This window comes from Episyrphus balteatus, chromosome 2, assembly GCF_945859705.1.
Source record: "Episyrphus balteatus chromosome 2, idEpiBalt1.1, whole genome shotgun sequence".
Lineage (NCBI taxonomy): Eukaryota > Metazoa > Arthropoda > Insecta > Diptera > Syrphidae > Episyrphus > Episyrphus balteatus.
The window spans coordinates 133,258,957-133,367,285 of record NC_079135.1 but is presented as its reverse complement, the minus strand read 5'-3'; the positions used below and the strand labels follow the sequence as shown (position 1 = coordinate 133,367,285).

At 32.8% G+C, this 108,329-nt stretch overlaps 1 protein-coding gene across 4 annotated transcripts; it reads right to left on the bottom strand.

Annotated features, from left to right (window-relative positions):
* Positions 1-16,450: 16,450 nt before the first annotated feature.
* On the bottom strand, positions 16,451-79,739 carry LOC129908908 (transcription factor Sp9). Of its 4 annotated transcripts, XM_055985741.1 has the most exons (4): positions 55,013-56,191; positions 18,047-18,345; positions 17,177-17,979; positions 16,451-17,059 (listed from the first exon to the last, which is right to left on the bottom strand). In XM_055985741.1, exons 1-4 carry the CDS (start codon positions 55,124-55,126, stop codon positions 16,836-16,838), a joined length of 1,440 nt encoding a protein of 479 aa, XP_055841716.1. In that variant the 5' UTR covers positions 55,127-56,191; the 3' UTR covers positions 16,451-16,835. The 4 variants fall into 4 exon arrangements, with proteins under 4 accessions (XP_055841716.1, XP_055841715.1, XP_055841713.1 ...); XM_055985740.1 differs by lacking the exon at positions 55,013-56,191 and adding an exon at positions 79,510-79,739 and having other exon boundaries at positions 16,455-17,979; XM_055985738.1 differs by having other exon boundaries at positions 16,455-17,979; positions 55,013-56,186.
* Positions 79,740-108,329: the final 28,590 nt, after the last annotated feature.

The window sequence follows — 108,329 nt, the reverse complement described above, 5'->3', positions numbered from 1 at the left end:
TGTGAATTTGTGTTAATTTAGCCTACTCACATTAATTGGAAAACTCGCGATATCTAATCTCCCGAAATCCATATAAGGCCGCGACTAAAAGCTGCCAGACTTTTGAATTCGTTATAAGGCTATAAATCTGCATACTCACATTTTGGTTATCACTCTATTCCCAAAATTTGCTGTAGGCTCTTAGACTAATAGTAATTCCCATGTGGTTGATGCAAAATGTTCGAAACGTTATCCAAGAGCTTTGATATCAGAAACAGTTACTGGAAATGATGGATACCCTTTATATCATAGGCGTTCCACTCAAGAAAATGGGAAATCAATGATCGTGAAAGTGTGAAAAATGTGAATATTGTGAATGTTGTGCCATATTCACCGATATTATACAAGGCATTCAAAGCCAACATAAATTCGAGTATTGTAATTCTGTGAAGTCCATCAAATACATATGCAAATATGTGATAAAGTGCGCGATAAAGCTTGCGTTACATTAGAATCTGTTGAAAGAAATGATGAAATCAGTATGTATCAAATAGAACGCTACATAAGCATTAACGAAGCAGTTTGGCGAATTTTTTCGTTTCAAATACATTAAATTTATCCAGCGCAGCGGTTCTTCATTGAGCAGTGCATTTGGAGAATGTATATTTTACATCTGAAAATTCTGCTTCAAGACTTCAAGACAAGACAAGACCACATGTAATTTTAACCGCATTTTTTTCGTTATGCAAGAAATGTTGTATATCAAAAAGCATTAGGTTCTATAAATTGGTTTCAAATTATTTTCAAACAGGTTCAATTTTTACAAAAGTGCACTCAGCGAAGCGGGTGGGGGTTAGCTAGTATTTTTTAAATAGCATGTTGTTTTGAAAACATATACTTTAAATTGATGCCGAAAATGGGCAAATGACAAAAAAAATTGAATTTTTGAACTTTGACATCTTATAAATTCTAAGTGGTTTAACCGAGTTACATGTTTTATACATTGTTAAAAAGGTATATTTATCTTCTATCAGAAACTATAAAAAAATAAAAAATGGGTAAAAAATTGTCGAAGCTAGAATTTTTTCAATGGGTGAAGGCCCAAAAAACCGTTTTTTGCCCGTAACTCCAGATTTTGGGGGTGTTAGGGGATTTTCAAATACCGTTTCGTATTCAGTGCGACTAGCTCTACAAAACCTGATAGGTCTCCGCCCGCGTATATTTTGAGTGTTACACCGTGTAATTTATAAATTCGTAAAATATAGACTTTTTTTAGTTTCTAAACTTATTATTTTGTTGTTGTTAATAAAAACCTCGTCATAAGACAACTTTTTTGTTTTTTTTTCTATAAAAACATATTAATACGATTGAGCGACTTTTTCGAAAAAAAGCAAATTTTTTCAATTTTTCTGATTTGCGACCTTTTTGTTTTGAAATCGACTACATATTTTAGCGACATTTATTATAGCGACCTTTCAAAAATGTACAACGGTAACGCTGATTCGAATGCGTTCAATGCATTCTTTAGGTAGGCGAGACAAATTCAGTTCTATGCATATTCGAAAAAAGCTCACACTAAAGCATTGCGGGTTTTCTGTTGCTTATTTCTGAAAAAAAAATTAAGGAATACAAAAAAAGAAAAGGCTCTAAGGACAAATACTAAACAGAATTTCCCTAACAACACATATTTAGGTAAAACCAATGAATAATTACAACTATTATTCAATTATTTAATACTAAAACAATATTTTGCAGTTGCAACTTACTTAGAACTAACTATTTTTTCAAAATATAATACTTGTTTATAATGTACTACTAATTAATAAGGTTATAAAGGCTTTGATAGTTTTAATAGTTGTTGTATACTTTGAAACTACTTTTTATCTGTAAATAATAAAATAAACTAATAATTGTAGGTGTCCAGCATGAGGCATTGGCGTGGCTTTGAGAGTCGTGAATGCATATTAAACATGCGGTTTGTTTCAAATATTTATATAAAAAAAAAAAAAAACAAGGAATCAATTATAGTTTCATGCATGTATTTGTGTAGGTAAGAAGTATCTGTGGTTTGAAAAAAGAAAATAGTTAAATAAAAAGTTGCATGTGTGTTTCAGTTATGATTTACGCTGTCAATAAGTTCACGTCCATTTTTATTAAATTGCCCTGGTCTAAGGGATGGATTTCTCCATTTATTCCATTGTTAGGAAGATAAGAACTTTAAGGGTTTTATTTTTTTATTTATAAGTAGCGGTAGAGTATATTTTGCTTACATTATTAAAAACAATGTATATATAGAGTTACATATACACATACACTTTGTTTAAAGTAAAAAAAGGTGTATCGAATGGTTTCGTATTTGCAATTTTTACAATGAACTGTAGGTACAATTTACTAATATTAACTATTTTATTCGACAGCCCACAAATTGAGAAAAAAAATTCGTTTGTGTTAGACCAAACAAAATAACAGATCATTCCAAAAAATGAAAATTAGAACTTAAATTCAATTTAAGTAATTAATGAGTACCTGTTTTGTAATAATGAATTGATTCTGCCATGACATATGTTCAAAATGAATCCTTTTTACATCTAAATAATAAATCATCCATAACCCATTCACCATCAAATATTCTTTAATCTTTTGATGAAATTTGTGGGAATATTTAAATTTTAAATGATTATTTTCCACTCTGATATCAATTGGATGATTGAACTACAAATTGACTCATTTAAGTAATTTCTAGTTTTTGGTTTTGAAAACGATTGGATACGAATGAAAATTTAATGAGGAGCGGAAAGTGTCGTCAATATCAATCCTTTTATAATAGAAATATTCTTCTTTGTTAGAAATTGTATTGGAACATGGGACACTCGTATGAACTATGGCCACACTCCTAACCGCAATGAATACAAAATAAGTGTGTCAAGAATGTACCTATAATTTTAAGAACATAACCAAACGATTATTAATGTATATTAATGAATGCTCCTATTGGCTACAACTATAATGCAGCACTTGTACTTAAGTGCCGTTTATTAAGATGATTGAAATGATTTTTAATAGGTACTGTTAGATATAACAATAATCTTAATGTACAGCGTAATTTGCGTAAGATCATACAAAAAAAGGTTTGCTATATGTTTGCAGATATGTAGGTGCATATAAATGTTTTAATTTTTTGGCATTTTTGTGGAAATCGAAAATTATAAAAACTACTTTGTCTAGTATTTATTATTATTTTTATTAGGTACTACACTTTTCATCTTATACAAAATGATAGATAGGTTAAATTTCATACAAATGTAAAAAAAAAAAAAAAAAAAACAAAAATTAAAATTGCATGTGGCGTTCTGCAGCGTCATGAACATACACAAGATTAAAATAAGTAAAAAGATATTTAAATTGCACACTAATCAAGCCTAGTGCGCAGCTGAAGCGAAACAAAAAATTACCAAGTCTCCAAAGTGGACAACGAAATTGCCTACGAAAAAATATCATCGATAACATTCTTAAAGTCAAAGTAAAGAAATACAAAACGAATTAAATTTAGAAAAAAAAATCATCAGAAAATAATTTTTTAAAACAAAAAAAAATTACATAATTAAAATAATACCAAGATCAAGAAACAGTGGAAAACGACTGAAAACTCTCCAATTTTTCTTTAGAGCTACGTACTGAAAAACAAAAAGCAAAACGGAATTTTTCGTTCAAAATTTCGTTATTGTGATATTTTTTTAAGTAGGGTAACTTCGGGCATTATGGCGCACCGGGCATTATGGCGCACCTCTCAACTACCATACTTCCAATACTCACTTTTAAATAAAACCAATGCAGAAACTTTGGCCTTCGTCGAACACTAGCCTTGTGACGATCGCAGGTCAGTGCTATTATTTTTGTGCCAAACAAAAAAGAAAACAAAAAAAAAATACCGGTTCTGGGTTCCAATATAATAAATCTTTGTTTTTGTTTGTGTGTATCTCGGTAAGTATACAGTGCACGTGTTTGTTGTAAAGAGTGAAACGCAGAGTACAGTTTTGGTTTGGTTATATCACTTGTTATATTTTAACTGAAGTAAGAATTGTGTTTAGTTTTTGGAGTTTTGTGAATATGTGTATATTTTGCAATATGGCGCAGATGCAATAAGGGCATTATGGCGCTATATTATACCCGACTGCGCCATAATGCCCTTATGTAAAACTAATTTCAAAAGTAACTCTGCATTTTTTTTAATTTGAAAATAACCTCAATTTAACGTTAATTTTATGAAACTTATTAACAATTATATTTCAGAAATGCTGAATATACGTAAAAAAAGTAAAGGGTTCCGAAGTAAATGGGGTTCGCCATATTGCCCGTACATAGGGCAATATGGTTTTTTTTGGACTATTTTTTAATTAATTTATTTTTTGTTAAAAAGCTTGAATTTTTATTCTTAAATAATTTATTTATGTTACGTTTTTATGAAATTTAATTAAAAAAAATGATTGAAGTAAAAATTGTAGTCCGTAGTAAAGATATTTGAGTTTGTGCTTAGGTATGCCATAATGCCCTAATTTACCCTATTTCAAATTTCGTTTCGCTTCAGGTCGCGTACTAGTCTTCAGGTAAGAACTGCGTTTGATAAGCTGAGTACCTACTGTGAAGCTACAGTACCTTGCCATATTATTAGGCCCAAGCGAAAAAAATACAATTTTTCGGTGCAGTTTTTGCTTAGTTTTTAAAGTTTTTGTCGAAATATCTTGAATTTTTTTGTCCCATTTACTTGCACATGTCATGTAGATACGGATTGACTTGAAACATGTTTAAAAATTCATACTTTTTGATAAAACTAACGTACAAAAGGGGATAAGCTCCAAAAAACGTACCCTGTGGAATTCACGTCCGGATAATTACCAGACCGGTCCAATACTTAATTTCTTGTACCGAGGAATAACGTGACATTCTTAACTTTATATCAAGGACCCAATCTTGCATAAATATAGAAGCTTAGAGCCTCGAGCCTATTCCGAAATCGTAGAATCAAAACGTTCCCAAGCTCCTTTTTGTGTTGGTCCGGAGTTATGGCGTTTTCCACAATATAAAAAGAACTTCATCCTTTCCCTGAGATAGTACAACAGCCAATAATGACCAGAGTATATTTTTTTATTGGAATAATGTACTTTAAATAGCGGTGCTCGCTAAAAATAGCGGGCCTAATAATATGGCAAGATACTGTAGTTAAGTAGATACACTGAACCAAATCCTTACGTAAATACAACGAAAAAATTCGGTGAGCCAACGAAAATTTAATCAATTTTCAGCCGATGAAAAATTTAATTGGCTCAATGAAATGGCTTTCATACGTTAACGGAGAACTTCATCAATTAACGAAAACTGTTGTATTTTAATGAAATTTTTCATAAAAATTTTTGATCGAGACTTAATGAATTTTTACCTCACTTTACGAATTTTTTTCATCAATTAACGTAAACTTTCGTAAGCTAACGAATTTTTTAATAAATTTTATGAATATTTTAATTAAATTACGAAAAAATATTCGTTAGGTAACGAAACTTTTCGTTGCATTAATTATTCTTTTAGTAGATTATAGTTACTTTATTTTCGTAATCCTACGAATTTTTTCAGGGATTTGTTGTCATCTCTTATGCCAATCAGGAATGGTTATTGTCCTTTAATTTTAAGTTGGTTTTTAGTTAAGTTCATTTTAATTAAGTTGACCCATCCATAAGGTAGATTAGGATGACATCTTTGGAATCTGAAAGAAAAAAGAAATAGAAAAACAAAACAAAAAGTTAGAATACTTCAAAAAACAAAAATATTTTTTATAAGATATAGGAAGCAATAATCGAATGGTACTTACTTTCCAATATCTCATAGTTCATCCACTCATCCAAGACATACATTTGAAGAGTTTTTTAAAGGTGACGATCTAAATTTGAAAAGTTTGGTAAAGGTGACGATCTATTGCTCGTGGTCGGACCTTGAGCAGATGTAGAACAGAAGATGTAGAAGAATGTCTGTTTTCAATATCCTGGCCTTTTTCGAAATAAAATCCGATTGAGTCTCTCCATTTTGTTCAGCATACATTCGAAAACTAAGTTGTCTCCGGTGGGGATAGTGTTAAAATACAGGTGAATGTGTTCCTTTTCCATAGTTTTGAGAACCTTGACGCACACCTTTTGTTTTTTTTTTATTGAAAAGATGGTAGTATAATGTTGGAGTTAATTGCCCAAGTTCTAGCTAAAAAGAAGTTTATTTTAACTCCTCTTGGTTAGGATCACCTTCCTGGGTGCTTGCAATTATAATCACCACTTATTTTTCTTACTTGGTCTTTTTATTGATTTTTATTTAACACTTTAATAATTTCTTTTGTTTTTTAATGTATTTATTATTGTAACGTATTTTCAACTTTTTCAGCACACAATATTTTTTTTATTTATTACGCGTGATAAGTCTTCCCACTTTCGGGGAAACACTTCGACAGAAATGCACACAACAAACGAAAATAAAGCGTGCTCTGTATGCATTTTCTCGTTAGTCTACGTTTTTTGGGTAAGGCAACTTTTTATTTTTGTTAATGGATGTAATTTTTCGTAAGTCGATGTAAAATTTCATTAGTCTATAAAGGATTTTCATAAGCCAATTATTGATTTTCATAAAATGATGAAGATTTTCGTTAGTTAATGTTGAATTTCATAAGTTAATGAATTTTTACGTCACTAATTAAAACTTTGATAAAGTAAGGACAAAATTCTTATTTTTATTCTTTAAAATGAGTATGAAATTTTTCGTTAAGTTATGAATCTTTTCATTAAATAAGATTTTTTGGCACTAAAAAGGGAGAAAAAGTGTATGAAACGTTTTCATTAATTGATGAAGGTTTTCATATTACGAAGAATTACATATTTTCTTCGAGCCAACGAAAATGTAGTGTATGAAACGATTTTCGTAACTTTACGAAATTTATTATTTTCAGTGTATGTAAAAGACACATTACAAGACAAGCTTGTTTTATTGAAATATGAATGCGCTTCTAAAGAATTAAACATTAAAATGTGTTGCATGGAAATTTTGCACATTCTGAGAGAAAATATCGTGGGTGAATATTTCGAAAATTGTGAATTAAAGCAAAAACATTGGGTACAGTAGCAATGATTAAAACTATTTCCTACGAGTACTAGGTATATATGTAGGACCTTCTTATTTAAATTGAAAATCTAATTTCTTTAGAAGAAGAATCTGGCAAAAAATTCTGAAGTTTGACTTAATTTTGAAAAAATGAGTAATTCCCATGAGCTCAATAACCATCTAATCGTATTTCTGCATATCCACAAAATAATAAATTGTACTAAAAAAATAAAATAGGGAAGGAGAAATAATGTATCTTTATTAATTGACCAAAGAACCCAACCGAATACTCTTTTATTCTCTATCCAATGTTGTTTCATTGTTGCTGTTATTGTATCGTTAACACAATATTAATTCTAAAACATTACCTTGAACACAAGATAAAACGGAATACTTACTTGATTCACCTGGAATTTGATTCCGTTTAATATAATTAAACTTGTCGAACCATAATTACCAATATCTCAAGTGCTTTGTACTATACAATCGTCAACAGTGCGTGCTACTTACCTCCTTATAATTTAAATTGTTGGTTTTTTTTTTTCTATTGTAATTACCTTCAATGTGCTGAAAGCCTTTAATTAATTTGTTTCAATTCATTTCGAAACAATTGTTTAATTCTAATATGGACAGAAATGAATATCTAAGTTCTATGTGAGTTGAATTAAGTCGTACTTTTGAGAACCCTTTATTCATGGTACAACAATTATTATTTTTTTTTTTAGAAATAAAGGGTTGAGCAGTAATCCTTCCATGTGTTCTTAGAACCACAACAGAAAAAATTGTTTAAATTCTCTAATATCGTGTAAGTAATGCATCTCCCGTGAGACTTATTAAATGCAATTATTTACCAATCCCAACACGATATACTTTTTCTTCTTGAAATGTCATTCAGCTGATGTATCCTTAAGATTGTGTTTTTATTTGTATGGTTTAAAAAAAAATCGGGGGCGCCAAAAATTTAACAATGCAAAATGAATAGTCCAACAAAGGGTTTTTTTTTGGATTCGGGTATCATGCAATTTTACAATTGCTCTCCTAGTAGTCCACTTAAAATCAAATTATCGTAGGTTAAACCGATGGTACACATGTTGCATGATAAGCAATCCAGACAAAAATAATAATGAAACAAAGAAGTAGGTAACAATACTTTCATTCAGTTTAATGATAGACAATGGCACCAAAGGGTAACTTCCTATAAAATATGTTCGGTTCGCAGACCACCATTTTCATCATCACATCATCCCCGAGACCGAGGCGAGGCGAAGGTTCCCTGAATAATACATATTCCTTGTTATAATGCAGACCCAATTCATCTCACGTATCAAATCGGTTCAATAGACACCCAAAGGAAGCGAATGGCAGGTTGCCCTGCCAACGAACGCACCTTATATATCAGACAGCCGTGCGATGGGATAAATACGATAGCAAGTGATTATCCTTATTATCCTTTTTGAAGTGGTGTCATATTCCCAACGGACTATAGAGAGTTTCGCATGGCGCAATCGCTCCCACGATGTGAAGTGAATAGTTTCAAATGATTTCAAAACTTTGACATCGTATTCTGACATCGGAGTTGAATTGAAGCACCTTGGCAAGTGAAATTGTAAAATAAGTAAGTACATGGGTATTTGGGCAGGAAGTGGCATTTTTTTGTGAGGGTAGACAATAAAGCAAAGGTTTTCATTGATACGCTGACAAAATTAGCTCACTATTATTTGATTGTATGAATGAAAAGTAGTCTTCTAGAATTTCCAGTAAAAAAGATGTGTGTTTTGTCAAATGGTTATAGATACATATATACATTTTTTTGTGGATGTGAAAGGTCTCTTGTATTATCTTTAAAATCAATATTTCAAATTTGGTTTTTAAATGGAATTGCTCGGCTTTTTTTCAAAAAAAAAGTTATTGAATTAAACATAAAATTCACACGCCAACAGTAAATTTTATGACTGAAGGTAAAATCAAAATTTGAGTACCCATTTTTTAGATAGGTGTATGGGTTTTGATATAATTTTGAAGTGAGGGAGATATTTTTACCCATTTTTTAGATAGGTGTATGGGTTTTGATATAATTTTGAAGTGAGGGAGATATTTTTAGCGACATGCGACAGTGTATGGTTTCTTAGCTTGAATATTTCAACGAGCTAACTGTGCTGTCTTTATGAAAATTCAACATTGCTTCACTTTTCTCAGCGTAAGCAACACTGGTCAACAAGATTTTTGCCACAAAACCATTTGATCTTTTTTTTCTTGATCTTGGTTACTCACGTGCATCTCTTAAAAGTCTTTAAAGATTTTTCGTTCCGGATAAATACTCATAGATGTTGTATATTTTTTTGTTAATTTATTTTTTGAAAAACATCAGAACAAATTAGTTTATTTTTGATTGTTACCCAATATGTCTTCTGAAATATTATAAGCTTATATTTTAAATATACATATATGCAGTTGAGTAATTCACATATATACACAATAATAGTTTACACAATGTGGCGCAAGCCTGTGTTATGTTTTTTTCTATTAAAGATTAAATGATTAAATAAAAAAAATGTTACGCATACACCACAGTGACCAGTTTAGTTTAGGTTCTTACCCTTGCTAAGCATGTGGGGTTTTCTTGGTCAATTTTAACTGTAGCCTATCTTATGTAAATGGCATTAGTCACCGTTTTGTAAAATAGGGATACAAACATTTTCTTGGCTCTTATCCCATTCAAAACTAATGGCTGTTTTCACGAAGGGCTTTTAAACAATTAACATGCTTTTAAATCTTAAAATGGGATTTTTTAAAACTAAATGCCTTTTTTTTGGCTCACTAAAATTTAAAAGTGTCATTGAAAAGTGATCAGATAGTCAGAACAAGTAAAGAAGTGAATGTAATAGCTATTTTTTTTATTTTGTAACATTTTAATTTTTAATTTTTATAGATACACAGAAAAGTTATTGTAATTTTTTGTTTTGATTATATTTTATTTTGTTAAATTAAAAGTGTATTGCTGATGATGATGAGTCGAAGCAAGCTCGAAATGCATTTAAAATAAAATTAAAAAAGTTTAAACATTGTTTTGTTTTTAATTTTTTTAAATTGTTGTGATCTTTTGCGGTTTTATCTACTTGTATTTATAATTTTCTTCATCAAATTCAGGTACCGCTACATTTTGACAAAGGTGGATTGTTTTAATGAGATTTTATGGTGATTGGTGGAGGAGATACAACAACGAACTGTAGATGATATTAGCTATCCATATGAGTAAAGGTGCACCAGAATGACTGGCTAGGTCATGTGTAGCGCACATGAAGAACATTTTTCCAGCTCGGAAACTCTTTGAATCCGGAGGTGCTGTGTAGTAGAAGAAGACCACCTTTTAGAAGGTGCACTGAAATGAAAATCCAACTGAATAAACTTGGAAGCTGACTGGCTTGTTGGCTTGTAGCAATGTAGCTCCCCAATCAGGCTCATGGAAATTAATTATATGTAAGTAATCCATGTATCTTAAAATATGAAAACCACTTCTAACACGTTAGTATTTTAATCCTTATTAATACTAATTACGAAAATTTCTTCTATGACTTAGTAAGGCTTTAAAAAAAATGCTAAACAACAGTGGCAAAAAGCTTCTTAGTTTGTAAATAAAATAACCAAAATAGCAATTAAATTCCCCGCGAAAGTAAAGAGGCCTAGCCTAAATAGGTATTTTCCCTGAACAGCGTTCAATTAAAGATAAAAATGTATATTTTTTCTCATTATTGGCTGCTTGTATACCTATTCTATTTTTGGCTGTGTTTGAATAAAAAAAGATAAAAACAAATAACCACATACAAAAATGCGTTTATTTTCAATTAAAAGCAAATTAAAGAAAAATGAGATATTTCTAAATAAAGAGACAAAACATTAATATCATCACTTATTATTTTCGAATCTATTTACATAAGTTACAGCTGTAAAAAGGAACATTAATCCTATACATCGATTCCCAGATGTCTGAATTGAACGCACCTTTGACTATATCACAACTGATTCTACCCCCGATCGTTCCTCACACTCTCTTACTCGACGATGCTCCGTCAAAAACCAACTTTAAATAATTAACCAAAAAATACTTAATTGATTAATTAATTTTCCAAAAAGCCGAAAAAAAACCCATGTTTACAATATGTGAATCCATTGTGAGTCTTTAGAGAGAGAAAGAAACCCAAGTCGATGAGGCACTTTATCGTCATTATCATCTGGTGTTGATGTTTTAATTATGTGACACATTGTTTTATTTTTTGTCGATCTTCTGCCACGCATTCTAAACCCAGATGTACGTTTGTACGTATACAAATACACATTCTGTCGACTCCCTGGTGTTTGGTGAATGGTATTTAACTCTTCAAGATACCAGAAATTTCAAGGGGACATAAATAACGTGATAGCAATAAATCTGATGGGTGAAAATAACCTGAATAACGTTATCTACAGCATTCAAGGACCGCAAGCATAAAAAAGAAATGAGCATTTCCGGGACCGAAATTGTGTTGTGTGATGCCTCTATTCTCCTTATGGTGTTTTTGGTATCATTAATCAGACCCGTCCTTACCATGCGAGCAAAAAATTTATACTTACGTATTTATATTTTTCTCAACAAATGCCAAAAATGTTGTCAGGACATAGTTTTTCTCATTGAGTTTTTCATTTGAGCGAGACTCGAGTGTGCGGTTTGGGTATAAAACAGCGGGTGTTTATGTAACCATGACACCCACAAACATTTTCTTATTCCATTGTTGTGTCTTTTTAAGCAATAAATTTAATTTTCATTAAAATATTTATCAGCATCCATGCGGAGTGTTCGGAGGCAGTGCGGATAATTAAACGTGTTTGCAATAAGCTTAAAAGAAAGACAACAATAAAGTTGTTTAACTGCACCCATAGAGCTTATTAACTATACCTAGAACCCAAATTACCTTAACCAGTTATAATCACCCTAAACAGGTGTTAACCTTCAATGGTGCAGTTATTTCAATTCTTACCAACTTTTGACGTTTAATACTTCACCTTTACTTAAGGTGATTTAAAAGTCAAATAAAGACAAGCCCCCAAGTGAGGAATTCCGCATCAGTCAGAAAACCAAAAAAGAGGGTTATTTTGAACAACACCCCAGTGATTCACCCTCGTCACAATAAATTCGCAAAGCGTATAAACAAATCCCAGTAATGAAATCTAAATCCAGTCGGCGGCGTTACAATTTAGTCGCTTAAATAACTTCCACTCCACAGTTCGTATATACGTCTACATCGTAATTCGAAGCATATTTCACGAGACCACCCTCTTTCTAAGAGTTTTGATGTTCGATGTGTTCATCACATTCACCCTCAAATAATGGTTTGCCAGATGAAAGATTGTGGGTGGCTGCCTGGGCACGGGGGTATATTTTGAATTGCCGCAAAATTTCAATTCTTATGGGGCTATCAAAAAAAATCATATCCTTAAATCGTCTCGGAGGGATGAAATGCAATTTCTTGTTTATCATTAGGAAGAATAAATATTTAATTGAAGACAGATTGAACGATAAAATCCAACAGGGGGTGGTTTGTTTGACAGTTTTGCGTCGTCACAAAACACAAAAAAAAAACATCGATGGGAGCAGAACATTTTCACGACATGACATAAGCACGTACCTAAGTAAATTTGTGATTCGGGGATTGGTGATTTATCTTTCGATTATTGAGTGAATTGTGGGACTTTGACTTTCTGCCCTTTTCTCATTTGAAAATTGAAAGTTGTTATTTAGATGGAATGCGGTGAATGAAATCAAGAGGAAGTCATTTACTTAAATAAATTTTCGTTTTATCGAATTCAAATTCAATTTAATGATTTTTGGAATTTAATTTAATAATTACTAATTTTCATAACGTGATGGACAACTAGTCAAACGAGGGGTTCAATTTATTGACTATTATTTTGATTTTATGAGCTCAAATTATTGAGTTGATTAAAAAACGAAAAGCTTCAGTAATACTAAAAAAATGACGACAAAAAGACCAAATACACATCAAATTTTATTTGCAAAATGAGGTAAAAAACCTGTTTTTAAATTTGGGAACTTTTTCAATTTATACTAAGTGCATTGTGAAGAACTCCAAGTTTGTTATTGCTATAACTTTCGTTGCACATGTTAAGGCTAGTGACTGAGACGAAAATTCTGGGTAGCAGAAATATGGTCGAAGGGCCATTCCCTGTGATATCTTTCGACATCTAAAAAAAACATTCAAGCTGAAGGAATAAACAAAATGCCAGATGTTGAAATTTCATATATTATTACCAAATTGATTTATAAACCGAATGACTAAGTCGTAGAATTCCATAAATCATACAGAATTTAATAAAAGTATTTGAACACAAAGTCAAATAAGCTTTTGTTTTCGTTAAAAATACATAATGAGACGTTCAGAATGATAATGGATCAAGTCCATTTGAAATTTGTGTTTCGAACAGAACATTAAAAAGCTCTTTCTCAGGAATTAAAGGAACTTTTGAAAAAATTGTTTCTTTCATTCTATATAAGATAAAACGAAACACTTAATTTTTTAAACCTTAAAACATGCAACTTGTAGAGGAGTGGCCTTGGCCCATTATTAGTCTGAACTCTTCATATGTATCTCAAATGTACGTTTTTTCATATACATAGGTCTTTGTAGTTTTCGGTGACGATTGGTCTTGAGAGTTGTTCTCAGAAATTAGACTTTTCATAGATATATATAATCGATCTCGAGATTTTCCTAGCAAAACTACTTTTTAGCAGGCATGTTAAAGAAACTCCACAACTGTTCGGTTGCATTTTTATTTTAAAACGCAGAGGAAGGTTTTGTGTCTCAAAAACTTGGATTTTGTAAAAATATATTTAAAGTGAATATGTTCATATCATATTCTGATATTCATATTTATTAAATATATTATTAACATTTTTTGCATTTAAAAAAAAGTTTATACGTGTCAGTTCCTTTTTCCTTACATTCTCATCATATTTTTTGATACAAAGAGTTTGTGTCGAAAATAGCAGCTATGAGTTGCGATTTCAAGGTATTTTTTCAATTAAAAACTACTCAGCCGGGAATAAACTATTTTCAGACACTACCTACAGTTCAGTACTGAAAACCTAGGTGTCATTCATTGTTATCAACTACCTTTCATAAATAAGGAGCAATGAAAAAATTCAAAAATTAAAGATCCATTCGAAAAACCAAATTAATCCACTTTTTCCCGAAACATAGTTTTTGATGCAGAAATTACGAGACAAAAATACGTTTTCCTTCTTAAAATTTAAAAGCCACATATGTGACGATGCTAGGAAAATCGCAATTGTGTTGCACAACGGTTTTTGCCTAGATTTTAAAGATTTGCAAACATTTCCATTTTTATTCCCATAAAAATATAAGGTGTAATATACCAATTTGACAAACCAGTTAACCAGTTATCACTAAAAGGAGCTTAAAATTCGTACTGTGATGAAGTCTATTTCTACTTCCATGAAATAAGGTGCAAGCACCAGAAAACATACGAAATAATTTATTAGTAAAACAGCGAGTAATAAAATAAGTGATATTTTAAAAATGATTCATATTTTAGAAAATACATAATATTGGTTTCCAAAGACAGTTTTTCGTTTTTTTTTTTAATCTTAAATGGTAGTTATCAAGTTTAGCGGACTTCTCATGCACTAAAATACTTTCACGTAGATCATAGATTGTAGAAATATTTCTAAATCGAAAATTTGTTTTCACAAAGTGCTTACAAAAATTCGAGTAGAACTTTAGGAATAATAACTTAAATTCATTTATATGAATTTTGGAGTAGTAACTTGTCTCAGTTACTCTCAAATTCATCAAAAGTTCTTGTTTCTATTTGAAGTAACAGAGGAAAGTCAGATTTTTGAACAAAGTGCAGTCAGTGAAGGATTTCAATTCCAAATTTTGTAAAGTTCATTTGATAAAACATTTAGTCCCAAATTTATTCACACTCCATTAAATTTAAAGTCGCCATTTAAAAAGGCATATTTTAAAACTTGTATGCAGCCTTAGTTTGGCCTTAGTTGTTTTTATATTTGCATATTTTTTTTTTTAATTTCAATAAGTAAAGTTTGATGATTGCAAATAAATAAGAATCAAAAATAAAAATTCAAAGCCTTATCTTGTCCCGATTAAGTTTTTTTTTAACTTGAGGTAAAATGGAACAAAATCTATGTAAACACAAAATAAGTTTTAGTCCATCACTCTCTCACTATTGTGCAAGCCATCCATTTAAAAAATTTTTTTTTTAAATAATTTTGATGAAATGATTTTCAACTCCAACATATTGAAACGTTTTCCTAAGTTTTCAGCTTTCAGAAAAATTTGAATTGCAATTGTAAAATATAAATAGTTGAGACTTAAGACCGTCAAACAAATCATATAAGCCAGCATTTGAAATTCATTACCCCAGCTAAAGTAAATCATTAAATCGGTCATTTCAAAACCCTCCATAAGTCTTGAGATCAGAATTCTTAAGAAAACAATAAAAACACAAATAAGTATGACTTTTTTTAGCTGAATATTGCAATATTTCAAAATCTCATAATTTAACGAGGATTAGGATTCCAATATAAGGTATATTCAGCTCTTGTGACTCATTTAATATTACCAGATCAATGCGAGATAATTTTTTTACGAAATCACTTAGGTGCCTACAAAAAATGTTATCCTCTACAACCGCAATGTTCGTACAATACCTAGAATAAAAAATAAAATACAGCTCAGCCCAAACATGCAAATCATATTTCAAAAAAAAAATTGTATTCAATTATGGAAGAAAAATATTTATGTAAGATAATAACCTTTTTCATTTTATTTGTTTTGTTCAACATTATGCACAATAAAGAATTTTAATAATTACACTTATTCAATTTATTCTACTTATCTTGGGATAAAAATGAATTTTGTTATATTTTTATTTCTTCTTCACTTTGTCTTCTTATTCGCTCAACATTTAATCGTTTACTTATCTTTTCTATAACAATCAGCTAAAAAAAAAACATCAAATGCATTTTCATTCAAGATAAAATTTGACGTTCATTATACTCTTGTACTTAATTATGATCAAACGCTATTAAATAAATATTTATTTTTTTTTATAATAATTTTAGTGTTCTAGAAAAAAATGTTGTTTATTATTATTTTATTATCTTTGCGTTAATTATTATTTTTTTCAATTAATTATTATTTACACAAGGACTTTGTTTTATAATTAAAAATTTTAAATAATAAAATATAGCTAAATTTAAAATTATATTTGTTTAAAAATTTATAATTTGAGATAATTTAAGAACAGAGCCTTTGTATAAATAGATGATGTTTATTTTACAATATTTTTTATATTTACAATTATTAAAACCCATTAAAATTTTTTATTTAAATAAAAATTTTGGTTTAGCTAAATGATATTGACATTTATATTGAAATTTTTTTTATTTAATATAATTAATTATTTATTTACATAGGCAGACAAAAAAAATACCTATTTTTCATCTTTTTTTTTAAATACCCTGAATTTTTGTAATTTGTGTGTGTGTTTGTGATTTTGGGATGGGGAAAATTACGATTTGTGATTTCTTATGCTAGATTAAGGATATAGGGCATTCGAAAGAAGCCACTTTAAAAGGACCCTACTCCACTACTTTGGTTGGCAGCAAAGATGAAGGGCCCAATTGAACCTCAAGCCATGGGAGGTGGTGGCTTAACATCCATCTGATTGTGATGATCCATATTGGGACTTGGTGCATGGTGGTGATGTTGAGACTGATGCTGTTGCATGACTGGCGAGCCACCCATATGATGAGACATCCCAGTGTTCATGGTTTGATGGGTGGGGGTGCCTGGATGACTGCTATGGTGCATTACTTCAGATTGGTTGGTCTCTTCTGAGTCACTACAGGATTCTGAAGAGCCTTTTTTTATGTTATTATTTGGACCGTTGTGTGTCTTAACATGCTTTGCGAGATGATCGCTACGCATAAACCGTTTGTTGCACACGGGACAAGCAAATCGTTTCTCACCTGTATGTGTCCGAAGATGACGTTGCAGCTCATCGGACCTCGTGAATCTTTTTCCACAGAACAGCCAATTGCACACGAATGGCCGTTCGCCAGTGTGCCACCTCAAATGTGCTTTTAAATGACTAGTTTTACCGTAGACTTTGCCACATCCGGGAATATGACATGAATGGATATTCTTCTTGCGTAGGTGGACGCCAGCGGGACCGAGGCGTTCGGCTTCCTGGCAGTTGGGACAGTCGCATGTGGCGCGGCCGGCATATCTTCGTTGTGAACGTGGTGAGGGGGTTGATGGGGTGGCCGCCTGACCGGAAGCAGTGGCTGGCGATGAATGAGGTAGAGTAAAACCACCAACTCCTTGACCAGGTAGCATGCTTTTGTATGTATCTTGTAGCAAATGCTGACCAGAGCCCAAGAGGTGAGCTGTATTTGAAAGCGAATGTGTCAACGATGAGTAGTCCGAACCTGCGGTTGCATAATTTGCCATGGTGGAATGCATGCCAGCACCACCCATATCCAACCAACTGCCAGCTGCACTATGCATATCCCACCAGCCTGTATTAACGCCCTCACTGGCAGCTTTATGCGATGCAGTGACCGCATTAAATGGCCAATCATATGGATGCCTCGAATAAACGGATCCGAAAGTAGTGCCTTCGACTTTGCCGAGTAATCCCTGATGCATGTGATGGTTTTCGGCCACACTGGGTGAAGTGGTAGCACTAGGAAAGTATAGATCACTCCCGTAGGAGGGGTTTGTTACTGCTGAACAGGACGATGTTATCGGTCGACTATAAGGATAAAGGCTGAAATTAATTTTCCGATTTGTAACCGGGACCAATTGAATTTGAAAATTTTGCAGAGAAATTTTACCTGGCTGTAATATTGACCATTGTGTTGATGGTGCTGGACGGGAGGCTTCTGGCAACAGATGTTCCTATACTTGAGGTTACTGTTGGTGATGTGGAGATGCTGCATGGTGAGTGCTGGCCAGTTCCGATGCTTGGGGTGTTGCCTCCTCCACCGCCTGATGATGAGGTAGGGCTTTTTTTCCATGGATGAAATCCTTTACCGACTGCAGCGTCAGCTAGTGGTGGAGGTGATTTGTTTGACAGTTTATTACACTGCGCAGCCAACATGGCGAGAGGTGTTCCTCGTAATCCGGGATGATCCTTAAATATAAATAAAAATATGATCAGTTAAGAAATTGCACACACAAAATTGAGATGAAATTTGTTGTTTGTTTATTTATAAACTTTCTGGGTAGGAGTTTTAGAAAAATATTTAAAGATGAGAGAAATAAAGTCAGCAATAAGTTTGATCTCATAACGTGGATCATAGTGGCTTACAACACTTTTGTTTGTAAGTGATTAGATGAGAAAAAGTTAAGGGGTCGTACAATTTTCTACTTCTGGCGTAACGGTGTATCTAACTATAACCATGGGATATGAAATAAAAGAAAGTCTATTTTATTTTTTTGCGTTTTAATTAGTACGGAAGCACCCTGTTAAATATTATATAAAATTCAGCTTGAGTGTTGCATTAGGCATCTAAGCCGAAAGGTTGTTTTTTTTTTTCAAATGAATAATTTAGGTTTTACAACTTATCTATATTTTATTTTGGAATAATGGAGGTATTTTATGCATCATTTCATAGCAATTCATTTTCATTGTAACGATTTTTATGGAGACTTCTAAGTTTTGATTTTCACGATAAATTTTACATTCTTACCAAATTTCATAAAAGTAGTCTTTTTTTGAAAAATATTATTGTTCATATATTTATTTCTTCAACAATAAAAACACAAATATAGGAATTCGCATGAACTCTTTTGATTCATTATTTTCTTGACAAGTAAAATACTCATGCTAAATTGTATCACCGTGCAGTTATTTTAACTCTTTATATTACCATGTGAAATTTTTGTAAGAAGCCAAAAAAGATCCAACAAAAAACATACGAACCTTGTAAATTTCTTTTCTCTTTTACAATTTAATTTTAAAATGTTGTTTTATCGAAATACTACAAAATATTTCACAGAAAAAGTGTTACAAGTATTTTATTGGCAATTTATTTTGAAAGTTTGGTTTTCTTGAAAATATGTTTCCATGCCCACAAAAATTAGAAATTCGGAAAATATATTTTTTCTCTCTAATCTCTTTTCTTTTTAGACTTTCGGAAAGGGCATAAAAATAAAATAGTTTTTTATTTGAATTTTTGCATTTTTGTACTTGAAAACATCAATTTGCACTTTTTATTTTGATTTCTAAATGTCAAAAAAAAAAAAAAATGACTAAAAAATAGAAATATTAGGTCTGTTCCATTCCAGACTTTTTGTGCACTCAATTTGGAAATTTGTCAAATTAATGAGAGTTGGGAGAAAATTCTCTCAGTAGGAAATAAAACTACAAAAGACTGCCAAAAAGTCTGGAACAAGTTGAACACCATTATACAACACAATTTCATATTTTATGCTTAATTCTATAAACATTAACACTTTTTTTAAGCAAAAAAACACGTAAACGCGATTCAATTTAAAAATCATTAGAATTCGATTTGTTTTCTTCTTTATTTATTTGTTTGACATACGTCAACTTTTCATTTGACAGAACTCAAATTTCTGCCGGAAGAAATTCTTTGTTCTAAAGGAGAATGGGCATATTGGACGTTTGGCGGCCAGTAATGAAATTGGTATCAAATGAAAGAACTATAACGTAGGAAAAATTTTACTATGGCCGTTTCGTTGTATAGCATTTGGAATGGAAGATATTGCAATATTAGTGTTGTTAATGCATCGAGCAATATGCGAAGGGCAAATTGAATTACTATTTTAATTAAATTATGAAATATGATTTTATGTCATTTTTTCTATGATTTAAAACCTCAATCTTGAATATCCGACCAATGGAACTCAAAATATAATCTTTTTAAGCCAACCACTTCAAGATTTTGTTTTTGAGTTTTCAAAAGGAAAAAACAAATAAAAAATTGAGAAAAAAGTCTTAAAATAGACTCGAAATTGATGTTTTAAAAGGCCAATATTTTGGGTTCTATTGGTTGGATATCCAAGATAAAGGTCTTCAGGCTCAGGGAAAATGACAGATTATCATATCTTGCACTTAAAATACACGTTCAATTTTAAACATTGAGACAATTTGCATTAACTTTTAAATGCAAAAATGCATTTTATCGGTTTGTGAAGAGGGTTAGAAGGATAAAACTTCTGCACAATGTATGTAAGACTTAACTTCATCAAAAAATAACAAAATCGTTCTTGGCCGCTGAACGTCCAAGTTCCATACAAAATTGCCCATTCTCCTTTGTCAATTTTTGAAGTTGGGAACAGAGTTTGACCAGAAATAACCAAATATTACTAAATTCGGCGGTTTCAAACTGAGTGTGGAACGGACCTATTGATTATTTAAAAAATACGTGTTTTATATTTATTCAAGGCAAGTTTTTAATTTTAAAATATACGATCTTGACATATAAAGAGTTAAAAGAGTTGACGGTTATGTTTCATTAAATACTGAAAACAACAGATGATATTTAATTAAAAAATGGAAATACATATGTAACTTTTTTCAGGAAAGTCAAAATGGTTTCATTTAAATGACATTTAAAGTACCTAAAAATCGTATGCTATGGCATGGCCTTAAAAAGTACCAAAATGTAACAAAAAACGTTTATTTTAGTTTGAAATTCTGAAAGACTTCAGATTCACATTCAGCACCTCAAAATTACATCAAAAACTTTTTCTTCAAAACATAATCTGACTAAAAAACTAGGTAATAGCATTTTTCTTGTTCTATCTGTTATTAGGAAAAGCCAACTTTGTTGACATTTTACAACACTTTGTAATTTTTAATTTAGAAAACCAGAAGGCTTTCTTAACGTTGACCTTTCTTGAAATTCAATACTTTCTTTCAAGTTCAAACAATTGGCCATTTCCTTGTTTTAATCTTAGCACACTGAAGCTATAGTTATCTTACGAGTTAGGTATGCAATTTGAAGAAATGTAACTGCCACATAGCACATAATCATTTGGTAGCTGAATGACTGACAATAAATTGGTATCCACTCTAATACGCCAACGTTGGCTTATACCTATTACAGTGCACCAAATTCTATGTCCATAGCCACTAACCAATCTACTTCAATCACTATGCAGATGGCCGACTGTAGGTATATAATGCATCAAGGATAGACACAAGCAGGTTGCTCCCCCAGGTTTCGATATATGTATACCCAAACGCATCCCAATGGTGCACTATTCTATCTTTCACGAAATCGTGCACGAACTCAGTGAGTGGTTAAGGCTATTTAATTGGTCCAATTATAATGCCGGTTCTAGCTTGGTCAGTCGGTAGTATACTAAAGGCGTACTACACCCATTTGATTTGATTAATCGATCAAGGTTACTTGCTGCTACACAATGCACATGCAGCTTAAACACCACCGGCGCCATCATATTCGCTCGTCTGTCTGGGCCATGGCGATGCATTTTTTTTTATTGTTGTTGGTTCATTTTCAAATCAAACGCACCGCGCCCTTGTTCTATTGTGTGATAAATCTTAAAAACACGCTCCTCCAAATTGGTCAATAGATGATATAGATTTTCCAAAGTTTATACTGTGCTCATTAAGTGACCTGCTTAGCCGGTGCCTGCTGTGAAAATGATGACAACTCATCTATTGTTATACATGGCCGCCAAGGGACCACCGCTTACGTTTGGTCCCCACGGCTTATTTGATCTTTTCATATATCTTTACGATTCGGTTTTAGACGTGTGAGATTTTCGGCAGAGTGTAACTTTGTTGCTTTGAGTGTGTGTTTGAGATGGCTGAGATTTGAATTGGGATTTGGGACGGGACACACAACTCGGGTGAATTAGCAAAGCGCCTGCATGCACCCAAAAAGGTATAAATCACCAAGAAAGACATTTTCCATTACCTCGTGTGGTCAGGTGTATCATATCTAAACAACATCGCCGACACTCTGGATGAGATAAGGCTTCCTACCAAAAGAGTAGCCGACACACCGTCTTTATGGTTTTTTTTTTTCAAAAACAAAAAAGATACTTCGATTAGTTTTGGTTCGTAATTACATTGGAAAAGAATGAATTAATTACCTGTCCGAATTTATCGGATGTTCTCTCAGTTCCCATGAATTTCATTTCGTTTAAGTTAAAGTTTGGATATAATATACCAGTATGTGTGGATTTAATAATCAAAAAACCTGGCGCTATACTACGGTCTATAAATGGAGCCAAAATAGATATTTTTTTAAATTGGGTGTATTTTAAATCGATTTCATGAAACATTCATCAAGGTAATCGAATAAATATTGAAGTTTCTTTTGAAACTGAGTAAATGCCACGTCGTAGTCAAACAAAAACCGACAAGAAATTTTTAATGCTTCTTGATGAGGTTACCAAGTTGTGATAATTTATTAGATATTTTTTCCTTCTGAGAAAAAAACTTAAATTGTGTAAAAATTTAAACAGCAGTTAATACTTACATCTTAGTTATTTTGAACAAAAACGAAACAAAAGTTTAATAACCAAAATTTCAAGATAATAATACTTAAACTGTGTGTAAGCACTGGGGCTGAGCTAGACTTAGATTTTCTTTTAAAATATCTGCCTTGTCGTAACAAGCGACTAAATCTAGGCAAATAACATCAACCGATGATGCACAGTTAAATCCAAGTGCTTTCTATTAAGCGTGCATGCGAATGCAAACTCTTGGGTTATGCGACTGTAGAAATCGCAATCGTAGCGTCGAAAAATTTCCGGAAACGTTTCGAAAAATTTCCAGCTTTATAGAAATACTCGCTTATACGAGAGGCAATTTCACTTCAATACTAGATACGATATAGCGAACCGATATGATCGTGTAAGAGCTATACGGAATCTTCGAGGCTACATCTACTGAGGCAAGGAAAAGATAGGTTTTCTCAATATTGAAAAGTCAAGTAGTAAAATCTACAAAGCAACATTGTCTCCAATAATATTTAGAGCAAAAAGTAATAGAAACTCTTTGTTAACTCTCTTTCCGCTGATGTTAAAGTCGCTTGACGGTAGAAGCTCGATATGTTCTCCTCATATTAAGACCATGTAAGAAAAGAACAAAGAAGAACTGTTTCCAGCTTAAACCAAAAAGTACGATAGTCATGTTGGAAGATATGCATATCTGCACCGGTAGGACTGCGACATATCAATATGAAAAAAGGTGTAGCTATCTTCAAAACTGTCGCTTAAAGAATGAATAAAGAAGATTAATTTGTTAACACTTTTTAAAAAAAACTTTTTGAGATATCAGCTACAGATATATTGTTTAGACAAACATAAATAAAGAATACAAAGAATAAAATGTAATGCGGATCTTACAAGCAACTACATTTGCAAGTTCCGCAAAATAAGAAAAATGCAGAAACGAACAGTTGTGTAATTCAAGGGTAATCTTGAATTACTTAGATTTAAGATTGTATAAATATAAAGTTAAACGAAAAAAAAAAGACACTTATAAAGTTACAGTCCACAAGTTTAATTGAGCTATCACATGGGTCCTTCGAGCCGGATCAGAACCAGATACTCCAAGAGGACACCAGACGCATCTTCGAAGACACCAGAATCTTCACATCAGAACCAGATACCTACTCCAAGAACACACCAGACGCGATGGGAGACAGTATTGTGAGTTGAATGAGCTGTTTTTTAGAATATTCTTTCAGCAAACACTTACTTTCAAAGAAGTGCCAGACAACATGCTCCGAAAATAAAGTGTCCCGAGTAAAAATAGAAATTGAATTTTTAAAAGAAATATGTATTAAAAAAAACTTGACCGCGCCGTTTGACGGTAAATTTCGGCGCACCACCGCCGCTCCACGTCTGCACCACGTCCGCACCATTTCATTTTGTGTGAAAAATTCGCTGCACCATGATACATAATTTTGAATTATTGTTGAAAAATAAAAAAAAAATACCGACGAGAAGAAGATTCAAACCCGAGTATCCAGAGCACTTTCAATTAGAAGTCTAACGCCTAAATCACCACCAAGTCATGTTTATAGTACGAACTGACAATTTGTATATAAGTACGAGAATAGAATTTTTGATCATGGTGGAGACGTGGTGCGGCGGTGGTGCAACGATTTAGAAATTTTTGATCATGGTGTGGAAGACGTGGTGCAGCGGTGGTGAGGCGGAATTCCATTTTTATTCGGGGTGCCTCTGAAACGAAATGCCCCCAAAGCTCAGAGCAAAGATGACTCAACTCCAAACTCATCTCCAATTTGCGAAGAGAAAGCAACCTTCTCCTAATCTACCAAGCGATGGATGGTATACGAAACTTTGATAACTACCGTTAGATTAAACTCATGTAACGCCTTGAATTTTGTTTAGACCTTAGAGAACTTTGTGTTAAGGGAAAAAAATCTTTATAGTCTGAATATTCAAATTTTTGAAAAAATCGTCTAAGATCATAATTGGTTAAATTCTTTAGAGCTCAAAAACATTAGAACGCATTATAGAAAAAAAAACTGTACAATTGAATACAAAAATAATCAAATTTTGAATATTTCTATACTTGCAGTTAGGTTGCTGTCTTCATAAATTGTTTGGAGCTCTTCAAAAATAACATACAAAAAAAATAAAAAAAGAAACGAAAAGGTGGTACATATTTCATACATAGGTACTTCTTCTTCATATTATTCAATTCGAGTATTTTTTCAATATCATATCTATACCTCTATTTAACGATGAAGTTTACCGCAAAGAACAGAAGGCGGGCCAGAGTTGTTGAAAAATATGGTGTGTTCCTTCTTGTGTATATGCTAAAGGTATTATTACACGAACAATTCATTGTGGGTTGCGGTTTGCCATATTATTTATTCCATTTAAGGAAAAGTCAACAATAAAACAAAACAAAATGAAATGAAAAAAAACCATCACCCTCGTTAAAAAGTTGGATATGCGAAGCCAGTAGTCGTGGTCTCATTCGTTAGTGTAACTTGTTACCGTCGGCCCCCGTCACGCGTTCAACATGAGCACACTCATTTTATTAAAAAAAAAAAAACTCTCCTACAACAACCGGGAACCATGTTAAGCGAACCATAAAGTTGCACTTGCCCAAGTCGCACAGTTTATAGGTAAAGGGTAAGTGCGGGAAATCTCATCGGCAATCTTCCGCTGAACAAAGTTCATATGGGCCAGAACAATTTGTGCCAAAGTACTTTGCACATTGGCCCTGTATATGCATTTTAATTGCTTGTACAACGGCCAACATTAAAGTTTAACCCCCAAAAACTTCAAGCCTTAAGCACTTTATTCAAACCTCTCTCTCAACCACACATCATCATCCCATATAAAATGACTCCATTTGGTGGTCTCTGCCGATGGTGCCTATTGCCGAACACTGCAACTGGAAGTTTGTTAACTTACCCGAAACTGCTTCCCAATCACATTCCGAGCCAGACAATCTGCATAAACGATTTTTCATTCGATCGTTCTTGACTCGTTTGGCGAGGGCTACTTTTATGTATATGCGGGCATAGAGTGCAGGGGGAAAACATTGGTGTACTCTATTCACCACCACCTTATAAGTTCTATAGTACTCAAAGGGAGTTTCTTCAATTAGCGCTCCGCTCCCAGTTATTAACTTCTCGTCAGTTTTAATTAAGCACCCACTTTTGTCAACAACCGAGCTGCATGGTGGCGAAAGATATTTCTGCAGCGCCAATGGAGCACCCCATAACGTTGTCATCTAGATTCTAGAGTAATTGCAACGACTTGGGGGTTGTAATGTGCTCTACTTGAAATAGTTGCATTAAAGAAAGGGTGTGTTTTTAAACCCACCACAAACTTATACCATAAACAATGTACATATGCCAACACACACTTTCATAAATTATTTAAACAAAAAAAAAAACACAACAAAACCCGCACTCACATGAAAGAGTATTTCAACGAGTTTTAAAGTAGCCGCCATAAAATTCGTTAGTCCGTTCGTTTGTGTCTTAAAAGCCAAACACTGGCGTGGCGTGGGAATTCTCCGAAGACGAATTACCGGCTGCCCCAGCAAAATCAATGATATTGCAGATTGACTCTGGCCACAATGAAGATAGCTCTATATATCATAATGATGTTCATGATGGGTTCTACGGCGGGGTTCTGGCCTGGAACTGATGATGGCAATGGCAATGAGACGATCGATGGCACAAAAAGGAGTATGAGGAGCGAGTTGAGGGTTCTTTTTTAATTTTCTCTTCCTTGGAAAAACGTATACGAGCCGAAATTAAAAACACACTCACACACAAAACTCATTAAGAACGCGAAAAAGTTCATTTAGTTGAGTGAGGTTTTTTCGAAAATAACGAAAAACGTTAATGGAGCTTGGCTGTTAGTGTTTTCTTTGGTTGTTTGGTTGTTGGCTGTTAGCTCCTTCCATCATAAATATTAAACTGACTGAAAGTTAGCAGATAATTACGCGAAGCTACTCCAACTAACACCGACTGATATTGCCGAAAAAAAACCACAAAAAATAAAAAAAACTTTAGTTACGAAAAAAAGACAAAAAAAAAGATATAAAGATGATGAAGAGCAAAGAACGGGCCAGAGTGCTGTTTCGTGAAAATATTATTACCCAGGTTTAATAGCGGCAGATGATCCTATTGAATCCGTTAAAGTCCATGCGCTGACTCGCTGCTGGCCAGTTCAGTGGTTTGGTTGGATTTTGCAGAACGTATATCTGAAGGACACATTAAGTGATTGCATTAATTGGATTTCGGCATCTCACGTTGCGTAATTTTGTCTGGCAGTTAAGTTTCTTTGGGACTCGATAGTCATTATTTTAATTCATCTACCAGAGATAGCTGCTGTACCAAATTGTAACTTGTTACTTTAACTAGGGTTGGTTATTGCTTTCTGTGTGCAATTATACCAAACAAAAAAAAAAAAAAAGGAATTTAGGTCATTCTCTGGTTGGTGACTTGGATCATATAACTTGATATTAGATATATCTATACTTTTTGTATAGTTACACCCCATTCCTGATGGTGATTAAAAGTAGTTAAACTTGTTTGCCTCAACTCAAGCCCAACTCTTGTAAAGATATATGTACATTTTGTTACTTACATATAATTGATTTTTTGCTTCAAGTAGATTGCCTTTTTGCGACTGATTAATTCAACATGGGAATATTAAAATTTATTCACTGTAATTTAAGCATAAATAATTCACCGTTATAAGTGAGTAGATGTATGTTGTTTACGCAAAGATACTCTCGCCCCAACCAACAAACACAACAAACTACTGCTGGCTGCGATGGAAAGTGTTAACAAAATAAAACTTGTGACTTGTGGTGTAGATGATGTGGGGAGTGCGCGTAGGAAATTTAATGCTGGCGCCGAAATAAGATATTTTTAATGGAGATGGTGCAAACGCCTCACATAAAATGTATAGCTTCATGTAGATTTTTGTAAAGGAACGAAAGAAATTCTTTGGGTAATTTGAAGGAATTTTTTTGAAGGAGTGTTCTTTTGATTTGTTCGTTTGAACAATACGTGTTCCTTTAAGTTTCTTATGTTCATGTTAAACTGTTATTTAAAAAAAAACTTTTTTTTTATTTTGACTTTGCTTTCATAAGTTCAAAAATTTTGCTATATTTATAAGTTTATTGAATAGACCCTTTTCAATGGAACAAATTCATTCAAGAGTTTTTATTGCTGAATATGATTCCTTGGCATAGAAGTATACTCCAGCCAAAAATGTTACTAAATTCATTGGTGCACTTCTGAGAAAACGGCAACACTGGTCGGTTTTCAGTTTTTTTGATTTAACTCGAAAACCAAGCCTTACTTTGAAATGATTCAAAGATACTTTTCATTACAAATTACATTTTCTATCAAGTAACAAAATTTTAAAAATTAGTTTTGACAAAATTCTTACCTAAAATCAATGAAAAAAATGCTAAAAAATTGAGGATTTTATTTTGTTTGTACTAAATCAAGGGCATTTATTTGGTATATGAACCCGGTACTTCCAAACTTTGTACTAATAAAATAAAGTAAAGGTAAAATCCTTTGATAATATGCACTTTTTTTTGTTTTGTCAAGAAACGACAGAAATACAGATTTTTTAAAAATTAGCACTTTTTCTTTATTTGTGACTTTTTTAGTTAAAAGCAATTTTTTAAAATTCTATAAAAACTTAATAATTGGTTAGTTTTAGACTTTTAAAATAAAAACATAAATCTAAACTAAGTAGGTATGACAAACAAAAAATTATAATAACATCCTTATGGCCTTGTGTGCAATTTTGTGTATGTGTATTTTTATAAATACGGATCGAAAGGGTGGACGGACAGCCATTAGACTTTGTTTATTTCATAGAAGAACACTCAATACGAAGTCATTAACTATTTTGAATGGCCTAAAATAGTATTTCTTATTAAAGCAACGAACAACGAAAAGTTTCTCTTGAAAAACGAAAAAAAACCTAAATGAGTTTTAAACAAAACTGTTTGGCAAAGTGTAAGTAATAAGTGCACTGTACTGGTTTTTGAGATGTTGTTAGGATAGACACCAGTAACTTAAAACCATGTTTGAATCCTTGAAAGACTGGTGCTGATACCTCGGTGCGAGAAAAACCGCGAAATGTTCGAACTTTTTTCAGGAATGATTGAGAGTTGTAAGTCACTAGGGCATGTCCCTAAATAAAATCGTCCTCATGCCAAAAATCATATCTGTAAACCAAAACTTATTTCGAGACTTTGGTTCGCAGATATCTGCTTTTATATGCAACAAAAAAAAATTTTTGGATGCAAATAACTCAGCAACCAGACCTAAAAGAAACTTTTGGTTTTCATTTATGAATAGAGCTTAAAGAGACTTTTCTTTTGATGTCTCACTCGGTAAATTTGGAGGAAATTTTTAAAAATGCATTTTTTTGGCAAGGGGTTGTTAACCTTGGCTTTTTCTCGAAATTCTAAAAAATATATGTATAGTTTTTTAAACTTAATATACAGGCCTGCTCAATGCGAACTTATATCTGTAAACCAAAACTTGTTTAGAAACTTTGATATGAAATAAATTGGAATAATTTGTTTGTAGATCAAAACCTTTTAAAATGATATTTTCGCAGTATAAAAAGCTGATTTTTATGTTTTTAAAATTTGTTTTTCGAGATTTATTTCGTTATAAAAGTTCACAAAATACGTCTTAATATTCTACTATTAGAGAAAGTACGTGCGACCAAGTTGTCCCTTATATTGCAGCTTGAAAAACCTCGGAAATGGTTGCAAACGTTGATAGGATTTGCAGAAAAGTTAGAAACGCATTTTATAGTTATTTAAGCCTTTATAGTTACTTAAAGTTATTTAAGCCTTATTGTTATTTAAGATTTGCAGCCCTGGTACAAGGAGTATTCAAAAGCTTTGCAACCATTTTTTCGTTGCATTGCGGTTTATGCATATCGTGTACTCATAGATTTACAAAAAATCTTTTGAATCTTCAAGCTTTAACTGTTAAAAGTGTATGAAGTGGAGTTTTAAATTAAATAATTTTAGGTTTTTTTTCGCATTGAGAGCTTATCGGCAAGCAACAAAGAGTTGAAAATGATACACTATTGTTTCGGTAACCGCTTTTTAAAGAAAACTATTTTTGCTTTTATTTAAAGGCTTAGATACTTTATTCTTCATAAACCTTCTCGTGAAGATTCATTTTTTCTTTAATAATGACAGTGCCAACGAGTTTTTAGCTCCTTGACAAATTGATAATAATAACACAGCCCTGATATAAACGCCTCTTTGTATTTGTAAGTATTAGGTACTTCTATTTGATAAAGACACCCCTCTGAGTAAATAAATTGATACACAATTTGTTCCCGCAAAAATATTTTCAAATTTATTTACTGTACCAAAATTAATCTTTGATATACGGATGCTATTTTTGCCAACTTGTCATACTCGTATAAGAAAGAAAAGAAACAAAAAAAAACACACTAATAAGTGAGCAGCATCTATTGTTCATTCATCATCATCACTCATATACATAATATAAACACACATATGCTATTATTATCTCTACGGGACACAGCGCGATTATGCGACCTATTCACTTTTGTACATATATTTTCAATAAAAAGGACACGACTTACAAATACTTATGTGCGCTTATCCAAAGGAGATTACTATGAATTTAAAAATACGTACAACAACCCTTCGTTGTAATAATAAAGAATTAACTAACATTTCAGCAAAAATAAATACGAAAACACTGTGAACTGAGACTTAAGTGCGCCCCAGCCTGGACCAGGACATTATTTATGTTATTTTAAGGGATTTACCAGATTATTGGTCTATGTCACCATTGTAGGCCTACTTCAAATTGATCCAAATACCTGACCAGAATAATGCTAATGGCTTCTAATCGCTCAGAATTAGGATCTATTTATTTAGCAAAAATTTAACAAAACAAAAAAGTATAGAATCTGAATACATTGTTTTCTTTTCGGTAGTAAAACAGAAAATGAAATACTTTTGTGGACATTTCTTTGAATAGGTATAAAGAAAAACAAATTAAAGTGAAAAACTGTATTATTGTAAAATAGTTACCAAAAAAAGTAGTACCTTTGGATTGTTAGTAAAACATGCATCCATCAAAACAAACGAATGAACTCGGAAGATACATAGATAGATTAAAAAAAAACATACGAAACAGATGATACAGTGCGGTTCATCCGATTAGTCACACTTTTATCCAACTATTTCTAAAAAAAAATTGGGATTTTCGTGCTTTCTGTTAATAACTTAATTTTTAATATTTTCCTGAAAACCAAAAGAATCCAGGGGGACATGACAAAAGGATGGTTTTCATTAAACTAAAACAGTGAATTTAAGTTTTTACTCATGATAAGTTGTAAACTTTTCTAAAAAAGCTAATATTCTACTTTTACAAAAAATTTGATCAAAAATAAATAAAAAATTAAATTTTTTTTGAAGTAAATCCGTTGCGTTATTTCCAAGAGGGTTGGGTCAAAATTCTGCCGGGGTCAGAATTCTTTTTTCAAAATTCTGTTTTTCAAAACTCTGCTTTACAAAATTCTGTTTTACTCGATTCTGCAAACAATTTAAAAAGGATTTGGAATTTTGAAAAACAGAAAAGAAAAAATCAGAATTTTGAAAAACAGAATTTTCATTAAAAAAGCAGAATTTTAAAAAGCAGTATTTTGAAGCCAGAATTTTGACCCGCTCCTTTTTCAAGATTACGCATGGAAAACTACATACATACATATGTATGTATACAGCAATTTTTGTTGAACAGAGTAAAGGCCTTGGTTCGGCATGAATTTATCCAAATTGTGCTTAACTACAAATAAGCCAAAAATAATTCATTAATTTGATATTTGAAGTTATACAATTTAATCAGACCTAATCTACTAAACTGCACTGTTTTGTATATCCTAGCATGTAAAATAAAAAAAAATCGACCAACCGCATAATGGAAAACCATAGCGTGACTAAAATAGACAATTCAAAGAGAGATAAAAATATCGTTTTCAAGCAATTTGTTGAGAGCCTATTCCATGTTATAAAGAGTATAACCTTTTTTTCTCGCAGTTTATCTGCATTTTTACACATTCGTGTTCGTAATTATTATGATCAATTTTGTGAGAATAACTTAACTGAATTCAACGAATAGTATGAATTTGTTTTTGGGCTATTTTCATATAAACCTTTTAATTCGTTATTACTTTTTTTTTCAACATAAAAAACAAAACAAAAAAATGTATAATAATTAATTTGTTGAGTGTTTTTAACATTAAAATACATACTTGCATACCTATTTGCTATTCAAATTAAATTGTATAAAGCGTTTCGTAAGAAATTATGATAGGTGTCATTATTATAGTCACTTATTATACTTAATCAAAATGACTTGATATGACCTAACTGATTGGATGCAGTTATAATAGCAAATGACTTACTTTTATTAATAATAAGAGAAAATTTGTGAAGTTTAAGAGAAACAAGGAATTTCACTGAGATTATGTTCCACAACGAAATATATCTTTAAACAAATTTGTACAAGTTATTAAATGTTTAAATTGAAATAAGAATTAGCTAGAGTCTTGTGTTATATAGTCTTGCTTTCACATTTGTTAAGGGTAACTTAGTTGAAAAAACTCAAGCAAACTTTAATTAGTGACAACCCTATGCCTTGACAGGATATCGCTACGCAACCCATGTGCAAACTGTTTCTTAAAGCACTTTAGGAAAATATTACTCTCAACTAGTAGGTAGATATAATGATGATTGTAGGTCGTCCTATGGCGAAACCTTCTTCTATAAGAACTTAAGACTGATTTGTTCCTATAGAAATTTGTTTCATTTTTTCGATATTTATGAACTAGAATCAGAAGTAATTAAAGTGTTTACGCGCTAACAAATCACTTTGTACAGAAGATTGTGGGCCTCATGTTTTAACAAGTTCTTGAAAATGATATTGATAACAGTGTTACTTATAAATTTTCTAAAATATAATAATAACTACATTTTTAGCTACTGACACATTTTTCCAGGAAACCAAAAAAATCATCAAGTACCTACATACATTTACCAACATAACAATAATCGTTTTATAGAAACAAAATTTGCAATAACTTACATTCGATCATCATAATTCCTCAAGTCATTTACTAAGCACAATCATTTTGTTAACATCCATAGTACCAAGATTATACAAGTATTTCCCACATTCGTCACGATTTTCCACTTTTTAAGTCTGCACACAGATATAAAATTATTTCCTTGGCAACAAAGTACATATATCCGCAAGGTAGTTTTTTACGTTTTGAAAAAGCATTCATTATAAATAATATTTTTTTTATACTAAATAAAGTGTACAACTAGGTCGCACGTACTTGTTTTTGAAGTTCAAGGCTACATGATTGCCAAAATTAAGGTAACAAAAAATTATGTTTTGGCTTTCAATCGTTTGATGCTTGTTAAACAGAAAAAAAAGACAGTTTTCGATTTATCTTGTTATACGGATAATAAGTTGATAATCTATTGCTCGGGATAGATTTTTGATATTCATTAATTTCTACCATGTAATGGTTTCTAAAACCTTAACTACAACATGAATACCGCAACACCTCCCATGTGTAAAGCAATTTCACATTTATTTTTAAATTTTATAGTTAAATTTCGCTTATTAGCCTTACAATGTACAACAATTACATTATTCCATTAACTTCAAAACTATAAGCAGACACAAGGAATCTATTAATTCCTCAAAAATGTAGTTGGTCAAAGGGTGTTTTTTTTTAAGGTTTAAGTTATGTGGAAGAATGGTTGAATAACAGCTGACATACATTTTGTTTATCTTCTAAACTTGTTGAAAAAGTTTCGTTGACCAAGAATTAAGAATTTAAACAGTCTACAAAACTATTTCGAATGAAAGCGTATTTTTTTTAAGATGAAATTGAGAAATACATAGGTACATAACTCCAAAAGAAACTGCAAAAATTGTACCACAGTGAAAATTGGAAATGTTTCATTTACTACAGACAGAATGTAAGAAGTCTACAAAAATATTTTTTGGTGAAAAGGTGTTTTTTTTTTTTTTTTTGAAGTGAAAACTTCTTTAGTATCGTAGTGATTTGAAACAAGATGAAACGAAAACGCGACGAGAACATTTAACTTGTTACAACTTTTTTGTTTTAATAGATAGATAAATGAAATTTGTACTGTAAATAGGTAATTAAATAAAATATAAATGTACAAAATTTCAATTAATTTCATATTCAAAATTCTGAGATAACGGTAAAAAAATGTTCTTTTTCTACACACGTTATATCTTTTGATCTAGTGCACACACAAATTTGATTTAACTTTAATACGCATGCTGATAACCTAACCTTTCATTTGATATATCACAATTAACTGTACGAGCTCTACAAGTTACACAATCTTAAGTTGAAAAACTTGAAAAATACCTCAAAACACGTGTAGAGATCTGTTGACGATGACCAGTGTTGGAAATACCGGAATCTCAGCTTGAAATTTCGACATATTTGGTTTTAAAAAATTCTTATTTTTTTTTCTAAGCATGGTAGAAATATGATTCATACGTCATATAAAAGGTGAAACAACCTTTCAGATGATATAAAATTTACTATAGGTTGTCATTTAAAAAAATATATTTAATGTTGTTAAAAGAGAAAAAAGATTGTTTTTTTTTGCTTTTTTGATGAAAAGTGATTTGGTTTAAAAAAAATAAGCTCTTTTTGTAGATGTTGTATAGATATGGACGATATAAATATTTCGAGCTGAAACAATAAGCTTTCAGATGATATAAAATTAATATAGGTTGTCATACACTCCTGCTCAAATTTAACGCACATCCTATTTATTTTAAAGTAAAGTCCTGCTATTACTTTATGCCACAGCATCATGGTTATTTTCTCAAATGCGACAATAGTGATCTTAAATTAAAGGTATGGAATAATATGTTTGTCGGGAAGATTTGGGGAGAGATTTGCTGAAGTCTGTCTGTTAACCCGCGAGCCTTTTAAAGAAGAGTCATAAAATTTCATCGAGTTAAATGTGCTTTACAACACCTACGGAGTTAGCGAGCCTTTCTAGACCTAAGTTAAGTACCCAAAAATACTTGACTTATGCCCTCGAACAGCATCTGGTTCCAATCACCCCTAGATTTGGTCCACAGTTTAGTCTGATGCACGATAATGCATGCTAGAGTAGTTTGAGAATATCTTCAAGATTTTAATATTCCAGCTTCGGATTAACCACACCGAAATCTGGATTTGAATTTAATAGAACATGTGTAGGAAATATTGAAAAGATGCATTCGCGACCGAAATCCACCTCCAAGCAGTCTTGATCAACTGAAAACTTCAGTGAAAGAAGTGTTAAAACAAAACCTTCAAAAGTTAATTAGTGGAATGGACAAACGACTCCAGGTTGTCATATGCGCTAGAGGAGACTATACCAAGTATTGCATACAATTATGGGAAAGAACCGTCACCCGCTTCCATTTTTTTAAAATTTTTCTTTTTAAAAATAAAAATTATTTTATAATCAGTTTTCAGACCTTGAATTGTTAAATTTGGTTTATCTTTTTTTTTGGTTGATCATACTATTGCAGTTTAGCATTTTTTCGACTTGCTAAACAATAACAAAACACAAAAAAATGCACCAAAGAATTTTAAAGCCTTTTAAAATAAGATGCAGGGGTATAACTTCAGACGAAAAATGTGTGCGTTAATTTTGAGCAGGAGTGTATAAAAAACATGTAGGTATTTAAAGGAGATAGAATACAAAATAGGAAAGAACATTTTTTTTTAAGGTTTCACTTCTACCACGTGTGAATTGCACACATGACTTTTTTTTAAATAAGGAAAACCCGCCATATGTCCTTTAAATCAATTGTATAAATGATAATCTTACGAACTTTTTAAAAAATGTTGTATTTGCTATGGGAATTACGAATAAAATAAGTCTAAAAATGTTTTTCATGTAAAAGGGTGTTTTTTAGGTTTAGAAAAAATGTGTGGGTTTTTGCAAAAAGTAAGTAACAATAATGATACCGTATTGAAATCAGCAATTATGTTACTTTCGAAATTTTAAACATGAACCTTAAGTATCATGAGAATGAACTGTACCTCCTTTTTGAGAATGATTACAATTTAAAAGTCTTAAAAACTTGCGAACTGTAGATTTTAACACTTCTTGTAAATGCTTTATTTTTTTGAAAAAAATAAAGACTTTTTTCAGAGTTGTCACTACTCAGATTCTAATTAAAAATACAAAGTAACAAATAAATCTAACGAAAAGGTGAGGATCTTTTTGACCTTTGATATGTGGTAACCCTTTTGACACCCAACATAAGTTGGTAAGCCGTCCCTTAATGTCATTTCAATTTTAACATTATTTTATTGTAATGAATTTTATTTTTAATTGTATTCATTTATATTTATTTTCAAATTTCATCAGATTTTCTATACACATACAGGGTGTCCCAAAAGTAATGGATCAAACGAAATATGCAGATAGGCCAACTTTAGGGCTCTCAGAATTTGGTAACTTGTTCATCCCAAATCCTTACGGTTTTCAATTTAATGCAGTTTTTGTGAATTATCGAAAAATCTCGACTTTGCAACAGTATTTTGCTTCCTCCGGTCATAATTGATTTTTGTTTTTTACAATTCTTTCACTAAAACATTGCCTAATAATAAGAAATAATTATTTAATCAAAATATTTTTTATTTCATACGCCATTTTGCTGCAAATTATGTAACAGTTCCATGTTTTATAAAAACTCAATTTCTTACTTTTATTTGAGAGGAACATCCCGAAAAAAAATTGTATGGTGTGATACTGGTTTATTATTTTAAAAACTTGCCGTGTTATTGCACTTTTCAAAAATGTATAAAAATTTCCAAAGTTCAAATTAGAACGAAAGATATTACAATTTTAATGCAAAAAAACAGGGGTTTTCAGAGCAAAATAACAAACAAAAATCAAGGCTTTTATTCAAAAAGAAATAAACAAACAACAGTCGAGGAAATGTGTTTATTTTTCTATGTTATTTTTCTCTGAAAAGGCCTGTTTTGTTGCATTAAAATTGTAATATCTTTTGTTCTAACTTCAAGTTTGGAAACTTTTATACATTTTTGAAAAGTGCAATAACACGGCAAGTTTTTAAAATAATTAACCTGTGTCACACCATACAAATTTTTTGCAGTGTGTTGCTCTGAAAAAAAATTAAGTAATTGAGTTTTTATAAAACATGGAACTGTTAATTAATTTGCAGCAAAATGGCGTATGAAATAAAAAATATTTTGATTAAATAATTATTTATTCTTATTAGCCAATGTTTTAGTGAAAGAATTGTAAAAAACAAAAATCAATTATGACCGGAGGAAGCAAAATACTGTTGCAAAGTCGAGATTTTTCGATAATTCACAAAAACTGCATTAAATTGAAAACCGTAAGGATTTGGGATGAACAAGTTACTAAATTCTGAGAGCCCTATAGTTGGCCTATCAGCATATTTCGTTTGATCCATTACTTTTGGGACACCCTGTATATGTATGTATATAAATAATGTCTAATTTGTATTTTTTTTATTGGAGGCTGTAAGTGTTGAAAGCTCACCGAGACTTAAAAGGTGAGATTTTTATTATAAGATTTGTATAAATATGGTATGCATGTATCCATTCAGCCTAACTGTAGTTTTCTCTTTAACTATCCATACCTATCAACAACAGGTAGTGTGTGTGGAACCTGGTGGAACCATATAATTAAAAAACAAGTATAATAATTACAGCTCTTTGAAGTGCATCTATCGACAACTTAGTTCATTGAAATAAACAATGTTTTTGTTTAATTGTTTATAGTTGGCAATTAAATAATTGTTTATTAAGTTATTGAATGAATATAATTGTTATTATTTTTTTTCTCTCGATTCTATAGAATCTATACTGATTCGACTCGGTTGGTTAAACATATTGACAAAATGTAACCAAAATTGATAACTAGTTTGTTAACTAAATCCACATTATTATACATATAAGAAAGGTATTAATTCCAACTTGTCAACTGATTAAATCCCACTTTTTTGTGAGCCTCAAATTTAAATATGAATATAATGTCGTCTACAATGAACAACAATAGTAACTTCGTGTTCAATTTAATGACAATGTTTTGATATTTGCAATATTGGTTGGTAGTTCATGAAAGCGTCTGACCTGTTTAGGTTTTATGAACTATTCTATAAACCATGTAATACTTCTTTATTAGCCATCTAGAAAACACGATAATGGTTAGGGGAACAATTATTGCACCACGACGGATTCCAGAAGCTCGTTAAAGTTGATGCTTTTGCTATATACCCAGATCGAATTGTTTTTTCCATTTCTAGATCAATTTCTAGATAGATGAATATCCATAAACACAGTAAAATCCATTGGGGAACCTGGCAAATGGAACCCATGCGGACCTACAGAAACAGCTGATACCAAAGAAATTGAGGTAGAACTACTTAATGCAAGACGAGGCTTTCAAATCTTATCTGAAAATTGTCAAAATTCTTACAAAACTTTGCTGAACTTGATAGACTTTAGTGGAAACTATTAAATCACCGTCGAAAGTGGTAAATGCAGGCAATCCTGCATTACAAAAGTATGAAAGATCACAGCCAAAACCTTTTAATCTAAAACGATAGCCGCAAGTTTTGACAAACTCAAGGATTAGGGATAAATAAATCTTAGCGGGGGTTGGGGTCCAAATTTTTCCGGGGTCAAAATTCTTTTGTCAAAACTCTGCTTTTCAAAATTCTGCTTTCAAGATTCTGCTTTTAAAAATTCTATTTTTCAAAATTCTGCTTTTCAAAATTCTACTTTTCATAATTCTATTTTACAAATCCCTTTTTTAATTTTTTTGCAGAATTTGGTAAAATCGCTTCTACTTTGTCAATTTTATGTATAGTATTAATTTTTTTTTTGATAAATCAATATCTTAGTTTAAAAATATTGAGGAAAAGTTTTTAATGATAAAAATATCTTCGAAAAACAATAATTGAATATTTTTTGTTAACAAATTAAAAAAATTCTGGCAGAATTTTGAAAAACAGAATAGACAAAAAGCAGAATTTTGAAAACCAGTGCCCATGTTCTGTAACTTTTATCACTGGCGGTAAAATATTTGAATGACTTTAAAATCCATTAAATCTCATCAAAACAAAAGAAATTTTGTTGCGGATCATAATTAATTAATTCATAATATCTGAATTTGAAAGAAATTTTGCTTCATTAATGGAAGAAAATTGATTTTGGACACCTTGAAAAACATTTATCGCCAGTGATAAAGTTACAGAGCAGGGGCCCAGAACTTGGAAGTCAGAATTTTGACCCGCTTCCTCTTAGCGGGTGTACTTTCGATGAACTTTCTTGTCGGAAGTTGAGGTTTCTGATTCTTTTGTCTTTTCTTCAGATGCATCTCGAGAAATCAAAAACACTTCTAAGAGTGTGGTGTCATGAGAAAGAGTAAGTATCTGACGTTAGCTCTTTTACCTAGTAGAAAATTGTAGGTCCCATATGTCAATGCAAAATTTTGTTGCGTTAAGTACGTCATGTTTGTTAAATAACAACAAGTAGCAAAAGAGAAAAACAATTTTTACTTTGCTTTAATACAATGTCAAAGAAATAAAACTTGATAATTTCTAAACCTGTGGATTCTTCCAAATATCAAAAAAAAAAATTCTACACGATTCACACCTATCGAATTCTATTTCGATTCCAATTGCTGGAAAAAAAATCATAATCAATTAAAAACGAAATCTTCGATTAAAATTCAATTTATATTGAACTCCAGAAAAAAGTAAAGAAAACTCTTTTACGGTCCTTTCACATTTAATAAATTGATTGTGCAAATCATGTTCCAGCTCGAAGCCAGCCATATGGGGTTTGGTAAGAAACCCACAACCCAATGTCCGCTAGTTCCATCGTCTTCGTCGTCGTTGGTAGTATGCAAGGTTCCATCTCCGATCCGGTGCTGTGCATATGCACAGTATATCATTTGTCGACCACAAATGAAAAGACCAACGCATTCAAATTAGCGAATTCGAAATGAAATGAGCTTCCACGTCGCCTTCGTCGTCGTCATCGTCTCCAGCTGTGCTTCGGAAGCCGCACACTCGACAACGTGTAAACCGAACCGAAGCACAGAAGAACACCGGTAGCCGATTGGAAGGAAGTATTTTACGTACCTACCTCTAACCTACCTTTATACATTTGCCTTGTCAGAGTAATAAATATACTTCGAGAATTGATTTGTTTATTGTGGAATTTATTTTGCATTTGACTTTTGCTCCTTTTTTTTTATTGTGTTTGTTGCCTTCCTGCTTAATGGTGCTGCTGCAGTTTCTTGAGACTTCACAGGGACTATGAATGAGTCGGTCGATTTTATGCCGACATTTAAAAAGGACCAGCGCAAATCAGTCACATTCATTGTGTATATGTAAAATATTTCACAGACTGGCGCTACCAGCACATATTTTAAAATGCTCGCAGCTTAGCAGTTATTTGATTTGCTACGCCTACTTAAATTCAAGAGGCTTATATGATTTTTCTTCCCAAAGAATAATGGTCTTCAACAACACACCGCAATGTTAAAAATTTTACTCTGGGGTAGCAAAAAGTCGTTTGTACGGGTTCGAGTTTTGTAGTTTTAAGGTCTATAAATCGATATTCTTTTGAGTGCATTTGATGCGCATCGAATGGAATTTGACACAAACCAATTGTTAACAGTCTTGTTCCTGACAAATGGCTGCACTTCATTAATCATTGATTTTAGTTTTTTTTTTTTTTTTTTTTTTTTTTTTTTGTATTAAAATGTGCTACAAACTGTTTGATATACCTGGATCTGTCAAGAATTTCTTGTTCCAGAGGTCATAAAGTTGAGATTAGGGTACCGCAGGGCTTCTTGTCAGTTACGTGGTGTTGCTATAATGTTGATTCAAATTATCGTCAATAAAACGATTTGCAAATATAAGGACATCCGCATACTAAAGGATCAAGTCTCATTTAAATGAACAAAATGTTGCAGTTTTAATATGAACTTTTATTGTTTTGTTGCGGGTTGATTCTTGTTATAAGAAAACATCCGTTTATGAAGTTTATTTACCTACACAAGACAGATATAGAGATACCTACGTCAACACGATTTGCAAGCTTGAAAAACCTGTGCTGTTATGTCCAGCAACTAACTACCTCTACCTAGCACCCCAAGAGCCGAGCCGAGAGTGTAGTTTGTCCTTCAGCAGAGAATAATAATAATCGGTCGGTGTCGATCCGATCGATTCAACGGAATGTTATTATTTTTTGTGCTGTTGTATGCATTTTATAAATAAAATCCGCAAATCAATCAATTTTCCTCTGTTGATGATGTAAACTGCCGGGATAATCGCTCTCGACTCGACTCTTGTTGAAGCTGTAGCTAAAGCTGAAGGTGTATGTATAATGTGACTTTATCCAACGTATCTATAGGTACACAAAGTAATATGCCAATGGCTGGTTTGGGTTTCTTGTTAATGGAACTTGGGTATGGCTTTAGCTGGCGTATTATGGGCTATTGCGCTCGCTGAGTTTCCAACATCACTTGAACGCTTATTGCGCGCTGAATGCAAATGTGGCTGTTTAAGTCTTTTTTGCTGCGAGCGCTATTTGTCGTTTCTGACCTTAGCCGAAGTGCGCATATATTTATGTTCGCACGACTGCGAAGGGGGAATATATATACCTTCCTATTACTGCGCACCTCTCTGTGTGTATAGAAACAATTACTGCGAGATTGTTTTCAATAATTTTGAAGAGATTAAGTAACTGCACACGAGTCGAATTGACTTTTCGAACTGTTTTTTTTTTTTATTCGATATATCCTTAGTTGAGGTTTTACTGTATATATATCGTGTGTAGATTTTATGCCAAAGTGTCAAGGGCACATAAATTATATTTATCTGCATACATTATTGTTATTAAGTAATTTGCACTTAACCAAATAAAAAGATTTCTTGAGTCATAAGACCTTAAAAATTTCTATATTTTTGTTAAGAGTTTGAAGATATTTTTTGTATAAAAAAAAAAATGGGTGGTACTGTGAAATAAGGTCAAAAATTAAGATAACCTTCGTTTGCTTTCCGAGACTGTTTCGAGGTCAAAAGTTTAACACTAGGCCACTTTCTTTAATCAAACAAATCCAATTATCGTTAAATTTTAATATTAGACTAATTAAATTATTATTATTATTTTTTATTTTTTCAAAAAAATTAAAAAAAATTACTTGAACTACCTCCCTCTACTGTACATACACAATAAAATATTCATTACTACCGGTTTTTGAAAGATGCCTCCATAAAAAAAAAAAAATCATGTGTGCAATTCAAACATGGTAGAAGTGAAACCTTAAAAACTAATTTTTCTTGAAAAAAAAAAAAAAAATACAAAAAGAGCTATTTTTGAAAAAAAAAAATCAGTTTTTATCAAAAAAAGCAAAAATCAATCTTTTTTCTCTTGTAACACCATTAAATCCATTTATTTAACTGACAACCTATAATATTTTATATCATCTGAAAGCTAATTATTTTACCTTTTATATGACGCTTTAATCATATTTCTACGATGCCTACAGAAAAAGTAAGAATTTTTTAAAGTCAATCATGTGAAAATTTCAAGCTGAGATTACGGTTACACTTCACAGGTGTTGAGGTTGTGTGACTAGTAGAGAAACATAATTATATCATAACTTCAAAACTGAATATCTATTATTCATTGAAACCATATAAATGCTTATTAAAACATTGTTAAATAGCTTCTGAAACTATTGATCAAAATAGTTGCATTTCCTCTGTTGGTGATACAGTTTTTTTTTTTTGGTCAAAAATCGTAAACACATAGTGAAAAAGTATCATTGAAGCATTTTTTGAGATGAAGTTTTTTGCCTGGAGTTATGTATAATGATTCTCTCAACCTGCAACGAAATCTCAAAGACAAAACCTCCTCGCTATTTAATTTTTCATAGCTTTATTAGTTTTTTAATGATGAAAAATCATGTAACTATCCTAATGACTAAAATTGTAAACAAAAAATAAAAATAAAAAATAACACGACTTAACCTCAAAAACGTCATTCGCGTAGCTTAAAAGCTGAAACACAATCACGCTTTCGGGCGTTACGTTACGTTGAGAAATCCTCAAAGCGCGCTTCTGTCACTTTGACTTTGAACAGCTGATTGCAACATAAAATCTGCTGTCAAATAAAAAAAAACACAGTCACTCACAAAATTATTGGGCCAAGTCTTTATCTTGATTTAATTGTGGAAAAATGAAAAAGGATATTAATGTGTTTAAAAAATGCATAGAAATTTGTTTATTCTTTAATCCTATAGTTATAAAAACAAAACCAATCAAAATATATTGTTTTTAACAATAAAACTCAATCTAAAACATCATTAAATTTTTTTTGTTTTTAATACGTAAATTGTTTTGATTTAAAATATCTCGATGTCGTTTTTTTGTGCAAAATCTATATAGAGAAATTAAAAAACACACATAGTTTTGCAATAATTTATTTTTTTTTTATTCACATTTGGCGCAATAATAATGTGGGTGACTGTACCTATGTCTGTTAAATGTCAGAAAGCGAGCAAAGGTTCAGTCTGGTTGAACTTTTGCTCGCTTTCTTACGTTTCCTTACGTTTGTCAAAAAAAGCGTACGTAAGAAAAGCGTCAATGTGTGAGGATACACAGATTTCCTATAGTTGAACTTTTCGCAGTTGTCAAAATCGACGGCAAAGCGTGATTGTGTTTCAGCTTTAAGCTTTTCGAAATACCTTTCTTTCAAGAGGATCGTTCAAGATGGCAAACGATCATATTATTATGTCCTGTTTCATTTTAATCCACTAGTTACATTGTTAATGAAAAACAAGTTCTAACAACTAAAGGGTTAATGAAAAACCCAATTAAATTGAGATTTTTTTTGGCTTTTATCGTTGAACTTGTGAAACATTTTAAATACAAATCAACATAGCGACATAATATCGAATTAAAAATTACTGCTCCAATTGAATTAAAAACATACGAACCGAATTGCTTTGCAAAGGTCCCACGTTGGGCGCATGTTAATTTTATCAAATTCATTTTAAATGTTAAAAAAAACAATGCGCATTTTCACCACAACGCTCTATTAACTTTTCAAATAAATTGTATCTTGAAATAGCACATAATATCATTGACAGTAAGGTACAACAAGAAATAAAAGAAAAATGGAAAATTCATTTCTATTTGAACTCTGGGAAGATACAAGAAAACAATTTTTTATTTTCTTTAACTCTCTCTCGCTCTTTAGGTTTATACATAAGGGGAATCAACAAAAATGCGGAATACGCCCATTTTCCTTGTTGAAATCTGAATATTTCAGGAATGCTGCTGAGTTGACAATCCATTTAAATAGTCTTACAAAAGGAAAAAAATAAGAAAAGTATACTCATTCTCATTGAATAAAAAAAATACATTTTGGTGATGAGATTTGCATTCGTAGGTACCAATTCCAGTATTGAATGAATCTTTTTCTGTCCATTTGAATGAGATATTTCAAGAATAAAAAAAAAATAAAAGGCTGACGATTGATGTTTAATTCATGCGGCACTTTCATGAAGGGAGTTTCAACGAGAGTTGTAAAATCGAGTTCCTTTTTGGAAAACTTATTTAGGTATATATATAACAATATTGAATAGCACTGATGGGATTTTGGTGTTTAAATTTATGCTGACATCGAGAGACCAAAGAGTTGTCCTGAATTTGTCAACAAAGAATTTAGTTCGTCCCCTTTTCACGCGTTTCGAATTGATAGGAAATTGTCAGTTTATATAAGTTGTTTGATTGTTGTACCTAAATAATACGATGTATTCAGTACATGATTGCCACTATGGATTTTTTATTTCGTTTTGAAAACAGAAAAATGTGTGAAACTAGATGTTAGAAAGAATTTGACTAAAAATATGAAAACTAGCATTTTATCGATTTTATCAATTATATCCTACCATTCGTACTAGTCCCAGTAATTCATGAATATGAAGTTTTGAAAAAAAAATTAATATTCAAATATTTTGTTTTCGGTGATAGGATAAAAAAAAGTACGAAAACAAAATATTATTTGAATATTAATATTTTTTCAAAACTGGCGTTCCCGAAATGACAATTAAAGATAAAACGTAGGTACTTAACATATTATTTAATTTAATAAATCCAGAAAAATTACGAAGTGAAATCAGCTTATTATCTTAGTGTGCTTGTTGCTTAATTTTAATTTGGTAAAATTGTGAGGCTCTGTTCACAATGTGACAAATTTCTTCTGAAAACTTTTACTTAACAGAAATATTTAAAAATAAATTTAAGAAAATTATTTCTAATAAGTGAATACAGTTTCTTATATTCAATTGATTCATAGCTTAAATTTCAGTTTTTAAGGAAAGGAAGAGTTCCCGAAATTATTGCTCTAAGGTAGGTGTTATTTAAATATCTTTAATCTTATTTGAGCAAACATTTCAAATCATTTGCCAGACAAAACTTACAAAATATCATAAAACTAGATGAAAACAAATCTATGAGAAATATTATGCCGTAATTAGTTGGACTAAAATAGTATTCAAGAATGAAAAATAAAACTTCAATCAAACTTATTTGCACCCTGTAAAATGAAGTGCTTCCATCATCAGCCAGCATTACCACCCGCTAACACCTATAAGAACAACACAGCTCCAATCAACTTTATATACAAGTACAATACACCGTTGATGTTGGTTGTGAATCTGTCGTAATTGTAACAGACCCGTCTGCAGACCTATTATATTTCCAGTGAACGCCTAATGAGGATAATTACGGTCTAATTTGATATCTGAATCTTCTTCTACCAAGAGAGGAATAGTAGCCCTTCATGCAAGCAATAATATTGTGTGTGGGTGCAGATGAAAAGTTAGTGTAGCGTAGTAGGTGATGAGTAATGACGGTTGCAATTGTGGTGATGCCGTCATGTCAAACGTCAAACTGGTAGATATCTCTCTTTCTTTTATATAGGTAAAAGGTACATCGCGTTAACAATTTTGTCATGTCTACTTTATAGTTGTTTTCTATCTTTACCTAAAGGTATAGATTATATAATTAAGTATCATGACTAGGTATATATAAATTTATTAAATGATTAAGCTTTAACCAATTCGAAAATTGAAATTGACCCCGACTTACAAAATAAACTGATTTCTATCTCTCAAATAGGTACACCTCTATTTGCTGAGAATAATAAAACAATTATTATAATTAAAACGTGATGATGCATAATTTTCTGTCATCATGAACTGAAACTGAACACATTCGTTCAATTACTTGTAAATGCTAGATTGCATATCGGATTTATGGATGCCACTTGTTTAAAAATCCGCTCATGTACGTGTGTGGATGTGTGGTTAAGTTTTCAAGGAATTTTTTGTGTGTTTTTAGATTTGCACTTAAGAGGCTTACTTACCACTCGAAATCAAGAGGTTCCTATTGTTGGTTCCCTATTTGTTCATTGTTTATCTCAAGAACATGCCTATTGTTGGTTCGTAATAATCCTCTGGATGGTTCTTATGTGTGTTCATTTATTTATTTTTAAGGATTATCTGACCTTGTTACAAAAGTCTTACAAGAGGACAACAGTTTAAATATGAATAAATCAGAGAAATACTTTTGTTCGCATTTCTTTTAGAAAATATTTGATCCTTACAAGTTCATAGCCAGAAAATCCGTCGGCTTTATGGACACTTTTAAAAGGAAGCAACAAAGATCAAAGTGCATTATTTTTGGTCAAAGTGAGTATTTGTCAGCACATGGCCCATATAAATAAATTCATGGGAAAAAATTAAAGGCTGGCAAAAAGAGTAGGGGAGAGTGGCGGACAGTGAGACGGTGCAAACAGTGAGACAATCCATTTTTCTCTTTTCTGAAAATAAGCACAGTAACGCTAGTTTGGGTCAAAACGTTTATTTCCCCGTCTGCGTCTTTTAATTTTGTCCCGACTTAATTAAAGCTGTCCATTTTCCCCCGCCGTAAAATATCACACAAAATCAGGTGAAAGTAGTTTTTGGAGTGTTATAAAAAGAGTGTATAACACAAAAAAATCTGGTTAGTGGACAGAACTTTTTTTACATATGTATTATATTTATATGTTCTTTCATAAAAAAATATCATTGAATTAGAATTCCTTCTCGTTTTTTGTAATTTTATATTTTTCCGAAAAATGACAAAAAGTAAACAGTGAGACATTATTAAAAAGCAAACAGTGAGACATAGGTTTTTTAAAAAGCAAACAGTGAGACATATAGATTTTAAAAAAATCTATTATTTTAGCATGACTTCAAAATGATTTCGTATTGTTTTTTCTTTCATTTTTTTTTGGCTTTTTGTTTTTTTTTTTTGAATAAATGGGTTAAAGTAACATAAATTAATTAAGTATATACTTGTCAATTACCTAATTATTTGACGTTTTCGTTATTTTTTTTTCACCTAAGAATGTCTCACTGATCGCACCCCTTTCAAACAGTGAGACGTTTTGACTTTTTCTACATTTTAGTCCAATGTGATGCCCTCATTCATTCTTTAACTATAAGTTTTTTTGCAACATTAAGATAAAATATGTCTTAAACTAACTTCAAAGTTTCGTTAAGCTATCTCGAAAACATTCTAAGATATACCAATTTAAAAAAAGGGTGTCTCACTGTCCGCCACTCTCCCCTACTTACAGTATCAATGAAACCAATGTATATAGGATTTTTATTAGCTAAATAGAGATTTTTTGATAAAAAAGTTAGTTCTAATGAGTTTATAGTACAAGATCCGTAGAAAAAATATCTACCCTTATCTGTTATTTGAAAAAGACCAAGATCATATGAAGGGTATTTTTGTCAAAGAAAAAACATGTTCACTTATCCTCCTATTCCTAATTTATCTCAAAAGGCCCCAAAATATAAATAAAGTTTTTTTAAAACCATAAGGCAATATGCTGTCATTTTTTCTTTCAGGAGCTCAAAAAAATAAAAACAAATACATACTATTTCAAGATTCTGTTGGGACCAACCCAACATCATGAAATGTATTTAAAATTTTCAATATATTTTCAAATATGTACAATGTACATGCACGCAACTAACAATTAAATTCTCCTTTTTGTGAATATTCAAGTAACAATTTTTCTTCTATAATGATCCAGAAAAGCTTATTGTCATGTGAAAAATTCTAACAAAATCTCTATTTTTCAAAAAGTCTACATATTTTCATTCTATTATCCAAAGCCAATAATATTGTTCGTTTCGGTTAGACCTAAAAAAGACTATTTACGGTCCAATAGCACACCTAAAAATAAAAACGTTTGCATATGTTTTGTTTTTGACCCTTCAGCAACAAACGAATGCTTGTGTTTAATGTGAAATTTCAATCTTAAATTACTGATTACTGAGTACTGTGTTCTTTCTCAATTTGTATTAATTATATTTATATAGATTTATATGTACATATATAAACCTACATAAATATAATTAATACAAATTAAGAAAGAACACATACAAAAAATGTTCACTATGGCGTATACGTACTTTTTTTAAAATTTTTTTAAAATTTTTGTTCAATACATTTTACACATCAAAATGTACCTAGAAATAGCGCGCTACAACGAAAATTGACTGCAAACAATTAAATAATAATATTAGGGCGATTTTGTTCACTATTGCTCAACTTGGAGCAAACTCTCAAGTTCACAAACTTGAGAGTTGACTATAACTCGAGAGTTAAAACAAAAGTTGAGAATCTATTTTGTTCACTATTTTTTTCTTAACTCTCGAGTTTAAAAAACAAAAGTTGGCCAACTTTCAGTTTTGAAAATATCCCTGGGATATTTGTGACAGCAAAGACAAATAATGTCAGTTTATAATCATCTTTTTATGTTTTTGTCATCAGTTAGAATTTTAATTAAGTTTGTGTTTTATTTTTGGTGTTCAAAATGTCGAAGATTTTTTATTAGTCCGATTGTACGTGCGCTCCGTTTTTCAAGAATTTCAAATTCAAATCATTTGATTGATTTGATAAAATTATATTATTTGTATGGCTGTCAGTAATATAAAATGCGGAGTAATTGAAATAAATGTAACTGGATAGATGTGAATAGCGTCGGAAATGGTCTTTAGCACCAGAAAAAAATGTTTTTTTCACAAAGAAATGTCTAAATTTGAAGGTTTTAATAAATGTACATTTTAATAATATGTACATAAGAAAATAAATAATGCAATTCTTTCTCTTTAAATTTGTCTTTGTTTTCGTTTTGTTTTTGCATCATATTTTTTTCTACGAATTTGTTCTTTTCCATGAGCAACATTTTATATCGAAAATGTTATTTTTCGATTTTTTCCTTCGGAACATTAATTTTTATCACAATAACTGCCAACAAAATTTTGACAGAAAAATAAAAAAATAATAATTTTAAAGCAAACTCTCAAGTTTGGTCGGCAAACTTCTACTTTTTCCGGAAGTTGAGAAAACCGAAAGTTTATAAACTCTCGAGTTGAGAATCGAAAGTTAAAAACGTCAACTTTGCGTGAACAAAACAAAATCCAGAAGTTTAAGGTAAACATCCTCAAGTTATGCTCAACTTCTAGTGAACAAAATCACCCTTAATGAAATGAGGTGTTATTGAAAATGTAGTCAAAATTTGAAGAAACAAAATTATTGAAAAAATTCCACATATTTATTGTAAGTTGATTCATTGTGTTAAGCCCAATTTATTCACTCTCCATTATATTTAAAGTCGCCATTAAATACTGAAAATCTGCCAAATCGCATAAGAATTTTAAAATTTCCCTTTTGAAATGGCGACTTTAAATATAATGGAGATTGAATAAATTGGGCCTTAGAGTCGTTATAAAAAAATTAAAAGATATTGCAGCTGAAATATGTTATTGGCGGAATGAATAACCCATGTAGTCGAAAACGAGCTCAAACCATTTTTTTGCAATCAGCGTATCTATAAGTCCAGAGCGGCCTGTAGACGATGCAACCCGATGATTGTTTACTTTCTACTGACAAATGTGTCAAAAAAATTTTTAAACGAATCGGAAGCAAAAAATATTGTTATTCTTTTTAAGTGCATTTTTTCAAATTCACTGAAGAAATTTCCATTATAGAGTATTGTAGAAAGCTAGCTTATGTAGAGGTTTGCAGTCAAACTCGTTCAATGAAACTGGTTCAACCGTCGAAGCTCACACTACACAAGCTTATCACAATATCGGTACAACGATTGTATCGTCTAGAAGCCGCTTAACAGTTTCCAACACATTAAATTTCATGAATGATTTATTTTTATTGTATTCGTCAGTACGAATATTATATTTCTAAATTACCAACCACTTTTGTTAGTCTATATGTATTTTACAGTTGTAGGTTTTGTTTACAAGTCTTCTTATGGAATGCATACAATACAAAAGGGCTGCCAAAATATTGAATACATATATGTAGAAAAATATTCAAATATTTTTACCAGATATTTCGTAATTTGTCAAAACTTTGTTTCTGAAAAAGACAACTCCATTATTCTACAAATAAAGCTACTGACGCATTCTCGTCTGAAAAAAATTTAATAAAATTGAAAACCAATAACGGGAAATTGTATTAGGACTATTTAAACCGAAAAAGTTTTTTATAAACAAAATCACAAAAACAGAATAATAAAAACCACGATTGGTTTGTATTTTCAGTTGAGCGGGTTTTCACTCGAGCAAAGTCATTCATGAACCTCTTCGTCTTAAAGTTTCTGTATTCAGCTCACTAATTCTCTCCAGCAAAAATGCATTCAAATAAGCAAAGTTATCACTATCCACTTCTTAGTGCCAACATTTGCAATGTACCGTGGATGAAATTGAAATGATTCGTTACATATTTTTGGAGCTCTTTCATAGTTTTCCGTTCCGGAAAGACAGAAGTTCGCATCGTTAATTTTCAAACCATCATCCAGCAATGAGTGAATACACTGTAGATCCACACTTCTTTACCAAAATCAGACATTTAGTATTTGATTTATGTCCACAAAACAAACACGAAAAGGGATGTTCATTTCATCACTCTAATCAAAATGAAGTCGTAAACTGTCACCAAAGACTGAATCGTGCATACGTTTTACAGTCTCTTGACATCTAATTTAAATGACGTATATGCGCTATAGCATGTCTTCAAAGCCTTTTATAATGGTGCGAACTAAAAACATATAAACATATTATTTTGTCTCTTTATAGCCGCAATCTTTTTTTTATTTTTCATTTTTAATGGTTTGAAAAATAGTTTTTTGAATTCGAGACGCACATTTTGAAGAAAAATAAAATATTTTTAATGAGAACGTTTAAAAATGCGTCTTCAAATTGGTAGAAATGGATGTGATATTAATTATAAGGACACCTTCTCAAACTCTTTGAGAATCTTTTTTTTTTTTTTTTAATAAATCATCCAACGGTGCGGTTAAGATCAAAGGTAAGATTCGTTTTAGTATCAATTTAGTTTTCCTTACTTTCCCTTGCATCTATTTCTACCTATAACCGTAATGACAAGGAATTGGATCTTTTCATAACTATTCAAAATTTTGATAAATCACCACTTAAATTAACATATCCAAGACCATAGCTGGAGAAATTATGTTTAGAATTTACCATAATTGACCATCGTGAAGATGGGGCTCTTTTATGTTTTATATAGAAAATGTGAATTGGTGAAGTAGTTGATGCATTGGATTAACAGTTTTTAAGTTCTGTTCAACTCCAACTTAAATTATTAATTTTTTAATAAACTAAAATCCACTAAAGACACAACCGGATTTAATAACTTTTTGATCAAAAGCTATTGATGCGGCACAAAAGCGGCGGTGGTGGCGGCGGCTACGGCTATAGCGGTGACATGAAATGACAAAGGTGCGGCTAAGCAGCGGGTGGGCACACCACGGCAGCAAGTCACATGTGGCGCTTGTTTTACTGACCATAAATTCGACGATCTCAATGCATTTGTTATAATATTTGGAGAATTATAGTGTTTTTTTTTATGTTCTAGATACGAAATATAATTTACAAAAATTGTATCTTTCTATAAGAGAGGATGAATTTGCATTGGAAATGAGGTATCTTTTAGATAGTTTGATTTTAAAAAAGGCCTATAATCAAATTACGGGGTTATAAATTTTGATTCTTTCAACAGTTCAAGATTTATTGGGTAACTAGTTTTGTTTTACAACCGATAAAAAAAAATATATTTAGGATGCTATAAAATGTAGATATTTGTGGACTTTCATTACTGATGACAGCTTAATAATAAAAATTTGGAAACCTTAACACATTTTAACAAAAGTCTGATTTAACATAACCGATTTGTATTAAGTCCGATCGAGCTCTGTGAACTTGTGTACAAATTTCAGTTTGTGCGTCATGTTTGATCTTGTGGGCCTTTCGTCATTTTGAAAAACGGGTAAGTCTCAATATCTCGAGAACGACTTGTCGCACGGAAATTTTTCAAAGAACTTTCTGACTGGAAATATAATTAATCATTTTATTATAAGAGTTCTACTTTCAGAGTTAAAGCACCGCAGTTTTTCCCACATTGTCCTTAACCATGAAAGTACAACCCCTATAAGGAAAATATATGCCGAGGAAAAAAACGGTCGCCTGCCGGACGCTAAGTTTTTACGAGACAATAAGGTCAGGGACACACATGCGATTTAGGTCGTGCGATTATTAAGTCGCCAAAAAGGGTTCACAAGGATCTCAATTCCCGACCAAAATCGCATGTGTGTCCCTAGCCTTATTGTCTGGTAATAAAAACTTAGTAACCGACGCGGCGGTGACTTAACCTAAAGCGACTGGAGAAATAGTTCTTATTTAACTATTGCTAGAAGAAATTGACTTTTGGTAACATAGAATGGCGATAAGAAACCTAACAGCCACTTCTAAAAAATCTTTAAGAATTTTGTTTCACGGTTGCTCCGTATGCAATTCGAAAAACAAAGATATTGAATTTAGTTTTCAAGCAATAAGAGCTACTACATTGAAATTAACGTAATGAAAACGAACCGGAATTAGACACAAGATGGTGACCAGCTGCCCTCTTTTAGAGAGGGGAGTCTTCTTTTAACAGAATTGGGATTTTAATGAATTGTATACCCTCAGAAAGCAATTCATCCAAAATAAAAATTTTATACTTTTCCAATATTTTTGAACCCCAACTTGGAAAGTAAGATTAAAAGAAATACGTTTTCCTAACTAATCACAAACAAGCATGTTTACAATCTTTATCGTTTATTGTTAGCAAATGTTTCTTTTTTTAAGAGTTTTTGCTTTCTTCTTTTTACACATGTTTTCTGTCATTATTAATCAGCGAAAACACGAGATCCATTTTTTTTAATATTGTTGAAACAGAAACGATTGCTGATCTTTAATAGTGTTAAATTTTAGGCTTTGTTCAAAATATGTAAGTGTGACTCAACTGAGATTTGAACGATGTGAAAGAGTGTTGAGTAGGTATACTTTTGAGTAAGTTATTTTGTTAAACCTATAAATTTCAAATTACATGTTGTTTTCAACAACAAAATTAAATTTAAAACGATTAATCAAATTCATTAAAGCTATTTAGCAAACACGTTTCAAGGTCAACATTAAGTATAGGAGCCTTAAAAACTAAAATATAGTTTAACACTTTTAAATTAGGATGGAGATCACCTTAAAGAAATTTTAAACTTTTAATATTTAAATTGAATGCATTTCGAGTCTTATGTTGCTCATCAGTATAACCCCCTAAATTTGAGCTTGATCGTACGGCGAACATAGTTTCGCAATTTCAACGTCAAAAACTGTTTTGATCTTGCCTATGAATATGAAATAGTTGGAGAGTATCAGTATATGAATCTTCTTAAGATATACAACAAATCAGTCATAACAAAATATTGGATCAAATGGGTGCCTTCGGGTACTCCTAAATTTGACAAGTAAAAACACAAAATATTAAGTTATCAATGGCAATTTTGAAAAAAAAAAATTTAAGGAAACCAAACTTTTTAAGATTCAGAAATTGAAGATTACGGGTTTTATAGTACAACTTGGACATCGTTTGTAACTGCCTTGACTTTAACTCAATTAACGTTACCAAGAAATTCCCACTGTATAATTAAGCCTCTGGAAAAAGTTTGTCGGATGTTCGAGAATTTGATCAGAAGGAAAACTTAGGACTTAATGTGTTCAAAAGTAGGGATTTTATACAACCTTCAAGCTGTCACTTATATTCAAGAGTTAGGAAATCTAACGACCAAAACATAGTTCGGTCAACATGTTATGATGAATACTCCAGCTAAAATTAGGATAAATGGTGAAGACAGAAATATAATCTAGAGTTGCAGAAAAGCCAATATGTGAGAACTCTTTTAAGTAAACCTGATAATACCTTATGCGAATACACATTTCCCGAATCAAATGTTCTATGAAACAGCTAAGGCAAGAGTCCAGGTCGTCTCAATTTGAAAACGCCGTGAAGAACTTTTGCTTTTATGGTATAGTTTTGAAATACGCCTACCCCAGTTTGGTACAGCAAGTTTGTTAAGGACGGATACACTACGCCTGTTTGAATTTCTAAGTTTTCATTTATTTCAGCTGTAAGGCTCCCTATACAACGTACATTTTTTTTTTTTTTTTTTTTCGAAAATAGTCTCCGATATCTTAGAAATCTGAGCTTGTTTATTTTCTTGTTTTCGTGCCAGTTTACAAAATCAAATGTTTGGAGGTATGTATTTCTGCTCAATTTTTATGTTTTAACCAAGGGCACCATTTTCACAAAAACAAATTTACAAAATTTCCTCTTTTATTGGTTAAACTACCTGCTTTAAAAACATTAAATAGGTACCAATATTAACCGCAAACAGACATCCGGTGATTTCTTGTACACATCATACACATGTTCCTACCTAAATATTTAGTGTGGGTGAAGATATATAAAATCCTTATTCCAATAAGATATCCTATCCAGTTGTTCGATTAGATAGATTATAAGCAGTAAAATATTTTCGAAATCTGATACGAAATTACAATCCGAATGCGATTCAATATTTCTCTTCAATTGGTCAAAGGTTAAACGAAATTGCCACTTTCTATATCACTCAAATTAGTATTCTCAAATAAACAATCTCGATTTCTGTATGTACACTGTATAGATATAAGTACTTACCGGATTAACTTGTGGTTTCTGTAGATGCGATGCGATATTGGAGATATTCATTCCCATTGCCGGAATCTGGGATCCGTAGAGTTGGCCAGCCGTCGGCGTCATATCAGTTAGCATCTTGAATGTTTTTTTGTGTTTTTTTTTTTGTATGTTCCTTCAATAGATTAGGTAAGCCTATTCGTAGGTATACTTTGTTGTTTTGTTTTGAATCTTTTCAATTGATTTGTCACTTTGCAAATTCGTCAGTTTTTTTCAAGTTTTCAATTCATTTAACAGGGATGATGTTTTTTTTACATTTGATAATAATGGATGAGGGAAAAATGTTAAAATAGCACTCCCGGTTACTCAATCGATTGTCAGAAAGAAAAAAGAAGAAAATGATTGACAACACAAAAATATCACAAATCCACACCTCTGTATAATACAACAGCAAGCTATAGGGTATCTATAGCCTATCTAAGTAGATGTTTGTTTCAGACCTCCGGTGAGGCTGCCACTTTCCATTAGCCAACACGAATTTCAAACAACAAAGGGAAAGCCTTTGTGTTGTTTTTTTTTTTTTTTGACAACGAGGTACAAAAAAGGATCAAGGATCCTCGTAATCCCTCAAATTATCGGACGCAAATGCACAAAGACTCTGAACATTAGCCTTTTCATCTATTGTCTCGGTGTTAATTGGATTTTATTATTAGTTTTATATTTTTTTGTTTGTTAGAATGTGCCAAAAAAGTTTTTGATCTATCTCATAATTCCAGAAAAGGAACGAGATAGGTATAAAGTCGCAAACACCACAAAAATTGCAATCGCACGCAAACGGTCCAGCGAGATGCAAATCTGTCACTCGAGTTTGAAAGATAACCGAAAGATTGGTTAGATAGATTCCGGTCATAAATTTCGAAACCCGTAGTTTTTTTGTAGTCTGTGTTATTTTGAATTATACAAAAGTATCTTTTCTGTAGGTATCGGCGACGGCGACGAAAGCAAAACCAGCGACGATAAAACAAACTACCAAGCGCAGTTGTATCAATGAGACAACTAACGAACTAAACAGAAAACCAGAAAATGCTTTTTTGCCTGGGTTCTCAAATGTGCGCAAAGATACTCGTAGATACGTGTTTTGTTGCCTTCTCGTTTCTTCTGCTGGTAGGGGTCTTGTTTGCTCGTGTGCTCTGTGTGTTATGTTAGGGCGCTCCTGCATTAGCGAGCCGTCATGTTGTTCTGTGCACCACCATGACGATAAATAAAAAGATTGTGTATCTAGATACTCTGGGCTCTGGGAGGTTGGCCATGGTTGTAGGTAGCATTCTGACCAATCAGAGGGTTGTAAAATTTCATTTAACAGCAAACATGTTATTAGAGTGAATGGAATGGGGATAGTTAAATGAGAGGTGTAGCATAGAAGCACGCGCGCTCTTCACAGGGGTTATAGCTGTCCGGGCGCCGCCGTATCCTGCGTTTTAACATACGAAAAAGGGGTGGTAGTTGTAATTTTTGTTCCTTTTTTGTTCTTTTATTTCTTTAGAGTTTCGCTTGAACTCTGTATATTGCAGTGCGGCACGCATTTTTAGATACATGCGTAGATATATAAACGAAGTGATTATTTGATTTCTTGTAGAACTGGCTTTTGAAACTGCGATGGCGATTCTCGATTGTGAGTTTCATGAATGAAAAATAAAAAAAAAAAAAAAATCCCTGTCTTGAGGATGATTTGAACTTTTGTTCGAGGTGTTGAAATTGATTTTAGTGGGAAAATTTTTGAATCTAGGACTGATTTTTTTTTAGTTGGGACAGTTTGTACCTGCCTACTTTACGATCACTCTTTGAAAGTAGAAAATAAAAGGTTTTTTTTTAACATCGCTGTGCTTTCTTAATTTGGTATTGAAGCATCTTAAAAACCGACAAAGAGTTAATAAAAAGCTACTGAAAGAGGTTATGTAAGAACTGAGTAATAATTTTATAGGTAACTTTCAAAAAGATACATTTTTGTAATTTACCTTGTTATCAAATTAGAAGGTTTTCACAAAAATTCACATTTTACAGGTACTTGCTATTAAGTAGATGCCTTTCTTTTGATATCCATAGATCATACAAGAATCATGAATGCCATTAACATTATTAGCAAGTTCGCGTTATCATTTCTGATAGATATTCACCTAGAGACTTACATTTAGTATCGTCGACACAAGCTTATAGAAAGAATCAAAAATGATTGTCTTTGAGCTTTGATAGAATCCTACATTACCTATCCATAGATTGATTTTTCTCCGTGCTTTCACGTAATAGTTCAGTTTTCTAACGGATCAATCGAGGGTACTTAAACTGCCCTTGAAAGTACTGCTACCATTTTACTATTTTCAATAAAGAATTTCAGGTTTCCAAAAACCCGATGGTTATCATTACTATCAGCTCAGCCGATTTTTTGGAAACGAGTTGAAAAAAAAAATGTTGACGGGATAACTCCGCTGCAGTAATTCATCTAACAAAATATTTTATCAACCGAAGAAAGATCCAATATTTCCTTTATATGTTAAATGTAAACTTCTCAAAAGATTTGAGTTATCAGCGTTTAAACTTCTTTTCCTCTATTAAAAGTCTATTCCATCACTAAAATCTTATATTTAGTTCAAAAAAATCGATGGAAATTATCTGATGTTCTTATAGGCTTTTCATAAATGTCAATATACCTAGGTTTTTTAGAAGGAGGTAGGGTGTGCTAAATAGCAAATTTTACAGAACAGTGAAAGCCGAAAGCAGCATATAAAAATAGCTGCTATTAATAACTGCTATTTTATCACTCTTTAAATAGCATTTAATGTCGCAAATTAATCTTTAAATGATTTCCTGTCTTGAATATGATTGAAAATATGAACCCAAAATAAATGAAAAGAAATTGACAATTTTCGATTTTTTTGATAAGAAATAACTCCATGAATGCCTGCACTGATACAATGGAATTTCAAATTGAACTTCTCTGTTTCGTTATCAGGTTAATTTTTCTCTACACTTTGCTTTTTTAATTCTTATAAAAAAACAGTGGAATTTTAAACAGCAGAGAACATTTTTTGAAGAAGAGCATTGAAGTTACAAAGAACAAGAGCAATTTTGCGTATAAAAGCAGTAAAATCTCTAAGAGCATAGAACATTTCTACTGTTCTCTCTGTTCACTTGATTTTCTCACATTCATCTATGAATAAGAAAAAAAAAATCCCATCAAATTCGATTGGGTTTGATTTTTCTAGATAAGGCTGAGGAGCTGAGAACTGAGCACTAAGCAGCTATATTGAAGAGCAAACGCAACTGCTCTGCTCAGAGCAGAGCAGAGCAGAGCAAAGTGATTTAAAGCAGCCTCCGCTCTATAGAAAGAACATTTCAAGGTTATAAACCTAGAACTGAGGCCTGCTAAAGCGAATTTGGCGAGGTGAGAAAGTCATAACAACATTCTAAACTTAGGTCAAATAAAGCTGCTGGAGCTGTCTATCTAAGGCAGCAAGCGATGACAAGCGATGCAGCAAATCTTCTGCCGTATAAGTCGGAAGAAGGCATGCTCGAAGAATAGAATTTAAATATTGTCTCCCCAATCCCCTCAACTGCACACAATTACAGAGGAATAAGTGTCCTTAGCATCGCCTAATAGATCCTTTTTGTCGTATTATTTGAACGTTTAAAGCCGTTCGTCAACAATCTGATGTGTCCTTATCAGTATGGCCTTAGATCAGGAAATTTCACCATCGACCAAATGTACTGTACACATTACGGCAGATCTTGGAAAAATCCAGGACCACAAGTAGATCATAATCTTTAATGCAAAACTGGAAGTATCTGGTTAAGGATAGAATTCGCTGTAGAAGCTTAATGGTTGAGGCCCTAATCCACAGTAGATTGTAGCACCTTAATGCAAAAAAAAAGGTTCATGCAAGTAATATTCGAATTCGAAAGTTTCCGAAAGTGTGAAGGATATTGCATGGTGATAAAATTAACAAAACTTCACGTAAGATGTGATTTTTAGATCTAATGAAACAAAAACAAACACAATTTACTGACATAAAATAGAGTTCATTTTTTTCAACTAATTTTCAATGGAATTTATTAATTAGTATTCTTATTTTATTGTTACATTATTGTTCATCAAAGAGCAAGGTCTAAAATGTGAAAAGTTTATACAATATACATATTTTTAAGTGTATGTCACCATACTAAATTCCAATTTATATTAATTTATATTCAACGTCTAAAGAGCCTTACTTATCAAAACTAAACAAAACGATTTAATTTATTTTACCAATGTCCTGTCATTAAAATTACATTCGTGTGTTGGTGGATTTGGCTTCTTTTTTGTTTTTCATCCACCCTCTCTAACTACCTACTTATAACATCCCCCATCGAAATGATAGAAAACTTTTGACTTTGGGTGGATGATTTTAATTGCGATCTGGTAATGCTATGGTCGAAACATTTTGATAAATGCATTTTTCACAAGCCCTAATGTTTTCGTTAATTGGGACATTAATGGCGTATTTATTCCAGTAGATCAAGCTATAACTTTTAATGATTGAAGAATAGATATACGTACTCGTTACATTAAATTTATTGGCTGATATATTTAAAATGTAATTTTAGTAAAGAAATTGCTTTTTTTTTTCAATTAATTCCATTAAATCAAAATATACACTTAAATTTAGTCAATAAATAAAAGAATATAGAATACTATTTCATTTTGCTTCTCGAAAATTGGGGCTAAAAGTTATACATGTCAGTTCTCAGATATGTACATACATAATGTACACTTCGCGTCAGCTGAAGGTTTCATAATTTTTTTTCTAACAGTGTATGTAGGTAAACTAATAGGGTTGGGGTCAAAAACCGAAATCCCGAAAATCCAAAATCCCGAAAACCCAGAATTCAGAAATTCAGAATCCCGCAAACCCAGAAACTCAAATAATTATATAAAATGAAAAATTTGCTCCAATTTTTCATTTTATATAATTTTTCGGGATTTCGATTTCGAAAAATAATTCTAAATGGGAAGTTAAAAATTAAACACGTAAAAAAAATAACTATACAATTTTGTTAATGTATCTTTGTACATGATTTCAAATTTTTATTGTGCTATCAGCTGTGTTGTGATTGAGTTATAAGTGGGAAAAAATTGTTGAACTAAAACTAATGCAATAAAAGTTTTAATATTTTAGTTGTAATAATAATATGTTTATATTGTTATTTTATTTGTGTTTTATTTTATGTTTCAATTAAAGTTTCAGTGAACAGACAAGAAGAGTTTTCGGGATTTCTGATTTTCGGGATTCTGAGTTTTTTGGATTCAAAATTTCCGCCTCCCGAAATAATATTCTTTGCTATCAACACTTTGTCTAAGATGTTAGAAAAAGTAATGAAAATGTTATGTTTAAAAAGGTCCTACTTTTGAAATAAAAATAAAATATTTTAGACCTTTATAAACGGTACCTGCCATAGAAAAGTTTTCTTGATTTCTGACTTTCTCATAGCCGACTTAATTAATTCCAAAAAAAAGTTTTGGGATTTAAAAGAAAAATTTCAATTTTTTTTTTTAATCAAGTTTTTGAAAATAGATTGATAAATTTTTGGAAATTTTACAATAATTTCTTAAGGATATAAACCAATTTTTTTTTAAGCATTTTTGAAAATTAATATTAAACAAAACTATTAAAAAACGGTTCCTGCAGTTAAAAAAAATCTAAAAATTAAAAAGGCATACAGGAGTCGAATTACGGCATACGTTCTTTAACGAATGGTTGCTATGTGTCCCTATCGTTTTTTAATAATTTAATAGAGACAGAAATAGCCAAAACGTTAAAGTATGATCGTAATCGTGTGCCGTAATTCGACCCCTGGTTTTGAGATTAAAACCATTTTAATAGGTGTTTTCGTAACTTTAAAACGATTTTTTAATCCTTTTTTACTTTCCGTATTAAATTTAATCATAAAATTAAATAAAATAAAATAAATTAACTAACGGAGTTAGTGATAAAATAACCAACATTTTTGAATATACCTTTTTCGTTGGCAAAAAATATATTATTACACTCTCTTAGGAGAAAACGAATAGTTAAATCTTTTGTTCGTAGAATGTAGTGCGGTCGAAGTAAATCAATGCCGAGAGTTGAACCGAATTTATTGAAAATCTCGCCAAGGTTTTCATTTTCGCTGAATGGTATTCCATGAAGAACAAAGTCTCCCGCGATTGATTTTCTGGCCAGAGCGTCAATCTGTGTTGTTATGGATTCAGTGTTATTTTGTTTCGTTTCCATTATTTGTGCTAATTTTGTTTCGCAATCCAACATAAATTTGTTAGTCATCTCACATTTGCCATTGAAATCCTTTTCAAGTGATTTTATTCGAGAATTAAAGTTTGCTTCCATTTCATTAATACGTGTATCAAATGTTTTTGTAATTTCGCTTAATTCTTTTCTTAGCGTTGATAAAATCGTGTCAGTAAGTGTTATTGTTAGATTATTTAAACGAGTTTCAATTTTTTCCCAAATGTTTGACGAAGAAGGAGCCACTAAAGGAGAGCTCAGAGGAGAGCGGCCAATCTGGTTAGATCGTAGATTTCTTCTTTCATTTTTTAGGTTATCGTTACCCATTTCAACCTTAAATTGATTTTATTTTTCGATTTTATTTATTGAAAAGAATAATGAATTAAGTTAATTTTATGCGCAGTATGAAGCAGTTATTCCAAATTAACGAATAAAACAATTCAAGACAAGAAATTTTAATTTTACTATGAATTTATACAATTTATTGCGGAGCTAATTTAAGCGCTAAACTTTACTTGACATTTCTCTTTCTCTGCGAAAGATATTGCGTGTCAACGCAATATCTCCCATTTTTATGAAAATAAATTTGTTAAAAAAAAACTTTTTCATTTAAGTGTTATTTTTTTAATAAACCTATGTGGGTGACGTTTCCTTTTTATATTTTGACCCCTTTTTAAAGTATAAAAAAGGGTTCATTTTATTGTGTTTCTTGAAGATAAAAACTGTTTTAAACGAGACAGTCTGAAAACATGATCAATACTAATTCTGAAAATAATTGTAACTATTGTTTTTATAAATTTTTATATTTATAAAATTTAATAGTGAAATTAAATAATTTTAAACTTGAGTGAAAAAAATTAACTCTTCTATAAATAAACTCTGTGTTCTTAATAAAAAAAAAAAAAACAAGTTATCTGTTACCAGCCCGACCGACACGGTGGTGGTTGTCTTCTTCTCAAGAATTCAGTTAGAGTTCTTATTATTATTTATTCTGCTGTTATTTCCGAGTTCGATTTGTGACATGTCATGAATAAGTTTCGTATAAAATCTTTTCCCCAGCATTCCCAACAAAAGGTACATTATATGTCAATCATGAACTACTTTAGGATAACATATAGCCCAATCCCTCAGCAGAAGTGTGTATATATTTTCCTCAAAAAGTAGCAATACTTAAATACTTTTCTTCTTTGTCCACAATGGGTATAAAAGCACCGGAGGGTTGGATCCTTATATAGATATAGATATACTCGTAGATAGTTACGTATTTCATTTTCTGCCAGTTGTTTGTGGGGGTAAAATGAAGAAATTGGCTGACGAAAATCCCTATACCATGACGAAACTTCTTTGGAAGAGTGAGAGCTGAGAGGTTGGTTGGTGCCTCACTTTGGTTACACAACATTAGGAGTGAGAGCTGAGAGGTTGGTTGGTGCCTCACTTTGGTTACACAACATTAGGACATAAAATAAAGCAGGACGAAGACGAGTGAAAGCGCTTTCATGATTACAAATGAAATCCAACTATGGGCGTGGGGAGCTGTGGCTAGTACCTAACAAAACCAACACACAAAACTCCATTCCACGCATAGGACCAGGAGCAGGACGAATACGAATACTAAATAAAGGGATACTTATACCAGCTACAGCTGAACTCAAAATGTCTGGCTAAATTGCTAGGCGAAGGCGTTGCCAGATCGTAAATCACTTTGAAGTGTGCACCACTTTGTGGAAAGGCAAGAGGAGCACAGAGTGATGGTGTTCTTTTGGTCTATAGGAATACGAAAACGAATACCGAATACGACCCTCATTATCGAACCACTGGCACTTGGACTTTCGTTTTCTTCCTTCGACTGGACAATGAACACAATTTTTGTGCAAATAGAAAAAAAAACCGTGCCATTGAGATTGCTAATAGTATATTTTCCATTTTCCTGAAGCTGAAATATATATTCCAGAATGTTCATCACAAACGTTCGTCCGAAATTCACAAAGTGGCGCCTCCTCATTCCGTCCGGCCAGCAGCCGCCCCGACCTACCGACCGAGGACGACACCGACACGATCCGATAGTCAGCAATCCATCATCATTTGATGAGTGCCAGAGTGAACCACATAATAATTGTTATTAAGCTAATTAAGTCAAAGTGCAACGTATATTTATGTCAGAGCTGCGATTGAAGTTGATTCGATCGATGGCTCTCGATGAATGCATGTACATACACGTTGCATATCTATATAGCGATACGTTTCCGTGGCGGAGACTCTGCTAGTTAAGCCAAATTTCGTATGCACTCTTGCCGCTACTCAATGCCCACGGGGCAATATGTGTGATGATTGGGGTAAGGAGTCCCACGTCTCTTAAAGAATATACCTATACCTCATACTTGGCTTGGTTCCTTCAAAGAATTTATATGCAAACATCTTTTAATAGGACAATCCATTTAAGAAAGTGTTAACAGGGCGTGTGCGTGAATTACAAGCGTTACGCAAGCCTTAATTATTGTAATTTTTGTAATTTGACTCATGATATATTTTAATACAATTTTTTAATAGTTTCATCTAAATTTAAGGTTTTTAACAAAGTATACATGATTTGTCAGTTTGTTTTTACACCCCAGATAACAAAAAATGTGTTAAAAAGTTGGTAAATTAATGTGATTTTTTCACAAAATTTAATGTTTTGGCTAATCACTTTTTTAACAGTGTTACACCGGAATTGGCTCATTGACCGTCAATTACAGAAAAATCTACTTTAAAATCTATTTTAAAACAGTCTCGTTTTAACCAAATCCTTAAGATTGTAAGCAATTGTAAGACATCGTTCATCTACAACGAACTAAAAAATTTTACTTCTTACTTTGTTTAAGATGTGGAAAACAAAGAGTCCAAGTTTCTGCTAATAATAAAACTTGGTGTTATGATGGCTCATGGCTCATAAGGCCTTTTTCGAATTAAAATAAGTAACTTGGAAGTTTTAACGGAACAGTAAAACACATAAACTTGCTTTTGACTTTGCTGTAGTCGGGTGTAAAAAGCGTTTTTCAAACATTTTAACAAGTTTTTACTTAAATTCAAGTTGAAATATTTTAGGATTATTTTTAGAAAAAAGCATTAAAAATTTTGTGTTTTAAAGCAAAAATTTGAAATTACGATAATTTAAAAAACCTTTTTCAAGACTTTGATCTTATATTAAAAAATAATACAAAATGCAACAAAATACAATAATTTAGTCCTGAATAAAAGCGCAGACACGTTCGAAACGTTGATGAGAAGAAATAATAACGCTAACAAAGTTAGAACGTTAAACATCTTGCACAGCTCCAAATGTAATTGTATTGCACTATCATTTAAAATGTATGATGATAATGTACTTAACTTCATTTAGATGGAATACTAATTTTGGTTCTGAGTGGAGTGCACATGGTGTGTGTAATAGTTGACACGAGATCTCTTCTTATCCATCAATAATATTTTTGTTTACAAAATTAGAAAAAAAAAACACATAAAACTTCTTCTAAACTAAAAAAAAAAAACATGAATGGAACTCAGTTCGGTCGTCCTCAAATGCGTTGTTGGGGTAATAAAACATAATCTATGTCGACGCAGTCAACACCCCCGTGTTAACAAATACATCCCAAAACCACAAGTGATGATTTAAAACCCCCGACCAATAATTCCATACAGAAAAGGGGAAGTTCATATAAAGTTATGATATGAGTCTCGTTACAAGAACTACGAACGGACAATATGCAGGTGAAGATTTTATTAAATTTTAATGATGTGATTATTTCTTTTTTTTTTTTTTTCTTACGAGTTCAGCCCCCTAACTCTTGAATTAAAAACAAAAAAAAAAACAGAAAAAAGTTGCGTATAGTAAATAATTTAAATAGATACTGTAGTTTAAAAAAAAAACAGGACATGTGGTTTCTTTTCCAGGAAAATAAAAAATGAATGCAGGTTTTTTTTCGTGTGTTTCAACGGAAATGCTTGAACTTTTTTTATAATTTTTTAAGGGAAGGGGAAGAAATAGTTTAATATTCATAACATTTTCTTGCAAATGTTTTAAAAAAGTATGAAATGGTTTTTTAAATATTAAAATGTCAACCAAGAAGCTTTCTTATAATTTGATAATTTGTTTTATTTTTTTTTATTTTTGTTAAATAGAAAACCTTGTAAAGAATTTGCTAACAGATATAATGACTGGGTCGCAAGTACTTGCTCTTGTAATTTTAATTATTTTTATTATTTATTAGCTAACCATTAGAAATTAGAAATTTGTATTATTTTGTTTTTCTAATTTAGCAGTAGAAAAATATAAAGTAAACAACTTTTTTATTATTCGATTTTTTTCCAAAAAAGAAACTGCAAATTTTTCATGGCCAATATCCATTAAGATAATAAGTATAATTATAATCCAGTCAAATAAGGGTTTAACCTCGGAAAGAATGCTAATAGAAATTTTTTTTGCTCAATACCTTCGTTTTGGCATTCTATAACATACCTTAAAAGTCCAGAAAAATCACATGCCCGCAAGTCGCGATTTTCAAGGTCAGAGCGCGAAATGGAGATTTTCAAAATTAACAAAAATAGATGATATCATGGATTAATGCTGATTCCAAAAAATCTAAAATCAAGGCAATCTGACGTCTCTGAAAAAAGTTATACCTGTTGTTCATCTGTCAACCCATATTATTATATAACAGTTGCTAACTTACTACAGAAAAACCCTTAAAAGTTATGGTAGAGGAACCAAATTTTGCATGAAGGTTTTTATATCCATTATCATTAAGAATCAAAACAATGCAACGCAAAAAACATTTATATTTGTGACAAAAAGGTATTTTTTGAAAAAAGGGGAAATTTTGGGATATACACCAAAAAACATCCTGGTACAATCTTGGAATTAGTGCTAATAGGCTAATTTTTTTGTTTCTATCTTTGCTTGGATATTGTATAACTTATGACAAAAATCTAAAAAAAACTCATGTCCGTAAGTCCTAATTTTCCTGGTTCGAAGATAAGGTGCAGATTTTAAAAAATTGAAAAACTACTCTTCAGATATTTGTGTCAGATCAACATGAATAAGGTACATTACTTTTCAGGGATGGTCAGATTGATTTGTTTGTGGGCTTTGTTGGAATCAGCGTTAAAAAATACGTTGAAATCATATGGGTTATGTTGGTATACATATAAGAATCTAAAGTTTTTAAATCTGCACCTAACTTTAGTTTAACCTGGAAAATTAGGACTTGCGGACATGAGATTTTTTTTAGATTTTTGACATTTTGACATTTTTTGACAAAAATTAGCCTTTTAGCACTAATTCCAAGATTGTACCAGGATTTTTTTTAGTGCATATCCTACAATTTCCCTTTTCCCAAAAAATACCATTTGTTCATAGATTAATATGTTTTTTTTTCATTGCATTGTTTTGATTCTTAATGATAATGGATATGGAAACCTTCATGCAAAATTTGGTTCCTCTACCATAACTTTTAAGGGTTTTTCGGTAGTAAGTTAGCAACTGTTATAATAATATGGGTTGACAGATGAAAAACAGGTATAACTTAATACCATCATCTATTTTTGTTAATTTTGAAAATCTCCATTTCGCGCTTTGACCTTGAAAATCGCGACTTGCGGACATGAGATTTTTCTAGACTTTTGAAGTATGTTATAGAATGCCAAAACGAAGGTATTGAGCAAAAAAAATTTCTATTAGCATTCATTCCGAGATTTGTGCCCATGATTATGAAAGTGGACTAAGTCACTTTTTGCATTGTTTGAAGAAAAACTTACATAATAATTTTCGTATAACGATTTAATTATATTTCTTTTATGAAATCACTAGAGGAGCAATAAAGAAGTTTATTTACTGCAATTTCGCTTTCAAATAAAATTTACCCCTTAAATAATAATTATTTGTAGTCTAGATTTGATGCCATTTTTAGGAGTGACTTAGTCCACTTTCATAATTAAGGGCACATTTATCCCTTATTTCACCTTATTTGACTGTATAGTGGATCAAGTCCACTTCACTACAATTTGGATGTTTTAAGGCCCTATAAATTCAGTGTTTGTTTATTTCTTAAATAAAATGGTTAAAATATATTCAGGGCATATACAGCTATTGGTCTGTAAAACATGGATCTGAAAGCCAAATTTTGAATAAAATACGTGGAGCACCATGTAGAGAAATAAGCACATAATAAATATTTTCTTGTAAAATTATTAATATTTGACTAACCAATGATGTATAGTTTTACTAGAATAATTTTTCACTGTTAAGCCGAAAAAAGTGTATCTTCATATCGATTGTATAGTAATATTGACTTATTTAAGATGTTAAGTTCTTAATAAATGCAGAAAATTAACCCCCATTTGATATTTAGTCGATTAATTTGTCTGTATACGTTGGTGTTGAAATATAGAGTTTCCACTATTACTCTTTTAATAAACACTATTGCTGTACTTTTAATACTGCAAAAATGTTTATATACATATATATTATATATAAAATAGAGTTTAAATATAAATACAAAAAAGTACGTATACGCCGTAGTGACCATTTTAATTTAATGTTTTTTATTCATACCTATTCATTTTATTTATTTAAAAAGTAATAAAGTTAGCTATTTGCATATAAAAATATGTATCAGAGTGTCTCTTCTACATGATAAACATGGTGTGACACCCTTATAATGGGACAAGAAAGTGATAACCTTCTTAAAATGATAAAAATCACTCTACTCTGTCAAATGAAACGGTTTATTCATTCCCGTGTCTAAGTAAGGTACTATACTTTTTGTAATGAATATGATTTGTCTTAAAAATATTCTGAGCAATGATTTTAAATACTGTGAAAATTTCACTCTTTACAAAAAAATGTAATGTAAAATTTAATTAAAAATTATAATGTACTTTTTGTGTGGTTGCCAATATTCCGTTGCTAAAATGGAACGAGAAATCTTTCCTCCTATAACGATTGTCAATAGTTCATAGTAATCAATTAATAGTTGATAAAAATTTTGTTGATTTTGTTCGTAACAATGACTATAACCGCCATAAATTGCAATAATATTGATAAATATTAATAAAAAGTTGGTCCATTACTTAATGCATAGAGATTGAAAGTGCAGTTTAAACAAAATTTTCACAGGTACTTAAAACCTTCTACAAAAGAGAGTGAAAATCAACATTGACTTAAATTTGATGGCATCAAAGAGCTGGGTATTTTTTCATATATCCCAAGAAAAATATAGTTTTTCAAGAAAAAAATTTGTAACAGGCTGAGTTTGTAAAACAGTTTTTTGTAAAATAACCTCAGCTACAATTTTGTAGCACATAATTTTTGTCTAAAACTTACCGTTTTTAACGGGACTAGCGGACAGAGGAATCTTCAGGACTTTTCACAGATTGTAAACAACCCTAACACCAAGATGTATACCAACAATCAGACTGTTACAAATTTTTTCCTTTCTTTGACAATTTTTCGTCTATTCTTACTGGGCTAATAGGATTCTAACATAAAAACAAAATATAGAATTGTTATAATTTGTATTCAACTTATCATAGACAAAACATATTATTACAGTTTGATAACATTTTTTTTCAACCGTGCAGACAAAAGCTGAAGAAATAAATTTTACATTTAAAACATACAAAACAGATGCGCGGAAAATGTGCCTACTTTCAAAAGCAGCTCTCGATTTTCAAATATTTTTCAGAGCGATCCGTAGTTTTAAAAATTTTCTCCAAAAAGAGTTATAAGAGAGATTTTTATTGAATTAACTGAACTGATCTGGCTATGAAATTAGGGCATGTATTAAACTTGAGTCGGCTCCCCAAGCATTTAAGGGCTCTGATAACACAGAAGCCTTTTTGTTATAAAGAAAAACTTCGACTTATTAAAATGTATTTTAAACAAAAAAACACGGTGGCTTTTATTTTCGAACCCAAATAAAAAAAAAGAATCGTAACAAAAAAAATTACCTGCTAATGATGCAGTGAATCATTACACCTAATAAGATTCTCTGTAGATAAATTTGAGATGCTCTTAAATCTAAAGCCTCACTATGTATACCTATATAATTTAAGATTATGGACACAGATCACGCTATAAGTAAACGAAAAATTATAGTTTATCTAAGTAGTGAGTTTATCATTATAAATTGAGTGAACAATAATCTATTATAAACTTTAGTGGACTGTATAATAAATTTGTAATTATAAATAAATAAAACACAAGTGAATATTTTGAATAGGACTAGACGTCCTGTTTATTGCGAGATCTTGATGTGACTAAGGAGAAGAGAGGGAGGGAAGAATAAGGAAACACACACGATCGTTGCTTGGTGTTGTTGGTTGGCATGTCATGCGTGTGTGTTGGTAGTCTTCTTCTCCGTGGTAGGCACGGATTATTGAACATCCTGCCCACTTTAAACCTTCGGTTTAATATCTTCTGATTGTTATTTTGCTTGAAGTTAAGTTCTGCTTTGGGGCTCCTTCCGAATAGCATTTGCTCAAGGACATTGGGAAAACCATTGACGCCCCTGAGTGTTTGTCAATGCCAATGGAAAAAACCAAGTCGATTCGGGAATTATGTACAGAAGTGACTATAGTGACAGAGGAGATCGTTGTTCAAATGAATCTCCAGACTGAAAGCCTGTTAGATGCCTTGGAGACTTTAATTTGAGAGTCGGGAGAATATCGTAGTTGGTGGTTTTCATGAACCAGAGTTTTGAAACTTGACAATGTCCAAGGCCAGTTTTGTTGTTGTGAAAGCTGTTTATGTGGTTGTGTCATATCTGCCATTATTGGCAAATAGATATCTGGAGATTTCTTGGTGTGTTTTCAGTGTGTGCTTGTTTACTTTGTGTGTGGAAAAACTTGATCCGTTTTATTTTGCAAATTTTTGGTGATGATTGTTGTGAGGCTTGTAGATACTGCTGAATGCTTGTGGTTAAAATTGAAGAGCTACTGAAACTTGTTGGTGTATTCTGTTGATGGTTTGATGAATCACAAGTTGGTGCTGTGCTGTCGTTCTTTTAGTTCTTGCTGCTGCTTTGGTTGTTATCCTCGTTAAAATACTAATGTATGACGAAATATTGCTGATATACTGCATTGTGTGCCTTGTGTTGTGGGTTTGATCTATGAACAGATGTCCCTGCCCACTTTGATTCTACAGAATCAAGAGAATTGAGAAAGCTGTGTCGTGTCTCATATGGCTTTCTTAGCCATTTCTCTGTGTTGGAAATGCTCGGAAGAAAAGAAAATAAAGAAGAAAATATTTAGTCATGCTTCCTACTTGAAGGAATATATTTTATAAATGTATGTTTGAAATGTGTATGTTTAAAATTTTTTTTATTACGTTTTATCTCGTGCGCCTCTTGTGGGCTCATACTTCTAATTTACTGTTAAAAGGTTACCCATTGTAGGTAGGTCCTTTTCTGCAATGTCAAAAGGTTACCCATTGTAGGTAGGTCCTTTTCTTGAACGTCAAAAGGTTACCCATTGTAGGTAGGTCCTTTTCTGCAATGTCAAAAGGTTACCCATTGTAGGTAGGTCCTTTTCTTGAATGTCAAAAGGTTACCCATTGTAGGTAGGTCCTTTTTTTGAACGTCAAAAGGTTACCCATTGTAGGTAGGTCCTTTTCTGCAATGTCAAAAGGTTACCCATTGTAGGTAGGTCCTTTTCTTGAACGTCAAAAGGTTACCCATTGTAGGTAGGTCCTTTTCTGCAATGTCAAAAGGTTACCCATTGTAGGTAGGTCCTTTTCTTGGATGTCAAAAGGTTACCCATTGTAGGTAGGTCCTTTTCTTGAACGTCAAAAGGTTACCCATTGTAGGTAGGTCCTTTTCTGCAATGTCAAAAGGTTACCCATTGTAGATAGGTCCTTTTCTTGAATGTCAAAAGGTTACCCATTGTAGGTAGGTCCTTTTCTTGAAAGTCAAAAGGTTACCCATTGTAGGTAGGTCCTTTTCTTAAATGTCAAAAGGTTACCCATTGTAGGTAGGTCCTTTTCTTGAATGTCAAAAGGTTACCCATTGTAGGTAGGTCCTTTTCTTGAACGTCAAAAGGTTACCCATTGTAGGTAGATCCTTTTCTGCAAGAATGTGCACCTCGTGTGGATGCACACTCCTAGTCCAACCCAAAGTCAAAAGGTTACCCATTGTAGGTAAATCCTTTTCTGCAAGAATGTGCGCGTTGTAAGGACGCACACTCTAGTCCAACCCAAAGTCAAAAGGTTACCCATTGTAGGTAGATCCTTTTCTGCAAGAATGTGCACCTCGTGTGGATGCACACTCCTAGTCCAACCCAAAGTCAAAAGGTTACCCATTGTAGGTAGATCCTTTTCTGCAAGAATGTGCACCTCGTGTGGATGCACACTCCTAGTCCAACCCAAAGTCAAAAGGTTACCCATTGTAGGTAAATCCTTTTCTGCAAGAATGTGCGCGTTGTAAGGACGCACACTCTAGTCCAACCCAAAGTCAAAAGGTTACCCATTGTAGGTAGATCCTTTTCTGCAAGAATGTGCACCTCGTGTGGATGCACACTCCTAGTCCAACCCAAAGTCAAAAGGTTACCCATTGTAGGTAGATCCTTTTCTGCAAGAATGTGCACCTCGTGTGGATGAACACTCCTAGTCCAACCCAAAGTCAAAAGGTTACCCATTGTAGGTAGATCCTTTTCTGCAAGAATGTGCACCTCGTGTGGATGCACACTCCTAGTCCAACCCAAAGTCAAAAGGTTACCCATTGTAGGTAAATCCTTTTCTGCAAGAATGTGCGCGTTGTAAGGACGCACACTCTAGTCCAACCCAAAGTCAAAAGGTTACCCATTGTAGGTAGATCCTTTTCTGCAAGAATGTGCACCTCGTGTGGATGCACACTCCTAGTCCAACCCAAAGTCAAAAGGTTACCCATTGTAGGTAGATCCTTTTCTGCAAGAATGTGCACCTCGTGTGGATGCACACTCCTAGTCCAACCCAAAGTCAAAAGGTTACCCATTGTAGGTAAATCCTTTTCTGCAAGAATGTGCGCGTTGTAAGGACGCACACTCTAGTCCAACCCAAAGTCAACCTAAAACACCAAAGTCAAACCCCGAACACCAACCTTGTGTACCTTATTTTGTATATGTACAATTGTACAGGTACCTAAATTTTTTTTTAATATTTCTCTTGCACAATAAACCCATAAATAACACAGTTTAAGTTAGTAAATACATACATAGATGTAAAATGTAAATGTACTAGCATTTTTGTTCTGCATGATATTCTTTGAAATTTTTTTATGATTTGATTTTGCTTAGTTTGTTGAATTTTGTTTATTGAGTTTGCTTTATGACTCTGCTTCCAATGATTAAATTCCTAAGTTAATTTGTGTGATTTGAAAATAACTAATTGAACAGGTCTCTTGCATAGGTGTGAATGAAGAACTTTTGTTTTTCTTATAAATTTAGTATTTTTCAATTCCTTAACCTTTTTTAATGAATGCGATCGATCTGATGTAGCTGCCTTTTCTTGAGCAGTTTTAATGGATACTGATTTTTTTTATTATGTACACACGTGTTCGAAGTGTTTTGTATTGTTGAACATTTGATATCAACTGATGTTTTTGGTTTGAATTTAGTCTCTTTAACAAATGCTTCATCTTGGTTTCATGTTAGAATGTACGCCGGGATGAATTTTGTCTTCTGAACAAATGATTCATCCTGCGAACGCACACTCAAAATTGAATTGTGAAAAGGGCACCCTATGTAGGCGATCTGCTTTTTTGTAAGAATGTACGTTTTGTAAGAACGTACACTAAAAATGGATTTGAGAAAAGGACACCCTATGTAGGCGATCTGCTTTCCTGCAAGAATGTACGCTCGGATGAACTTTGTCTCATGAACAAATGATTCATCTTGCAAACGCACACTCAAAATGGATTTGAGAAAAGGACACCCTATGTAGGCGATCTGCTTTCCTGCAAGAATGTACGCTCGGATGAACTTTGTCTCATGAACAAATGATTCATCTTGCAAACGCACACTCAAAATGGATTTGAGAAAAGGACACCCTATGTAGGCGATCTGCTTTCCTGCAAGAATGTACGTTTTGTAAGAACGCACACTCAAAATGGATTTGAGAAAAGGACACCCTATGTAGGCGATCTGCTTTCCTGCAAGAATGTACGCTCGGATGAACTTTGTCTCATGAACAAATGATTCATCTTGCAAACGCACACTCAAAATGGATTCGTGAAAAGGATGCCCTTCGAAGGCAATCTGCTTTTCTTTTTTGGAAGAATGTACGCTGGAATGAATTTTGTCTCATGAACAAATGAGTCATCCTGCGAACGTACACTCAAAATTGAGTTGGGAAAAGGACACCCTATGTAGGCGATCTGCTTTTCTGCTAGAATGTACGCAGGGATGAACTTTGTCTCATGAACAAATGATTCATCTTGCAAACGCACACTCAAAATGGATTTGAGAAAAGGACACCCTATGTAGGCGATCTGCTTTCCTGCAAGAATGTACGCTCGGATGAACTTTGTCTCATGAACAAATGATTCATCTTGCAAACGCACACTCAAAATGGATTTGAGAAAAGGACACCCTATGTAGGCGATCTGCTTTCCTGCAAGAATGTACGTTTTGTAAGAACGCACACTCAAAATGGATTTGAGAAAAGGACACCCTATGTAGGCGATCTGCTTTCCTGCAAGAATGTACGCTCGGATGAACTTTGTCTCATGAACAAATGATTCATCTTGCAAACGCACACTCAAAATGGATTTGAGAAAAGGACACCCTATGTAGGCGATCTGCTTTCCTGCAAGAATGTACGTTTTGTAAGAACGCACACTCAAAATGGATTTGAGAAAAGGACACCCTATGTAGGCGATCTGCTTTCCTGCAAGAATGTACGCTCGGATGAACTTTGTCTCATGAACAAATGATTCATCTTGCAAACGCACACTCAAAATGGATTTGTGAAAAGGATGCCCTTCGAAGGCAATCTGCTTTTCTTTTTTGGAAGAATGTACGCTGGAATGAATTTTGTCTCATGAACAAATGAGTCATCCTGCGAACGTTCACTCAAAATTGAGTTGGGAAAAGGACACCCTATGTAGGCGATCTGCTTTCCTGCAAGAATGTACGCTCGGATGAACTTTGTCTCATGAACAAATGATTCATCTTGCAGACTCACACTCAAAATGGATTTGTGAAAAGGATGCCCTTCGAAGGCAATCTGCTTTTCTTTTTTGGAAGAATGTACGCTGGAATGAATTTTGTCTCATGAACAAATGAGTCATCCTGCAAACGTACACTCAAAATTGAAATTATATAAGAATTAAAAGGTTATCCTTTGTAACAACTTGTCTGCAACAATGTGCGTTTTGTAAGAACACAAACTCAAAATGTTAAGTTCACCCTTTGTAGGTAACAATTTTTTTTAAAAATGGCGTTTTTATATTGAAATCGAAAGTGCACCCTTTGTTGGCAACAACTTTCCTGTAAGAATGTGTGTTTTCACACTCCTAGTTCTATGTAGGCAAATCCGTTTTACTTAATGAATTATTATGTTTCAATTGTTTGTCTTTTTTTAACAAAAATATGAGTTCTTTCAAATGAAAAATTAATTGAGTTGTGTTGTGCATTCTGAAGGTGGGTTTGGTAATCGATCTAAACGTTTGATATGATATGAAACTGTGATTGTATAATGGTTTTCATCTTGTTCCAGACTCTTTGCATGTTGCTCTTTATATATGTTGCTTAGAGCTCAACTTACATTTCAATGTAATCTGTGTAATATTTGGAAAGGCAATTCAGAATATTTGTGAGGTAAATTGTCTCAAAAAGTGAAAAGGTTACCCTTGTAGGTAACTGCTTTTCGGGAAGAATGTACGCTGGGATGAATTTTGTCTCAAGAACAAACGATTCATCCTGCGAACGTACACTCAAAATCGACTGTGAAAAGGACAAAAGTGTAAAAGTCAAATAAAATCCCTGGTAGACAAATTAACGCATGTGATTTATCCCTAAAGAAAACAAATGAAATAAACAAGTAAAATTTGAGTTTGGGTGCGAGTGAACCTTATATGGGTCTGTATTTGTTTTTGTTGGTTTTTAAAATATTTTGTTAATCTTAATTGGCTTTTATTATTTTGCATTGTTTTATTGTTTATTGTGTCTCTCATCATGAATTAATATGTTTCAAAAATGCATTCGTTTTTTTTTAGTTAGAAAAAATGCTTTATATTGGTTTGGCGTTTCTATAATTCAGCTTGCTTTGACTCTTTTTGTTTGTTTGTATGATTTTCTTACGTTATGTAGGTATATATAACTGCTAAAGAATGAAATGAAAATATCTTGCATTAAAGCTAAGATCCTTAAATGTGAAACATTCAGTCTGTCTTATAAAATGAAAAGCGCTATTATCTTGTTTGCCATTACTCTCAATTTGTGCCTTGAGGATTTCAAAGAACAGTTACTCAAATTGTCTTTGTGATTTGTGATTAATTTGAAATACCACAATGAAAAGTCTCACTCCGACCCAAACAAGTAGGTTGATAATTATCCTACTTACCAACCACCTCGAGAAAGCAAAACAATTCAATTCAACCCTGGCAGATCTAACCCTCAACCTCACCGCGCAAAACGATAACATTTTTGGAAACAAAAGTAGCGAAAATAAAACTAAAAAGATCGTAAAATAATTCCTAATTGCCTTGGCGATCTACGATTATGATTCCCTTTATCATAAAAGAATTTCGCACACAATTATTTTCCTACACCATAAAACATGAGTTGTCAATCTGAGCCGACAAAAAGGGTACAGATCTAACTGTCCTAGTTAAATGAGTAGCGTACAACCAAATGTATGCCTGCCTACTTGACCGGTTACAAAAAATTCTTTTCCTACAAAAAGGAGAATAAAAACGACCTAACGGAATTTTCTATATCAACAGACAACAGCTGCAAAGATTTTTCAACAACAAACCCTAAAACAAAGAAATAGAAATTGTTCGCACATAAGAACGATTTGGTCTAGGTACCTAAACACCTTTTGAAAGGCCGGCTTCCTCTATTTACTCGCTAATAGTTTGGCGGCTTATACATTGGATTTCAATATGAGACAATTAAAATTCATTTTTTTTTTAATTTACGAAAATGATTCTTTTCTTTTTTTGATATGTAGAATGTAGACAATAGACATGTTCTTTTTTTTATTTTCTCTTTTTTTTTTTTATGTGATAAGTCTGGCACAAATCGACAATACACATAAAAAAAGATATAGCATAAGTTGTAAATATATCGTTGGTCTTAATTGGTAATCGTGGCAGTTGATATTTTTATTATTTTGATTCATAACTATACCTACCTACTTTACTTATTGTATATGCGATCATCTCATCGCATATTTTGTGTGTGAAGATGTACATGTTGTTACTAGGTATTCATGTAGGTATACAGACTCATCACTAAAGAAAGCAAATCTCTCTACCTGCATCATAAAAACAATTCGCGATTTGAACGAAAAAGACCCATAAAAATTAAAAGGGTACCTAATGTGTACTCGAGTGACACGCGACACAAACAATGTATCCCTGAAGAAAACAAAATTCTTGCTATACACATAAAAAAGGGAAACAAGATGACCTAACGGGATTTTTTTTTATTTCAACAGCTGCACTAAAACAGACCATCAGGATAACAATAACAAAAAATTTAAGTCGCGGAAAAAATGACAAAATATTCAATCATAGTTCCTGAAGAGGTTATTGCTCATGTATAAATAGATACATACCTACTCCTACATGCATCATTTGCGTGTATAGTGAAATAAATATTTTGAATTTGAGCTATTCAAATGATATTCATGATTGAGAAATTTGATGTTGATAACAAGTAGGTAGCAGAAAGCTTATTACTTTTGCTCTTTTTTTTTTTGTAACAGGCGCCTAGCCTTGTATAAGAATTTAAAGGACACACAAGTGAAAAACATACATACCCATTAAGAAAATCACCTAGGTACATATCACAGACCGATGTCTCCTTTTGTGATTTTTATGGTTGAATTGTATTATATTTGTAAATAGATAGATTGAAAATCCAATTTGTAATGAATGATCTTTTGTTTGCTAAAAGTTCAATGTATGTATGTATATATGTATATGTAGGTGTTTTTTTTTTTTTATGAAAATATGTAAATATGTTTTCCTTGTTTATCCCTTACCCAGCAGCAGTAGGTACATTCCATGCGTGATCATCTGATTTTTTAATATGTATGTGCCGGTCGTGTGCACAAATGGAGGTAGGCATAAACAAAAAATACCAAGACTGGAAACTCGGCTGTCAACTGACGTTTGCCTACAAGCTGCGCGGTGTGGTGAATGTCGTGAACCTATCGTTGTGTTCGTGTCCGATGTGTGGTGAATGTCGTGAATCTATAAATGTGTGCGTGTTAACGTCATTTATCAACGTGGTGGCTTTCACATATATTCACAGACAGCACTGTCCACAAAAGGGTTTTGGGGGGAGAGACGTACGAAATTTTCCAGTCTTGGTATTTTTTGTTTATGGAGGTAGGTAGCTTTATATAAATATATCTACCTACATGTTTAAAAAAACTGCAAATCGTCGCGATTCTATACTGTCATTTTGTGCAGATTTATGGATTAAAAAATAATTTCTATTGCGCTTTTCACTTTTACTTTTGGTGAAAATTTAAAGGATAGTTTTTGAAATGTTTATAATTTATACGAAAATGATGAAATAGAAATGGAATACGATAACGATAGTAGTATGATTGATTTATTATTTGTAGGTATAAAAAATGTATTGGTAGGAAAACAGTCTCATGTACCTGTAGGGGTACATAATGATTTTTTTTTTTGTTTTGAAGGTATATATGTACCTATGTAGTTAGGTATGTGTATGTGTATATCTACATTATGCACATAAAGTGTTGTGTGTATAGGTATAGTTTTTAAAAAGTTTTGTTTGGTTTATAATCATGATAGATATAACTTACACTTGTTTTTCACATAGGAATGTACCTATGTGAAATTCATTCAATGAAACATGTTGAAACATGCGCTACAGCTAGATCAGCTTGTTGATTTCCATTTTACTTCATCTCTTATATCAGCATCCATGAATTGCAAGCACTTATCCGCTTTTAGATCGTATCCGTGTAGGTATGTACAATTCGTATTGTACCCAGGTGAGTTGTCACCAAAACAACCTCCCCCACACGCACAACGTGAACAGAAATTTGTTTTTTTTTTACTAGGTATTGTTTTTCTGTTTGAATTCTTCTTTTTTTTTTTTTTTTTTTTTTGCACTCCCGAGAATTTTTTGTGTTTTTGTTTTTCTATCTATATTTTTTTTTATTATTCGCACTACGCACTTGCACTCGGATATGGTGGTTATTGTTTTTTTTTTTTTATTCTAAATGTTTTTCATTTATACTTATAATTGTACCTTTAGAGGTGCATAGCTCAATATTGGGCTACGAAGGACCGTGAACAATAATCTATTATAAACTTTAGTGGACTGTATAATAAATTTGTAATTATAAATAAATAAAACACAAGTGAATATTTTGAATAGGACTAGACGTCCTGTTTATTGCGAGATCTTGATGTGACTAAGGAGAAGAGAGGGAGGGAAGAATAAGGAAACACACACGATCGTTGCTTGGTGTTGTTGGTTGGCATGTCATGCGTGTGTGTTGGTAGTCTTCTTCTCCGTGGTAGGCACGGATTATTGAACATTGAGTTTTCATCATAAACAAAAAATACCAAGACTGGAAACTCGGCTGTCAACTGACGTTTGCCTACAAGCTGCGCGGTGTGGTGAATGTCGTGAACCTATCGTTGTGTTCGTGTCCGATGTGTGGTGAATGTCGTGAATCTATAAATGTGTGCGTGTTAACGTCATTTATCAACGTGGTGGCTTTCACATATATTCACAGACAGCACTGTCCACAAAAGGGTTTTGGGGGGAAAGACGTACGAAATTTTCCAGTCTTGGTATTTTTTGTTTATGGTTTTCATGAATTCATGTTTACATCTTAGCTAAGAAAAGTTTCTCATTCCCATGTTTTATTTCCATTTGTAATTTCTTGGAAAAAATTATTTGCACGAATAAATAAAACGAAACTTTTAATGAAATTAATTATTAAAGAAGAAAATTAAAAAACATAGATGTACTTACATTTGTATTCATCTCCTATCTCATGAGTAATAATTTTAAGAAAGATATCAGTGCACCATTATTCCAAATCTTCAGTATAATTCACAATTCAATTGAACATCTTTTAGATCTGAAGTTGTCCATTCTTCTCAAAGCTTCCTACAATTAAACACCGAAAATATGTAACTTACGGAAAATAATTTTTTCTTAAATCTTTATCGTATGAAAACATGTTTTTTTTTTTCATTGAAGTTTAGACAATTAAAACAATGAACAATAAATTTTCAATATTGTATGTTACTCAGACAACAAAGCAAAAAACAAAGTGATTCTGAATATGAACCAATTTTTTTAGACACAAAAGGTTGACAGTTACAATTTTCTCAAATCATTTATTTGATGCCCTGAAACATCAATATCCCTAGCGTTTACTCTAAGAGTCGTTCAGAATGGTTATTCGGTTTTTCACTCAAGCAAATGTAGCTCATTCATGTCTGTCTTGGAGTTGGCATACCATACCGGAAAGCTATAGGCATGGACTTTTAACCTGATTCTTCTGGGAGCGATAGAAGATCTAGTTACTTTTATAAGGACCGAAAAAGTGCATGGGTTGAATCTTAATAGGTTGTTAAAGTTAATTCCTTGATACTTGGGGTTGTATTAAGATAAAAATAGAAATTGAATTTTTTTAAGGAAAAAATTAAAAAAATCTTGGCCGCCGCACGACAACTGCACCACAACTGCACCACCACCGTTTGGCGGAAAATTTCGGTGCACCACCACCTCACCACGACTGCACCACGTCCACACCACTTCATTTTGTATGAAAAATTCACTGCACCATGATGCATAACTTTGAATTACTGAAAAATTAAGATAAAACTACCGACGAGAAGGGAATTCGAACCCGATTATCCAGAGGGGAAGGGTATAGCCTGACTTAGGACAACACGACTTTGTACACCCCAACTCACGACAGCCCGATTCAACCCATAGCCCGACTCAAGATAACCCGACTCATCGCAACTCGACTCAGGTCGAGTTCTTACTTGAGTCGAGTTGCGATGAATCGAGCTATCTTGAGTCGGGCTATGGGTTGAATCGGGCTGTCGTGAGTTGGGGTGTACAAAGTCGTGTTGTCCTGAGTCGGGCTCTGCTTCTAATATCCAGAGCACTTTCAGTTAGAAGTCCAACGCCTTAACCACCAAGTCATGTTTGTACGAACGAGCAATTTGTTGCTTAAGCCAAAGTAACTTTGAAGACGACTTAAACATTTGTATAAGCACGAGAGTAGAATTTCAATCATGGTGCAGACGCGGTGAGGCGGTGGTGCACCGAATTTTTCATTCAAAATGAAATGGTGTGGACGTGGTGCAGTCGTGGTGCGGCGGTGGTGTAGCGAATTTTTTTTCATATTTTTTCATTTTTTCAAAATGAAATTGTGCGGACGTGCGGTGGTGTGGAGGTTTATAAATTTTAAAAAAGGGGCGGACGTGGTGCAACGGTGATTACACGACGGATCAAATATCAATGATGTTCAGATTACGAGGTGAGCTCCTCAGCCTCAACTACATCCCCCACCGTGATGATTTGCCCATATTGTGCGAAATGTGCAATATGGGAGAAAGAGAAGATATTTATCATTTTATCGGTAGATGTCCTGTGCTGCGAGAAACAAGGAGATGTATTTTTGGAAGTGATTTCCTATCCGAAGAGCGTACGAGACAATATCTTGATCAAATAAATGTACCCATATTGTACCAATTTTGCAAAATAGCACTAACTTATAGAAACAGAATTTTAAACGAAAATTTCTAATTAGAATTGTAACTTATTAAATTTTTTAAATGTTCATTTTAGTATAAAGTTGTCATTCAGGCAGACGGCAAAAAAGCCATGCTTTACAGATTTTTAAACTTGTAAAATTAATGTAAATACAATTTATAGAAATAAAGAAATCATCTTATCTATCTGGTGCAACGGTGGTGCGGTGGTTTAGAAATGTTTGATCATGGTGCTAACGATGGTACGGCGCAATAGAAATTTTTGATAATGGTGCGGATGTTATGCAGCGGTGCGGTCAAAAAGTGGTGAGGACGTGGTGCAGCGGAATTCCATTTTACTCGGGTTGCAATCTATTGTTTCTAACCCAACAACTGTGTCACCCTTTTGTTCATCTGAAGCACAGGAGTTCCGATTTTGATGAGTTGACCCGGATACTCAACAGCTGTGGTCTAGTACTGAAGTTTCTGGACTAGGGCTTCAACGCATACGCGCTCAAATGTTTTTCGAAATCCAGAAAGCAAGCGATGATCGTAACTTGTTTATTGTTTAAAGCTTGATGAAACTGGATTTTTTTTGCTGAAAGCCAAACTGCATACCTGAGATGATATGGTTATCGCTGCAAAACTGTTTCAGCTCTTAGAGTATTAGATCTTCGAAGAGCTGGCTTAGTTATTTGAGAAGAGTGATTAGCCAGTAGTTTGAGATCATGTTATTGGCGCCTTTCTTAGCACAATATTTAAGACTTTTCGAATTACTGCGAGAAGTTACTGCTGTTGATTCAGTTTTTGATCATGATGACTAGAAATAGCATAACTACTCTGTCTGCGGATGTCTCTTAAACAATAAAGTTGAAAACTACTCTCGGTACATTATTGTTAAAGTCATTCGGGGTAGTAAGAACTGATAAGACAACGAAAGTTAAAAAGTTTCGAAATCGAGGAGAAAATTAACACATAATAGGTGTGTCTATACGCTAAACAACTTTTTCACCGAGCATTTTTAGAAAATGTTATTTAAAGAGCCACCCTAACAGGTATTACCTACATCTCAAATAATAACAAATAACTAATGATTGGCTCATTAATTATTTTGAATGTTTTTTGTCAATAAAACTCCATGAAGTGCAAAGAACGTTTAGCCTTTTTCCCACTTTCTGTGTTAACTTTTAGTTATACCTACCACCACATTGAAGGACGAAATATGCATTTTCTAAACACCAACACGTGAACTTCTTAATAGCTCTCTACACAGTTTACCCAACCAGCTGATGATTCAAGTAGAGAATTCTGGAATGCATCAGCAGCAGTAGCACAGCAAACAAACTGCAGGTATAGGTTTGCTATACGTCCAAAGGTAATTACAGTGAAGCTCACTCAGTAATTTGATAATTGACTTAAAGAACGCTCTTGCCAAATAGTAGAATATTGTGATAGATCCCAACTTGGCTACCGCTGTCGCTGTGTTGGGGTCGGTGGCTGCCCCACCTCTGACTCTGGCCGTCCCATGATGGCTGTCGTGCGTTGTGCTTCATACGGAAGTACTCGCTAATCTCTTTTCGGGTTTAATTATTATTATTACGGTTAGTTAGGCAGCTCCCAACTTCAAATGCAGATCGGGGTTGTGCTGTGGTCACTATATAAGTAAAGCCTTGTGATTATAGTTCCTATGGCGGGTTTAACTACTTGGTGCATCAATTCAAACTGAAAACCGATTTCCGAACTGGATCGGACCCCTATATCTATAAATCTGTATTTACAAGTGCAATGGTGCTTCACATACTCGTACTTATAATTCAAGAATTAAATGTGGCTGCTGCTGGTTTGCTTTAGTGTGTTTGTATGTGCAAATGATGAGGATGGAGGAGCATTTCTTCAGCAATAGTTTTTTTGCACACATTTCGCAGCAAATAAGCTCTGGAACATTGAAAACGGATGGCGATGGGCAGACATCGCTTTCGACCAACATTAATTATAAATCGGTTGGGTTGAAAACGTATAATTATCCGTCGATACAAATCAAAAGACATAAATTTCCCGATTGATGTTATCTGTGTGTTGTTGGAGAAACTTCTTTTTCGAATTGCATTTCGTTTCGTGTTTTATTTGCGTCTACAGTACAGAGTTGCGATTATTATTATACCAAGAGAAGAACGAGACGATTGAAAACAAGTTCACATCAGAATCTACCTTTTTTCAAATTGATGATATTATTTTTTTTCGATTTAAAAATATGTTTTTGTTTTTTTTTTTTCTTTTTGTTTTTTGATAGTTTCATTTTATTCGCAGAAATTATTATTAATATGTATAGACGCATAGTAGAATTTTTTTTTTTTTGTAATCTTGGCAAACTCCCAATAACATAAACGAATTTTCTTGAATCAAAAATAATTATTTGAATTTAAAATTGATAAATTAGTATTTTTTGTAACTGATCAAAAACTTGGGATAAAATTTGCTATCCGAAAAAAATGTGACACTTTGTGTGCATATTCATTAAGTATTTTAAAAAATTTGGAGTCACTTATCGCGAAAATGGCATTACATGTAGTCTTGTAAAGCTTTTTGGAAGCAAAATTGCAAGTTAGGTGACGCATTTATCATTACACATTTATTAAAAATATATTTACTCGTATTATTTGATATACTTTTTGAAGTTACATTTGCATTTAGAAAAATATCTTTAACATATCGTTTTTTTACAAAATTTAAGAAAAGATTGAATAACAAAACTCAGTTAAGGCATATTAAAGATCAAAGAAACCGAAACACCATTTCTTTGGCATCATGCAAGACAAATAATAATAAAAAAAGTATATACATTTAGATACTATTTTGCCACAATATAAGTAAGACTTTCAGAAAGATATGGATTTTTTATGTTTTCCCGTCACACAGAGGTGTATTTACAAGTAAAATTAGGTTTAAACTCATTTTAAAAAATTGTATACACCAAATTGTTTCGTGGATTTCCAACAATCTGAGAATGTTTTCACTTTTTTGTTTTTCACTTCAATAGGGAGGCCAGGTTAGGTTAGGTTAGGTAGTAGTGGCTGTCAGGCAAATTACCCGACACACTTAGACCCTTATGGATCCATTGTGATACCACAAAAGACTAGCAAGTTGGGACTCACTAGCCGAACCACTCGGTGCTTCTTATGAATGAAGATAGACTTTTAACGTCCGTTTTCACTAGATCACTAGTGTAATCGTAGAAGAATTCTCCTAGATAGAGTTTTCTTCTATTAGAGAGAGCAGGGCAGGTGCACAGAAGATGTTGAACAGTTTCCTCTTCTTCTTCATCCATGCAACTTCTGCAGAAATCGTTAGAGAACACGCCCATTCTTTTTGCGTGTCTACCTATTAGACAGTGTCCTGTAAGGACACCTATGGTGCAGCTAATATGCTTTCTGTTTAAATTTAACAAACCCTTTGAACGTTTCAAGTCTATACAAGGCCATATTTGTTTAGTAGCTAGGCAAGTATTACTCTGAGTCCATCTGAGGTTGGTTTTCTTTAAAGCGTCCTGCTTTAGCATAAGTTTGCATGTAGCGATAGGTGTTCCTATATTGTTCCTTTCTGGTTGAAGAGGAGTAATTGTTCCTAGTTTGGCAAGTTCGTCTGCCCTGCAGTTGCCTGGGATGTCTCTATGTCCCGGCACCCATACGAGGTGAATGTTAAACTGCTCAGACATCTCCCTTAGAGATGTTTGACAGTCGAGGACCGTGATTGAGTTTGTAGAGACGGAGGCAAGAGATTTAATGGCTGCTTGACTGTCCGAGAAGATCCGAATATCCGTGTTGGATATTACGTTTTCTCTGAGCCAAGAGAGAACCTCCTTAATCGCCAGAATTTCTGCTTGGAACACGCTACATTGATCTGGTAAGCGGAAGAAGAGACTGAGATTCAGTTTTTCCGAAAATATGCCACTTCCTACACCTTCATTGGTTTTTGAACCATCAGTATAGAAGTGTAAAGAGTCATTATCCAGAGTACTAAGGTTCTCCCATTCAGTTCTGGAGGGAATGGAGTTCTGGAAATTATTATCGAACACCAGTTGAGGTGTGGTATAGTCTAGACGATCCGGAAGGAATCCGAAGTTGTTTAGAATGTTTGTGTGGCCAATATGATTACTGGTCCACTGAGAGGTTGCTTTTAGACGAGTAGCTGAGCTAGCTGCTACTTGTTTGCTGAAGATGTCTAGGGGTGTGAGATTTAGAAGTATGTCTAGGGCGTCAGAAGGGGTTGACCTCAGCGCACCGCTTATGCACATACTTGCTGACCTTTGGACTTTGATAAGCTTGTTTAAGTTTATCGTTTTGTCCAGTGCGGTCCACCAAACTACCATCCCATATGTAAGTATTGGTCTTATGACCGATGTGTACAGCCAGTGTGCAATGTTAGGAGAAAATCCCCATTTGCCACCAATGGCTTTTTTGCATGAAAAGAGTGCCACATTGGCTTTTTTAACTCTTTCTTCAATATTGAGCTTCCAGGTCAGTTTTTTATCAAAAATGAGTCCTAGGTATTTAGCTTGATCGGATAGAGTAAGTGTTACCTCTTTAATTGTAGGGAGTTTGAAGTCTGGAATCTTGTATTTCCTCGTGAAAAGGACAAGATCCGTTTTGTGGGGATTAATATCCAATCCACATCCTCTAGCCCAGTGAATTAGCTTGTTTAAAGCTGTTTGTAGAAGTTCTGCAAGTGTCTGTGGGTATTTGCCCGATACGGCAATTGCCACATCATCCGCGTAGGCGATAACCTTAAAACCTTCTCCCTCTAGGTCTAGCAGCAGTTCGTTGACTACTAAGTTCCATAGGAGAGGCGATAAGACCCCTCCTTGAGGGGTCCCTCTGTTGGCTGCTCTACGGGTTTTGAAGTTTCCCAACTCTGAACTGATAATCCTGCTACTAAGCATGATTTCTATCATGTTCTTAAGCGGGTCTTCTATTTTGAGATTGTCAAGAGCATTCATGATTGCTGAATTCCTGACATTATTGAAAGCACCCTCTATGTCTAAAAAGGCGACAAGAGTGTACTCTTTGTAGTGTAGAGAGTATTCAATGGTGCTAACCAGAGAATGGAGAGCAGTTTCCACCGATTTCCCTTTAGTGTAGGCATGTTGTGCCTTAGAGATCAGACATGGTTCAATTTCCTGTCTTAGATGGATATCTATCATTCTTTCTAGAGTTTTAAGCAGAAAGGATGATAGACTAATAGGTCTTAAATCTTTTGGAGTGACATGAGAGCATTTTCCCGCCTTTGGTATAAAAACCACCTTTGCTTCCCTCCAGGCCTTTGGAATATACGAGAAGCTTATGCAGCTTATCATTATAATTTCCAACTTTCGTAGTATGATATCTGAGACGTGTTGTAATTCAGCGGGTATGATACCATCTGGCCCAGGTGATTTGTATGGATGGAAGCTATTTATTGCCCATATTAGTCTATCCTTGGAAATAAGATCTTTGCTAATTTGATAAAATTGGTTGGGTCGGTGACCAAAGTCACTTATTGAGTTCGAGCTACCAGGGAAATGAGTGTCTAGTAGCAAGTTTAGCGATTCCTCATAGGAGCTAGTCCAATCGCCATTAGAGTCTTTTAGGGAGCTCGGCATGGTTGGATTAGTTGAAAGGATTTTTCTGAGTCTAGATGCCTCAGAAGAATCTTCAATTTTACTACAGAAGTTCCTCCAGGAGGATCTTTTACTTTTCCGTAGTTGTTTCTTGTAACTTTTTAGAGAAACTTTATACAGGTCCCAGTCTAATGGGTTCCTTGTTTGTTTAGCCCTATTGAAAGCCTTTCTACAGTCTTTCCTGAGCGGTTCTAGCTCTTTGTTCCACCAGTGCGGTTTTTTCTTTCCTCTTATTATGGTAAGGGGACAAGAGTTAGCCATGGAATTGTTTAGAGCTTTGGTGAGATCGTTGACTTTTAAGTCAAGATCATCTGTATTAGAAGGGAAAATATTGTCCTGATTATTGTAGCAGGTAGTAAAAGTTTCCCTATATTTCACCCAATCCGTTTTCCTATAATTACGAAAACCGGTGGGTTTTGTGCATTCATCTTCGAGACTAAATTGGATATACATATGATCTGAGAATGAGTGATCATTAGATACAGCCCAATTCTTTATCTTGTGGTGAATTGTTTGGGATACAAGGGTAATGTCCAATACCTCTTGTCGGTTCTTTGTAACAAAGGTAGGTTCATTACCAATATTACAAATAAGGAGACTAGTACTTAGAATAAAATCAAAAAGTGACTCACCTCTTTCATTTACGTCAGTACTCCCCCACACTGTGTGATGAGCATTAGCATCACTGCCAATGAGGAGATCTACTTTTTGGCTCGCTGCTGCTGCAATCATTCGCCCAAGTGTCTCCCCCGGAGGCGGCCCACAATCATGGCCTAGGTAAGCAGACGTAATCCAATATGTTCCTTTGGAGGTCTGCAGTGTAGCGGTTGTGATATCACGATCGCTGTAATTAGGGAGTAAAAATACTGTTAGTGTTTTCTTTGCTAGTATGCAGGATCTAGGCTCACCTTTATCCGTCACATACAGCAGAGAATAATCTTTCGTCCCGAGGCCTCTCACCAAGGATTTTACAATCCAAGGTTCCTGGATCAGGACTATATCCTCTCCGGACTTGCTTAGTCGGAGAAGAAGGGCGGCCGAAGCCTTTATGGAGTGTTGGAGATTAATCTGTACCACCTGCAGCATGGCTACAACCAGTACGATCAACCTCCACCACTGTGGCATTTAGGTCTTCCGTTTCTGAGGTAGAGTTTAATAGCTCATCCTCAGAAATAAGATCCTCCTGCGCAACGCTGACAGTGTCCATGTCGGACAAACTTCCAGCCATCTCATCATCTTCCAATACGGAAGATATTGTTTTCGCGTCCTTTTCGGACGCTGGGTTTTGGTTCTTGTCATTTACTGACACTGGGGTTTGTTTTGTTCCCTCTTCGGGAACTTTCGAAGATGACCGCTGATCTGGAATGGAAGAGCTGCATGATGCATCCACTTCCATTGCTGAAAGTGCTTTACATATGCCCAATTCCTCCATTTCAGACTGCGCCGTATGGCCTGCAAGCCTTGCCATCTCCTCATCTTTTTTATATATTTTTAGCACAAGGCTATCAAATCCATACTGGATAACTCCCCCGGTTGCAGCCAGAGGATCCAGCGATTCTTTGTTAATGATAACAAGAGCCGAACGATAGCGCCCCACCGGCTCTTTTTCGATGATTGGGACTTTCCAGTCGTGAGTGGGCATCGAAGGGTTACTGAATTGAATCAGTCGGAGAACCATCTCTGGTGACGTGTGTAAGGCCGGGACCAGAGTACGAGCTCTTGGCCTGCAAGGGATTTCCTCCCTTGGCACAACCTCCAGCTTAGCACCTGGCCAGATCTCACCCAAATCACCCACAGCAAGCTTATAGAGATGTAACGATCTCTGATCATCGCAAACGATGAGTTTGACCCTATTTTGGTGCCATCCTCCGTCGCTTACCTTTGGAAGGGGGCCTGGGTTCGCCTCGAGAACAGGGATGAACCTGAACCCGAGGTGAGCCCTGACGTCCGCCCAATGATCAGGCGAGATGTTTCCATCTAAATTGCCTCTGTCGATGACCGCAACAGTAACCTTTTCTTTGACCACGTCACTAAAGGTATTCCCAATTCGAAGTGTCGGTGGTACGCCATCCAACACCCTTGCTTTTTTGGGTTGAGGATTTTCTTCCTCAAAGGACCTTTCTCGCTTAGACGTAGTGTCTTCGCTGATCCTCTCCATCACTTTCCTCGCCCACTTGAGCTTGCCGAGTTCAGAGCGACTTCTCTCCCCCGGGGCTTTTTCAGCATCGAGTTCGATGATCTTCATCGCTCGGCGACGCTCATTAGCGGGTCTGGATCTCGTTTTGCCCCCTTCCTTGGCCGAGCTGGAGTTCTTGTTCAGAACTGCAGCTCCACCAAGGGAAGGAGCAGCTGGATTCGAGGATGACTTATCGTGGCCAGCGGTTTTAGTATCACTAACCCCTCCCGCCACGATATTCTTCCCCGTCTCACTGGTATTACGGGCATTGGAGGTAGAGACAGAATTGCTAATAGCATCCCTGCCTCCCCCCCCTTGGACATTGTTGTTTCCTGGTTTGGGTGCCCCGTCACCTTGGTCTGTGATACAGACCGGTGGCAGCAGTGACACCGTCCCCTTTCCACACATTTTCATACTTCCTTCCGGGAGAGACGTTCCGTCACCTTGGTTGGCGGTTTGGTCGTTCTTAACTACCTCGCCGCTAGCCGGTGGCAGCAGAGTTGGCAACTCCGGAAGTTTGTTTCTTTCCAGGAGAGACATTCCGCCACCTAGGTTTACGGTTTGGTTGTTTTTCACTTCCTCATCGCGAACCGGTGGCAGCAGAGGCGCCGTTCCCGGAAGATTGTTCGTACTACTAGCATTAGGATTTGACTCAGTCCTGCAAGTAGTAGACGTTGGCATGACTGCCGCATCACTCGCTTTTTTAGAGCAAGTGGCCGGCAAGTCCTGCTTCCCGCCATGTTTTTTTGGTTTTGTTTGTTTGTTTGTTTGTTTTGTTTTTTTGTTTAAAGAATTCATAGAAGGTCCCACGAGTAGAAACGGAAAGAAAAGGTCAGCCCCGGCAGAGCCGTGTACCGGGGTAAGGCTAGTCTATTTCGGACCTTGCCAGGCATCCGAAAGAGCTCGTAAGTGACTGGTTTACCCCCCAGTCTTGCATTCTTCGGCACGGTTTCAAAAAGCTCACACCACCACTGAAATTAGGGACCCCGAATCTATGGTGAAGTTGAATTTCTGAGGATTGTACTATTAAGAAGTAAGAACCACTCAGCGATCCAACCTAACCTTAGCTGCCACCGCTTTGACATCGTACAAAGCATAAACTGTGGTGGTCATTGTCCGCCCGGCACCCACTTGGAGGGTTCGATCGAGGATTTTTGCCAGGCAATAGGGAGGCCAAATTTTGTATTAATTTGAAAGAACTAACGTTTAAAAAAATTTTCCAAACTAAAATATTAGCATCAGAAAAAAAGGTTTGTAGAACAAATTTCTTCAATAGGTCTTTTTTTTTTGAAGATAAAGTCATGAGAGGCAACGTATTTGGGTTTCATCCTAAACAGAGTTAAAAAAGTAAAGAGCATTTCGCTATCAGTTAAAATCCATCATATTCTTGCACTTTTTAAATAAATACAAAATCTAAATTGCATTTATTCATTTGACATTATGTCATGGCAAAACAGTAACTATTTTTTCATTGAAAAGTCCAGAAATCATTCAAAATATCAAAGTTTAATTTTGTATTACAATAGTATCAATTTTCTAAGTTTAAACTTAAACGGTCACTGTGGCGTATGCGTAACTTTTTTTTTTTTTTTCTTAATCCATTTTTGACCATTAATATTGCAGATAATGCAGTGAATTTTTTCGAAAAACGTTGGTTGATAGATACTAACCTAATGCATAGTTCTAAAAAAATCTTAAATTCTGTTGACCCTAAAACTTTAATACTTATTTCAAAGCAAAGGCGCCATTGTTTTTTCCATATCAAGGCAATCGTTCCGGATTGCATTCTTTCTTTAAGAACTTAAAAAACATCAATATTTTTGTTTGATCTCCTTAAAAGAACTTTTTTAAAAGTAACATCAGTTTTTATAATTTTTGTTGTCTTTAAAAAAAAGTTTCTTTTTTAACCCTAAAGAAAAAAAAAATTAAAAAATGAAGTGTTTTGTCCAACTTTTTGTTGCAAATTTCCCCATGTGAATCCTTTTAACATGGATACCAGCGAAATTTATAAACGCGACGGCGAAAGAGATGTGAAAACTGAAAACATTTTAATGCATATACAAACGTGTACCTTAACTCCTCTCCCTCTCTCTCGATGGTACACAACAAAAAAAAAACCATTGAATACCTGTTTTGGTGCCTCCAAAACCTATCCCTTCTAAGGTGTCTCCGCCATGTGCTTATGTTCTTATTTTTATCCATAGCCGACACGGAAAATTAAAAATTTTATCCGCATAATTTTTGAATTATTTTTACTCGCCGGCACCCCCTCTCGGTCCCAAGTGCTGGGTCCCAAGCAAAAATCTGCTTTGGGCATACGACCCGATTAGATGCTTATGCATTTTTCAATTATTTATCTCCACAATGGGCGGCTTGGAAAAATTGCTGCAAAGTCATGTCGCTATGTACTGTTTGGCTGGAAGTATCTCTCTAAGTGTGCTGTGCTTCATTCTGGGCGCGGAGTGACAAGACAAGCGGCCGAGAAGAGGTGAGCTCACAGTCGGGTATTTGAAACAACGACCAACGATGAAGAGGACGACGACGACGACGATGACGACGGCAAGTTGGCTTAAAACGATTTATCGATTTGAGGCGGAACTGTGGGCTCTACAAAAATACTATGCGCGCTCTTATCACATTTTTTCCCATCTATTTGCTGCATGCAGCATATGAAATTTGACTATTCCACAACAACTTCCACAAATCATGTTAAAAATAATGCACAAGTTCCATCGCAAGTAAACATATATTTTTATTATTCTTCACATATAAAAAAGCTTAGGCACCTCTATAAGATCATTCATATAATAAAAAGTATCTCTATACTATTAATAAGCAAAGGAAATCAAAACTTTATTTATCACGGGGTATAAATTAATTAGGTTTAACATGAGCAAACGTCCAAACAACAACTTATTTCCACCCACCAACAGTGTCAGCGAAATGTTATGGTAATTTATGAGTTATTTTGAATCTTTTTTTTTTTACTCTCAATACATTGACATTTATCCCCCCAAAAAAAATCAGATTTTCAAATAGATTTACAAAGCATTGCCATTATTACCTGGTCAGAGTCAAAAATAATGCTTATCGAACCGAAAAGGGGAAAAAAGACATTTCATTAAATTGAACTCAAAAGGGGCGGACCTGGTGTTTACCATGAATGGGGTTGAAAACAGAAGTGATTTTTTTTTGCTGGATTGTTTATTATTGTATACTTTCTTTTTTTTCTATAACGGCTGTATTATAATACATTATACGTGAAATGAGATAAAAAATGCTTTAAAAAGGAACAAATACAAAAATGATAAATTCATTTTATTTAAAGAGACTTTATTTGGAAACCCATCGATACAGTCCATTATAAACGGCAGCTACATTCCTTGAAGGAATGATACATATACAGTTTTGGAGGCCTTATATTTTTAAATTAACAAGCAATAGTTTTTGAACTCAAATAATTCTGCATACTCACTCCTTTGACTACAGATGGAAGAAGATGGTGGCAATCCAAGCACGTTTTGCTTTGTTTGTCTCTATCAAACATGGTAGTTACGAGCTTTGAGAGATTATATATTTTTAGAATCAAAACTAGTAGGTAATTTTACTCAAGAACGGCTCTAACAATTTTGATAAAAGAAATCTGTGGTATAAGATTTAAATTTTGAAGTAAAAAATTATATTTTTTGAGCCGTTATTAACGTAGAATAGAATAACTTAGAATCGTTTGATTTCTTACTTTTACCTTACTGACTTACATTTCCAAAAATTTCATCCAAATCCATCGAGTGAGACATCAAAAGAAAGGTCTTTTGAAGCTGAAAACCAAAAGTTTCTTGAAGTTCTGGTTGCTGAATTACTTGCAATCGAAATAATAATAATAATCAAGTGAAACATCAAAAGAAAGTTTTTTTTAAGCTCTATTCATATTTACATTTGTATTGACTTTTTTGGATTTTCAAAGGGGTACAACTCTATTCATAACGGCAAACCAAAAGTTTCCTGGAGCTCTGGTTTTTGTGTTATTTCCATAACGAATTTTTTTTTAACATTATTTAACATTATGAATATCTTTTGACCAAAGTCTCAAGTCTCGAAAGTGGTTTTGAATTAAAGATATGGAGCTCATAATCAACAGGCCAATATGCATTCACGTAGGAAAATTACAAATCAATTTTTTTTTTTATTTTCGAAAAAAAATACAAGAGGTTTTCTTTCTTTTTCTTACATTTTAAAGCGCATATCTTTTGACCAATGTCTGAAATGATTTGCTTCAAACTGAGCAGTTAGGATTTTAGGTGATTACTTAAAGAGAAAACTAAAATTTTTTTTTTTAATTCTGAGTTTGAGGACCAGTTTTTCAAAAAACTTCTGGCATTTTAGAAATGTATATCGAAATATTTTAGGTGTTGCCATTGTATTCAAATATGGCAATACAGGATACGGACACAATCCCAAATTTCTGAATCAAGAAATCCCAAAAAACCCTAAAATCCAAAAAACCCAGAATCCAGATTTAACAACCCGAAGACTCAGAATCCCAAAAATCCGAAATTTCGATCACACACAATCCTAAAAACCCAAAATCCAGAAATAGCAACATCCAGAAAATAAAGCAAAAAGTAAAAAACTCTAAAATGTGTAGAAGTATACAACAATTTCTTAGATTTTTGTTTTTGAAACCAATTAGAAAAATGTTACCTTCATTATGTACGTAGGCTCGGGTAATGTATTATTATTCATTATTTTTAATTTTAAATAGTTTTTCGGGATCCCATTTGGGATTTCGGATTTTCAAGATTCTGGGTTTTCGGGGTTTTGGGTTTTTTTGGATTTTGGAAATTCGGGATTATGTGCTGTTCTGGATTTTCAGGATTCTTGGTTTTCGGGATTTTGGATTTTCCCGATTTTGGGTTTTCTGGATTTTGAATTTCAGGGTTTTATCCCCAACCCATCATTTAATTTATAAAATTTTAAAACAAATTAGGGGAAAGGGCCTTTTTCACAAAAATCCAAGTTTAAATTTTAGGAAATAATCAATTGTATAAAGGCAAATGTGCCTATTTTTAACTACCGACGTTTGAAGAAAAAGGATAATCAAAATCAGAGCCATTTTTTTAGCTCTACTACCAAACCCTTAAAAGAAAACCAAACAAAGAAACTTTGAAAGGAATATTTTCCCAATATAAAAATACCATATTAATTAAAAAACATTATTTTATCCATCACTAATATCTAATTTCATTGACAAGAACTCGTTGTTTTGAATAATTTGTTTCTTATTAATTTTGTTGTACTTAATTGATACGAAACGATACTTTGTTTGAATTTAATTAAGTCCAAACGCAATGACAATCAGGCCAAATTGATTGTTGTCTTGTTTTTTTTTTTTTTTTTTTTGTTTTTGGTTAGTCAAATATACGCTATATGATGGTGCATCAAATTAGGAAACATAGCCAAGTCCATTATCTTCATTAAATGTGAACATTCTTAGGGAGGCATACCAAAAGAGAATTTCCTTCCACACCTTGTTAATACGAAAATAATGACTGCATTATGGGTTGAGGTTGAAGTTTAGGTTGAGCCACAAAACAGCAATCATTTTTATGGACAGAAAGACAGCCACTTAGCCGAATACCTATAGGAGTATCTATACAATAAGCGTATACTAAACATGAACCCATGACTACAATGACAAATTAACAATGCGTGGATTTCTTGTTTAGCGCTCGTGTGACAATGGCACTCGTTTTAATGCGTCTCAGTGGCATTTACTTACATTAAAACAACCCCAAGGCCCTCAACGTGTAAATTGATTGCCAACTACCGCGCGCGGGCCCCGACCGGGGTTGTAGATTTGATAATGTTTTATTTACGTGCTTATTTGATAGAACTAGAGGTAGTTAACCTAGCTGTAGCTATATCCTTTGTATAAGGAAAAGGAAACAAAAAGTCATTCTATGTGGAATTCTAGGACACGTTTTTGGAACACAAAAATGTTGTGTTTTTTTGTTAACCTTTTTCATCATCGATAATGACGAAACACAAAAAAAAAGCAAACAATGTCAGTGCTTATAGTGGTAAAGGGCGACAATTTATTTGTAAATAAAAATGTTTGGCTTAATTTTCTATTTGCCTGACAATGTTGGTACTTTTTTTCTTCTTTTTTGTTGGCAACTTAATAAAAAATTGATCATTTAGTTTCATTTCTTGATAGAAGTATACAGCTAGGTTATCGATTGATTCTTCATTATGTCAAGGCTCAAAAAGAATCAGAGGTTATGTTTTTTTAACTATTTCTTTTGTTAAAAAATAACTAGTAAGAAAATGATGAAAAGCGCTTTTATTGAGTCTTGGAAAAAGTTGATACTTGCCCTTACCCCGAAGAAGCGAAATATAGAGGATCAGTTTGGTACTTTATGGGACCAGAAGAGAACACAAAAGGATATATTTACCTATATTTATATCATACCACCAATGAAATAGACAAAATCACCACTGAAAGGGAAACTCTTCCTTCTGGAATACTGCTGAAGAAATACCCCAGATTTGCAACTGAAGAGATCTTGGTTGGACTATTCTCAAGTCAAAATAGAAACCTATAGGTTTCGGTACAGAGTAAAAATGGAATTCTGCCGCGCCACCGCTGCACCACGTCCGCACCACTTTTTGACCGCAGCACCACCTCTGCACCACGTCCGCACCATTTTAAAAATGTCCAAACCGCCGTCGCACCACCACCGCTGCACCACGTTCGCACCATTTCATTTTGAAACAAAAATGAAAAAATGAAAAACATGACTTTATGGTCCGGTGTTTAAGGCGTTGGACTTCTAATTGAAAGTTGTCTGGATACTCGGGTTCGAACCTCCTTCTCGTCAGTATTTTTTTTTTTATTTTTCAATAATCCAAAATTATGTATCATGGTACAGCGAATTTTTCATAGAACATTAGATGGTGCGGACGTGGTGCAGTCGTGGTGCGGTGCGCCGTGGCGGTGGTGCGCCGAAATTTTCTGCCAAACGGCGGTGGTGCAGCTGTAGTGCGGCGGTCACACTCGTGACGGAAATGTATGTAAGAGGATTTATGGGGCTATTATTATAAATTAATGTACAAAAACTAGAACTACCAGATTTGACGCATGGTCTTCCTCTATAAAATCAACAAGGTTACTGTAAAATGAAAGTATTATTTGTAATATACATTGTAGATATCCAAAATACAAATATGACAGTATTTTCGAGACCCACATTCTCACCAAATAACCGATAAAAGGAAATGTTATATCTATAAAAACCAACGCACTTTTAATAGAAATTCAAACCAATTTTATATCCTGAAAATTTCAAACCACTTTCCTGTTCCATCCAAGTCTTATCTTGAATAATCACTCATAAAATTCCTTAGTTATTATTGACAAATAATGTGTCCCACTAGGCGTTTCGTTTTGATTACAAATTCCCCATTAAGACATAACACCTTTTGGAACACAGGGAGCGTTTTCCTTCAAGAAAACCAAACATTCCTTTCTCATTTATTCCCTGGAGAATCAATCAACCCTTGCAAACAATACAACAACTCCACAGCTACACCACCACACTTCAGGTCATTGATTTCACGGCACATAAGCTAGAAATTTTCCCGCTATTTGTTTGCTTCCTTTTATACATATATTCATCTATCTTGGTGACGGGCTACGGATGATTGAGACTGAGAACCATGGAAATTTTGTGTCCAATCTCGATGAAAGTATAGAAAGAACCAAGGTGGGCGTTTGGGTATTTCATTTTTAGGCGCACCATCTCGTTGACCGTAGCCGATACCCGATCTTTTAACCATCGTCACATATGTCAGAGTGGGTTTCTTTTTCTTCCTACGTAACATCATAATATATATATTCTTAGGTTCCAATTCTCTGAACTACCACTACCGCATACAATGACACATTATTTGTCCGAACGATAGAAAGAGCTGGTTATCGATTTTTTTTCTTTTCATCTGACATTTTCGTATAGATTTGGGATCGAATCGGCTACTCTTAGAAGATATAACTTCTGCGGAACGATATGCGGCACGAGATCGGAACATAGATGTTATATTTACTTGGGCTATGCAGTCACAGAGAAATGCATAGCCATATGTCGGTGTAATTTTCAATTGCCGATGGCATCCAAAGCATGAGGAAACGCCTCCTGGTCACGCCGCCTAGTTAAGTCATCATAATCAACCACATGATCATGGCTATGGTTCTATTTGTTTTCTGGTCAGTCGAGTTTTCCGGAAATTTTTTGGTTGTTTGGTTATGGAAAATCTGCTTAATTTTTTTTTTCTATAATTTATTGATAGCGAGTTAAAAAAAAATATATGTAGCTATACATTTTTAAATGACTTAGGTATCTAGCCAGTTTTGAAGAAAATGCTTAAAAAAATATAAGTTACAAACAAATCCCAATTTTGAACTGTTGAGTAAAACTATTTTCTCATCAATTCAATTCAACTTACAAAGATAAATTAGGGCCATTTTTTTCACTCGGAGTTGAACATAACTTGAGGATTTTTATCGTCAACTCCCGAATTCGGTTTTATTCACTCCAAGTTGACGTTTTCAACTTTTGATTTTAAACTCGAGAGTTGATCAACTTCCAGTTCTCAACTTCCCTAAAATGTAGAAAATTGCCGACCAAACTTGAGAGTTTGCTTCAGATTTTTTTTTTTAATTTTTCTGTCAAAATTTTGTTGGCAGTTATTGTATTATGTCGTTTTCGATTGGAATCACTCAAGGATTCACTCATTCTGAAATCCAATAAAACAGTTTGAATCGTTTCTTCTCAATTCTGAAATTTTATATATGTATTGGTGAATAATCAAATAAATTTTTTTTGCTTTTCTACTAGGAAATTTGGTTTGACGTTTAATTATTTAAATATTAGTGATTTTGAGTGAATTCTGTTTTGAAATCAAGAAGAGAATTTTTATTCTGAGAAGCGTTCTGCCTGTCAAACTCGGGCGAATAAAACACTTTCAGAAGGCTTCTGAATGATTCCGGACGCTTCCGGAGAGCCAATCGAAAACGCCATTAATGAATTAATATTAAAAGCAAACAAAAATCGAAAAATTAAACACAAAATAATACAAATATGCTTTCGGTATGACAGATTCAAATTTTAATTTAAATAAATGACAGTTTTTGTTCCATATTTCATAAATATCCCAGGGATATTTTTCAAACTTGAAGTTGGCCAACTTTAGATCTTCAACTGGAGAGTTGAGAAAATAATTAGTGAATAAAAAGAAATTACAACTTGCGTTTTAACTCTCGAGCTATAGTCAACTCTCAAGTTGACAAACTCGAGAGTTTGCCCTTAATATGTTACTAGACATATTTTGAAAAAAAAGTCAGGCAAAATTTGTATATTAAATTTATTTCTTAAAATTTTGAGTTTGAGGAACTTTTTTTCAAAAACACTTCATTCAATCTACTTTATTTTTATTTAACAGATAGAAAAAAACTAATTTGATCTTCTTCGTTGGCTATAGGTTTGATTTTAAAACTACATATACATATATTTTAATTTTGTAAGTGTTTTCGTTGTGTTCAAATATTTGTTTGGTTATTTGAAGTCAATTTGTGAGAAAATTGCTTGTACCATTTAAAATATCTAAAATTGTCCAGAATCTCATAATATTTGTTTTCTTAGGTAAATAGTTTAAATAATCTTTTGATATTTATTGATTTATTGATATTATTTATTTTGTTGATATTATTCAATTTAGTAAGCCCAGATTTTTCAATAGTCAGTTAGACTATTAGAGGAATAACTGTCAATATCAATATCAATTTTTTCCTAGGAATAAGACCTAACTGAAGTTAATCTGTCTATTGAAAAATTGGCTCTAAGTCAAGTTTATTTTTAAATAATGTTTTAGAAAAAAAAAATATTGTTTTAGTTTTAAAAAACAATATGGCAATAATGGAAATTTTTTACCCTCAGAGTGAAAGTATTTTAACTACACGTAGAACATAAATATATAATCAAAAGTATTGAAATATAAGAAAAAATTTAATTAAAACTAATTCCTTTGCACCTAAATTATACCTTATCTGGTAAAGAATCTTTTTTTTAGTACAAATTTTAATCAGACTGTATTTTAATATGTACACGAATATGGATGCCATTTTAAAAAAGAAATAATTTTTTTTTGTGCCTGAATTTAAGATTATCGCTTTCGAAAAAGAACCTATATAAAACAATTTTGGTAACCTTTATTCTGTTAAAAAAATAAAAAAATAATTTGAATTTGCACTATTTTTAAGACGCTTTGTATTTTCTTCGAAGTGAAATGATTAAATTAGATTTCACTTCACATACCTAGTTTGTGAAAAAAAATAAAAGAGATAATAATATCTCCATTACTATATTTTTGATGAATTTGAGTAATCACTTTCAGAAATGTTTTGTTTCATTTTAAAGATTACTTCAGTAAAAGAAAATATTTAAAATAATTAAAAAGAAAAGAAAGAAATATCATTATAATAAACTGAAACTTTAAATTTAAGAACACGCCCTTAATTTGTAATACAAAAATAATAAAATTTTAATAAATTTTGTATTAGACTTAAAAATGTATACACTACAGTAGGTGGCCACATGATTATGACCGATAGAAATTTTCACAAATTTTGTACTCTAAAAACTTATTTTATTTTTTGTGTACAGTATATTATTGCGGACGGCTTTCTATCATAACGCTAACAGTGTCACGTCCTTCCTTATTAAGAAAAATTAAAGAATAAACAGGCTTGGTAATTTTCCGGGGATGAATTCCACAAATAACGCTCTTTGGGGATTCTTAGCGAAATGCTGCAGAAAACCTTATAACAACTGGTGGAAAAGCCTTATGATGAGTGACTGAATCATTACAACAACTCATTCAGGTAAAAGCAGAGTTTCCGAAAGAATAAAGGCATTTTTGCAACAAAAAGAAAACACTCGAAATATTGAAAAAATGGCGGTCTCCTCTATCGTCATCAATTTTTTTTTACTTTGCCTCTTAAAAAAAAAATTAGTGGTGGCATAATGTTTTATACAACTGTAATAAAACTGTACTGTACAGAATAAATAAAATAAAATTAGTTTTTAGCGCTCTAGTTAAAGAATTAATGACAAATTTTTGAAAATTTTCATCGGTCATAATGTATCCATTTACAATCAAAGTATTAAATTTAAATACAATTTTGGTGTTGCCTCATATATGTAACTCAAATTTTCGTAGAACCTACACCCAAATTTTTAACCATGTACCGATCAAAACGTTTTGAAATAAAAATTATCAAAATAGGAGCTGTAGTGTCGAGTTCCCAAGTAATTTCCTAACTCCACTACATATATAAATTGACTGACAAACAAAAAGTTCCGAAACGTTTTGGGACAAAAATATTAAATATCGAAGAAAAGGGGCTAAAGAGTACTTCATTTTCAATTACAAGACTTCGTAAGGATCGAAGGAAAAAATTGTTTTTCCAACTTCTTCCCTCCAAAAACATTGTGTATTCTAAAAAATAAAAACAACAAAGGTTTCCACGTCATCCTCATATCGTTTTAAGATTTTTTGTATTGTTATTATTTTTTTCTATACTCTAAACGATCATTGAACTATTTACATTATGTAGTTCATATGTCAGCACTTGACTTTTGACTGACTTCTGTCTGCAACTAATTGACAACCTGATCAAAAGAGCATTTGTATTATGGCTCATCGCTACATATATATGTAAGAAAGTGTAAAAGCACAACGCAACGTGACGAAGCTAGAATTGCGCTTAAAAGCCGTAATTTACTTGGGCACTTCTAAGCGCCGCAGTCCCTTTGGCAACCAAACATTAGCGTACTCTTTGCTGGACTCTTGAGAGTCTTCAGTCTTGACTTGACTGACTGAATGTCTGCTGTTGGCTACTCCGCACACTGCAGCAAGTAGAAGTAGTAAAGTAAAGTGGAAAAGATTGAATGTAACTTTTGTTCGCTTCTTACCTTCAATTAACCTATCAAGGTTGGATATATTGATTGACTTACCTCGTGAATGGTTAAACGCCGCCGCCGTAACACGCCGCGCTATTGCCATATACATAATCCATAGCGTATGTACAGTCATCTTTAAAATAGTTGTTTATTTGTGTCTAAGAGCAATAAAGTGCTCTACGCGGTTTCTAATACTTGCTTCTACTGCTAACAATTACACTTTGATATAGGTTTAAAACTTAAAATCTAGTTTTAAAACTACAATATAATGTCTGCGTTAAATAAAATGCACGACTGGGTCGCACGTACTTGATCTTGTAGTTCAAAGTATCTTTATCTTAAATATCTATTGGAAATTTAAGATTTTGTTAGGTTCGAGAAAAAAAACTCAAAAAAAAAAATATAATTTAAAAAATTTAAGTTTTTAAATTTGTTTTCAAAAACTTTTTTTAACGTTTTGTTTAAGATTTTACAATTAAAAATGATAAGAAATACCTGTCTGTAAATTTTGATTAAAATTGGCTTATGTTTTGATGAAATATATACGAACCTAAAAAATATGTCAATTTTTGCAAAAACGGAAACGCCATATTTCCGTTCTCCACATTTTTTGAGAAAAACTAAAAATGCAGTTTTGTTAGAATCAATAAGACTATTACCTACACCAAATTTTTAATCGAAATCGTTAAACCCCTCGAAAAAGGTATATCTGTACCAAATTTCAAGCAAATCTATCCATCCGTTTAGGCCCTAGTTCGATGCACAGACGCACAGGACTACGGACGGCATGACGAAATCAACTTTTTTATCTTCTCCATCGGAGTTTTTCATATTAAATATTTTCAAAAAATAATTACAGAATTGGCAAATATATACTAGCAGAATTTTCGTTAAAAAAGTCAAATTTTGAAAACCGTAAACTTTAAAGTCAGAAATTTGACCCACTCTCTTGTTTTCCTAATTTAATTAATTTAAAAAGGATACAATTTTCAGGTTATGATATTTATAAAAAAATATTTCTGTATCCTTTATCAATAAATACATTAAAACTTTAAGCACCCAAAAAAACGCAGTTAGGTATAAAATTCTTGGTCAACTTCCTTTAAGAGCTTGTCAAACATAGCCCACTTAATAGATAACAGATTATAGGCAATAAATTATTGATGAAACATCTCGACAACTTCCGAAACGGAAAAATTCACGGCAATAAATAACAAATAACGTATGTATATTCCCTTAAAAAGTGTAAAAGGATGAATGTGAATGAACAACAACATAAGCTTTCCCCGAAAACCACTTATTCTCTGATAAAAAAAAAGCACAACAAAATGGTAAAAAAAAACTCGAATTATTTACCATACATAATAGGCCAAAAAAACATCACTGGATGGCTATTCAGATGAGAGCTGTTGAATTTTTATTAACTACTGTTCACTTCGTTGAAGGACTACAACAACTTCACTCCACTCCAATGGACGAGTATCTACATAAAAATGCTTTAAAAAAAAAAAAAACAGAATAAACAAAAATGATAAAAACAACATCCTTTGTCATGAGAGTATCCTTTTGAATCGATTGTTCTCGGTACGCTGCTGGTTGCTGATATATGAGGGAAGGAGCAATTGCGATATATCGATATATCGCACATAGAGAGTTGTTTGCTGATGATGATGATGATGATGGTAGTATATGAAATTGCTTTCTTTTTCCGTTGTTTGTTGTCATTTGGAGTTATTTGAAACTTTGGAGGATATCCTTGACATATCCTGTCGATTATTCTTCTCTTATTATACAGACATTGGCGTTTTTTGGGACAAATGAAATTTGAGTGTTTTATTACATTTGCGAAGATCGAAACATTGTATCATTGTTTAATTTGGTGCTTCGATTTACGTTTATTGTTAAACTACATAAAAGATCGTTTTTAGAATCAAGTTACCGACTTGATTTTGAAAGATATAAGGTGATAGTGAACAAATCACAGGTTGGAGCACCTGACGGAAATAGGTGTTTACTGCAGGGAGAGTACCTATACCATCATCAAAATTCGCTGTGCTGCTTGGTACAAACATAAGTCGAGTGATTTGATAAAATTGGTTTTCAACTTATAACAGATGGTAATACTTATACGATTTGCTTTAATATTAAATGGAATTTTTTTAATATCGATCGATTTGTCATTTGTCTAACGTTCATATTTAAAAGAAAATGATTTATTATTGTTTTTTTTTTCTTCAAATATGCACTGACAATTTTTTTTAATCTATTTACTATCAATACATTAAGGAATGAAACAAAAAATATAAAGTGCAATTCATAATCTTTTAAAGCTTTTTTGAAAGCAAATATCAACTTTTTCTTATTTGAACTGTTTTATAAAGAGAATACGTGATCATATTTATATATTTAAATATAGAATGTTGCTTAAATCTAGTTTAAACTACAAAAAAACACAGATTTTAATATTTTTTATGCGACCAACAACTGCTACCTGCGAACTGTTTAAAGTTATAACGGAATTATTTTTTTCACCTCAAAAATAAAAAAAAAATAATTTTTTTCTTATTCCGTGTAAAAATTGTTGGTTTTGCACTGTCGTTCGTCTGCCCAACGTTAGCCCACGCTTAGTTTTAAAATTATAGAGGAATTAGTTTTTATTCATCACACAAAAAAAAAATGTACACATACACCACAGTGACCCTTTTTTGTTAATTTTTTTAAGAGCAATTAACTTCGCTGATGTTTGCATTGCGCCTCAAATGTTATTTATTTGACTTAAAAATTTACTTGATTGAATGTTGTCCATATAACATTCCTTTTAAGAAGCTTAAGTACAAATATTTTTTCAAGTGTAAAAATCATTGAATTTTTTGGTTTGCCATATAAGAACCAGAAAGTAAAATAAATCCAAACATTTTTCAAAAGTAAATATATATATAAAATGGTGTGAAGTGATTTCTTTTTCAGTAGGTACACGAAAAAAACTTTTTCAAATTACCAACCTCTTAAAAATCAAAATTTGTTTTTTTTTTATTCATTGTAAAAATTGTCATTTTTTCACTTTTTCTCAATTAACCATGCTTATTCCAACAAATTACATCACTTTTAGTTCAAAAGTTATAACAAAAAAAAACTTTTTTTAAGTAGGTACCAACCTCTTGAAAATCAAAATTTGTGTAAATTATTAAAATCAGATATCTTAAAAAAAGAGTGTGTGAATTTCATTTTATATTTTTATAATTTTTGTTTTATATTATTATTTAAATAATCAAACAGCGTATTTTTTTAACAATCTCAGCTTATGGTATTCTTAGGAAATTTTTTGATGCTATCTCCGTACCTTAACCCAAGACAATCTGACTTCCCTGAATATAGTTGTGCATTAAAAAATCTTTATAATTGGAAATTAAGTTGCCACATGCTACTTGCCACACGCAACTTGCCACATACAACTTGCCACATTTTGCATACTGAATGCCACATGCCTCGTGTTACTTGCCACATGCACTTGCACCATGATTCAAGCCACATGGTACTTGCCACATGCAACTTGCAACATGAAACATGCAACTTGCCACGTATTGTGTGTTTTTTTTATCGTACGTAAATACTAAAGTACTACCAACTCTTAAGGTGAAACGACAGCCCTGCTGCCCGGAGATGGCAATCACGTCATAATCCCTTTGACATTCTTGTCAAAAAACAAATTTTCATACCCACCGTCCCATAAGAAATATTATTTCAACAATCTTTAAATCTTCCGGAAACTATGGAAAAATTCACTTGGGGCTAGTAAACTTATGAAACGTTTTATGCGCCAGCAAATCATTTGAAATGTTTATACGATTTTTTTTTGGTCTCCCGGTAGAGACTTTCATGAGCATGGTTTTAAATAATAAGTGCAATAAGTACGAGTAAAGTACTAATTAAATGGGTTCGTTTTTTTTCAAGTAACCAACTCATTATTTTTCAATACTTTGGGCTTTCTATAGGATAAGGCTGGTCCTGTCTATCCTGCTAGATACAATCTAAGGTTTCGGATGGACTAAAAAAAAACAATTGAAAAAGTTAATAGCCCAAAAGTACTATTAAAATTACATTTTTATGTTTGATTTTATTAAAACCAAAGAAATTTTTTTTTTGAAATTTTATCAAAATAAACCGTCTCACCATAAAACCTTCATATTTAATATTAACATACTTTCATCCGTGGTTAATTTCTTATACTTTATGTGACATCTAAGCCAAAGCCTTCAAGTCAAAAATTTATTACTAATTATGAGATAACAAAATCTGTACAAATTTAAAAGCAATTTATTAAAACAAAATAAAAAAAAATTAAAAGTTGATTGCCTACACAAACATTTTTCTGTGTTCGCATATGCCTGGTAAACGTTTAATGCACTTATGTAGTGGGTTGTGTGGTTCGATTAAGCAAAAATAAAAATAAAAAAAAAAGAAAATCTGTGATTATTATCTAGCAAGTGTGACAACGTAAAATCTGCACAAAAAACAAGTACCTGCCTGGAATCTTATCGAAAAGCGAAAAATTCGATTCAAGAAATCAACTACGAGCTAGCGAGTAGTCGAGTAACAAGTTTTGCCAATCCTATATAAGCATTGAGCTAAGCTCTCTGCGACTGCAGCAGCCGTAGCAGCAGCAGCAGCTTTTGTTGTATGCCGCACATCTGAAATAGGTTCCGTATAAAAATTAATTGTACGATGATTGGAATTTTTAATTAACTCCTATGGAAGACGCCGATGTATATAAAATAAAATAAAAAAAAAAACGAACGGGGGAAGCAAAAATATATCCAAGCATACATGCGTGATGTGTTGTACCAGTACGCGCACTTAATTGCAGGTCCAGGCTTAATGCTTAAGCAACTTTAGCAATTCTAAGCAATCAAACGACTTTATGTATATGTATGTATGTATAGGCATTGTATAGCACATAAATGTGCATGGTTTCTAAAAAAAAAATTGATTGTTTTTATTGCGGTTAAAGGCAATTTCTTACACTTCATTGATGTCGTATTAAATTGGTATATGAGATAGCTTGCCTGCTTATTTTTTTTGGAGAGATTTAATACACCATCAAGTTAAGCGAGTTAGAGAAAGATTTAAATTTTAATAAATTGTTCAAAAATGTTGTAAGGCTTTAAAGATTTGTTAATAATTTATAGCTGACAGCTTATTTATGGTGATAGCTAATGTGGGTAAAACTAATTGTGCCAATAAATGCTTACACTGTGACAAATTTTGTCGGTGTTTTAGAGGACAATCGGCAAAATTGGTCAAAATATCCACCACGAAGGAGACTTACATATGTTTCTGAATAGTCCGATTCATAAGGAGTAATTTTAATTATGGAGCCAAGAAAAAAAGTTGCAGAAAAATCAAGAAAAACATAAAAAAAAAACACTTTTTTTTTAAATTTTGCCTGGCGCAGTTTTTCCCAAAAATGATAAAATATATGGATTTTCTGGCAATCTTATTAATTCCACTTTGTTGATAATTGTTTTCTTCTATAAAATTAATCAATTTAACACCATGTATAATACATATATCTCGATGAAAATCGTCCTCAAAGTCAAAAAGTATCACGGGCAAGAAAAAATGAATAGCTTTAAAAATTAATATCTGCGCAGCCAAAAATGATATTTAAATTTTTGAAACGCAGTTACAAGGAATAACATTTTTCCTAAAAACAAAAACCTTTACCAAGTTTCTACAGTTAGTATTCCCAGAGATATTATCATTTACGTGAGTAAAGGCATACCAAAGCGTTTTCTTATATGTAGGTACTATTAACTTTGCAGATAGAGCGTTACTGTAGAAAATTTTTTTTTCTTAAAATATATATTCAAAAATCAACTCTTTAATTCTTCTTACCTTATTATGCGACAAGTATATATGAATTACTTGTTTACCCTAGAATCTATGTTTTTTTTAAATTAAAGGCATATTTCAGGGTGCATTTTGTTTATTATAAGATTTGAGTTTAATTGATAAAAATGTTTTATATTGGAATTAAAGGTTACATAGTAATCTATCTAATAATGAAAAAAAAAACTATATCGATAGTTAAACTTCATAACCTCATAAGTCGAAAAAATCGAAAAAAATATTATTAATGGAAAAAATCAAGACAATCAGAGCTATCTTTTGGTATTTTTAGTTTGGCATGTTTGTTCTGAACATTTTTCAGGAATAACAAAATTCAAAAACTCGTATTATAAATCCAATAAAAAAATTAAGTAATACCTCGTAAGTCTCCTACTAAGCTAAATTGTTTTGTGTTTTTAAGAGTAAAAGTGGTCGTTTTTTTCATAAAAAAGTTTAAATTATTAAAATTTATTGTTAAATGTACCTACACCTAAGACAGAAAATATTATAGCCTTTCAATGGTATTTATTGTTTATTAACGATTTCTATTTATCAAATAAATACGAGGTTTTCCTTTGGCTACTTAAAGAAAAATAAAATGCACGACTGGGTCGCACGTACTTGCTCTTGCAGTTCAAAACACTTATGTTAGTTTACTTGTAGATTGACTCTATATAAATCTTAAAGAAATTTTTTGATGTTGGGAAAGAGCCGAAATTTACATAGGGCAAAATTTTCTTAAATGAAACATTTTTTTTTGTTATTTGACTTTTTGAGAAAAACTAAAAATGCAGTTTTATTGCAATTGCTTTGAATATTACGCCTGCAAAGTTTAATCACAATCGTTAGAGCCGTTTTCGAGTTATTTGGTTTGAATTGAAAAATTTGTATGGGAGGTACACTTTTTTGACCTTTTTTGAAAAATTAAAAATGCAGTTTAATTGCAATTGCTTTGAATATAACGCCTGCAAAGTTTAATCAAAATCGTTAGAGCCGTTTTCGAGTTATTTCGTTTGAATTGAAAAATTTGTATGGGAGGTACACTTTCTAAGCGAGATATAAAAAAGCAACTTTCAGAATTCCATAAAAATTAGCTGTACCAAATTTGAAGAAAATCCGTCCACCCCTTTAGGCTGTGGAAATGTGTACAGATGGACACACAGAAACACGGACGGAATTGCGAGACCCACTTGTTTGGAATTCTCCATCAAAGTAATGTTGGTTTTGATTAAAACCTCAATTTTTTTCGACACGAAACCAAAACTTGCCCTATAGAGCAAGTAAAAAATATACTTACGAGGTTCTGCATTAAGAAGTTTTTTCGATTTCTGAAAAACTAGCAA

What these genes read in the sequence shown, in the direction of transcription:
- LOC129908908 (XM_055985738.1), bottom strand. Translation starts at nt 55,126, where the DNA reads ATGCTAACTGATATGACGCCGACGGCTGGCCAACTCTACGGATCCCAG. An exon ending in AGAAACCACAAGTTAATCCG is followed by an intron (nt 18,346 to 55,012) that starts GTAAGTACTTAT and finishes TTTATATTTAAG; the next exon opens with GATCATCCCGGATTACGAGG. An exon ending in ATGGTCAATATTACAGCCAG is followed by an intron (nt 17,980 to 18,046) that starts GTAAAATTTCTC and finishes AATTAATTTCAG; the next exon opens with CCTTTATCCTTATAGTCGAC.